A 144179-nucleotide genomic window follows, 5' to 3' on the forward strand; every position below is an offset into this window, starting at 1 on the left:
CATGTGTCCAAAGGAACAAGATGCAAAAACCCTTGATACCTGAAGGTCACATGCACTGAAAAGACATTAAAGGGTGTGGTTTTGCTAAATACGTATTTCGTCAATTGGAATGGTTCTCTCTCTCTCTCTCTCTCTCTCTCTCTCTCTCTCTCTCTCTCTCTCTCTCTCCCTCACTCTTGTATATCTCACTCCATTATCTTTCTACTAGATGATGCAACTGAGGAGGCTTTCACCAATACCTAGCCAATAATATCATGCTTTCAAGCATCCAAATTATTGAGCTCTATAAGCATATTTTCTTTATTCAGTTCCTAGCTTCAGACACATTGTAACAGCACTAGAAAACAGGTTAGTACATGGGCCCTGTATATATAGGTGTAGATAATGCAAAGACAGCATCCAGGGTATGACTTGTAGAGTGTCACCTAGGAGGAAGTCTTCCATTGGAAATTTTGCATAGAATATTTTAGCTCACCAAAGTCTGAAGAATGTTTACTCGTGAACACAGCATGATGTTGAGTATTAGTTCTAAACTAGGATAAAAAGGGTGTCTCCACAGGGGTGAAAAGGCAATGGAGAAGACAGAATAGTTATATTGAGAATTTAGAGAACTAGGAGCTATTATAAAGGAGTGTGGATTCACAGAGAGGGGCAGGTATGAGATTATCATTCAAGAGGGCATTATGAGGGAAGTAGTGGGCTCACTGCTATAGGCATGCATGATAAAATCCTCAATACAAGAGATAGTATCATGACCACAGAAATCTATGATGGAGTCCTGATTAGAAGAGATACAGCATCATGACCATAGGCAGCCATGGTGGCTTTGAGGGGGTAGATATGGGAATCCCATTGGGTCCAAAAATAAAAAAAATAAAAAGATGTTCCACTAAGTTTTGTGAGGAGCTAGGCAAGCTCCATACTCTGTGATCTACCAGTTCTGATTTGCTGTGAGAAAACAATCATGGTCAAAAGTAACTTAGGTAGACAAGGGTTTATTTGGCTTATCCTTACAGGGAACTGTCCATCCCTTAGGAAATCAGGGCAGACACTCAAGCAGAAACTGCAAAGGAATGATGTTTATGAGCTTGTTTCCCATGGCTTAAGCTCAGCTAGCTTTCTTATATAGGCCAGAACCACCTATCTAAACCACAAGGGTTGACACCACCCATAGTGGGCTGAGCCCTTCCATATCAATCATCAATCAAGACCCTAACCCTAACCCTGACAGATATGGCCACAGGGCAATTTGATGAAGACAGCTCTTCTGTTAGGGATTCTCCTTCCCAGATAATTCCAGATTGTGTCAGGTTGACAATAAAAACTAACCATCACAGTAATTAAACTGGCCTACACCCATAATTCAGGAAGGCATTGATAAAAACTAGCTATAATTTTAGGTTGTCTTGAGCTTGTTTATAGATAAGGAACTATAAGCTTAGAGGTTTTTAAAAATCATCTCTGTCCCAATGTTAGAGGGTGAGGCCTGATTTCTAGGAGAAAAATAATGCAACTAGAAGAATTGTGGCTGAAAAGGAGCCAGGTCTCTTGCTGTTGGAAAAGGAAGATGCTAATAGAAAAAGGAGAAAGAACCTAGGGGCTGTAATCAGAAATAGTGATTTCTCTTCATGGGTTTCCGCACAAACACACAACTTCACTGTGTACCTTATTTTTTTGCAGCTGTGATAAAATGACATAATCATACTTACTTAGAGAAGAAAGGTTTTATTGAAGCTTACAGTTGAGTGCCCATAATGTTGGATACAGCACGGTGACTGAAATGGGAAGTTGACAGATAAAATCTAGATCCATAACTAAAAAACAGACAGAGAAAACTAGAAGTAAGGGAGGCACTTTAATTTGGAATTCATGTCTCCAGTGGCCTCTAAGATCCAATCCCTGATATTATTAATGATGCTCTGTTATGCTTTAAGACAGAAGCCTCTGAGAGGCTCTCCCAAGCATCTAACCAAAAGAGATGCAGAGACCCACAGTTAAACATAACAAGCTTAGGAGGTCTTATAGATGAATTGGGGAAAAGATTGAGGGACCCAGAAGGGATAAGGACTCCACAAAATAACCAAAAGGGTAAACTAACTTAGACTCCTAGCATCTCCCAGGAAGGGAATCACCAACCAAAGAGCATACATGGGATGGACCTAGGCCCCCCCCACACATATGTAGCAGATTTGCAGTTTGGTCTCCATGTGATTCCCCAACAAAATGGGGTTGTCCCTGACTATGTTGCCTGCCTGTGGATCCTGCTCCCCTAACTGGGCTGCCGTGTCTCGGTTCAGTAGGAAAGGATACACCTAGTGCTGCAAAGACTTGATGTGCCAAGGTGGGTTTGCACCAGGGAGGGCCTCCCCCTTCTCATAGGAGAAAAGGAAATGGAGGAGGAAGAAGGGGGGAAGGTGACTGGAAGGAGGGGGTACTGCAATGAAGATGTAAAGTGAATGAATGAATAAATAAATAATAGAAAAAATGAATACACCACCTAAACAACTCCAGAACAATGCCACAACCTGGAGACAAGTATTCAAATGCCTGAGATTATAGTGGACATTTTCCAATCAAACAATCTCAGTATTTCTTTTTTTCCCAATTATTTTTTATTGGAAATTATCTACATTTACATTTTGGATGTTATCCCTTTCCCACAATCTCATCCCCCTGTGCCACCCATTGCCTCCATAAAGGTGCTCCCTCTCCCAACCACCCTCTCCCACTTCAGTGCTTTGGGGTTGCCCTACATTAGTAAAATGAGCCTTCACTGGAACAAAGGCCTCTCCTCCCACTGATATCAGAAAATGCTATCCTCTGCTGCATATGTACCTCGGGCCATGAGTCTTTCCATGCAAACTCGATGGTTGGTGTTTTAGTCCCTGGGAGCTGTGATGGGTTTGGATAGTTGACAATTTTGTTCTGTCCATTGGAGTACAGATGTATCAGCTCCCTCAGTCTTTTCTCTAGCTCCTTCATTGGGGTCCACATGTTCAGTCTGATGGTTAGCTGCAAGCATCTTCATCTGTATCAGTATGGCTCTGACAGAGCCTCTGAGGAGGCATCCATATCAGGTTCTTGCCAGTAAGCACTACTTGGCATCAGCAATAGTGCTTGGGCACATATGGTGTGCATCCCCTGGTGAGGCAGTCTCTGGATGATCTTTTTCCCAGTCCCTCTTCCTCTATTTGTCCCTTCATTTCCTCCCATGAATGTTTTGTTCTTCCAAGAAAGACTGAGGCAAAATGGCCATCTCGCCTAAGCTAATCTACAGATTCAATGCAATTCCCATCAAAATTCCAACTCAATTCATCATAGAGTTAGAAAGAACAATCTGCAAATTTATTTGGAATAATAAAAAGCCCAGGATAGCAAAAAGCTCCAACATCTAACAAGGACACATGTACAACCATGCTCATAGCAGCCTCATTTATAATAGCCAGAAGTTAAAAAGAAGCCAGGTGTCCTTCAACAGAGGAATGGATACAGAAATTGCAGTACATATATACAATGGAGTACTACTCACCTATTAAAAATAATGAGTTCATGAAATTCTTAGGCAAATGGATGGAACTTGAAGCTATCATCCTGAATGAAGTAACCCAGCCACAAAAGGACACTCATAGTATGTACTCAAGTGGATAGTAGCCCCAAAAGCTTGTAATAGCAAAGAAACCATCCACAGAATTTATGAAGCTCAAAGAGAATCACAGTATTTCTAGAAGTCTTTGATCACAGCCTTTAACTCGCTTCACTCAGAGGAAATAGAAGCTGTGACACCCTACTACTGAGCACCTGCAGCATCAGGTCTTGACTTTTAAAATATTGTTATCCACTGAACTGAACCAAGGCCCCTTGAAGAGTGGTAGAACCCAGGTCTTTATTCTGTGAGAACAATAGTAATAATGAATGAGTACCTCCCCCCCCCCAAATAAAATAATCTTATTTTAATTTGTTCACATCTGTGAAGTCCTCATTTCCTTTTAAGGTCATATAGACACAAGTGGATGAGGCTATAGCATGAACATTTTGGGAGAAATAAACAATTCAACTCACAACAGTTAATGCTTATTGAGTCATCAGAAGAGTGAAGTTGTTTGCAGAAAAACAGACAGAGCTGGAACCCATCATGTTAAACATAATAAATCAGTCTCAAAAAAAAAAAAACAAAAAAAAAACCATCATGTTTTACGTCATAAGTTTAATAGTTCTCTATCTATATAGTTAACATCTTTCTTCTGTCATTTATTAAACATCTATTTGTCTTATCTATTTTTTATCAGTCTACTGGTTATCTGTCTTATCTAATTACCTTATATATACCATCTATTTGTTACCTACAAATCTAGCATCTTTCTTTTACCTTTTTACCTATCTTTGTCTTATCAATCTCTGTGTACTATATGTATCATGCAAATGCAAGGGAGACAATCTGCTGGAAGGAAAGGACTCCAAAGAGTTGGAGGACCAGAGGAAATTTGAAAAATAAGAAAGGACAAATATTATACATCTTCTTTTATTTGCAGAATTTAGATTAAATACATATTTGTGCACACAAATAAGAGCAGAAGGGAATTATTTGAAGGGAGGAGGAAGACCCAAATGAGAAGGAAGGCAAAAGACAGAAACGGGGAACAAATATTAGTAAAATAAAATTATCTATGTGTATAAAATGCCATGATAAACCCCATTATCTTGAATTCCATCTAAAAATAATTTTTCACAAAAGGAAACAAGCACTGGTTTAGGGGATAATGAGTAAGGCCTCTTGAAAACTTCCCCTGTGAAAAAGCTGGTCTAAGATCTTTGAACTTAACTTATCTGAGCTTCCTAGGACATAACCACAATTATCCAGTTCTACAGATGATGAAAGTGAGGCACATGAAGTAACTTGCCTGTGTTCTTATTGTGAGCCTATTGCAGAATTAAGACAAAAATTAGATGGGATCCTTAAATCTCAACCACTAAGTTACAGATGGAAAGGGTGGAAAAGAGAGTAAGTAGGCAAGCAGTAAAAAGGAAATGTGGTAGCATATAAAACAAGCAAGGTACATTTGTTTTAGCTACATGGATGTTAGACAAGGTGGCTTTCATGATCAGGGAGTTGTGTTCCAACTTCAGAGTTTTCTGGGGCATCTGAAAAACATACTTTGCCTCTTTTAGCTCTGGTGAACCACTGCCCTGAATGATATTGTCAATGATAACATCCAGGTCTCTGAAGTTATAATAGCTAAGGAAGATGCAATTTTGTGAGTGGCATAGTTGAAAGGAACAGAGAAGAATATCAGGGCGAGGCTGACATGTGGGCACGGGTAGAGCAGTAAACCCCCAGAGCCTTGGAAGCTGAGCTCTTCTTCACAAAGAGACAGCTGATGGTGAACTCTGGAGAGAACATAGGTGGTGGGTCCACTAATACACACCAATTCTACAAGTGGTGCCTGAAAAAGAAGAGTTAAAGGTCACTATTGATCTATGCAGGTGTCCTTGCCTGTGGAAGAAGACTAGAAGATTTGGAGCCATCTACAGACCACTGCATAGGTTCAAAGAAAGTTACTTCTTCCACAAGAAAACCTAGATCTAATCCCACCTCCAAGCTTAAGGGACATTCCCATTATCTGTCCTTACTGTGTATTTGTTTATCTAATGATGTCAAGTGCAGGGGCAACTTTTCAGATCTAAGCAAGGAGTTAAGTATTCCATCAAATATTAGACCCATCAGAATCCTCACCATAAAGTATTCCATGTTTTCTGAAGTTTCACACTGAGCCAGCAACAGCAGCTTTCTTCCTGTTTATTTAAAAGGTAAAATCATTCTACACCAATTCTTTGCATGCAGTTGTCTTTTCTATAAAATTCTTTATACCACAAACTTCATGGATAGCACTTTTTGTGCTCTGTAACCTTAACTTACCCAGTTCACTTAGTAACAAGTACTTAGTAACAAGAAAACAACAAGTTCACTGCCTATGAGCAGAGGCAGCTGAGAGAAACTATGTTCAGTTCTGCCATGTGACATGCTGCCCACTGTGGGAAGGGAGTACCCATTATCAAAATTGTGACAACTCCTTCCAGGTTAAAAAAACAACAACATAAGAGTCTGAGAGTAGGTGCAGGTCCTCAAAAGATAATGTCATTCTGGACAGGATGGCTGCTACATTCATGAACTCATAGAATCTGGGGTTACCTGCACAAGATCAAGCCAGTCAACAGTGCTAATGGGTTGGGGAGGGAACCTAATCACACATCCACACAGAATGAGCCACACACCTAGCCCCTCACTGATGGATTTCCTAGGCAGGGGCTCTAACCATAGACAAAGCAGCAGCCCTTCACAAGGGTAATTCTAGGCAAGACCTCAATTGTCAACCATACCCACAACCCTCACACCAGATTACTAAAACTTGGCTCTGAATAAAGAGCCAACTTACAAGTCAAAGCAGCTGTGTCCTGACACTCACCCAGCCACGTTCCTCATCTCACTGATGATTTTCGCTTTGTTTTTCTGCACATTTTCCTTCGACACCCTCAGCAAGTCAGTTACCATGTCACATGTGTATGAGTCAGATAGTTGTATTGTCCCATACTTTTTTCTCCAAATCTCAATGTCATCTGAAATACACCAACATCAAGAAAAACATATATAAAGTTAGGATTACTGTGGGAAAAGTCTGCTAATTAAGGTCAAAGTTCATCATGACCGGACAGCCTCTGAACTCATGAGATACGAGAGATTCCCTTAATGGCAGGGTTTCTCCTCTGGCCATGTCTGAAGAAATATAAACCCTGCAATCTCACCTCTCACTGAAAAATGTCATGTAGTCTCAATTATTTTATAGGACCTTTTTCTTTAAAAACTTCTTCATCCAGCACCTGAGATTCCTGAAGTGCTTTTCCATGCTAGAGGGGCATTCTAGATAACCTAAGCCATCCTGGATGTTCCTACCCTCAGTTCCTACTGAGCTGGACATCAATGGGAGAAGAGAGCCTTTGTCCTGTAAAGGCTCAATACCCCACTATAGGGGAAAGCCAGAGTGGGGAGGCAGGAATGGATTGGCAGGTGTGGGAACACCCTCATAGAAGCAGGGGGAGGGAGAATGGGATTCCAGAGGGGAAACCTGGAAAGGAGATAACATTTGAAACGTAAATCAATAAAATAAAAAAAAAAAAACAATAAAATTGTTGGGAAATGGTTTAGCAAAACATATACTGCTCTTTCAGAGAACAGAAATTTAGTTCCCTGCACCTGTGTCAGGTGAATCATAGCCATCTGTAATTCCAGCCCCAGGGGATCCAAAGCCTCTCTTCTCTTTGAACATCTACACTCACATGGACAAACAGTCCAACGCAAATACAAAGAACTAACAATAATTTTATTAAATTACTTTAAAATTAAAAGGGGGGTAAAGTAGAAAACGGGTAAAGCCACAGCTACAGTCTTAGCACTAAGAAAGTTAAGGGAATGGGATCCCTATTTCATAGCTCCCTCTGGTGATAATAGTGAAACCCTATCTATAGAAAAAAAAAAAAAGGCCAGCTCTACACTGTGTCCCACTCTGAAGGCAGAGTTGTAGAGACGCCCAGAGAGTTCAGTGTAGTAAACAGCAGGGCTCAAACTAACAGGATCACATTGATACATGCTAAGCCACACACAATTGTTTATCCTGGACTGAATAATGAATGTAATGTGGATGCCCAGTTGGAAGAAACAAGACATCCAGCTAGGACAAGAATGTTCCAAGGAAAAGAGGAAACAGGAAAAAATGTCCCAAACAGAAACTAAAATATGACACCTTTTTGGAGGCCATAGGTAGACAGTATGAGGCTTCCTACTCATTCCCTTGAACTTCAGATGTTGAAATGTGAACTAGGTGTCCCTAAGATTGCCAGTCCAGTCCCATGACTCCTTACCCTGTTTTGCTCACACACATACCTCCACAGTTGTCTTTGTTGAACAGAGTAAAGTGCATAACAGCAGGTCCTGTTTCCCCTCTAAGGATGTAGCAGCTCTCTGGGGCTTTGGCCCACTCCTTCAGCTGATCCTCCCTCACTTCAGGAAAGGGGATATTATGGTGCTGGCAGTAGTCTGCTGTGGCCCTGATGGTCTGAGAAGGGGAAAATAAGTGGCCTTGAGACACACTGGAATCTCAGCAAAGACCTCAGGAGTGGGCTATAAAGTGCATAGTTGTTATTGGATTTGGTTTGTACAGAAGACATCATACACTGAGGGTCAAATAACAGTTTCTGCAAGGGTTGAGAATAACCTTGTGGTCAGTATGAAGGACAATGTGCTTAGATGAGGGGACACCAACAGATATTCAGAGCTAGTCAATATCATTCCTCCCTGAGAGACTCCCATTTTTTATAAAACTAATTTATTTCTTCATTCACTTTACATCCCAATATCAGAACTCCCAATCCCTCTCACACTTCTTTTCCCCATTCAGTCCTAACCTTCCCCTCTGAAAAGGGGGAACACCCCTTGGGTTACACACACACACACACACACACACACTCTGCAAATCAAGCCATTTGGGGCTAAGGGAATGGTCTCTCATTGAGGGCAGATAGGGGGTCCCAGTTACCAGAACAGGTTCCATAGGCGGGCAACAAATTCAGAGACAGTCCCTGCTACAGTTGGTAGGAGATCACCATGAAGACCAAGCTGCACATCTGCCACACATACAGGGGAGGGGAGTCCAGGTCCAGTCCACACTCACTCTTTGGTTGGTGGTTCAGTCTCTGAGAACCCCTAGGGGTCCAGGTTACTTGGCTGTGTTGGCCTGTGGAATACCTATTCCTTCAGACCTCTCAATCCTTCCCCTAACTCTTCCACAAGACTCACAGAACTTCATCTAATGTTTGGCAGTGGGTCAGATATCCAGAACCAGCCAATCTCATTTCCTCTCTAAGAGACTCTTTAACATCTGCTTCACTGGGAGAATTAAATGGAGACAGACAAAGCCAGTTTCCATTACTGAATAACAGAAATGGAAAGTCAGCTCCACAATTGCTTTTAAATAGCCTAATTGTTACAATGGAAGTCAGTCAGTCAGCTTTCCACTATTGTAGGGAATGTCCAAACTAATCAGCTTACAAAGAAAGGTTCATTTGGGATCATAGTCTTAGAAGTTCCAGGCCACGTAGTAGGAGTGTATGACAGAGCTAAAGTGCTCACATGACAAGTCAAGGGAAAGAATCTGGCTGGTCTTTGAGAGAATGAGCCCAATAAACTCCTCCCACCAGACCAGTGGTTCTCAACTTGAGGGTCATGACCCCTTCTGGGGTTGAGTGACCCCTTCAGAGGGGACACCAAAGACTATCAGAAAACACAGATATTTGTATTACAATTCATAACAAAAGAAAATTCAAGGTATGAGGTAGCAATGAAAATAATCTTATGGTTGGGGGTCACCACAACATTAGAACCTATATTAAAGAGTCCCAGCATTAGGAAGGATGGGGGCCACTGCACTAGCTGCATCTTCTTAGTGTTCTAACACTCCCAACCTCTACACCAAAGGACCAAGTTCTAAAAACAGGCTTCTAGGATGCAATCCAGATACAGCTATAGCAGATAGGCAAGTGAAACATAAATGTGAAATAGAAATCTTTACCCTGCAGCAATAAGGTTAAGCAGGTATAGATATTTGCCACCAAGCCTGATGATCTGAGATTGATCGAATACAAATATACTTTTATGTTTTCATAGGCATTTCTTGCCTAGTATGTTAGTGTGGATTTTACAACACATATGTCGATATATTTCCCTTATTTAGTGTCATCAGAAGACAATTTATGAGATCCACCACAAGAGTCTGGAGGGTTGAACTCAAGTTAGCAAAAAGCACCTTTATCTGCTGAGCCGTCTTGCCAATGTACAAGAATCTTCTAGGTTCTTAAATGTATGATACTTAGGCATGTCCATGCATGATGCTGGGGAATGCATGCATGCCATAGTGCCCCAGACCACAACTGCCCAATACCCACTTCACAGCCAGACCCTGGGTTTCTTCATGCACAGCTCCATCTCTGCCCAAGGCCATCACAAATACATAGAAGTTTCTTTTCGATTACCTCTAATGGGTCCCCATCACTGAAGTCAAATGAGAGGATGAGGTGAGCTTCACGCACTGGAGACAGAACGAGTGGGTAGGGAGTGTTGATGGCAAAACCAGCATCCACCAGATGGAGAAACTCCCGGCTGCGCATGGCCTCATCTGCAATGTTACCTACACCCAGGAAAAGAACTTGTCTAATCTAAAGCCAGAATGTAGGTATAGGAAGCAGTTTGTGCCGACAGAGCTGGTGACTCAGAGAGGTGAGTAGGGACCCATGTCCAGCTAGAGTTCCTTTCTGCCACTGTCTACACATGGATTGAGTGTGCTCCTCAGAGACCCAAGCTTGGTCAGCAGTGTGAAGTGTGGAGACGGAGAAACCTTTAAGAGAAGAAGCTTAGTGGAAGATGAAAGCACCAGCCTTAGAAGGGATTTTTGTTGTACTGAATTAGCTCTGGAAAAATCAAGGTATTTATAACATTAGTCCCATCCATTACTATATCTCCTATACATGTGGCTGCTCTATCACATAATGTTGCAGTCACTAGTACTCTCTCTAATCAGAGGATGAGCAGATGGGGCCACCTCATATTGGACTTTCATCTTCTAATGTTGTAAATTAAATAAACCTCTTTTCCTTACAGAGTACCAGCCTGGGGTATTTTGTTATAGCCATTGAAAGCAGAGTGATGTGACTTTTCTAAGCATGTATGAAGCTAACCAAGCTAACAACGTTATGGAACTCATCTTCCTAGAGAATTCACCTTTCCTAAACTATAAAGGTATAAAGGCTCACAAAGATGTTCATGGTGGATAGTGTTATCACAAAAGAGTGGTGGATAAACTTTAAATATTTCGGCATTGTCATAGTCTGGAAAGAGAACATTTATATAACAAAAGGACAGAAGTTGGTAAAATCTATAAAGCAGCCTAAGAATAACCCAGAGGCCCACATCTATTCTATATGAAGGATCTATTCATAGACAGAAGAAAACACCAACATTTCAACAACATTAGCATGCCTTCTATTGCTATTGAAAATACCGTGTGTCTCTCACTGTGAACCACCACCATGAAGAAGTTCCATCACTCTGTTCAGTGAGTTCCCTGCCATGTCCTACATTTCCAGGAAAGGGAAGAGCTGAGATCACCCCGTGTTCTCCACAGCCTATCCCAGCCCATGAGATTTAAGGGAGATGAAAATGGGATATTCTCACCATGTTTATAGAGGAAGTTGTTAACAGTTCCCCAGCGCCAATTCCAAAAGCACTTTCCAGTTTTTCTCAGAAAAGTTAAAGTGTCAAAGAGCAAACCTATATGCAGAAACCAAAGGGTACAAAGTAAGCATCATGGATAGTATATGCTGTCACTCCTCTGAAGTCCTGTGGTGAAGCACTGACCTTCATAGTGACAGTTTCAAATGAGTGTGGAGGACCCACATATGCAACCCAAAGACAGACCTTCTCTCTCCTCTGTCTCCCCCACCCCTGCTTCCTCACACTCATTCTGCTAAACAGTATGTCCTCAAACCACGAGTCAAAACAAAGCAATCTAATTTGCTTCTGCCATGTACTTTGTCACACGGGTAAAAATAATGTAATGGACACCAGTGGGGACAAGAAAGGAGGGGTCTGATGGTGCTGGCATTTACCTCCGATATAGTTCTTCATGCTGTATGTGACGGGCTCAAGTGTCTGAATTAAGTAATCCAACAGACGGTCCAGAAACTGCTCCTTCTTCTCTGGAGAGATCTCATTCCAATTCTGGATGATCTTAGCCATCTCTTTACCAAACTCATCTGCCCCAAGAAACCCAGGTAATTACCTACTCAGGACACACCCATTCCATCAGCTGACGGCCACTGCTTGACCCACTCTATCTCATCTCCTGTGGTGACCTGGCAGTGGCTGTGTCCTAGAGCAATTTCTTCTAAGAGAAAACATTCCATCATTTAGCATCCTCACAGGAATGAGCAGGTGTGTCCTAGTGTACAAACCTGTCTCAGTACCCAGAACCTGCTGAAGGTCACAGAGCTTCTTCTTGAAGCTGGGGTCATCCTTATCTGTGATATAAGCCATCACTAAATCCAAGAGCATTTCATCCATCTCCATCCTTGGTGCTTCTGAGTATGTCACTGTTTCAGCCCCTACGAAGAAATGAAAATGCCACCCAGGAGAGGGTACCACTACCATCATTGCCATCCCTCACAAAAACCTCCTTTCCTGACACTACTGTTTTACCCGGCCCATCTTTTCAGTCACACAATCAAGCAAGCACACATCCTTTCTAGTCCAGCCCATGATCCTCAGTTACCTCATCTGTCAAAAAACTTCTATGATGGGACTTGGGTGATGGTTCCATCTGTGTGTGTGTGTGTGTGTGTGTGTGTGTGTGTGTGTGTGTTTGTGTGTGTGTGTGTACATGTTATGTGGAGACCACTTTCTCAACCTTGTGTGAGCATGGAGTTTATTAATTCTACTCAAACATTAGGGTCTGAGTTCACATCTTCAATATCCACTAAAGTGTCATACAACTCTAATCCCAGCAGTGATGGTAGGCATAGGAACATACTGAAGGCTTCTTGGACAGTCAGTCTACCCTACTAATAAACTCCCTGTTCACACAAGATAGAGTGATGGAAGAAACCAGCAGACATCATCTTCAGGTCTCTACATATGTGCATGCATATGTGTGTGTGTGTGCGCACATCACACATACACACACGTACATACACACTCACACAGCACATTGAGCAGTTTGGCAAAAACAGCACTTCAGAAGGTGACAATGAGCATCACTGTGACATTTTGAGACGTATGGCCAGTTTATGCAACTTCTTATCCATGTCCTCACCAGTGATTCAAAACAAACAGGGTACTTACTTCCCATAAACAGATATTTTTGCTTCAATTTTCCAAACAGGTCCATGAAATAGTCTGTAACAGGGTAAAATGCACAACATTCACATGTACTATACAGCCTCTTGCTACGGTGTTGAATATTTATTTTTTCTTTTCATGCATTTAAGACATGATCTCATATTGATGGAATGGTCTCAAACTCACTACATAAATGAAGATGACCTTGAACTCCTGATCTTCCTGCTTCCATCTCCCAAGTGCTGGGATCACAGACAAATACTACCAGCCCTGCATTAAGTGTATCCAAGGCAGGTTTCTCTATGGCTGTTCCTTTGTAAGACTGGCCATAGTAGACTGAAGCTTTACTGACATTAACTCTCAAGACCTAACACTGCCTCCCTTCCAACTCTGCCTCTAGTGAACCCACACTGATAACTTGAAACTGGATGGGGCAGAACACACCACTACAAATCAACACTACTTCTTCTGAAGAGCAAGCCTAATTTACCTACTAAGAAAGTAAAATATGACCCAACTTCCAAATTTAGCCAGTGGGAGGCTACAAAGAAATACTTTCCTCCCCCTACCCCTGTCTTTGTCTCTGTCTCTTTCTGCCTCTCTCTCTCTGTCTCTCTCTTTCTCTGTCTCTGCCTCTCTCTCTCTCTCTCTCTCTCTCTCTCTCTCTCTCTCATTGTTTTTTGAGAGGATTTTTCTGTATATTCTTGGCTGTCTGGGAACTCTCTCTGTACACTAGGCCAAAGTCAGAGGTCCACCTCTACCTCTATCTGTGGAGTGCTGATATAAAGGTGTGAGCCAACGTGCCTGGCTCTAGATTCATTGAATTTCCGAGGAGCACTGTTAAAACATAAAGTATGGTTTGGGTATAAGCTGGTATTAAGTGAAGAATGAATGCTTGCTTAAGAGTGTCATCTTTCAGTAATCATCATTAATTTTAGCAGCTACATAGAGGCAGAAAGCCTTGAGGTCAAGCGATTCCTATGTATAGAATTATATCCTTCAAAATGTCCTTTCCTTTTGCTGTAACTAGGACCTTGGAGAAAGAACTCTTTTGTTTAATTCATGGCCTACACCAGGTCAGCTAACAAAATGTCATCAAACAACCGCTCAGCACTGTGGCACTAGATGAAGCCAACCATCTTTACCATGAAAGCTAAGGAAACCCACAGCATTCTTGCCCACCATCTTTAAACAAGCTTTAGGTACCCAAATACATTCCCAACTTTCATTGTTTAGTTTAAAATGACAAAGCACAATAGTTAACAGCCTTCATTGTTTATCTTAAACTGAGCATGCACAATAGCGAACATCTTACTTATTTTCCCTTTGCTATTTTTATGTGCGTGCCATCAATGTAAGCCAAATGAGGGACATATGTATGAAAAGGTACATATCAAATGTGTTGTGTTGTGTGTGGAGGATCACTGTTTATCCTGGGAATTATCCTCTGTTGCTTTCTACATTATTCATCAAGGCAGGGTCTCTATCAAACCCAGAGTGAACCAATATGGCTATATTAGTTGCTAGTTTGCTTGAGGTATTCCTGTGCCTCTGTCACCTAAGGCTGGATTTACAGACAGGATGCCATGCCACCTGGTATTTACACAGGATCTAGAGATCCAAACTCTGGTCCCCATGCTTACATGGCAAATGCTTTAACCTCTAAGCCACCACTTTGGGTCTAAGTCTTTAATTGCTCATGCCCAGAAATGTGGCCACTTCTGAAATGCTTTGCCAAATAAATACTCACAACCTCTCCAAACAAGTGTTCACACTTCCTTTGTTTGAAAAGGGCATCACTTTTCAGTCAAGGCCTGACCCTACTTGCCCACACTGTAATAGGTAAGGCCTCTTTCGTCTACTGTTTTACCTCTTGGCTGTGGGTTTTGTCATCACACTCACCAAGATGCAGATCCATTCTGTCTGGTTACACTACTGCTGTTAGACATAGTCAGACATCACTGTGGTCCATTCTCAGCTCTAAGAACCGTATACATATTAGGCCTTTAAAACTCTTTTCTAACACACGACCTGGGGACACTATTGTCTCCATTAGAGATGGACTGTTTCAAAGAGCACTGAGTTAGCCAAAGCATATATCATACTGATCAGAGCTGTGATGTGGTCCCAGGCACAAACTGCCATCTATTCCTACACTATTGCTCACTGGATAGTGAGAGGAGGGAAGGAAGGAACTTGGCATTCTCTTGACTCAGTCATTAAAAAAAAAGCCCAAGTTGGAGACTGGAGAGATAGTTCACTTCCAAATAATCCAGGTTCAATTCCCAGTAGCACTGTGGTGCTGAAAACAACTCCAATTCCAGGAAATCTGATATCTTCTTCTGGCCACTGCAGCCACAAGGCACACATGTAGTACATAAACATACATGCAGACAAAACATCCATACACATCGAAAAAATGATGTCTCATGGGAATTGTGGGCATCTTCGTTGTTATTTTGTTTTCTTTTTTTAGACAAGAGTCTTTCTATGTAGTCCTGGCTGTCCTGGAATTCCCCATGCAGACTAGGTTGGCCTCAAACTCACAGAGAACTCCTGCCTCTGCCTCCCAAATGCTGGGATTAAAGTTATACATCACCATGCCTGGCAAACAAATAAAATTTGAATACAGGTGATTGTGCCATCCACACAATCCTTGGGATCATGGTATGGATTATTTGACAAAACCAATAATAATTGCAATGGTTCCTAGTGCTCTTACCCACTGGGCCCTTTACAGGAATTCACTGTCTTTACAACTACCCGTGTCATCAGTGTGGTGTAGATGTAGCAACTGAGCTACAGAGAGGCTGGGTAACAGAGATCACATGTAATTAAGGCTCTCTGCACCCAGCCGTTCTTCAGACATCCCAACTGCCCTCATGGAGGCTTGAAAGAAAACAATAATGTCAGGATAATGGCAATACTTTCCTCTCCTGTAACAAGAAAGAAGGTGCAGAGAATCCCCTCAAATACTCACTCCAAATATACTTCTTAATTTCTTCAATATCAGCAAGAGCACTTCCCCATAAACCTAAAAAGAAAAGAGAAATAAAAGTGAGACTTCTTGTAATTGAAGTGAACCAGTAGAGTTATATCATTACATTTCAACATCATTGCTGTAACAGAGGCAGAATTGGAATGTGGACAACATTAAAGGGTTTAGAAGTTCTAGTCTCAAAACAATGCTAGCTCAGGGGTGAAAATCATGTAAATGGTAGACAAAGTAGTTACAGCCAAACTGAAAAAATATAAAAAGCATCAAAAGATCCTACTTCAGTTATTAGATAGATTAAGTGCCATTTTCATGGGAAGATGATGGAGAAAAATACCAGTCTTGTCTCTGTTTCTATCTATGCAGAATTAGGTATCCTTGATGGACTTCACAATGTATCATAAAATCACATGCTGTCCGGTCATTGTGAGGCACAGCTGTAATCCTAGTACTTGGAAGATAGATGCAAAAGAAATAATAGTTCAAGACTAGCCACAGTCACATGTTTTAGTTCAAGGTCAAAATAAAATATATGAGGCCCAGTCTCAAAGAACAGCAAAAATTATTAGCAAAATGGATATATAACTATCCTCAAAATCCTCACACGTGCTGGTCACTGGATGAAAGTGTTTTACATGTGAGATTGCATTTAACTCATACACCTGCATTTTAAATCTGTTTATCAGAACATTTAGTAAGGTGCCATGTGTCTGTCAGGTCTAGAAATTCCTGAGAGATTATCAAAGTGTTCCTCTGGAAGGCCAGACACCTCTCCTTTTCTCCTAGCAATGAAGGAGTAGGGCAGAGCTACAGTCTCTGGGAGGTTATTCTTGCCTAATATTCACTTCCTACCTCCACTGAATTCCTTCTGATTCCATACTTACCTCTCAGGAAAGTCAAGTCTCTCTCAGGCTCAATTTTAACCAGTTTTCCATTCTCAAATCTGCTTCCAAACTCTGTGATGGGGACATAAGCCCTAAGGGCAGGGTATCCAGCATGATGAGGTGTGAATTCAAACCAGGAATCTGGGGAGGCAAAAAAAATAAATAAATAAACTACAAGCTCTGAGCCTGAAACATTAGGTGCCAGGTATGCCTTTTTTTTTTTTTTTTTATTGCCACTTCCTAACAGCTTCAACTCTGGAATGTGGGAATGATGAAGACTCTAGATTAGATACACTATGACATGAGGATTATCTGGGATGCCACGTAATAGATGAACTATTTATTTTAAGAAGAAAAATCACATGATCAAGTCCTAAAAATTCCCATCATGTAGCTATGGAAGGAAATGAATGGTACAGAAAGACCAATAAGGAACTATTTACAAGAACCCTCAAGAAAGGTGCTGATACTTGGTCCAAGATGCAGAGAGTTGAGTAAATGATGACCAGAGGTCTCACTGGTCTTGATTTGGAGAAAGTGCAGCTATTAATATATTCTTGACTACGTAACTGTCTTCCTCTATGAGGGAAGGCTGTCCTCTCCTAACCAGTACACAGGTCAGGAGAGACACATATAGAGTAGCTAGGATGGAAGAACATCCTGCCTAGCAATCCAGATTAGTCAAAATAATCCTGGTAATTAATGGAGTGACAGATGTTAAAACCAAATTAACCTTACCTCTGGACTGCTGTGGTTGGATCTATGAAAACTAGGTCAACCTTACCCACTTCAGTGAAAAAGCCATACAAGGACTATTCTGATGAGTTTCAACCTTCAACCTGACATAGCCCAGAATACCTGCTTAAAAGGTTTTAATAACTAATAGTTAATTAGGATAGTCTATGGACATGCCTGTGGGAGCACTGCTTTATTTATTTTCCCCCTATTTTTATTGGACATTTTCTTTATTTACATTTCAAATGTTATCCCCTTTCCCAGTTTCCCCTCCGGAAACCCCATATCCCATTCCCCACTCCCTCTGCCTTTATGAAGGTGCTCCCAGACCCACCTACTCCCTCAAGCTCACGCCTCCCTGCCCTGACATTCCCCTACACTAGTGCATCAAGCCTTCACCAGACCAAGGGCCTCTCCTCCTATTGATGCCTTGATAAGGCCATCCTCTGCTATATATGTATCTGGAGCCATGGGCCCCTTCATGTGTACTCTTTGGTTGGTGGTGTATTCCCCGTGAGCTCTGGGGTTGGGGAGAGTCTGGTTGGTTGATATTCTTGTTTTTCCTATGGGGTTGCAAATCCCTTCCACTCCTTCAGTCCTTTCTCTAACTCCTATACTGAGGACCTGTTCTCAGTCAAATGACTGGCTGTGAGCAGCCTCATCTGTATTTGTCCGGCTCTGGCAGAGCCTCTCAGGAGACAGCTATATCAGACTCCTGTCAGCATGCACTTCTTGGCATCAGCAATATTGTCTGGGTTTGGTGACTGTATGTGGCATAGATCCTGAAGTGGGGAATTCTCTGCATGGGCTTGCCTTTCATCTCTGCTCTATACTTTGTCATCATATTTCCTCCCTTGAATATTTTGTTCCCCCTTCTAAGAAAAAAATGAAGTATCTATACTTTTGTCTTCCTTCTTCTTGAGCTTCACATGGTCTGTGAATTGTATTTTGGATATTCTGAGCTTTTGGGCTAATATCCAATTATCAGAGAGTGCATACCATGTGTGTTCTTTTGTGACTGGGTTACCTCACTCAGGATCATTTCTAGTTCCATCCATTTGCCTAAGAATTTTATGAAGTCATTGTCTTTAATAGCTGAGTAGTACTCCATTGTATAAAGGTACCACGTTTTCTGTATCCATTCCTCTGTTGAAGGACATCAGGATTCTTTCCAGCTTCTATTATACATAAGGCTGCTAGAAACATAGTGAAGCATGTGCCCTTGTTATATGTTGGAGCATCTTTTGGGTATATGCCCAGGAGTGGTATAGCTGGATCCTCAGGTAATATTATGTCTAATTTTCTGAGGAACCACCAGACTAATCTTCAGAGTGGTAGTAGCAGCTTGCAATCTTGATTTCTGGTATGGAAAAATCTAGCCCATTTTAAGTGTCACTATTCCCTAGACAGAATCAGTATAAAGGGAGGGAAAGCTAGCCTAGAGCAATCAATTAAATAAGTTTCTACATTTCTGTCCTTGACTGTGGAAGTGACATGTTAACTTGACTTCCCTGTAACAATGGCCATGACCTGGAACTATAAGCCAAATGAACCCTTTGCTTCCATGGTTGCTTTTCATTACATTATCAAAAACCCATATTGGGAGGAGAGAAATGGAGCATTGACCCCAGGAACTTCTAAGCTTTAGGATGCTAGGGTGAGTGAGTACCTGAAACATTGCCTTATGTGCAACAAGGGTATACTCGTCAAACAAATAAAGGCATTTTATATTAAGTAAATTGCATGAAAAGGTCTTGGTTCCAGGGCAAAGACTGTGGCTTGAAACACTAAGGGAACACTAGGAAAGCCACCAGCACTAGAATAATAATTGGAACCATTGAGAAGATGACAGTGAAGTAGTAAAAAGTCATGCCACCGTATCTCCAACCTGGGTCCCTTACTTAGCCCACATTACAGCTTCCTTAGTCACCCCAAACATGTGTTGGCCTTCTAGCAGTTTATGAGACTACTGTTTGCTCTTCTATGATCTGAGCATCCTATCCTGAAAGCCCCTTCTCTTTGATCCCTTTGCTTCTGTACCTCCTACAGGCAGTCTACGGGAAACATCCATGCATTCTACTTATCCGTACATGCATTCCCTGCCTTTCATTCCCTTACTACCTCCCCTCCAACCCAATTTTTTGCTTACTCTGAATTTTTTTCTCCCTCCAATCAGCCTGAAGGTCCTCATCAATGGCTGCAAAGATGGGATAGGGCAACACTCCTTCCTCCACTTGCTTCTTTAGGCTGGACATATTCGAATCCTGAAGCTTTAGAGAAAAACAGCACCACCCAAATTGAATAAGGTAGAAGCACACTGTTTAGAAGAATATGGTTTTGTCTCTCCAAACTAGGTAGAATCTTTGTACACTGTATACCTAGTTTAGGAATATTTCTTTCTTCTTCATCTAGGAAACCTATTCCTACATGTGTGGAAGTCAGAGGACAACTTACAGGAGTCAATTCTCCATCTACTGTTCGGGTTCCACAGATCAAACTTAGATCTTCAGGCTTGGCTGTGGTGTCTTTCTTCACTGAACTACCATTACAGCCCCCTGTGCTTACTTTTCAGTGGGAGGACAGACAGAGTGAAGTGGAGTACCCTTAAAGGATAAGAGTGGAAAAGAGTCTCACAAGGATAGCGTAAACAGAGAGGTCATGTCCCTGCTCCTCTGATGGAACTCCATCCTCCTTCAAGCAACAGTGCTCATCAGCCTCTGCATCCAGGCACTGAATGCCAGTATTCTGTTCCCCATGTCTGTGAGTTTTCTATCTTAGATGCCTCAGAGGCAGTGGAATCATATGACTGGCCTGAGCCACTTAGTATAACTGAAGGGGTCAAATGTAGTATTCTTATCATCTACCCCACACAATCAAAAAAAAAAAAAAAAAAAAAAACCCACAAGAAGAAGCATAAGAAATTTCTGCAGGAGATGAATATGCTTACTGCTTTGGCCATGAGATATTTCACAGGTAAGTGTGTAAGTCCAAACTCATCAAAATGTGCTTGAAATATGTTCATGTGTTCAACTTTGTTTCAACTATATTTCAACAAAGCTTAAAAAATGTTAAACTATGAGATGGAGGAAGGGAGAGAAGAAAGGGAAAAGGGAAACAGACTAGAGGGAGAGAGATCAAGGTACAGGGAAGAAAGAGGACAGAAAAGAGTGTGACTGGCACAAAGTATATTAAAAAAAAAAAAACAGAAACAAAAAGGGAGAGGAAGGCAGGGACAGATAAAGGAAAAGAATAAGTATACATCAGGTACCTGGCCCACTTTGACATTTTTAAATAGTATCTGTTCCCCTAAGACCCACAGTCTGGAAGAAATCTAACAGGATCATTGGGAAAATTCAATTTTTCTCTTATGTCAGTCTCACAGTTCAGGCTGTCTGTTCCTCTCATTTCTAAGAATGGGACAATATTCAACCCAATCTAATCAAACTGTAAAAATGAGAGAAAAAAATACACTGGAGAAAGAACCCACTTGGGAATGACTCCTACTGCCATGACTGTCCTATGAGGAATGCACCCATGATGCTCTCAGCCTGGTAGTCACAGACATTTGGATCAGAACAGCCATCTGATCTGAACTGGGCAGATCAGGTGAGGTGCTCAGACAATCTGAGGGTGGCTCCTAGAGCCAGCTGGCTGGAGGGTCTGCATGTGGCCACAGTGGTCTTCTGGGGCTGGAGAAAATATTGTCCACTAAGAACATGGAGATGCAGAAAACTCCATTCTTTCTACAGCAAAGCATAAAATATGAATACAAAAAGAGAGAAAAGTAAATTCAAGAAGACAGACCAGTGACAGAGATGGAAAAAACAGGTTCCCGAGAACCTCTTTTCTTTGCATGTTCCTAAATGTTTCCAGTAATTTCTACTTATTTTATTGCACAAAGGAGTCAGAGCCTGATTCTTCTTCTTACAACCAATCAGGCTTGTCTAAGCTGCCAGATTTGGGCGATCTAAAAGAGGAAATTGGTCAAGTTATTGGGGACACCACATCCTCTGCTGGGAATGACTTACTTCTCTGGTTTGCCTGGAAACAACCAAATAGGCCCAAAAGTCAGTCAGGGAGTAATTCTCCTGTGTCGATGCCTGGATGGCTTTCCCCAGGCTCTTATCAAAGGGCCACTCGCTTTTCTCATACCGATGTTTCAGCTCCTCTTCCATCCCTTCCATATTTCCATTCTTGGTATAGAATGAAGACAATGCCCTGAGAACAAAGACAATGCCCTAAGACATGATAGGCTGGCAATTAGAATTTTGATCCACAAAGCTAGAGAGGTGATGAGCCAGGATGCCATTGATTCTGACTATTTCCCTGATGACAAACCAGGGAAAGAATGATTAACTGTCATAAAGGAATTTAGAGATGGTAAACAAAGACTGGAGTACATAAATGATTCACAGAGCCTCTGTGTGATTCTTCTACTTGGTGCATAGGCCAATGAGAGCAAGATGGAAGAAATATATCGTGATGTAATGTTAGAATACAAGACTGCTGCTCTTTCCATTACAGACACAATCGGGCACCTACTAATAGCATAGTCTCTGAAGATCTAATTAACATATTTCTAAAGAATCTCTCACCTGGAGAAGGGAGTTTACATTGAAGACATACATCCTGATCCCCAACTGTTTCCATGATTGGAAGTCAAACTAGCTGCACCCTGTCTCATGAAGAAACTTTCTTCTGGGACCTATAAGAAGGACCCTAACTCTGACACATGCGTCCTGACTTCTGTTTCATGAGGTCCCATTTATCAGTTCTTGATCTTGGAGCCTGAGCTACTGAGTTCTCTTTAGGACATCCACCACCACCACCACCATCAGTGAGTTTGAGGATCTTTCCCACTTTCTCTTGTATTGGATTCAGTGTATCTGGTTTTATGTTGAGGTCTTGATCCACTTAAACGTGAGCTTTATGCAAGGTAACAAATATGGATCTAGTTTCATTTTTTCTACATACAGACTGAGAGTTTGACCAGCACCATTTATTGAAAATGCTTTCTTTTTTTCATTGTATAGCCTTCAGATGAATATGTAAAACTCTCAGTTCCTCCTACACCATGGCTGCCTGGATGCTGCCATGTCCTGCTTTGATGATAATAGATTGAACCTCTGAACCTGTAAGCCAGCCCCAATTAAATGTTGTTTTTATAAGACTTGCCTTAGTCATGGTGTCTGTCCACAACAGTAAAATTCTAATGAAGACACAGATCTTTCACTTGTTTGGTTAGAGTTACACCATGATATTTTATATTATTGCTGACTATTGTGAAGAATGCTACTTCCCCGTTTTTTTTTTTTTTTTCTCAGTCTATTTATCATTTGTGTAAAGGAAGACTACTAATTTGTTTGTGTTAATTTTATATCCAGTTACTTTGCTGAGGTTGTTTATCAACTGTATAAGTTCTCTGGTGGAATTTTTGGGGTCATTTATATATACTATCATATCATCTGCAAATAGTGATACCTTGACTTCTTCTTTACCAATTTGTATCCCTTGATCTCCTTTTGTTGTCTTATTGCTCTAGCTAGAACTTCGAGTACTATATTAAATAGATATGCTAAAAGTGGGCAGCCTTTTCTTGTTCCTGATCTTATTGGGATTACTTCAATATCTCTCCATTAAATGTGATATTGGCTGTTGGCTCACAGTAAATTTCTTTTATTATGTTTAGGTATGGGCCTTGAATTCCTGATCTCTTCAAAACTTCTAACATGAAGGGGTGCTGTATTGTGTCAAAGGCTTTTTCAGCATCTAGTAAGATGATCGTGTGATTTCTTTTCTTTAAGTTTGTTTATATAGTGAATTACATTAATATTCATATAGTGGACCAACTTTGCATCCCTGGGATGAAGCCTACTTGATCATGGTGGATAATTGTTTTGATCTGCTATTGGATTCAGTTTGCTAGAATTTTATTGAGTATTTTTGCATAAATATTCATAAATGAAATTGGTCTGAAGTTTTCTTTTCTTTTCTTTTTTTTGGGGGGGTGTTGGGTCTTTGTTTAGTATCTGAGTAATTGTGTCTTCAGAGAATGAATTAGGTAGCATTCTTCCATGTTGCCCGTCTCATTCCTGAGCCCTGAATTCTGCTGGTTATCTTTGTGTCAATGGCATTAATAAATAAGAACATTTTTCAAACTTTCATGTATTTGACCTGGGTCCCCAGTGTGTGGCACTATTTGAGGAGGTTTTGCAACCTTTTTGAAAACAGAACCTTGCTATAAAATACATCACTAAAATTGAGCTTTGAGGCTTCACAGCTTTACCTCATTTCTCTCTGCATTGTTTTTGGGTAGAAGATGTGATCTCTCATCTTCCTGATCCAGCTGCATTCTGCTATGCCTCACCCACTATTACAGACTCTTCCCTAGAAGCTAGAAACCCAATAAACTCTTGCTTCTGTGAGTCACTTTGGGCACAATATTTAATTACAGCAATAGAGAAGTAATCAATCTAGTAATTTATGATGAAGCTCTAACCCAACAATCCACCTCAGTGTCTCCTTGAATCCCACAACTGGGACTGTATCCTAATGCTACACATGACAGACAGGCAAATAGTAATTGTTTTTCAAAGGAACATCTGTAAAATATATGACCATTATACCATTTTTCTAGCTTGGTTTCTACTGCTGTAATAAAATGCTAACAAAAACCAACTTTCAGAGGGAAAGGTTCATTTGGCTTACAGACTACATTATAAATCATTGCTGAGGGAAGATAAAGCAGGAACACTGGCAGGGCAGGAACTGATGAAGAGTTCATGGAGGAGTGTTTGATCCCCATGGCTTGCTCAATCTGCTTTCTTATATAATCCAGGCCCAAAAGCCCAGGGGTGACACTGCCTGCAGTAGGCTGGGTCCTCGCACACTAAACATTAATTAAGAAAATGCCCTCACAGACTTGTCTGCATGGTAATCTGACGCTCAGTTGCTCAGCTGAGGGTCCCTCTTTCCAGGTGACTATGGTTTGTGCTGAGTTGCCAAAAACAAACCAGACCAATCATCTTTATAATTCGACATCAAATGTAACAATAGGATTACCCTCAGTTTAAAGAGGCATGAAGAAGCTAAGTGCCTTCCTCTTGACAGGTACATAAAACAGACTGAGAACATTACTAAATGAGGAGAGGTTTTCCAAGGGGAACTACTGATCAGTTATTACATGGAAATTTGATATTGGCTGTTCTGGTAAGTGTTAAATTTTTATTTTTAATTTGTATCTGAGTGTGTATGTGTTCTCATGCCTTGACATGTTTTCTCACTAGCCTGGACCTCACTGATTTCCATGCAATGCTAATTGACTAGTGAACTCCAGGGACCCACCTGGCTCTACCTTCCCAGTGGTGACCTCACAAGTGTCTGCCATGCCACAATACCCAGCTTTTTAGACTATTTCTAATCCTTGTGATACTAATCTTCATTGTCAGCTTGACATAATGTAGAATCACCATCTCTGAAAGGGCGTTTCAGGGAAGTAGGAAGATGCACCAAAGAGTGATTCTCAATGTTCCTAATGCTGTGGCCCGGCTGTACAGTTCTTCATATTGTGCTGACCCCCAACCATAAAATTATTATTACTTCATAACAATAATTTTCCTTCTGTTATTAACCAGATTGTAAATATTTTTGGAGACAGAAGTTTACCAAAGGCATCAAAATCTGCAGTTTGAGAACTGCTGACCTAGAATGTGGAAGGGACGAACCCATGTGCTGGTGTCTTAGACTGAATACAGAGGATGAAGTGACCAGATTGCCATAATTCATCTCTCTACGCTTCTTTCTTTTCAGCTTTGTTTCTATTTTTAATTACACGTACACATGTGTTGGGATGTGCACATGAGTATAGGCACCTACAGGGACCAGAACAGTGTCAGATCCTCTGACATTGTGAAACCACCTGACATGGGTGCTAGGAACTGAACTCAGACCTTCTGGAAATGAGGTGAGTGCTCTCTCCAGCCCCTCTCTCTGCTTCTGAAATGAAGACACAATGTGACCTGATGCCATGCCTCCCCTACTAAGAGGGACCATACCTCCGCAAAATGAACCAAAAAACCTTCCCTTCCTTGACTTACTTTTTTTGAGTACTTATTATAGAAAGAAGAGACAATAACTAATATAACAGGTGTGTGTGTGAAGGAGCTGCCTCACCATTAAGATACATTTCTGCTATCTGTTACCTCCCCGTACTATTCATTCTCCACACATTTAGCTCAAAAGCTCGTATAGCTGTATCTGTTACTAAAAAGGTCCAAGACTGATTAAGAATATCTGCCCTGGACTTGGAATCAGGAGGTGCAAAGAGTGATAAAAAATGTCTGCCCTGGGCTCAGAATAAAGCTATAAGGCATGAGTGCTTCTGAGCCCTTTAGAATAAAAAGAGTCCTATATAGATTTAACACAGTATTCTCACATAAAGACTAAAAGATTGTAGGGATTATATTCCATTGACCTAAAATATACTGCCCTTGAACCTGTAAAACCCTAGAAATGAGACAGCAGGGAAGTGAGAAGCAGAAGGAGATAAATGTAGTAATAGAATTTGTTGACATGAACAAAATATTACATTCTATGCATAATGGAAATGTAACAGAGCCCCTTCTGTTGTACGGCTGACACACTATTTAAAATGTAACCTTGGCCCTGGGAAACGGAAGAGTAAATAAGAACGCTAGCTATGCAAGCATGGGTCTGAATCACCAATGCTCATGTAAAAAGTATGCATGGATAAACATGCCTGCACCTGTAGCACTGGAGAGTGATGCAGGTGGCCCCTACATCCAGCCTGGCCAAACTGTGAGCTATAGGCTCACTAAGAGGCTTTGTTTCACAGTAATACGGTAGAAACCAAAAAGAGACACTTGATATTTGTCTTGTTCTGGCCTCAACATGTTTGCACACAAATGTGCATAGCTCACATGACCCAACAGCCCAGCAAATATCTGGGTGTCCATAACAGTGTTTACAGAGACATTTAAAAGGGACAAAAGGACAACCTTTGAATGTTATCATACCATTTCCCAGGTTGGACGCAGACTGAATAGACAGAAGCTGAGCTGAAAACCAGCACACCTCCCTCCACTCCACATAGGCCCTTCCTGCCAGGACAATGCTCTCAAGCTAAAAACCAACATAAACCTTTCCTTCTTTAAGTTGCTTTTGTCTGATATTTTGTTACATTAAAAGGAATGAAAATGCAGCTGATTGGTATACAACAAGTCCTATACCGAAATACCACACTACACAGCATGAAATAAACAATTGCCACCTGTCCATGTAAGAAAAGGAAAAACAAAGGCAGCATGTATTTGGGGTATGGAGGAAGACACCATCTCATGCTGGTAGTAGAAAACATGGTGCATCCTTGTGTCTGAACACAACACTTACCAAGTGGACCCAGAGACCCCTGCAAGGTACGTGACAGCATCCAACAGGCCAAGGTCTTTCATCTCACTCAGCACCCCAAGACAAGCGATGTGGGCCCGCAGCCCCCCACCAGAGCCCAGGACAGCAATGACTGGAGCCTGGGCATTAGAGGAAGAGCAATTAGTGGACAATGTAAGGAACAAGAGAGTATCTAGGTCCTGCTTTCGTGGAGTGAAATCTGTCCCATGCTACTGCTGTACTGTAAGTTTGTATCTATTTACCCACAATTCCCTGCTCACCCTGGAGTTGAGCTGCAGAGCCTAGGGACATCACAGTCAATCCCACCAGTGTGGCCTTTCACTTGCACTCACCTGGTCAGCTTTGATGTTCAGCTTTTGTAGAGCCTCCAACACCTTGGGACTGCGTTTGTGCACAGCCACCTCTTCTTCTTTCTGTGGTCCAGTGGCAAAGTAAACCCCAGAGCTTCCAGAAACAAAAGGAAAACAGAAAATGTCAGAAATTTTTCAGTGAGAAAGAAAGCAAAGAAATGACCTAGAGTGATGCCCAGCAAAGAGTTATCTATCAGTTGTAGTTTGCTTAGAAGCAAAGGTGGTCAAGGGTTCTGAGTTTAAGAGGTGCATCAGATACTAAAACGTAACTAAACAGCAGCCAAGGGCCAGCCAAGATGGCTCTTACGGTAAAGGTGTCTACCAATCAGTCTGATGACCTATCCACATAGTAAAGGAAGAGAACGGACTGCCCTAGTTGTCCTCTGACCTACACATGTGGCACATGGGTGAAAGCATGTGGGCAAGCATGCGCTCACACACATATACACAGAAAACAGATGATGGATTAATGAATAAATAAATAAGTGTAATATTAGCCAGAGACACAAATGTCTCTAAAGGAGCTGCCTCACCCTTTAAATACATTTCTGCTATGTTACCTCCACCTTCCATTCATTCCCCATACTGTTACTTCAAAAGCTTATGTAGCTTTGTCTGTAACTGAAAAGGTGCAAGAACAATTGAGAGGTGGGGAAGGGGGAGAGGGAAAAGGAGGAAGAAGGGAAAAGGAGGGGGGTAAGAGAGAGAGGGAGGTGGGGAAGAAGAGAGCTTACTGCTAATAGCCAGGAACTAGAAACAAAGTAGATATCCCTAAACCAAAGAATGGATTTTAAAAAATGGCACATTTACACAATGGAGTTTTAGTCAGCAGTTGAGAACAAAACAAAATTGCCTTCATAAAATTTGTAGACAAATTGATGGAACTAGAAAGAAAAATCACCGGATATAGTGTGTACTCATTTATAAGTAGGTATTAGCTATTAAGAATAGTCAGGCCCAGAAAGGCTAAATAACAAGAAAGGCTCTAGGGGGGACTCACGGATCTCCCTGAAAGAGAAATAGAATAGATTTTGTAGTGAACTGGAGGTGAATAGAGATGGGAACAAAAGGGATCAGGTAGGGAACTGAAGGGTGAATGGAGGGGCAACTTAGACTCTTAGTGCAGTGAAAACATCCAGGAATCTATGAGAGTAAAACTAGTGAGATTCCTAGCGATGGAAGATGAAGAGCTTAACCAGCAATCTCCTGGAACTAGGCAAGACTTACAGTGCTGAGACTGAAACATTAATTCAGCCAAAAAAAAAAAAACTTTTGACCTACAACTTGGCCCACCAGCAATCCCATGCTATGAGAGGGAGACCATAGCAGGGATTGTCTGGATAGCCATGAACTGGACATTGGATAGTTCAAAGACCTATAGCAGAAGTAAACAGAACTGGCCAAATTGGGGGGGGGGGAGGATAATGAAATTATTACTAAGATTCTACTTTAGTCATAGGTCTAGCAACTGATGGGACAGGATGCAAAGACGCACAGCCAAACATTAGGCAGTGAGGAGAGAAAGGAAAGACTGTAGGAGACAAATAGGTTGAGACACCACAAGAACATGGCTCACAGAACCAATTACTCATAGGAGTTTATAGAAAATGAAGTGGCTATCACAGAACCATCGTAAGGCTGCACCAGGGCCACTGGATATGAAAGGGATTTTTATGTGACTCTGAAGAGTGGGGTGAGGGTGCCTCTGACTCTTAGAACCCTTTTACTCCTATTGGGTTGCCTCATCAGCCTTGACATGATGATTTGTGCCTGACTTGTTTTATCTTGTTACTCTGTGTTCAGCGGCTATTCCTGGGAGGTCTGACGTTTTCTGAATGGAAACAGGACAAGTAGATCTGGGGAGTTTGGGTTTTATTCCCATATGGTAGAAGATAATTATCCTCAAAAGTTATCAATTGATTTACACAAATGTGCCATGGCACAGCCACACCCCTTCTCACACACACAAAAAATAAATGTGATTAAAAAAAAACATTAAAACTGATTACACTCGTGACTTACCACTTATATGCATTGGACAGTGATTTGGGAGACTCTGCAGAGCTCATTTTTCCCCACTTCTTCCACTACTTTCAGTGTTGCTTCCCCTGTGAGACAACCAAGTCCTTCTTAGTAGGGGGTCATGGAGTTCTGAGGTCGATATTGGTTCCAGCTGTGGTTTAAGAGTGAGCCTAGATGGATAGTCCTTAAAGTACATTATTTCACCAGTCTACACTTTGCAGTAACTATCTAATAAACATCATAATGCCACTGATTGAATTATAACAGCCATTCAAAACAATTGACGTCTGGCACAGAATAAAAAAAAGTAATTAGGTCCTTGTGAAGGTTTCTGAACACACATAGGAAGATTCTGTCTTAAAACCAGATGTTTTTGTGTTTTCGGCATTTGTCCCCATCAAATTGTAGCTATTGATATGGCGGCTGGTAGGATGAGGCCAAGCTTACCATGAACACACTATCCTCCTGATGGCTGGTCCACACTGTTTCTCTTTTCCCACCCGTGTCCCTGGTGTATGCTGGAGATGAGCGTCACTATATAAGTACACCCAAACCATAAAAAAGCACTGGGCTCTAGGGCTGGCTGTGACTCCTGACCCGCCATTGCCCTGCCCCAAACTAGAAATCCCTTACTTCTGAAAGGCCTTAAATGGTTCAAGTCATTGTAGAAGTTGCTAGGAGACGGGCTAAGAAGCCCTGACACCTGGACCTGCCCCGCTTCCCCAAACACACTGACCCACTGAACACTCTATCCTCCTGTGGGAGAAAACAAGGAAAACAGACAAATTGCACCAGACAAAATTAGCTCTAGTGAAGAAAACTACAAATAGAGTTGCCATTCTCAGTGACCATAAGCCATGATATAATTCACAAGCCCAACACACTGCTGTTTTCAGTTTCAATGTGATGGGTTGCTTTTATTCTATTTACCAACTGCTCCATCCCTGTACTAGCTGAGTTTCTCTGGTACCTGAGTTGGTAGCTGTTGTCTCTAACAAGGACCCATTTGCCCCTGCTCACTGTCAGGGAGTCATTTACAGACAGCGTCAGTGACACAAACACGTATAAAAGGAAAGCTTGGTAAGAATCTGGTACTTACAGACCTTGGGGATGTCCAGCAGCCCTTCTGCACAGAGAAAAGATGGATGGGGAAGAGTGGCAACCAGCAATATATACTGAGGTCAAGGGTTGCTCCAAAGTGGCAGGCAAATGTCTGGATGGGCATTTAAAGGAAACCCAGCCTCTGGAGGGGAGGGGCAGAGTGCTCTCTATTTGTTATCTGTATTGCAAGCTGGCACCCTTTGGGTGTGGTAAAGAACTAACTAGAAACTGAGTCCAAAGGGAACTAACTGGAAATCCTGTTCCTGGGATTAAAGTCAAGCTTACATTAAAAATAGGTAGAAGGATAAACACTCAAGTCACAGCTGTTTTTAAAGTTGAAATGTTTATATTCTATTGTCTCAAAGAGCACAGTGTCCCCCACTTCTACCCCTGATCTTTCTGAGTTTTTCCAAAACACTGTTATATATGTACTTAGGTTTTATAAAAGCTTTCAACGCCCCCCAGCTTTTCTACACTAAAAACACAAATATGATGTCATATATGTCAGTCACACTTGCCATGCAGAACTGAGGCCATAATTCCCATTAATTTTGTCCTTTTAAACATGACAGAGAAACTGCACCTACGAAACCTCAATGTAATGGTTTTCTGAACAAAGCTTTCATAATAAAAACTCTAGTTGACATGAAAATGTAGATGGGGAAATCTCATATGGCCCTATCTCTGGATTAACTCTAGGCAATTAATGGCTACGAAGAGAGAGTCAGTCTTCTCAAAGGATACACTAAATCAGCCCTATGCACATGTACACACAAGCATCTGCTCTCATCAGCTTCTACATGAAGATTCTGACTCTGACTGAGCTAGGGTCCAATCTATGACTATAGTAGAGATATAGGTCTCTGGACTACATCCTTTCCTCTTTGGTCTTCCTAATGCCTTGCTCCTCACTGCCGTTCACTTGGAAGTACTGTCACCATCTGCCCTTTTCCTCCTTTCTTCCTTCTTTCTCCAATCTTCGTACTGTAGTCAGCAGAACCCTGAGAAAAAAGGGAGGCCAGAGACCAAATGCTGGACCCAGAGATAAACCACCAAGCCCCGGCCTGCTATGGTTTCCATACAAAATGTCACCACAGGCACATGTATTTCAACATTTGGTCCCCAGTTGATGCCACTGTTTTAAGAGACTGAAACTTTTAGGTAACAGGACCTAGCTGGAGGATGTAGGACCACCAGTGGGCCTTCCACCTTACAGGCCAGCATCCCTGTTATTCTAGCTCTGTGTTCATGGGGTAATTAACAAAGTGCACAGTCAATCCCAGCCCTCTATGATGAGGTCCCAGCACCAAGCCTTGCCTACCATGATGGGTTTATATCCTTAAACAATGGGTCACAGCTACGTGAAATTCAGTCTTTGAGCTCAGATCCCTCACCTTGACAGTAGGTAAATAACTGTGATGTTCAAATGGCAAATGTGGAGCCTGTCCCAGGACTCACTTGCACACTAAACTTGCCTCTGACCCCATTGCTCCAATCTCTCCTGTTCACTTCCTCCTCTGTATTCTCCTCCTCTCCTTAGCCAAACACACTGCACCTACATAGGTGAGTTGTAATATCTTCTGTTAATCATTGTTTATTTCTCAGGAAAAATATAATTTTCACTTAACTTGTCAGGGTCAAGGGCCATTACCTGCAGACAAAGATTTTAATACATCAATTACTGCAGTAAAAAAACTTGTCATGGTTTTAAAGATCATTGCCTACAGACTGGGTATTCTATTACTTCCTGCTAATTTCTCCAGAAAATACTTATCTAGCCAAGGTCTTGAGGTTATTTGTAAACTGCAAACAATAACATATCTCATGGTGTATTTATACTATAAATAAAATCACTAACATCCTACCTTACACTCAGTAAGCAACATCTTTGTGTAAATCATTAATTTTATCAGTTATTATCAGGTGGTAGTAAAAGTCAAACAGAATAAGGAATTAATATGAACTTTTCCTTTTATGCTTTTGGTTTGGTTTGGTTTGGTTGTTGCTGTTGTTGTTGTTGTTGCTGCTGCTGTTATGGTTTTGTTGTTGTTTTGTTTTGGTTTTTTGAGACAGGGTTTTTCTGTGTAGTCCGGACTGTCCTGGAACTCTACTGTAGACCAGATCAGGCTGGCTTCAAACTCAGGTCCATCTGTTTTTCTCTCCCAAATACTGGGGATTAAAGTCATGCACCACAACCACATGGCCTCTCTCCTATTTTTAAAGAATCTACATTTTCTCAATCTTCAATGTTTTTCTCATGTCCTTCCAAAATTAACATGTGCAAACATCAAATGTATCCAACATATACATGTATATTAATATACATACATATATACTACACAGACAGATGTACACACATACACATTACATATATACAGTATAGGCACATACTATATACACATTTACTCACTACATATACAGCATACACACACACCATACAGTATATATGCACACCATAAATATGCATATACATATTACACACATACACATACTATAAATATAATGCACATTTACATATATACTACATACATACCATATACACATGTACACACATAGGTATACAATGATATATATATATTTGTATATTTACTACATTAATGAACATATAACCCATCTACTCTATATATTTATATATATGTATATGTCTATACAGATATACTAGGCTAGACATTTACAGGTATATAAAATCTACACATCTATATACAATATATACCACTACATGCACTGTATCTGTATATAGTGATATGTGTACATATACACACAAAACATATATACTACATATTTAACTATATGCAATACATATCACATATGCACATATTGTGTCAGGTGATGTGCCAGTATACATTTACCAACTATCATTCTGTAGTGTGAAGACATTACCTAACTTGACTTCTTGGGATACATACATACTGTGAGTCCGAGTTTGATAACAGAGACTCTGACTTGCAGCACCTCGTAGTTCCTGTGGTAAACCACAGGTGATCTCAAGCTACTATCATAAGGAATGAAGAATTGGGAAGAGGGCTAGTCAAAAAAAAAAAAAAAAAAAAAAAAACAAAAAACAAAACAAAACAAACAAACAAACAAACAAAAAAACAAAAACCAGCAGGATCAAGTAGAGAAACGGGGGGTGGGGGGAGTGGGGAGAGGGTAGTGTTGGGACAGGAAGGAGCAACAAAAAGTTTGTATAGAAATGTGACAATGAAACATACTTCTTTCAATGCCGAATTTAAAAATTAATTTTTTAAAAGGTAAACAGCTTTGTTTTTAATAGCTGAGTAGTATTCCACTGTGTAAATAAATCACATTTTCTGTTTCCATTCTTCGGTTAAGGGACATCTGGGCTACTTCCAGCTTCTAGCTATTACAAACACGGTAGTGGTATGGTAGAACATCTTTTAGGTATATGCCCAGGACTGGTATAGATGGGTCTTCAGGTAGAACTATTTACAATTTTCTGAAGAACCTCCAGATTGATTTCCAGAGTGGCTGATTGGAACTAAAAAAATATCATCCTAAGGGCAATGGTAGGTATGTGGGGAAGACAGGAGAGAAGCCCAGAGGGCCAGGAGAATGAACAGAAAATTACAGTATGAGTGGTGGGGGAGGCGGGGACCTCTAGAAAATCCTAGACAAACAGGTATAGGAGAGGCTCCCAGAACACAATGGGGATGACCTTAGCTGAAATGCCCAACGGTGGGAAGATGGAACCTAAAGAGACCACCTCCAGCAGGTAGACATGGACCCCATTTGAGACATAGGGCCACCCACCCATCTTCAAAATTCTTAACCCAGAGTTGTTCTTGTCTAAATAAAATGCAGAGACAATAATAGAGTAGAGGCTGAATAAAAGGCCATCCAGAGACTGGCTCACTTGGGATCCATCCCATGTGTAGGCCCCAATCCCTGACACTATTCCTGATGCTATGTTATGCTTTCAGACAAAAGCCTAGGATGGCTGTCCTCTGACGGGCTCTACCAGCAGCTGAGACAAATACAGATACTTACAGCCAATCACTGGACTGAGCCTGGGGACCCCTGTGGAAGAGTTAGGGGGAGGACCGAAGGTGCTAAAGGGGATTTCAACCCCATAGGAAGACTAACAGTATCAACAAACCAGATTCCTCAGAGCTCCAGAGGCTAAGCCACCAACCAAAGAACAAACATGGACTGGTCTGCGACCTCTACTACATATATAGCAGAGGACTGCCTTGTCTGACCTCAGTGCAAAAGGATGTGCTTAATCCTGTAGAAAATTGATGCCTCAGAGAAGGGGGATGCTAGAGGGGTGAGGTGGGAGTGGATGCATTTGTGGTGGAACACTCAGAAGCAAAAGGTAAGGGGGTGAAGAACTCATGGAGGGGAGACCAGAAAGGGGAGCAACATTTGAAATGTAAATAAATTTTTCAAAAAGGTAAACAGCTCTTGAGAATCAATGAGATCAGGTTTTAGCCCAACCCCTATGATAACAGGGGGGGGGGGGGGGTAGAGAAAGAGAGACAATCTATTAGGGTTTTTAAAATTTTTTTATCCTAAGGCAAGAGAAAGTAGAGGGGCTGGGGTTAAGAAAAACAAAGGACTATAGAATTCTAGACAATTCTTCAGTAATCCAGAATAGAGTGGGAAACATGGTGTCTAGTCATATACAGATTTGATAATCACAAAATCTGAATGAGCCTGACAACTACCAGTTACACATTTTTGGGAGGCAAGGGGGGCACCATGTACCATGAAAATAGAGGAAAAAGAATAAAGGCATCCCAGGAAAGTCAGTCTTATATTGATAGTTTCAAGCAAGCATTCCTCAAGTGATTAACCAGAGTTGCTGGCTAAGGGCATGGTCAGGACTCCAAAAGAAAAACGCAAAGGTGTTACCACAGCCAAGATCTCAGAGACTGAAAACCAGCATTCTGTACAGTCATTAAGAGCAAGTAACAACACAAGTGAAGCAAAGGAGTTGATCTAGGTTCTCCATCAGATCATCACCATTCACTCTTCTCTCCACCCCAACTAAAGGTATCAACAATGCCATGCCCACCCTGTAACAGTGATGGAATGGGGCTAACAACTGTTCCACTGCCAATCCTAAAAAAGTATGTCTTTGAGTACATCTTATACAGTATACGCTTTGTAAGACAATAGGCAATTATCACGCATCTGAAAAACTGCCAACAACTCTTTGTTGAAGGTAACAAGATCTGAATTTAAAACAAGGTTTTAGTGTCTATGTAACCAGCATTAAGAAACATCATTCAAAGCTGTACAGGAGTTGTAAAGTAAACTACTGATAATCTGCAGGTAGTAACATTATTTGTATATGTATTTTCCAGTATTTTACAGAATATATTATGCTGTTTAATCAGAAATAATAATAATATTTGGGGGACAGTATTCTTATACATATACACAGTACCAAGTGGTTTGTCTGACCATAGACTGAAGGTGCCAAGGAAACTGGGCTTTCTTCCCCAAGGCAGGGTTGTTCTCATCAAAAAAGACTTTAAGGATTATTTTAGGATGTAGCTTATACTCAGGATGTAATTTAGTTATCATAAAAGAAGATTAACAGACCAAAAAATCTTCATAAGAATTGTGATGTTTCAAGATTGTATGCTCTCAGTGGGTGAATGCTAAATATTTTGGCATGCTAAAACGTATCAGAGTATCTATTTTAAACTAGGTCAACACATTAAACAGGATTCCGATAAAACTTTGCAACTGAAACCTAATTTCAAAGCAAACTGAGGACATGATGTTAGTGTGCTATTCGTAATGCTGGCAGTCAGCCTAGTTCTCTGTCCTTTTGCATGAGTAGTGTGATTTCAGTGACTTTCCCCATAAAACAATGGAATGTGAGAGTGACCTTTCCTCACTGACCAAAAAGTCAGATTAACAAAAATGACTACAATGTAAGTAACTTTTAAGAAAAGTAGAATCTGAAACCCAAGGACCTGGTATTTTTCCAGCCAAGTCCTTCACTAAAAAATAAATAAATAAATAAATAAATAAATAAATAAATAAATAAATAAATAAATAAATAAATTTAGATTTGCTTCACTAAGTATTTCTTAATATACCCAAAAAAAATAACATTGAAAAGCAAGTATAAGCCAAATCACTATCAGTTTTGTTACTGTAAGATAGGTAAATTCTTCCTAGGATAAGAGCTAAGTCATTTAACATATACATCTGTACCTTTCCAACGTTTCCAAATTTTCATTTGCAAATGGAGATTCAAAGTTCAAAGTAACCATATTATTGGGTGGGTCAAAATTTAGCCAAATTCGACTGACTCTTTAACTTTATTCAAACAAATGTATTTATTATCAATACCCCAGAATTATTTAACATATTCAAAAAATAAATTTCATGCTATCAAAAGATGATGTTCACTTTAATCCTGTTTGCCTTCACGCCATTGTCATGAGCCTTCATTCCAGGCCACATAGACAAACAGTGCCAGAACCACATGAACAGCAACAACAGCAACAATTGCAGCATAAAAATAGCTGTCTCTACTGGACATTCCAAGGGCACCTTCAAATATGTAAGATTTGGTTGTAAAATACAACCCGATAGGAACTGTGATCATTAAAGCTGTGAAGAACAGGAGTGTCTTCAGGGTTGCAGCTAAAGAGTTTTCATTTCTGAACTCTGGAGGCTGCAGCGCATTCAGCGCTGCTTTATCAAGACGCTCCATGGTGTGGCCAGGGGGGCAGCAGCGGGTGATAGGTAGTTAGCGGGGCTCAGCGGCTGCTAGCAGGGGGTGAGTACATCTTATGTATTAACAAAATTCTCATGACCCTCAGTGGTTACTTTTAGAACCATAAAACGTGGTTCTTTTTTGTCCCCATTTTACAGAGAAAGAAAGACACAGAGAGTAAATGACTTGTCACACAGAACACTGCTACCTACTTCACATTCAATACTGTCTATCATTCAGCAACTGATATTTCATATTCATGTCTCCTTCAGGCAATGATCAACTTGTATGTAAGAAAACTAGGTTTTCAGTGAGATCATAAGACTTATCACAACCCTCCACAGGCAAGCAACACAGCTATGTTTCAGGAGAGTCAAGAGTTCCTGCTCACCTATACTGGTAAACACAGAATGGAGCAGCACAGAACCCCTGCGGGTTGCAGCAACCTGATTTTTGACAAAGATGCCAAATGCATACACTAGAGAAAATGTCTCGTCAATAAGCAGTATTAGAATAACTGGGTATTCACATGCAAAAGAATAAAGCTGGATCTCTATCTCTCACCTTCTACAAAGGTCTGTTCTAAATGGATCCGACATCTTTGTAAGAAAAGTGAGGCAGAGAAGAGTCAGACTCCATCTCAACAGGCAGAGACTGCCTTAAGGGAACAGCAAGAGGTGGGGGTGGGGGGCAGCCTTTCCACAGGATGAAGATCGAGCACTTTTACTAAAAGACGTGTGTGTCTGTGGTGTGTGTGTGTGTGTGGAAAAACACAAAGGTAGCTATTGACATTTTTGTGGTTTGACTGGGAGTAGAGTGTATTGTTTTCAGTTCCTAGACACTGTTTCTGCAAATGGAGCTGAAAGTCAGGCTTGGGCTAAGTAATTCTTTATAGGTTGGTGTTATCACCCAATGCACCCTAACTCAATTCCTCATGATATGAAGAATTACCCAACAATTTTAAGACCTGAAGCTCCTGTTAGAGAAAAAAAAAAATTAGGGTAAATTACGGTAATCATTTTAAGATACAAGAAGTTTGAGAAGACACAGGGTTTTCTGAGGACTGCACATACTCAGGAAATAATGCTGGGAATTAACAAATGAGATTGCAAACTCTCAAAACTGTGAGTGGAAAGACACCCTGCAGAATTAGAGAAAATCTTTGCTAACTACATCTCAGATGGAAAATGAACATCTACAATATATAAAAAACTCAAGAAACCAAACCCAATCAATAAAATGGGCAAATGAAATGAATAGTTCTCAAAAGAGGAAGTATAAATAGCCAAGTAATTTTTAAAAAATTATCACTAGCCATTGAGTAAATGTAAATTAAAACTATATTGAGAGTCTACCTTACTCCAGTCAAATGGCAGCAGTCATTAGGAAAACAAGTCAACGGTGAGAAGTCAAACCAAAATGAACCATTATATAAGTTTGGTAGGAATGTAAATTAGTCCAGGCACTATAGGAATCGGTGTGGAATTTCCTTAATTAAAAAAAAAAAAAAAAAAAAAAAGAACTAAAAACAGATCTACCCAAAGACCCAGCTATACCTAACTCCTGGAAACTGCTGAAGGGTTCTACAGAAACTTGCAAATCAGTGTCCACTGTAATCTTAACAGCTGTAGTCACAATGGCCAAATTATGGAACCCTCCCAGGTGTCCACTAATAGAGGAATAGATAAAGAAAATGTGATCTGTGTGCACAAAGAACTTTTATTCAGCCATAAAGAATATGTCATTTGCAGAATAAAGGCTAAAACTATTATGAGATGAATTCTCAGGTCCAGAAAGGTAAATATCCCATTTGTGGTTCCTAGGTTTTATATAGAGAAGGAGAAAGAAAAGAGAAGCAACTGAAGGGGGAATGAGAGGAAGAAGGTTAAAGTATATCATACAAGAAAATGAAAAACGTTATGGTTTTTCAGAACTGTGCTCAATGATAAAGTGTCAGCAAGATGGCTCTGTGAGTAAAGGAGCTTGTTGTTAAGCCTGACTGCCCAGGTTCATTCCCTTGGACCCAAATGGTCCAAGAACTTGAGAACTAACTCCCTCAAGATGGCCTCCGACTTCATCTATGCTGTAGCATACATACAAATGAATGAATATAGTGAAAATGAAATTTCTGCTCTCCAGTAGGAATAAAAAAACTAAACTCAGGCCAGAACATTTAAGTGCTGCTTTCAAAGAATTGCTTTAAAAGCTGCCCCAACTCAACTAGTGTTGACCTAGCAACAGTGACTTTCTAAAAGCTAGATCATGGCAGAGTACAATGCTGCACACTTGTCAACACTAGGTATCTGAGGACAGCATGGGCTACTCAGCAAGCCCAACTAAGCAAAACAAAACCAGACAATGGGTCTTGTCAGCAGGCACACACCATTCATACTATGGGGAACCCATTTCTGCCTGACTCCAGCCAGGTTTTGAAAACACAGGTTGGAGGTATGGCAGCAACAAGAATAAAGACACTATCCACCAGCTACTATTCATGCAAGTAACCCCACTAGCTCAAGCCATCTTTATCTATACAAGTTCTAAAGCATTTAAGCATGAGTAGTTTCCATTTGTTTCCTTTTAATCACTTTCCATAAATCATAATACTTACTCATTTTAGTTTCTCTTCCCTACTCCCTTGTCACTGAACTTTACCCATATCTAAGCATTAACCATTATCTCTTATCTAAGCATGAATTTTATATTGCAAACCAAAACGATTATATCTCCCCAGTCACATCCTATTCATAGTGTACCCAGGCTAGCAGGCACAAGCCCTAAGGCTAAATTTTATTAAGGGCATGCTGTTATATTTCTGGAGTCAGCAGAGAGTACACTATACCTAGAATATTTTCCAGATGTAAATCTAAATGGTTTACATACCACTTTTATATTAGTAGATTTTTAAAATATGATCCTGTTTGGTTTTGTTTTTTTTTTTAAATACATTCCCAGAATGGTTATGATTGATGCCTGATTCTTAACTGCTGGAATCAAGTTCAAGTTTCTTTTCTTCCTTGCAGTTTCTACTTTCACTTTTACTTCCAAGGAAACTGGGAGATTTAGAATCCTTTGTTATATTTTTTGGTACCTTTACCACCCTTCAATTTTTACTTATGTGTTCCCTTAATGCCACTTCTTAAGAAACCACCTCCTAAGTCCATAAAATGTAGTAACCTCTTCTCTAGAACAGCTAAGTAAACCAGAATCATTAACCTTAGAGACTTTCTTCAGCTTAGTCAGTGATTGTAGAGACAGCTAAGTGTAGTAGGGAGAACCGGTTTTTCTGTTCCAAAGAGGGAAGAAAAGCAATAAACCACAAAGAAGTCTTAATTCCCTTATAGAAGCTTTAGAAGACTTAACAGACTCTTCCCAGAAAGAGGCTTCTGTTCCTAGTAAGCTCAATTGCAATCATAAGTGACAAAGGAAAACTAAAGATTACCTTAAAAGTAAACACAGCCAACACCTGAGGGCCTGAGACATAAAGATCTCAGTAACATTTCCACCAGTCCTTGCCAAGTGGGCTGGAATCTCCAAAGGCCCTGTCCTGAGGAGCTCCATATGCAAAACAGTTATAGCACAACTTTTCACATTTCCATATTTTGTTGATCCCTAAACCTACAAGCATCTGACTGACCATTAATCCCTAACCTCTTGGCTTCCCCTAACCCAAATGAGATCATTGCTATGTTCATGGTTCCATTCTAGAGCTGGGTGTTCCCTTGATGAACAGCCTCCTCTGGTTGCATATCATGGTTCTTCTTCCAGGTTCTGTCTGCTAAGGCAGACTAAGTCTGTCTTCTGGTAATTAAGTCTAGAAGGCAAGCTTAATCTCTGCTGTCTGCCAGCCCTTCGGCAGGACTTAGCTTGCTTGGAAGAAAACTGGTTAGAGATCAATCACCACACACCCTTTAAATTGTCAAGAACTAGGTGCTCCTGGCAGCAACCTGAGCAGTGCCTCGATTTTGTTGCCAAGATGGCAATAAACTTGCAGGTGTGATGGTGGGCAGTGTGCCCAGAACAACTGTCTCTTCATAACAAGCCATAAGAGACAGTGAGGAACAAGCTCCAGATAAAGGAATGGCACTGGGAAGCACATACTACTCCCAATGACTAGCTTTGTTACTCCTTAGCCTCTTTGGTAGCTGGCAAGCTCACTTTTATCATTAGTGAGCTGAGGAGTGGGTCCATGGAGAATGTAACAAATTTCAGCTACCCATAGAGAGGCCTCTTCATCTCACAGTACATGAGCAGTCTGGAGGGTTTGAGGGCACAGGCCAATTCATCTCAGGTAAACAAGGCTTTCTAGAAGATTCTCCCTGTCATCTTAGGAGCCTATCACATCTGCTGAAGTTCCGAAACTTGTCTGCATCTTCTTCAACCTCAGGTGACCTTCATGGGACCAGAGTGGCTAGGGCTATCTGTACCCCCTGTGAACACTGAAGCACACAAATAAAGGGACAGGACACTGGGGTTAGACTAGCAGTAATGCCTACTCTCAGGTCATGTGCCAAAGGAGGCTAGCACTCAGCTAGTACTTCTGAGAACCTGACATACACCAGACATTGTGTCAGGGGCACAACCATAAGCAAAGCAGCTGCTGTCACTTCCTCATCTTGTGGAATGATGACTGAAATGATACTCTAATGATTGAGGTGATGTCTGGTGACAAGACAGTAGATGGCACAAATGGAACCACACACCTGGGAACTGTGTCACTGTCTCCCAAGAGCATGGAGACTGGAGAGCATTTTTGGCACCTCTGGTCAGTTGGTGGCGGAGAAATATTAATTTTTTCAGGACACCTTAAAGCTGATCATAGGCAAGAAACTGGCTTCTGTGCTGCGCCCTGTAAGAGCTAGAATTAAGCACATTTGCATCTGAAGTTCAGAGCAAAAAAAGCTTAGGATTGAAGCCCAGGAAGGTACATTTACATTTGAAATGTAGTTCTGGACAGGGCAGACTCAGAGGATATAGGCAGTGGCAGCCTCTTTGATCATCATTTGTCCCTGATCTCCAAAGACAGTTAGTTACAGGATCCTAGATTAACTTGCTGGTTCCTTATCTCAAAACTGAAGCTATCTTTCTGCATGTAATTAAAGAGTTTTACAAGAGGACTAATAAACAAGGCCACCATGAGGCTTAGGCCTCAAGTCAGGACAAAGTCATGTTGCAGCTTTAACTAACCATGTCTCCTTTTTCTTTCAATCCTTGCTCTAGCTCTGGGGAAACCTGTTCGTTTACCAAGCTGTCCTTGGACAGGAGACTTTATTAGAAAGATGAGGGAGTGACTGCCAGCAAAGCTACTGGACTGTAGAACTAAGTGCTGATGCTACTGGCAAGGGCACTGGCAGTTTCTGTGTCTTCATCTGCATCTGCAAAAGAGAGCTAACAGTGTCCACATCAGAGCAACACCACAGACCTCAATATAGACCTCTTCACCAAGTAGACATCTGATAGTTATTTATTGAATAAAATGAAGCATCCCAGGTCCAGGATCTCACCCCTGTGACCTCCCACACATCAGTCAACACCATAGCCCAATAGTACCCATCTTCTTTCAACCTCCACCCCAGGCCCAGAAGACCAGGAGGTTAATAATCTTCAGTGTCGGAGTCCAAGTCTGAGCTTTGCTGGTTCTGAATCTGACTCTGCTTCCGGTACAAAGAGGCCACCTGAGGAGAGTGGGGGTAGGAGGAATCAGCAGCTCCCCAGTTAGTCCCATTTCTAGAGCTCCTAACCAGAATCAACCCTCTACCCAGGGCCTCACCTGGTCACTGGTAGTGGCTTGCTCTGGTTGCTTGTCTTTACGGACACGAATGAACCGAGGGAAACGAAGAGAGATCCCTTTCTCTTTGTCCACCTGTGGGAAAGAGTAGTTGTAGGGAAAGGGGCTCTGCTGGACTGTAAGTGCAGTAAGCTGACAAGTGACTACAGTCTCTATCTGGACTCTTCTTTCCTGACCTGGGCCTTAGCTCAATGGGGCTGAGCAATGGGCCATGAGGGTTAAAGAAGGTGTCAGCAAGTTTGAAAATCTTAGTACCTGATGCACTGTAATACTCAGAAAACATAAGCTCCTATACTTATGTTGTTAGCATCCTGATAACCATGAGTGCTGAAAAGCAGTCAGGGATTTAATTTCAGTTAGCAGCTTTCTGAGCTAAGAAGCAGTTAGTTAGCATAGCTCTCTATGAAGCTATCTCTTTCTCGCCTATGAACACAGGTGCAAAGACTGGCATTTCTGTGAGGATTACATGGGTAATACAGCAGTTATTAAACTATGGGTAAGTCATAGTAAGGTAGGACAAAGGTGGCTCTTTACACTTGGTGCCAAGGGCCCTGGCTCTCTACTGTAAAAAGTTAATGAAATATACCAAGCCTGGTAGAACTTGCTTGCAATCCTAGGTGCTTAGGACGACGAGGCAAAAGAATCTCAAGTTCAAGGCCTGTGTGGGTTAATGAGAACTTCTCTCTAAATAAACAAAGATACACAAAACAAAAACCCAGGAGAAAATAGAGGGGTATGATAAAGCAATAACACCTCAGTGAAGGGACTTGGCTCGAGGTACAGCCACTGCCTAGAATCTACCAATGATGTGCTGAGGGCACAGCTTAATGGGAGAGTACCTGCTCCCCCAGTGAGAAGCTAGGAGTGTAGCTCAGTGGTAGAGCCCCTGCCTAGATTCCCCCAGTGAGGATTAAGGGCATGGCTCAGTGGTAGAGCCCCTACCTAGAATGAGGGGTTGAGGACATAGCTCAGTGGTACAGCATCTGCCTAGAATCCCACAGTGAGGGGTTCTAATAGCCAAGCAGTTAACTTAAGCACTAAGAAAACCATAAAAAACAACAACAGCAAAAACCTAGGAGGTTCACTTTGCAAACTGCAAGTCTGCTTCTACTCAGAAAGTACGTAGCAACCAAGCTTCACAACAAGAAGGTCAAAGAAAGAGCCCTTTAAGTTGACTTGCACTGTCTCCTGTGTGCTGCCCAATGACTGTTAGAGCCACCAAGTCTGTATCACTGATCTGTTCTGACATATGGACATTAGCCATGGAATTGCAAAACTTGGTACCATGACAACTAATTCTGTGTGACTTCAGTCATGAAGGAAACACTGGTGAGATATGCTGAACTTTCTTATAAGTCTGAGTTCTCAAGTTACTTTGGAGAAGGTGAGATGCTACCAAAGGGATTAATGTCACTGTCTTCTTTTATAGCTGAGAATGATATCTGACACCCAAATATATTTAAAGGTTTTTGATTAGTATACAGGAACAGCACATCCCAAGCTCTCTTCCCATCACCTCTACCTTCCTTCCCTCCAATAGTCCTTCCCAGACACCAGCACTCACCAGGCCCCGTGCAGCAGGGTAGATGGGGGACAGGGAGAGATCAGCACACTTCACCTCCCACACAACATTTGGGTCTAGCCAGTGGTCTGGGGCCACTGCCCCATCAATCCTCACATAGGGGCGTGGGGTAGACAATACAAGGGCCTGCAGGAAGCAGAGAAAATGAAGTTTAAATTTGGAGTTTAAATGGAGTAAAAATGGAGAAAATTTGAGTTTAAATCTCAAAGCAAGGACCAAGGCTTAGGGAGATGGAAATTAGGAATGAGAGAAGGGGAGAAAAAAAAAAAAATGGAGCAGTCCTTAAAGTCAAAAAGCTAAACAAGAAATATCAAAGGGAAATGGGAAAAGAAAGGAGACACAATGGGACTGAGAGGATTACTAAAAATAGAGGCAGAAGCCAGAGAGACAGAGATATAAGACAAAGACACAACACACAAGGGGAGGAGTTTTTGAGGGAGGGAGGCACAAGCTTGGGGGAACACCAGAGACATATCCAAAACTGGGACACAGATGGGTCAGACCTGAAGATACTAACACACATGGCAGAGCTTCACACCATAAAATGTCTGAGCCCACTAATAAAAATCATCCTTTTCTAGAGGCCCATGGCACTCAGGGAACCCAATGGCCACATGTGTGCTGGGCTGGGACATGTAGTCCCTTGGACAGCATCACCAGGAAGTAGCTAGTAGATCTGGGACTTGAATCTGGATGTTCTGGGATCCCATGAAGCCAGAGCCCTGCACAGAGTAAGTGTGGTGAGAAGCACTGGGCAGTCACAGGGCCCACCTGCAGGCTCTGGTGATGTTCCTCCAGCTCCTCATCGCTGAATCCCGTTCCCAGCTGCAGGAGAAAATGGCAGATTAGAAGCTCGTCTGGCCAGCTGGTCCAGCACTAACACTGTTCTTGCCACCTGAGATGAAGTAAGGTGATACTACTGAGCTACCAGCCACAGTCCCTGCCCTGAAAGGCTATACTTTTCATCCACTGTCTTTTGTTTTATAAAGAACAATCCACACTCCTCTGCTGACTTCCTCCAATATCTAGGCATGATCTCATCACTAAGCCATATCTTCAGCTCCTTACCAGGGGATTCTAGGCAGGGGCTCTACCACTGAGCCACAGACCCAGCCCTTCCCTGGGGGATTCTAGGCAACAGCTGTACTACTGAGCTACATTCCTAGTTTCATACCGAGGATGGCACTGGCCTTTGACTCCATACCTCCCAGGTGCCTGGGATCACAAGCTAGAACCACCACTTACCACTCCTACTCTTAACATTACCAAGGCAATGCTAAAATGTAATAGTAATAGTCTGTGCTGGCAGCTACCTATAACTACTTATGTAAGTTTCTAACTAGACAGGTGCTGTCTGTATTAGTAGCCTTATTATTTCTTGCCTTCTACCATAACACTAGTGCTTTTAAAACTCCATTCTGGATAAATATTGTAAAATGGCAACAAACTAGTGCCTAAAAATATGAGAAATTACAAGCCACTCGATCACATGGGTAAACATGTAAAATGTCACTCATTTATCAATCAACAGAGTTGACTGAACCTGTACATGCATAGTGACAGGTACAGCCCAGATTAGAACTACATCCCTCCCAATTCTATGACCAATACCCAGGCCCCAGGACCTTGCATATGGCCTGCAGCTCTTCACTCTCCTCATCGTAGGCAGCCAACAGGAAGCCCCCATACCGGCCAGCCCGCTTTCCCCGGCCCAGGTAGGCACCAATCACCACAAGGTCCAGAGTATCGCCCACACCGTCAAGGTAATCCTTCTTCAGCTGGAGGAGATAAGTAAAGAATGAGAGGGGCAGAAGGGCAGATGGGAACTTGCTACTTGACGCTTGTGCTTGAGGAAGAGAAGCAAGGTTCATGGGAAGCTGTAGGTAAAAGTGCTTTTCAGCTTGAAGCAAAGCAAATGAGCTGGAGGTTTGTGAGGGGAATCATCTTTTATCTTCCCAGGCTGAGTTAGAATCTGGATCTTCCTGCCTCACCCCCAGAGACGACATGCCAGTTTAGGAGTCACCTTGTTTTCCTCTTTGCTTCAGTTCACACACAGTCAATGTCAACTCACTCAACCCATTCCCTCACTTACCTACCCATTCAAGAAACCGTTATGGAGCACCAGCTGAGTGTCATGCCGGTGCTTAAGGTCTTGGGAACAAGACTGAACTATTGCTAAGGCAAGGAAGTTTCTACACAATGACATGATTCTAGACAAGAGAAACAGACCAGAACAAAGAAAAAATATGTATAGCGAGAGTGCCTTGCACAGCTCCCAAGAGCCTTCATCTGTCATTTAGTACCAGAAAACGTTCCCCTACTCTCCACATTTTTGCCCAATCCTATACCCTCCGGCTTATTCTCTAAGGAGCAGCCATAGAACCACTGCAAAATGACAACAGTATTGCATGACTTTCACTAAGATCCTGCTGGCTCCCTGCAACCTTCAGAAAAGAACCCAGTTTCATCTCACAAGGCCCAAGATGCTACAGTTTTACAACCTGCTCTGTAATACGGAGCCTATCCCCCCTCGGGGCCATTGCACCTGCGGCTCTGCTGCCCACCTACTCTACCCTCTTCACACAACCCACCCCTTCCTGCTGTCCACTGCTGGGCCCAGATGTCACTTCCAGAGAACGCCTCTGAACTACCCAGGATCCTCTCAAGACCGTCCCTAACCAAGTTGACTCTTTCCATAAGTTCTACAGAGGCAGGTCACCCTGGACACAGTCCAGAAGCCTCTTCTTTGTACACTTCATGCAACAAGGACACAAGGACAGATGACATGAAGACCAGGTTTGGCTTCCTCACCATGATATCCCTAAGGCTTAGGCTAGGCCATTAACCATACTCTACTAAGGAAGGACATCTGACTGGGATAGTATCAGTGGGATTCCACACTCAGTTAGGGAGTGCACAGTGGGGATAGACATCTGCACTGGGAAGGCCAGAGGCCAGATCACCTTGAGCCAGTTGTGTGACCTCTTGGCAATCTCATAGGTGGCATCAACATCCAGGGTCTTCACCATCAGGCCCTCACAGGAGTCTGTAGGAAACATGGAAGCCTGACTAAGGAAACAGCGGTTCACAAGACATAAGCTGACAGGATTCCATGCAAATCTCAGGGTTTGGGAGAAGGGAACGTGGTCAGCACAGATACAGCAAACCTCAAACCCTGGGAGAGAAGAGCAGTTACACTCACCCTTCACTGACTGCTCTAAGAACTCCGCAATCTGCTCAGTATCCTTGGTGTCCAAGGAGGTGGCGAAGACAAACTCACCCTCTGTCTCCACAAAGTTCTCCCGGAGCAGCTGCCTGCGCCGAGACAGGGGCTGCCGAGCCAGGGACTATAAAGACAGTAGACAACACTGCACAAGTCTAGATCTTGACAGCATACATAAGGGTCACACATAACAGAACAACCTGGGGAAGAAGGAACCAAAGCCAGCAGGACTGCTGTGTCAGAGCTACGACTACAGCTGAAGGGATCGGGAAAAGGCAGATCCACTAGCATGCTGAACCATTTTCCTGGGGACAGATAAACACTTTGTGGAGTTATAAGTTAATTTTTACTTAGTATTACTTTATCACAGTATGTAGGTATGGGTATGCCATGGCATGCATATGGACGTCAGATAATAATTCTGTAGGGTTGGTTCTTTCCATCCATACTATATATCCAAGAGGATCTTCCCTATGCTAATGAAGGACTAGGAATCACCTTCTAAGTGAGAAACACATAGTCAATGCAATGGTCCCTCAATATCTATGGAAGCCCTGCTTCAGACACCAAAGTTTGTACATACTAACATCCTTTATAAACAATGGTGCAGTAAGTTAGGCAGGAGTGGTGCCTGCTTGCTAACTAAGGCAAGATCACACACACACATAAGAAACTTTATACACACAGACAAGACAGATGTAACATGAATGAGATGTCATCTACCCATAGGAAGGCTAGCCTCTGCTCACCTTGTGTCCCTAAGGTAAACTCATCCATCCAGTAGAAAACAATCTGCTCTGTGGCTTGGTTAGCCAGGACCATTACAGACTGTCAGTTCTCTTGATGGCCCAGTAATAGATTCAGATCTGGACCAGTACAAAGATTTGACTGGCACTGGCCAGACAGAAGACATCAAGAGAGAAGCAGAAAGAGGAGGCAAGAAACTAGATCTCACCACTCAGACCAATGTCATAAGCACACAGAATGATTTCTCACCAGGCTGAGGTGAGAATAATTTCTGGTACCTCAAGTGACCATTTTCAGACTTTTCAGTCTCAAGACTCTTAGTAGTCTTTTTCTTTCTTTCCTTCCTTCCTTCCTTCCTTCCTTCCTTCCTTCCTTCCTTCCTTCCTTCTTTCCTTCCTTCCTTCTTTCCTTCCTTAATGAAGATACTAGAGACTAGAGTTATTTCTGAGAAATCGGGTCTCATAAATACCAGGCACAAACTCCTGAGCTCCATCCCATTACTGGGGGATTTGAGGCAGGGTCTCTACCACTGAGCCACACCCCCAGCTTATTAAATTGTACTTGAGGACTCTGTTTAAAGAGCTTCTATTTAGGGGAAAGGAAGGGGAAAGACATACTTTTTGATATTTGTGATATAGAAATTCGAAATTTAAAGAACATTTCATTAAAATTGGTGCACCCAATATACCCAAATAATATTTACATTTCCCTTTTTTGTGTTCTGCAAATGAAGCTTGGGAACTTGAGAGCCAGCCAGACAGGCAGTCTACTCCTGTGCTACACCTACATAGCTCCAAACAGCACGTTTCATAAAACACATCTCTATTTAAAAAGGAATAATGAGAAAGGGGCTCCAGCTGAATGACACTGTACAGACTCTTTTGTTCAAGAGAACAGAAGCTGACTTTTCCATAGTTTCTGCAGTCATGGGGAGAAAAACCAACTTCATACAGATGTGACAGGAAGAAAAAGCAAATAAAAGTAAAACCACAAAAGGAGTCCTCAAAAGCACCCTGCAAGGGAGTCTGGGGAGGTCTCTGGCCTTCGGAGCCAACACTTCAGAGAACCACTGCCTGAGCTCAATGCTAGGGCAGAATCAGAAATGGAAGCCTGAGAGACAGCTCCAAGCTCACTTCAACCTGCCAGAGAGTAGAACTCACCTCTCCATTGAGGTAAATGAGGTCAAAAGCGTACAGACACACCTGCACCTGTATTTCCGATGCGTCAACGTCCTAGTTGGGACAGAATAGAAGAGCAGGCATGAGGGGAGGGGAGGTGGCATTTTGTGCCCTATCTCATCACACTTCAGGCTGACCCCTACCATTCCTCACTCCGGCCCCAAGCTAAGGTCACACTGCCTAGGAGGCAGCAATGCTGCAGGCATAAGCCCAAAATGAGGATGGATCCTGGGAAATCCTGACTCCATTCTCCTTCACACGATTTGCTTTTCTACCCTCCCTTGTAGCTAATGATGATAAAATGCCACAATTCTAGCCAACTAAATATAAACTAAGGTACAAGTTATGTGACTTCCTCAATAGGGCTTCCACAGTGAAATGACAGATACAGGAAAAGGACCCTTCTATCTTCCCTGACTGGGACGCTGGGATAAGAATGTGATGGCTCAGACAATGGTGGCCACTTTACCAACGCTAAGAGAGCTACATTCAAATTCATTCTGCTCCTTAGAGAACCAAGTAGTCCTCAGAGAACTAAGAGGAAAAAAACAAAGTGTGGGACTACCTTGCGTTTTCGTGTGGTGAGCACTTGGAATGGCTGGATCTGCTTCTTTTCCCGGTCCCAGGCCACAGCCTCAGTGTCCAGAATAAAAGATGTGACTGAGGGGTGTTTAATCTACAAAAGGAAGAGGTCAAAAGACAGAAGCAGGCCAATGAATTTCTTCACCCTCCCACTCCTCTCACAAAGCACAGCAGTCAGAAAAAGGTAAATTCTTCCTGAGTCCTCACCAAGGTACCCTAGCTTTCCTGATGACTTGCCATTTGGTACCACAGACCAGACACAGCAGCAGCAAGAGAAACTTGACTCTTCTCTTAACCACAGTCAACTTCCTGTGAACCCAGTACTTCCACTCTGAGGTCTGTGACTAAGCCAAATGGTCTCCACCTCAACCACCCCAACTGCTGTTCTTCCATCCTGCACTGACCCAGACTGCAATAGTCTCTGGTTAGCAGCCAACATAGTTGTCACAAACCCTGATTATTACTGCTGTATTTAATCCTCTCTCCTTGACTGGTCCCCTCAGCCTCTCTTCACTTTCTGTGTCTCTGAGGAACAGATGTCTCACAACACTGGGCCTTTGCATTGTTTGGTTTGCCTTCCTCCTTTTCCTGTGGTCTGCCTTCCTTGAAAAGCCTTCTTTACCCAGGTACAATGCCAGGAACCACCTTTCACACTGCATCTCAGAGCTAGCTGTTTGGTTTAAGAGTTCTGCTTTCTTAATACAGAAAGTCCTATTTCAAACTCCTTTTCCCTCACTCAGTGCTAGAGACTGAACATAGGGTCTTGGGTAGCACAAGCCAGGCTACTACCACTGAGCAACACTACCAATCCCTCACTAGTGTTTTCAAGGCTCTATCATTGGTGCACTCAAGACAAGTGCACTACTACTGAGCCACACCTCCAGGTTCTCGTTGTTAAGACTCTATCTAGACTAGTGTTCTAACCACTGAGCAGTATCTCAGTCACAGACACTGGACCTTTTCCTCAGAGTCCATACTGCCCATCTCCAATGAAGGCAGCAAGCCCTGGCTATGGTTCCATAGGCCATGGCACACAGCAGATGCCTAATCAACACCTGCTGAATAAGAACGGGCACAGAAGACAACATGCTGCATAAGGCCACTTCTGGGATACAGCAAAAGTAAGATGTGCTCAGTGGTTAAGAGCAATGTTCTTGCAGAGGATCCGAGTTCAATTCTTAATATCCACAGGATACAGAAAAACCCCTGGTCTAAGGCCCAGCCCTGCTCTGCCTCTGAGCTACGTATAAAGTTCCAGCTGCTCACAGGACAATGCCCTTGAGGTCCTCTCTCAGCCTCACCACTAGACAGACTCCAGCCTGACACAGGATTCTACTAAAGGGATTCATAGGAACCTCTATTAGACAGTATTCACAAGCTGAAGCTAGTAGGGGTAGTGGGCTGGGTGGGACATAAGCCTAAAACCCTTTCTCTGTTTGTTTGTGTCTGCAATGTGGTGGCTATGGGGAGACAAGAATGGGGATGAAAAGCTGGCTAACCAGAGATAGTGGAATGAAAACAGCCTACGCCTACCTCCAGATTGGAGAAATAAGCAACATCTGCTCAGGCCACACTGAAGCCAAGTTTGTTATATGCAGATCTATATTTTCCAGACTCCTCCTAATGAGCCCCACCCCCACAGTACCAGGCTGGTCCAGAGCAGGCTGTACTAGCCCAGCAGGCCGATGCTCACCTTGGGGATGCGGCTGATGATGTCAGGATACTTTCCTGTGTTGTCTTCCTGGTTCCTGCTGAAGATCTTCACTTCTCCACCTTCCAGAACATGTATCTACCGTCACAGGAGAAGGAAGAGGAAGTCAAGCAAGTTCTTCCTATGTGACACCATCTTCAGATCTCACCTTCTCTCATAGGTTGGTTGGGAAGCTCAAAAAGTTGCTACACAGATCTGAGCAAATCACTTCAAGTTTCCTGATACCTGCAACCTGTGTCTTTTATTTTCCTGGTGGTGGTGTTGTTTTAAAAACTTCTATTTAAAGTGGTGTGTGTGACCACTTAGGCCCCGTATACTGAGCACCTTCCTCACACAGGAAGGGCTGTGCTTGCCCATACCTGTGCCCGCTGCCCATCGTATTTGTACTCGCAGGTGAAGTCGACCTCCTCAAAGCGCTTCAAGACCTCACTGACGCCCCGAGTAGGATGGGCCAGCATTGGTTTAAGAGGGACCCCTGGGAGGAAAGCAAGTTAGTGGGGACAAGAGGAAAGGCAACAGATAAGAAATTAGAGGGAGAGGCAAAAGCTACCCATGCACCTCTGGACCTACTACTCACTTTCCTGACATCATATAAGAGAGAGGACCACCCATTCCAGAAGAGAGACTTGTGTCCCCATACCAGCCTCCCTGGAAGCTAGTAAAGGCCACAGAAGTAACAACAGAAGGACAAGTAATATGGTCACATCAGTCATACCCTTCACAAGCAAGATTACCTCCACCGTTGCCCTAATCATATAGGCTTTGGAGTGAAAGGAAGCAGATAGAAGAACAAGACAGAAGAAATCCAGGTCCCTGAATGAACACTGGAGCACAGAAACATGTTGCCACAACTTTGAACATGTTTGCACATGACAAATTCTCTGTGGCCAAGCCACTGTTTTCTGGGCATTTTTTGCTACTGCACCCATGCCCTGCTCAGTTTATAAGGGAGACCTGAGGGGGAAAAGATAAGGGCCTCACCAAAGGGAACAAATACTCAGAAACTGTCTGGGTGTAACTGTTCACACCTACTCCATGGAAGATAGCTGCCCAGCTTTGAGGGCCTACGGAGTGATACCTGGGCTCAGCTTGCAGTGCTCTGGGAGACGTTCCAGGCCATGTTCCAGCAGCACAGGGATAATTCGATCCAGGTCAGGCACCTCACTAGGGATGGGTTGGAGAGAAAAGAGTAAGATGGCAAAGTTTTTTGTTTTCTTCCATGGTGCTGGGAGAAGGAGTAGAACCCAGGCCTTGACATATGAAGAAAATGTTCTGCTGCTGGACTATGCCATACCCACAACCCAGATAGGACAGACCTAGGCAGGCAGTGACAAATTCCAGGCAAGCACTCTTAGCCCCACACTGGTGGATTCTAAGGAAGCAGTCATCTCCTTGATTTTATGAGGCAGGATCTTGCTACATATCCCAAGTTGGCAGAGAACTTGAGGTTCCAAGAGTGTACTGGGATTTCAAGTGTGTACCACCATACCCAGCCCATAAAGGTTCTTTCTACAAACTCCTAACTTGAAAACTCTACTGTCTACATACAAGTGCAAATACAGAGATCCCTCAGACATGCCAGACCTGGGCTCTACTTACCTCTGTGACTATGTCCCCAACTCCTGTCACCAGGTGTTCTACTCTGTCACACATCATGCTGACGGCATCCTCCATTACCCCTTGCTCGTGTCCCAGTGACTGTGTCCCACTCAAAGATACTGCTGACTGATGCAGCTAGTCTGGGACCGGGCAGAGTGGGCTGGACAACTTGGCAGATCATGGATGCTCTAGAGGCTGAGCCACTGGGAGATCTGTGAGAAACTCGTCACTGATGTGTACCCAGCACCCAAGGCAGAAAGGCGCAAATCAGGTGCACTGGGGACATTTATGGAACTGTCCCTCTTTCCTCTGGTATGGTCATCAGGTCAGTTAATGTCCTATGTCAGCTGCTGACCAAAGTTCCTCCATGTGGCTCATTGTAAAGACCTAATCTTCTCTGCACTGTAATATTCATTATGAATAGTCACCGGCCTCTTCTCTGGGTACCTTAGGGCTTTGGCTGGAACTATGGGCATCTCTCAAATGCTGTCTCTGCCTTTCACTGCTCACAACCCAGTACCATCCCTGTCTAGACCACAATCCCTTGTTATTAAGAGCCCCATGAGTCACTCACATGTTGGTCATTATTCTGCCCCAACCCTGCATCTCACCAGAAGGTCTGCTTCAAGATCATGCCTTGTTCGTCCAACCACATCTTTCTGGCCTCTGCTGTCTTGCCCTTCCCAGCATCCACAACAGCTGTGGGGAATTCTATAAAAAGACCCACCAGCAGCTTAGTAATGATCAAGGCTTCTCAGTTATTCAAGGGTCAAGGGTCATGGAGGGTGGTGTATGGCATATGACAGGGCAAAGAATGAGGTAGGCTGTCCAAATGCATTCTCGGAGGAGAATGGGGCAACAGATGGAAAAGAGAAGCCCCAGTAATACAGTGATGGGACAAAAATGGGTCAGGGATACTCACCTTGGCCAGGGGGTGTGAGGCTCACAGCCTGAGCAAGAGCAGCCAGCACCGACTGCTCGGCCAGCCCAAGGCGCAGCCGCCCACTTAGGGACCTGAGGATAGAGTAGCGGTGTGAACTGACTGGCCGCTGTCATCTTGCCCTCCACATTTTGCCTGCTCCTGTCTCCCCAATCTCCACCTTTTGTGGAACCTCTTCAATATTCAGACAGTCTTCAAAGCCTCAAAGGGACCCAAGACATCACATAACCCCTAAAAATAAGGAAACCACAGCCACCCAGAGCTGGCCATGACCAATGGACACTGGGAGACAGAAAACTCACAGCCGAGTGGGTAGGGGCTTGAGGAGTGCAAGTTACAGGCAAACACTGAAACAGAACCTGACTTGGCTGGCCCAGCTCAAGCTGGCTGGTTACACTGCCTGCACCTCCACCTCTGTCAGCTCCAGTGAGGACAGGAGGATTTACCTCAAAGTGGCTGGGAGACTAGATGGCATCCACCAGTAGGTACAGGGCAGAACACCAAACACTGCTTCAACACACTTCAAGAGAGAGCAGTAACTTGCCTTCCACTGTCATGACAGCTTTATGCTCAACTCAGGCCAAAGCAGACATCAGTAATCAATGACAAGATTTACCCTTGAACTCCAGGACCCTTCTCCAGGCAGCATTACTAATGGAGGAGACTTAGCCCATGACAGGTAGTAATTACGGTTTGATATGAAATGTTCCCCACAGGCTCACTTTAAATGCTTGTCAACAGCTTAGTGATACTATTTTGGGAGGCTGTGGAAACTTCAAGAAATGAGGCCTACCCAATGGACGCAGGTCACTAGGTCATTATGTAGGAGGTTATACAAGCCTTGGTTCTGGTCTTACTCTGCTTCCTTGTCTGCTGTGATGTCCTGTTGCCACAAACCCTACCACGCCTTCCCCAAGATGGAAACAAACCTTCCAAGCCATGAACTAAAATATTCCTTTCCTCCACCAAGAGGTCTAACAACAGTAAAGCAAAGGTAACTAAAATGGGGTTCAACTGCAAAGTCAGAACTCGGTCATGTTGGTACTTTTCTTATGAGATGGCAGTCAGGGTTTTAGTGTCTGCAGTTGCCAAGTGCTCACTAGCTAGGCCCATATGCCTCCCCAGTCTCATGTGCCCCATGTTTACCTGGCAATAAACCGGGCTTCTGAGTGGCGGCAGGCAACAAAAAGGCCCTTGATAATGCCCATCTTCTTGGCCATGGACTGAACAAAGTAAAGAATAGGCAAGGAACCATCAGAGAACACTTTTCAGCTTTAGAAAAGCTGCTACTGCCATGACCACCACCACCTGTTGCAATGTCCTAATCTGAGGGCAATGACAATGAGCTGGCTCTCTTGCCTCTCCCTTTGTCCAATAAGCATTAACAAGTGTCCTGACACCCAGGAGACAAGGCATTAGATGCTAGGTTCTCCAGTCCCTGCCATGAGCTTTGCTTTGGGTCCCGGGACATCTGGGTTTTGGGATAAGCCACCCTGCTCTACTTACAGCACTGCCAGTGAGCCGGGCAATGTCACAGAATTTGGTAAAGACTCCAGAAGCGGTAAGTGGGGGTGGAGGCAGCATGAGTCTCTGAGTGCTTCTGCTGTTCTCGGCCACCAGCCCCACATCCCCCTTCTCAGCGACCTCAGCCCGGATGGACTCCAGCTGACGACCTTGATAGAGGAAGTAGGGAAGAAAGTGGGAGAGGACACGGCAGCAACCTGCCTCTCTTCACTGGATGTTTCTCTGTTTCTCTAGCTATCTGGGTTGATGGGACTTCCCCTTGTCTATACATTGCTTCCTTGGTACAACTAGTAAGTGCCTGCTCCCATTAAGTTAGTGTAAGAAGCCTAAGCAACAGTCTGAGAAAGACGAGCAGCTGGGTGAGCATGAGTAAATGAAACTAAAACTTAAGGATGGGATGGGGTCAGTGGAGGTGGAGGGCTGCCTGTTCATTCCTTAGCTGGTGTCTCTAACAGTCTCCAGCCTATTGTTTATTGTGTTTCTACTGTTCTGCCTTTCAAAAGGTATCAACTGAGCCTTGACCTTGCTTATGGCTGAAAACAAAGTCCTAATATGGCACATCTGAAGTAAGAGCAGGAGGCTGGCAAGATGGATAAGCAGGTAGTCAAGACAACTCAATGGCTTTCATCGCCCCTCCTCTCCGTCCCGCAGCTCCTATCCCAGCACAAGCTGTGCCTCCCCGCCCTATGCTGCCCAGACCTTGAAACTCCGGCTTTGTCAAGTACTCTTCCATTAGCCTCTTCCTTTATCCCCAAGTCCCAACTCTTTCACAGACTTCCAGGGCTCCGTCTTGCTGGCTCCCTCTTACCTGTGGCCTGGGCAACTGCCTTGAGGAGGACACCGTCACCAACACCCAGCTCCAGTCCCTGCTGAGGCGGCCCAAGGCGGCTGAGGCTGAGATAGAGAACGGGCAGCAGGTCCGGAGGGGACAGGGCCACCACGGAGCGCAGCAGGTTGCTCAGTGTCTCGACCATCTTGAGCCTGGAAAAAAGGGCCAGGATGTGTCCATCTATGACAAGGTCAGTGGGGTGTGACATCGTAGGAAGTTAAAAGGAAAAATGAAAGAACACGAGAAAGAAGGATAAAGAGCAAAGGGAACACTGACAGCTTGCTTGACTGACTGAAAAAAAATGACAATTGAAGATGGTGGTAATCACTGACAGAGAACAGCAGCCCTGCAGACACTGCTTCAAGAAGGAATTGGTTTTAAACTCCACAATTTAATTGATAAATTCATGCCCACTCTGAGACAGGTGACATTATTATCCCAACTTTACAGGTCAGAAAACAAGCACAGAAAAACTTGACCAATGTCAGGAACCTAAGAAGCATCAGGCTGAGGTTTAGGCCAAGGCTGCTCACTCTAGGACACTCAAGCAACTAAAACTGATGGTTGTCTAACTGTGACACAGACAGTAACTGTGTGCTTGCTGTCTGCCCAACGTACATGGTGTACTAAAGAGCCATGCAAGCTGGGGATATAGGTCAGTTGATAGAATGCTTCACAGCATGAACAAATTCCCACACACACTGGAATATGAGACCCACGTGGAAGCAGAAAGAGCAGTTAAGGGCCACCATGAGCTAAATGAGACCTGTCTCTAAATAATTCATAAATAAATAAATACATGCATACATACATACATACATACATACACGAGTGAGTAAGTAAGTAAGTAAATGGCTGTTATTTTTAGAACAAGCCTAAAGAACAATTTTTTTAGAAAGACAAGAGAAAAAGAAAATCACAGAACCACCTTATTATCCCTGTGCAAAGACCACAGGAATGGATGGCTGATGCAGAAAAAAACTGCTGGACATTGGCATGTATAGACACCTTCTTCCCCAAACCCTTGTCTGCCCAACTCCAGATTGTGAGATATCTGGAAGCAGGAACTTTGCAGGAATGATTAAGGATGGAAAGAAAAGCATGCTAGATAAGGGTGAGCACTATTATACCCAGGGCCTCTCAGAAGAGGACATGGTGATGCATATAAGCCTAGAAATATCAAGGCTGGCTGGAGTCCCAGAAGCTGGAAAAAGGTGGGTCAAGTTCTCTCTCCAAGCTTCAAGAGGACCTAACCTGCCTGCCAACAACCAAACTGTTACCACCATCTTAGCTTTAGACTTCAGGCCTCCTGCACTGTGGGGACATAACTTTCTACTGTTTTAATTCACCTAGTGGCAATCTGTTTCTGCTGCCCTACGGCAGCAGCAGAAGTAAAACCGTAAGGGAAGGTCAGAAAGGAAACAGGAAGTCCCCACAAGGCTGCCAAGAATGAGGCGGCACTCTCAGGCACAAAGCCTTGGGGCCAGGTGGGTGATGGAGGACCAGACCAGTGACATCATAAGCACCGTCTGAAAATCATTGTCTGAAACTAATTCTGAGGAAAGGGCTACTGATCCAAACTCAGAACCACCAAAACCTTCAGCAGTAGCAAAGTCACAAAGAATACAGATAGATGGAGGGGAGAGGCCAGTGAAACACTGTGGGTCAGAATCCCAGACAGGAAACCAGGACACAAAAGGGCAAGTGTCACAATGCAAATGAAAGGGGGAATCACTGTCACTAACAGCTGGTGTCAACTTCTTGACTCTGGTCATCTTGGTTCTGACTAAACCAGAATAAGACATCAACAACACAAAAAAAAAAACCAGTCTTAAGAAAAAAAAAAAAAAAAAAAAAAGCTGTACCCTAAGATTTTGAATTACAGGTCAGAACAGAACAGCCATCCTGCAGTTCCCTACAAGTAGAGGATGTATGAGATTCTCCACAAGCAGTCTCCCCAAATGTTATGTAGATAAACTCAATCTCCATAAAAACAGAGATCATATGCTCTTCCCTTTATTCAAGGGGGGAACTGAAGCTTAGAAAGGGAGGCCGGCCGTGCAAACCTGCCACAGGCACACAGGAAGCAGAGCAATGCCAACTGTCCCCTTGGCTGCCTCACCCAGCTGCTGCTACAAGCCACTTTCTGAGCTACATAAACTGGTACTCTGCTCAAGGTCCTTCCCATGTCCTCCACTGCCTCATGGAGTTATCCAATGAAAGTCTTTAAACATTCCCAAGGAAATATTTCTAAGGACCAAGCACCGAGGGCAGCCTAAAGATGTACTAAAATAAAGGAGTATTATGGGGCTGTTTAGGAAAGCTTAAACAACATGGAGAACTGAAAAGGTACACCGCACAATACTTATATCACCTAGACACACAAAAGAAAGCCTAGGTATGGGAGGCCAGGGAAGGACAGGATTTGGGAGAGAAGCCAGCATGGACAACGGACGCTGCCACGGAGCATCACCAGGTGGGAAGGCTCTGCAGAAGCTCAGCAAGCGAGGTCATCCTCACTATAACCAAGACTAGACTTCCGTTCACTTGAGATGTAGAAACCAGACAAGTGTGATACACCCCTTGTAGTTCCTACAATCTGTTTCCTAACCCTGCAGACCTGGCTATCCCTGTGTCTCTCACAAGCGCTCTCAACCTCTGACTCTGACAGGGGAGGTCACCTGAAAAGTTTTAGAACGGCACAATTAAGTTACAATCAACAAGAGAGTTTTCATAGTGCATCAGTGTTAAGACATCAGTGTTCAGATACATTCGGAGTTATCTTGACTGCATGAAGCCTCTGAGCACAGGCTAGACCCACTTAGATCAAGAGACTACATCATCAAAAATGATGCTATAGCCATGCATAGGGCCCAGACCTTTAATAGTAGCACTTGGGAGGCAGAGGAGGTAGATCTCTTGAGTTCGAGGCCAGTCTGGCCAACATAGTGGCAGTGTTACATAGAAAGACGCTGTCTCAAAAGACAAAAAGAAAAGAAAAGAAATGCTAAGGATCTTCTCAGGCTGGGCCTCAAAATTATGTCAGCCATTTTTGTGACTGGACAGTGATCATGAGAAGCGGTGAGAAAAGACTGAAGGGCAGAAGGCAGCACACAATGCCATGCTGAGAACAGAGCCAATGCCTAAATAACTAATTACCGAGCAGAAACCTCTTCAATCTTCTCAAACGTCCGGGCCACAGCAAGAAAAGGGACCCTGAGAAAAGAAAAGAGATATGAGAAGCATTTGAATAGGCCATAACATCCTGTTTCCATCTTACCTCTTCACATCCTCCTGGGAGAAAAATGCAAAGGCAACTATCCACTATCCTTTCCCTTAATTCAATGTCCCCAAAACAGGAATGGGAGAGAAGTGACAGCTCTTCCAATAGAGGCCAAAATGACAGACTCCCATAGTCACAGGGACAGAACTTAAGACAGCATGGGAAAGTTAACTCCTTACTTCTGGCCATGTTTCCAGCAGGCATCTTCAATGGGATGGTAGTTATTCTTGGAAGGATTATAAATTGCTGGATCCAGGGTTCTATAGAGGCAAAGGGAAGTTGAAACTGGGATACTCTCAGTCTAAGAAGTTACTTTTCAAAGAAATGCTTGTACTATGTGAAAAGGTCAACACATTCCTATCTCTTCACTGGTAGATTCCAGGCAAGTGCTCTACCACTGAACCACACCCCCCACACTCCTACCACCACCACCCCTACCCTTTCACTTGGTGATTCTAGACAAGTCTACCATTGAGCTGTAACTAGCCCATATATGGTTTTCAGTACGGCATGGATGGGGTCTGATCCCATTTCTCTATAGGATATGTATCCATCTATCCACCTGATTATCCATTCAACAAATCTTGTGTTCATAGCTAGTGGTTTAAAATGACCCAATCACAATAAAAACCATTATTTAGCAACCTAATCAGTCCTACTACTCTAATCTATAGTGGTTACCAAGAAAAAGAAGTGGCTCTTGATCCATACCCATTAGCCACCCAGTGCTGGCAGAGAGGCCCTCAGGAGATTCCAATGCAATGTCTGCTGCTTCCAGAGCATGCACTCAGCCTGATAAGCTCAGTATGGGGGAATCAGTGTGATAAGAAGTGAGGATAGAGTGCTAAGTGGTACCATTGGGCAAAGAGGCTTAAGATTTTGCCCTGGGAAGAATACACAACCACTCTAGGTAGGGGAGTAGGAATAAGGGGCCAGAATTACTACCATGATTACCTTGTTGTATGCCCTTAGCTCTTTGGGGATCATACTGGAAGCTGGAGGTCAGACAAGACACCAACCAATCAGTGGGTAGTGGGTATGCAAACTGCCGAAACAGCTCTTACTCTGCCTGTATTCTAAGGCTTTGCAATAGGGTCCAAAAGTATCTAAAACACTGACCAATTACCAAGCCCTGCAAGAGTAGAAAACCCAAGCTAGGGCTGAGTAGTAGACATGGAGAAGAGAATGTGACTGTGCAGGAGATGCTTCTCAGACTTGGGCACCGACTCACCCCTTGGACTCTTCCTTCCTTGGAGTGCCTGATTCTTCTTGTTTGACTTCACTTTTCACTGCTGGTTTTCGGGGTGCTACAAGGGAACACAGGAAGTAGAGGGTCCCTACTCCTCACAGGCCCAACTCTGGTGCCTTGTTCAGGCAGCGCTGTCTAAACAGAGCCCCACAATCTGCTGCCTACACAGCCCATTTGGATAAAGATGAGAAAGGTGCTCACTGAAGAAACTGCTTAATGTCTTGGCACCTCTGGCAGAAATCTTGCTCTGTTCCTCTTCCTGAGGCTTCTGTTTCACACCTTCCTTACACACTGGAATGTTTTCGGCCGTTGTCAGGCTTACTGACTCTGAAATGAGAAAAGGTAGATGGTGATATAAACAGTTGTTGGGGTTAGTCTTGTGTTCTGTATATTCAGAGAGCTGAGCTCTGTACCCCAAGATCAGGTTGTGGTCTGGACATGGACATTGTGTTAACAAATGTGCCGTGTAGAATGTTCCCCAATAATCGCTGATTGGTAAAAAGTGAGAGCCTGTGACTGGGGTGTAGAAAGAGGAAGGCAGGACTTTGGTAGAGTGAGGTGATATTAGGTAGGGACCATGAGGGAGAGAAGGAAAAGGGGGAGCAGGAGATAGTTGCCATGAGCTAGGATGGAAGATGAGGATGGACCACAAGTACATAGTCAAAAGAAGCTCACCTTGAGAATACACATGGAAGTAGCAAGACTCGACTGGCAAGTAACAGGGTATTTATCTGGTTATTAATAATCAGGTTAGAATAGCTCATAATCTACCCAGCACAGTGCCAGCAGCTTGTTAATAATATCTGATGTCTCTGTGTCACTTACTCTGGAGCAAAACAGTATAGAACGGGGCAGAAACCCCCATAAAATTAACAATATAAAAAGTTTCTACCTCTAACTATTAAGATCCTAAAGTGGCTGAACCCTGTGAGTGGAAAATTGAGCATTTCTGACCTTTCTCCTTCTGCTGTGTAAATGGCCTAATGTTCACTCCTCAGTGTTAATAAAAGCACAGCTGACACTGGAACAAAAACGAAAAACTTAGGAATGGTAGTGAAAGAAACATCATCTCCCAGCTGGGAGGGCATCAGTGTGAAATACCAGCTCCTCAGGACACTGAGGTAAGAGAATTGCAAAACTCCAAAGACAGCGTACAGTTCATAGTAAGATCTTGTCTCAGACAAAAATAACAAACAACAACCAAGCCAAAAACCAAAAACAAAAAACACAGAGCTGGGATGTGACTCAGTGGTCGAGCACCTACCTAGAATCCCCGAGTGAATCTGAAGGTGTGGCTCAGTAGTAGTGTACCTGCCTAGAATGTTCCAATGAGGGCTGAAAAACTGTCTCAGCAATTAGAGTACTGACTGACTGCTCTTCCAGAGGTCCTGAGTTCAATTCCCAGCAACCACATGGTGGCTCACAATCAAGTGTAATAGGATATGCTCTCTTCTGGTGTGTTTAAAGACAGTAACAGTGTACTCATATACATAAAATAATAATTCCTTTTTAAAAAAAAAGTTAAAAAAATCCCCCAGTGAGGAGCTAGAGCTTAGTGGCCGAGTACCTGCCTCTCCCACTAGTGAGAAGACTGAAGTATGGCTCAGAATTAAACATCTGTCTAGCGGGGCTGGAGAAATGGCTCAGTGGTTAAGAGCACTGACTGTTCTTCCTTCCAGAAGGAAGGCCTGAATTCAATTCCCAGCAACTGTATGGTGGCTCACAACCATCTGTAATGGCATCTGATGCCCTCTTCTGGTGTGTCTGAAGAGAGTGACAGTGTACTTATATACATAAATTAAATAAATCTTTAAAAAAAGAAAGCATGAATACAAAACTGTGGTACATTTACACAATGGAGTACTACTCAGCTTTTACTCAGCTATTAAAAACAATGACTTCATGAAATTCTTAGAAGCTATCATCCTGAGTGAGGTAATTCAGTCACAAAAGAACACCCATGGTATGCACTCACTGATAAGTGGATACTAGCCCAAAAAACTTAGAATTCTCAAGAAACAATTCACAGATCTTATAAAGCTCAAAAAGAAGGCCATAATGTGGATGCCTCAGTCCTTCCTAGAAGGGAGAACACTACACTCATGGGAGAAAATATAGGGACAAACAGAGGAGCAGGGACCAAAGAAAATATAATCCAGAGACTGCCTCACCTGGGGATCCATCCCATATGCAGCCACCAAACCTAGACACTATTGCTGATGCCAAGAAGTGCTTACTGGCAGGAGCCAGATATGGATGCCTCCTCAGAGGATCTGCCAGAGCCATACTGATACAGATGAAGATACTTGCAGCTAACCATCGGACTGAGCACAGGGACCCCAATGGAGGAGCTAGAGAAAGGACTGAAGAAGCTGAAAGGGTTTGCAACCCCATGGGAAAAACAACATTATTAACCAAGCAAACCCTCCAGAGCTCCCAGGGACTAAAATACCATGGAGAGACCCATGGCTCCAGTTCCATATGTAGCAGAGGATGGCATTGTCTGGCATCAGTGGGAGGAGAAGCCTTTGGTCCAGTGAAGGTGTGTTTTCCCTATGTAGGGGAATGCCAAGGCGCTGAGGTGGGAGAGGGTGTAGTTGGGAGAGGGAGCACCTTCATGGAAGCAAGGGGAGGAGGAAGGGGAATGGAAGTGGGGAAAAGGGGGATAACATTTGAATGTAAATACAGAGACTATCCAATAAAAAATGATGAAAAAAAAAGTTGCCTAGCATATATCTGGCCCTGGGTTCCACCATCAGCATTACAAAAAAAAAAACCCAACAAAAACCTAAAATCTTAGCATGATTCAAACAGTACCATTTTTCTCACAGAAAACAGATATATGTATATTCGTAAAAGTGTCCTTGCAAGCACAGGGGTCTCAAGAACACCAAGGAACAAAAGGTGTAAGAGCACTCCCATTTCTGAATCCTGTAACTAAGCTTAGACATTGCACTTAATAAACACCTACTCAGTTTATTGTATCTGACTGACACCTACAATGTCTAAAAGCATTTTATTTGAGGGCCCTTTCTTCTCTTCCTACATGCATGGGGTAAAATAAGCAACAAACCCAAAATGTAAAAGCAAAACCTCTATTATCTTGTAGTTCCCACTGAACCCAAGCTGGGGAGTTTGTGCCTTGTTTCACTGAACCTCCCTCCACAGACAAGCTAGGCCGCAAGCAGGATCATGAAAGTGGGGAATAAGCAACTCACCAGGGGACTTTGTGGGCTCAGAGGATACTGTGAGCTGGTCCCCCTCCTCTTCTTCCTTCTGTATTGCCTCTTCAGCCTCTGTGAGGCTTTCTGTTGGGGTCTGTGTGTCTGATATCAGACAGAAAAGTGAAATGGAAGTGAGACCTAAAGGCACTCCCATCCAGTAGACAGTCTAAAGCAAAGTCTCAAGTCCAAAGCCTGCCTGGACTACGGACTAAATTCCATTTTTAGTTTGGGTAACTTTGTGAGACCCTGTCTCAGAAACAAGATACTGACATGTAACTCAGTAGTGGAGCACCTGTTTACCCTGAACATTAGGGTAATGATAAAATTACAGACACTAACCTGGGGGAAATTTGTCTTAGGACAAAGATAATCCTTTTACTAGTAGATACTCAGAATTGCTAAAATTCTCCAACTTACCATGAAATTGTTTAACTGACTACAAACTGCCAACTGGAAAACAAGCCTACACTAAACGTCAACCTGTCAATGGGAAACAGCCATCTGCAGATTTTGCTTCTTATTCACATAAACAAGAACCTGGCTGGGTCAACAAATGCAACTGGTGGAATCACACACATCCTCTAGGATCAATAGATCCGTCTCAGTGGCTGTTTCCCTGCGTTGCCTCCAACATAAAGGGACCCCACTCAACAGTATGACAGTCTACAGTCTCCACGGGAACACTGCGCCACCTGCTGGACGCTACAAGAAAAGCTAGCTAAGGGAATTTTGTTAGTTTCCCGTTGTCTCTAAGTATACCCTTGGAGGAACTCACCACCAATGAAAAATAATTTCCATTAAATAAAACAAGATAAAACTGAAATTATACATAAATAATAATTAAGACAATAAATGTTTCAAAAAGCTTTCACAATGAGCTCCTGTGTACTGGGGTCTGGAAAATTTATTCATTTAACTATTTATTGAAAATAGTCTTGCTATGCTGACCAGGCTGACCTCAAACTGCAGTGATCCTCCTGCTGCCTGAATGCTATCATCACAAGCACAGGCAAGCATGCCTGGCCCCAGTCTGAAATATATCAGACTAATCATCTTGTACGGCACATACCTCCCCTACCCTTGCAGGTCCCCATTGTGTCTCCCTTGAGATAGACACACACAAACATGCTCCTCTCATCCTACTCCCTCACCTTCTTCTTTCTTCCTTTTCTTAGCTGCTTTGTCTTTGTCTTCACTCTGCTCCTCGAGAGTGTCTTGAATTGTCCGTTTGGGGAGCTGCTTCCGAGCTGGAAATGTAAAGGGAGCACTGTAGCTGATCACGAGTTTTTCTGTGCTGCCCCAGTGATCAGACACACTGCCTGGTGAAAGGAGCAATTCAGAAGGTTCTCCATCCCCTTCCTCTGATTACCTACCATAGCCACTACCCCAATGTACACCTCATCTCTGTAGCTCGGAATTTGTGACCTTGAGTGAGTTGTTTATTCTGTCTGCCCTCCCCACTTTCTTGCATTTTGAGAACGGAAACAAGCTCCAGTCAATGGTAACAGCATGTACTCAGCACCCTCAGCCTGGTGTCTGAAAACCTTGAGGATCCAGCCACTACACTCCTCTCTAGCTCTTGACACATACTATCCTCAAGCTGCCTCTTCAGACCACACTGTATTCTCTAGAAACATCAGTGTCAGAATTCCCACGTGTCCAGTTTTTCCTACCTCTCAGTCTTTGCACACGTGACACCTATCTGGGAAAGTGTCCACTTGCCTTTTCTGAATCTTCCCTAGATGCCATGACTAGATACCATACTCAGAAGGACAACTGACCTCTGAGCTCCCAGAGCAGCCCTGTGAATAGCTGTGCCCTACTGAAGCATTCAGGAAGCTGCACATGTGACATTAAACTTGAGCGTTTAAAGAGAAAAAAAGCCAAACTGGAGAACCTAGTTTTAACCATACATCATGATCTGAAGACAATTTCAATTCCGAATTCAGAGCATTCACTTTTTAGTGCTGATTGTGAGTTCACATTCATTGTAACTTGACTAAATCTGAAATTCCTAGGAGATGCACCTCTGTGTCTGAGGGCATTCCTGTTGGCATTTTAACTGCACAAGATTCACCCGAAATTTGGGTGGCACCATACCATGGGCTGGGAACTAGAAATACATAAAAAGAGGGAAAAAGTGAACTGAGCACCAGCATTATCTGCTTCTGCTTCCTAAGACGATCCTGCTGCCATGTTTCCCAATCGTTATAGACTGCACTGTCAAACTGTGAACCAAAATAAACTCTCCGATCTTTCTCATGCTTCTGGAAGGTATTTTGCCACAGTATGAAAAGGGGAAAAAAGAAAATAAGTAACTTTTATTACACTAAGTTTTCAAAATCTGACATGTATGTACGTACCTGTCAATTCACACATCATGTTTAGGGTTTTAAAAATGGACAGCGTCTTAATAAGCAGATTCCAAGCCCAAGTTGCTCATGGGAGACTGGAAAGACTTCCTTCTGAGGCCTGCTCTCATGGAGCACCCCGTATGAAATGCTTGGGTCCAGAGATGTCGCAGCGTCTAGGGTTTTCAGTTTTATGCCTGTAGACTGCACTGGCTGAACTGAATGAGTATCTCTGATCTTACAGTATTTACCAGCTTCCTGAGGTCCACACCGAAACTTTACACAAGTACCCATCTCAGTCACCACACTGCAAACCGTCAGAGCAGGCTCAGTCCTCAGGTTACATATGGTCCTCACCTGGACCTTCCCCATACCAATTCTCCTTCCATCTAGGCCTCCTGTCTCAGGCTGATTCTCTAGAATGTTCTCTAGTCTCTTCATCTGGTATCCCCTGAACTCCGTGGTCTCTGTGACAGAACTCCAAACTTTAGTAATCCAAATGTTCCCAACTCACACAACCTGGAATTCTCTTTCTTTCTCCTATCCCACCTGGCTCCCTATGCCTTTCAGGGCTCAGCTTAGTTACCTGCTCTTCTAGAAGTCTCCATACTTGCACTCTTGTGTTCCTACTCAGAGCCTTGTGCAGCAACTATCACGACCCATGACAATCACAGTTTCCCGCATTTACCAAGCACCGACTGTGGGCCAAGTCAGGCCAATACACTTCACATGAATCAGCCTTTAATCCTGGAAGTTCTGGGCACCTGGCACTGTACTTCAGACCACCTATTCTATAAGTAACCACACCTCTGCAAAGGTGAGGTTGTTGGCCACAGGTCCCACAGCTCAGGGACAGTTAACCACGCTCACCACCACAGTTCTACCATCAGAGCCACTGCAAGGACGATCACCACGGGCAGTATGGATGGAAGGGATGGAACTGGCCTGTCCTTACCAGTTCGACGCTTTGGGAATCCTGATGGGGAAATGTCCATGGAGGGACTGCTGCTGAAAGGACTGTTCTCAGGACATGAGTCGGGGCTGGGAGGAGGGCTCTGTTTGGAGTCTGACACAGACTTCTGAAAGCAGACAGAAAGAATAGTTCTGGAATAAAGATGTATGCCATCACCTGGCAGTTGCAGCTACCACACGCTTCGGAGCAGAATGCACTCAGCCTCTCATATCTAACGTCATCTTTGATTCCTCAGGCCCATCCCCATCCAGGCCACCTTCTGTCACCTAAGTATCATTAAACCCACCAACCTAACTTTTAGTGTCCCAGATTCACTCCAGTATGAAACCCAATGTTAATTCTGCCTCTTAAAGTAACAGAATCATCCTTTTACACTTACACATAGGGTGGCCTAACTAAAGATCTACCAACTTCCCTTGGAGTTAATACAGTCATGGGCCTGAGTACTCTATTTCTTTGCCTCCTTTGCAACTAGTGTGGTCATGAGACTAAGGACCACATTTTCAGCCTCCCTTGTAGTTCTAAGATCCGAGGAAAGGACTAATTCTTGTACAATTAATAATTAATAATTGTACAATTTTTGTGATACCATACACATGGCATGCGCTTGTATGTCACACACACACACACACACACACACACACACACACACACACGTTTAAGAATAAAATAAGTAGAAGAGTCACAAGGAAACGTGACCACAGAAAGCACAGAGAATGTAACACTGTCTCAGCTAATGGAGAAAAAAGACATGAAAGTCATCTTCCCCAGAGGCTCCAGAAACAAAAGGCCCTGCCCACACCCTAAGATAATCCACTCCAGGTACCTGACCTAGATAAAAACAGTGAAAATCCAGCACCACAGGTATGTTCTCCATGAGGTGCCTGAAGTATGAGGGGTCAAATGAGCCCCACCTCCCAGAGAAAAGATAGACTGGAACCCTGTACCCCAACCCTCCTGCTTCCAAGAACAACAGCAGAGACTGCCAGTCTCCTGAACAATGTCCCCAGAGTCTTCCTGCACTGCTACTATACTCGGCCGCATGGGTGAGTAGGAAACTGGCAGGCTCATGGGTAAAGGTGCTTGCTTCATAAGCCTAGAGACTAGAGTTCAATTCCTACAACTCATGTGAATGTGTCCTCTGACCTCCACGTGCACGGCAAGGATATATACACACACGCACAAAAGTTAAATTCTAAAAAGACATCAGCAGGCTGCTGGAACCTACTTGGACTTTGGGGGTGTCAGGGGCTTCATCTTCGTCCTCCCCTTCACTGCTTAGGACCTGGGCCACCTTCCTTTCTGGCCTCTTCACTGGAGAATCACTCTCAGGCATCACTTGATTCCTCTCCTTCAACGCCAACCTGGAAGATAGGAGGGAGATGTGGAACACATGGCAGGCAGCATGGAAAAAAAAAACACCCACGAAACTCTGCATTCCCTTCTCTTCCATTCCAATGAGCACTGAGCATCTTCTAAGAGTCTCCATGGCATTCACATTTTTTTATTTTCCTTTAATGGATGGTCTCACGTAGCTAGGCCTGGCCTCAAACCCAGTGCCTTTGAACTTCTGATCCTCCTGCCTACGCCTTACCATCACTGGGATTATGATGTGCGATGCCATATTTGACTTCATTATATGTATGTATGCTTCCTTCCCTTCCTCCTTTTCTCTATCCCATGCCTGAGGCATCCTATGAGCACATGTCATGAAGAGTAGGTGGGTTTCTTGACACTAATATCCATCTGAAGACCTCTCTCTTAGTCACAAAAGTTTCAGCAGGAAACATCGTCACCCAGGCAACAGCACAACAGCCTGAAGTCTTACATGAGGAAAGGGACATATATTCTAAATCACTGTCCCCTTGATGTCAGCTCAGATCTTCCAGCTTATGAGGACACAGGCATAGTGTCATGCATGCCAGTGGCAGTCACTCAAGTGCTGAGTGTCCTCAGAAAGCTCACTGTCTGAACAGAGGCCATCATGAGTATCAGCAACTCCTTATTCTTGACTTCCTGGAGACAGGCCCTAATCCTATATAACTTCTTACAAAGAGGGAAGTAGGTTAATGCTCAGTGCCACAAAAAAAGTTCTATGAGCTTTATGGAAAGTAGAGGGATGGCCATCCACTTGGTTCACCTCAAAATCCAGCGTCCTGAGCTGTGCTGGCACACAGAAAATACTTGAAAGCTGTTTTCTGAGTAAATGCCTCTGTATAATACCATGAACAACCTATATAAGCAATTTACATATATAATAGTCTCATCCTTGCTATTTAAAAGTAAGCTAAAGGTGTTTATGAATGTATATAGATTATATGTCATGCCAGTTGAGCTCTAACAGTGTCAAACAGGTAGACCCTGTAGTCTAGTATGACAGACACTTGCCCATTCATCAGCTCTATTAAGCATCTACTATGTCAATAAATGTGTTTGCTAGAGCACTGCAAACTACTTGCAGTACTTCCTCCGGGAAGGATTAGTGAAGAGTTCAAAAAAGCTTCTTAGATTTAAAAAATATATATCCATTTATGTTCATGTGTATGAGTGTTTACCTTACATCTATATACCATACGAATGCCTAGAGCCTGTGGAAGACAGAATGTACCAAATACCCCCTGGAACTGAAGTTACAGGTAGTTGTGACCACAGCCCGAATACTTAGAAACTCAGTCCAGGTCCTCTGGAAGAGAAGCAAATGCTCTTAACTGCTGAGTCCCTGGATTTATCATCATCTGTGTGCAAATAGGTGCAAATGGGCATAAGTATTCCAAGAAGCCGGAGATATCAGATACCCTGGAACTGAGTTACAGGTAACTGTGAGCACCTGACACAGTGCTGAGAAGCTCACTGTCATCCTCTGCAAGATAAGTCTGTATTCCTAACTCCTATGCCATCTCTCTAGCCCCAAGGTCAAATTTCTCCTTTGTCATCTGAGTTAATGTTTTTATGACTACAATTCCTCATATAAAAACCTATGTCAGACAAAATACCTACATACATAATTACACTTACATATAATTAAAAATAAAAGCAAATCTATTAATATAGAACTGTAATACCCACAGAAAGAAAACAACCTAAATATTCTCCATAAATGAAATGCTATATAATTTCTTTAGGATAGCCATAGAAGGAAATACAACATAAAAAGTAAAAGAACTGAGCTCCTGTGTTCCTTAACAGGAAAAGGAAAAAAAAAAAAGCTTCTGTACTATGTTAACAAAAGTCAACTAATGAATAACATAACATACACAGCATGACCTACGGAAATCACAGAGAAGAAACATTCTTATGCATTTGCACAATGTATATGACACAATGGCCTACTTCAACATTTATATCTTGACTCCTACATGCAGAGTGCCCTTCTGCAGTAAGTAGTGCTATAAATGGCACATCTGGCGGGGCAGTGGTGGCACAGGCCTTGAATCCCAATATAGGGAGGCAAAAGCAAGTGGATCTCTGTGAGTTTAAGACCAGTCTCATCTACAGGTTGAGTTACAGGACAACCAGGTCTTAAAAAACAAGAACAAAAAGACACATGTACTCACTGACCCCATGCAGAAAGCCTATCGGATAGTAGGTACCTTTTTACTCCTGAGGAAGGGACAAAGGAAGTGAAGTTTCCTGCTCAACATCTCAATTTGGAGATTATGAACCAAATGTATTCATATCTATGCTCTGACCCAGCATCTTTCCTGAGAATGTATGAATCAAAATATGGTCAACATCACTACCCCATGGAGAATCTGGTTTAAAACAAATGCAAAGCTTGTGCAAACAGTGTCCTGACAAGAATGTTGTTGGCTCTTAGCTATCTAAACTAAATATCATTTTGAGGCCTGATACATCTGAAGCAGGTTTTTAGCACATGCATACAATAGAATCTTGACTGTTAAAGGCATATGCTGTCCCGGCCCTTTACATACTTTGGAGGGGGTTCCTTCTCTCTGATGTTGCTGGGTGTCTCCTTCTCCACCTTCTTCGATTTACCTTCTTTTGCGGGTTGGAAAAATGACCTGAAGAAGCATAAGGATGTGAGTCATTAACATCACTGATGCCCTGAACACCTGCACACCTGCAGCTCTAGACACCATCCCCAGTCATGTAGATTCCTCTACGTTTTTAACTTTAAGGAGTGTTTGAGGATGTGGGAGAGGGACAACGGAAGGGATTTAGTAGTGCAGAGCCTGGATTTTTATTCTATTCTGGACTCTTGGGGGTTAGGGGGTGATAAAGGACACGAAAAAAAAAGTGAAAGAACAAAAGGCATATAAAGAGTTGTTATCTCAGGACAGGCCATACCCAGGTTTCCTATCACGTAAGTGCCTAGGGATTTGTTTCCCAGGAATCTAGAGTAGATGATTAGGTCTAAGTCTGTTGGTATCTATTCCCTCCTTTCCCTTGTTTATCGGATACACCCTTCTTTCTCTTGGTACATGAGTGACCAACACTTACACCTATGTTACATGATAACCCAGGCCTTAAACATCAGTACAGAGCACTGCACACCTGTAGCCACCATTGATTGTCACAAGCCAAAACTCAACTATTAATAGCTCTGGGTTAAGGAAAGAGGAGGATGGCCAGGAACCAGAGGCTGAACAGCCCAGAGACCCAGGATAGAACCGAACATTACTATCAGGAAAAAAAAAGTCAATGAAATGATTCCTAATGACATTCTGCTATACTCATAGATTGATACCTAGGCCAATTATCATCAGAGGCTTCATCTAACAGGAGCAGATGCAGAGAGCCACAGCCAAACACTAGGAGGAGCCAGAGGAACCCCCCACAGAAGAGGGGGGAGGAAGAATTGTAGGAGTCATAAGGGTAAATGACACCAGGAGAACACAGCCCACAGAATCAACCAAGCAGAGATCATAGGGGCTCAGAGACTGAATCAGCAATCACAGACCGTATACGGGTCTGAGCTAGGTCTTCTGTATATAGGTTATGGTTGTGTAGCTTTGTATTATGGGATTCCTAAAAGTGGGAGGGGTTATCTCTCTTTTGCATGCTTTTGGGACCTTTTTCCTCCTAGTGGGTTACCTCATCCAGCCTTGATATGAGGGTTTGTGCCTAGACTTAGAATGACTTGTTATGCCAATATGGCTAATAGGTGTGCAGTGCACTAGGAGGCTTGCTCATTTTTTGAAGGGAAATGGAAGAGGGGTGAATTGGGGCTGAGAGAAGTAAAAAGAAGGAAAAATTCAGTCAGGATGTAATATATGTGAGAATGAGAGAAAAATAAAAGCAAACAGAAAATATAAAGGAAATTGGTGCCCTGGGATTGCTAATCTTGGGAGAGCCAGCCTGAGAGCAACAGCAGAGAGAGCAGAGCTGACCACAGAGAGACAGACCATGACAATGTTTTAGTAGATGGATCTAACCAAGTCTGCAACTATGGAAACCAAGTGCCTTCCCCTGTCATGCTCCTGAAGCTACCTTGCATTAGTACACAGATTCTGAACTAGCACTGAGGCTGTCCTGTGCACTGAGGGAGGCACAGTGCATGTGTGACGTTTGTCCACTAGATACCAAAAGCAGATTGCAGACCCCTAAACTGTCAGAACCAAAAATGCTTCCAGCCATTGCCTCATGTTCCCAGGGGGCAAAACTGATGACTGGAAACTACTGCATTTGGGATTCATACCCTGTAACCAAAAATTAATTCATGAATTAACTGAGTCATTACCTTTCACCCATGTCCCACTTCCCATTTTTCAGACCGCTCAACTCTTCTCAGAAATTTCTTCTCAGAAAACGCAGACATGAAGCAGAAAGCCCAGAGTTTTAGAGAATGTATTATGTGGACACACCCTCTTGCAAGGAGTAGAAAGCTCAAACATCAGGAAGCCTAAGACACTGAAGAGGCTCAAAAAGTTACAAGATTCACTAGCCCCTCGCTAGTTGCTGATGGTGAGGGCACTCTTTAGTGGAGTTGCCTGCAGGCTGACCAGAGAGCTCCAGGGATGCAGCTTTCAGGAGTCATGACCCATGCTGGAGTGGTCTTTGGAGTGATATGTCTGCCTCTGAGGCATCAGCTTTCCTATAAATAACACTGTAACTCACTGTTTTACTAAGCTAGATTTGGGTGAAATCGTTTCTTTGGCTGTGTCATCAGTGCCCTATCTGGGGTGAATGTTAGTTCTCAGTTTCCCAGGAAACATTACAATAGAAAGTGCCTTGAGCATGGCAGGGACCTTACATAATACTTCTCTGCATGTTGGCAGCAGAATTCTCTCCCTTCCTCTCTTGTTCTTTTTTTCTCATCAGTTGTACCTGAAAAAGAAATTCGAAGACCAGCTAAGAATATTGGTTGTGCAGAGACTAAGACTTGGGGAGACAGGAGGAACAACTCTTCTTAAGGAAATGAAAGGAGTATAATCAGGGGCTAGAGAGATGGCTCAGTGGGTGAGAGTGCTACTTAAATTTGAATCCCCAGCACCATGTAAATTAAATTGATGTCAAGCATGGTTGTACATGCCTGTAAACCCAGCATTATGGGTTGGATACAGGTGGATAAAGGCAGATCCCAGAAGCTCACTGACCAGTTAATCAAACTAGCCAGAACCATGACTGAGCTTCAGGGTCAGTGGGACCCTGTTTGAAGACAATAAGGCAGAGTGGTATTTGCACACATGGGTCTGGATTCCCATATACTCTAGTGCATTACCAAATACATTACACACACAATACCTTGTGTGTGCGCGCGCACACACACACACAGCTTTACAATCAGAAACATGTGTTTTCTGTTCAGGAAAAACCAATATGGAACTTTAAGATCTATTACTAAGGCATAAAATTTCCAAGTCAGAAAGTGGGAAATCTATCTTAATGGTGACTGCTTTCCATATAACACGAAAATTTTACTGAGTACATGTAATTTTTTTTCACATTTTTATTCTTTGGGACTTAAGTTTCTTTATCTGTCCCCTCCCCCTTTATATTACTGAAGACAGAATCTAGGCAGGGTCTGCTAGACAAGCACTGTATCACTAAGTTATATTTCAAGCCCTACTTGGCTGCCAAATGCCAAATGCAAGCGCTTCCCTTTCCAAACGTCCGTCCTCACCCTGACAACTTCCTTCTGTTCTCCCCGTCCAAGTTTCTCTGCCTCCTCAACTCCACACACATTAAGCAACAAGACCTGACCCTCCCCTTCGTGTTTTCAGGCCTCAATTTCAGATCGCCAGTCTTACCCCACCCGTGCCCCTTCTGGCAGCCAAGCTCACCTTTTCCCTGGCTCCTGACAACGCGCCAGGCTTCTCTCCTCTTCAAACAGGACCACTATCTGACCAATGAAGTCACCCTGTTGTCACTCAAGCGTCCCACAATACCCAGCATCCTATACAGATTGACAGCAGGCGACCAGGGTAAGACCCGTCACTCTCAAACCTTCCCTCCGGCCCCAGGCCGCCCCGCCTCTCTTGGAGCCACTAGGGCCGACGGCCACGCCCACCGCCAGACTTCCTCCCGAGTCCCGCCCTTCCAGGCCTCCACCAGTCCTCCGCAGACGCTCAAGTTTCCAGCCTGCGCCGCCTTGGTCAGCCAGACAGCCAGCGGCTCTCCCAGTACGCCGCTCCTTGCTGCCCTCTCTCCTGGGCCCTCGGCTGCCGCGACGTCCCCATGTCCGTTCCGCTGCCGGCACCCAGAACCAGCGAAGCTCACCGGCGACGAGCCTCGGCACGCTCGCCGACCCCAGCCCCAGCCACGTGCCCACTGCCCCACTTGCCTCTCCAAGTCACTTTTCTGGGCGCCACACTCAGCTCGCCCAGAGACGCAAACCCGAAAGCCCCAAATTCGCGCCACAGGTTTCGCGCGCAGACTTTGGCGGGCGGGGTCAGAGACGGGAGAGGGTGGGGCCTCAGAGTAGCGCGCGCAGCTACCATCACCCGGAGGCTGCTGGGAGTTGTAGTCTCTAGAGCGTAAGGCAGCCTGGAAATGGGACAGAGTAGGGAGAGGAGGGGCGCTGTCCCGCACAGCATGCTGGGACGCGGCCCCGAGACTTTCATCTCTATGGATGAGCTGGTGAGGCTGCAAGGTCGTAAAGGTGACAGTCGGGGAGAGGAAAGGGGCTGGTGGAAAGCCACCTTGCCAGGCACTGGGGGAAGAAAGGCGGGATACCGCGCGGGGCATCCCGGGAGCAAGGGCCGGGCCGGGCTTGGGCGCGGGGCATTGTGGGAGGTGGACGCTGCTTTGGGTTGGGTAAGTGAGTTGAGTGAGGGGGAGGGGGCCGGAAGGGTGCACAGCTTTGGGAGTGGAGAAGCATCTCTGTGTAGGATGGTCAGGCCGGGAGGAGCAGCGGAGAGACGGTCTGGGAGAGCCTGGAGAGGTCGGAACCGAATAAAAGGGTCTGTGCAAGGGAGAAGAGGATGAGCGGGACGGGGGTGGGGGGAAGAGAGGCAGGGGCAACATGAGAGTGAAGAAACCCATCTAAGGAGAAGGGGCCATGTCCAGAACGAAGATACACATTGAGAATTGTAGCTATTTCTTGGAAAGGGGGACTGCAACTTGGCCCAGGAGGAGAGTAAGTCTTAGGAGCAGTTTGGACCAAAGATGACTATTGGTGACACTTTTGAGGTGAATTTGGGCCATACCCCTGTAGGCGAAGGCTCCATGACTGGACATGGGACGCATAGAAGATAAGATCATCTCTAGAAAGCACAAGCCACAGATCAAAGTAGCAATTCAAGGCCGTCGATATCCGAGGGGCAACATCTGACACACCTAGGGAGAAGAAAGCGGAGGTGTATGAGGATTATACCTGCGGTGAGAGATTCATGCCTAGCTAGAGAGTAGATGATGAGCTCCAGTCAAATAGAGACTTGTGGGAAACAGCAGTTCCAGATGAATGGGACCACTAAATGTTATCACCAGGCGTAGGAGACACATCTGGAAAGAGAAATATTAGCCAGAGGCTAAGATATCCACAGCTAGGCTGAAGGCAAAATATTTAGAAGAACTGATTCCTCTTGTACCTAGAGGTCACATCTAAGGCAACTGGAACTAGAATTGAAATTGATTAAATGCCAACTGAAACTAGGGAAGCAACAGGTGAACCACAAAAATGGGATGGAGATTCCTATCTGGAAAGCAAGCAATAAGACCGATTTAATTTTGTATGAGATGTATTTGAGGCACCAATAGCTGATAAGACAGTCTGTGGTAAGGAAATTGAGGTAACCCAGATAGAGATGGGTCTGATGTCCAGCTCTTCTCCCCACTTTCACTCAGGGTCCCAGAATGGAGCTGACAGAGCCCTCGCCAAGCTCAGCAGTGCAGAAGGAGGAACAGGAATTGTTGGACCGAACCTTCTTCTCTTGGGCTGAGTTTAGCCGCTTCTTCGACAAGTGGTGCCAGCAGCGGCTGGTAGTCTTCTCAGTGAAGAGCTCCACACGTGTGGCACGAAGCCCCTGGGCCAACACGCCCCCACTCTACAGGCTTATCCACGTGCTCAAGTACAGCTACGTGCTGCTGGTGTGCAAGGATGTGCGCATGCCCAACAAGTCCACAGCGTGGTGCGTGAGCCTGAGCTGTGACCCTGCAGGGGGAGGGGAGCAAAGGGTGAACCAGACAGAGCTTCCTACCCACAGATTCAATACCAGGAAGAAGCCCACTGACGGCCAAGTACAGAAAAGCCAGGCAAGACAGATTCAAGGAAGGACACTTACTGAGACAGACTGAGCCAGGAAATAAATATACTCAATGCAAAACAACCCAGGCTTGGTATATAGGGTTTAGTATTGGCCATTGTATAGAAAGTGGAAGGACACACTGAACAAGCCAAAAGAAAGGAAAGAATTGGTTCCCCCCAAAATACCAGAGCCAGCTAGAGAAGTGGGAGGGCCACTTCTACAAAAAGCAACCTGGAAGACTGAACTGTGAGGAAAGCTACAAGACAGGAAGATATCTCCATTCAGTGTAGAACCAGATCCTATTCTGGGAGCTGGGGATATTTAAGACTAAAATCTACCCATCTAGAACTTTCCGACTGACCACAAATGGGTCGTGCCGCCAAAGGGTTGGTAGACAGTCAAAGAGATCCACTTGGGACTAGGGAAGTCTTCCTTGAATATAGGACAAGACAAAACCATGCTTCTATGTAGCAAATGGTCAGCTGCTGAGACAGACCTTTAAGAGTTCCTGTTTGCCCCTTACTCCTCTTTACTCCATCATGCTCAGAGCTGTCACTGTTCTACCCTGCCTCTCTGGTAGTCCCTGTGTGTGTCTGAGTAATTTGAGAACATTAGTTTGAAGCCATGGATGACAGCAGAGTACTTAGGAGTACAGGCTGTGCCTTTGGGCTGCCAGACTTCAGCCCTACTGCTTACTGGAGTAGGGTATCATTGGGCAATGGGTTTCATAACTCCAAACCTCAGTTTTCACATCCCTGAAATGGGGCTGTTACATGTATACTTGCTTCTGAGGACCACTGCCAGGATATATGAGCATACATAAGAAAGCATTTTACCCATGTCTGGCATCCAGGGCAGTCAATTAAGTGATAGTTGTTACCAAAGTAGGAGCACAGACTCAGAACTAGTGCCTACCTATGATTATGGTCCCTGAGGTGACAATTTCACCTTCCGGGCCTCAGTTTGCTTGTTTGGGAAACAAGGAACACAGAAGTATCTGTGTCAGGTTTTGAATAAATAAATTAATACCTATTAATTATTTGGAAGTGCATCCCAGGTGGAGTAAACACTCCACAACTGTTCTTACCTAACATTTGTTGTGGGAATGTGCTCTGGTTTGTCCTTTATTGTAGAAGTGGAGCTTCAGAAGCCTAACACCAGAGCAACAAGTTCAAGCACTTGTCCTCACATAACTGTCTGGAGAGTGACCACTTGCCAAAGAGACAGACCTAATCTAAAATCTGCACGACCCAATTTATCAACGTTTACTGAGTACCTCTTGTGTGCCTGCTGGGTATTTTGCAACCAGAGTTGATTATCCTAACTCTTGAACCACTCAGAATCTAATTGAAGAGACAAGGACTAAAAGAATGGAAGGAAGGGAAGAGAAAACAATACAGACAAATGAAAAAAGAAATTAAAAATAGCCACATACCATAGTGAGAATCAAGTTAAGAGTAGAGAAAAGAAAAGTGGTCCACTCCACTAAAAATCTTTTTTTTTTTTTTTTTTAAGTGATGTATTTATTTTGTGGGGAAAGAGGAGCATGTCATGGTCTAGGTATGGAGGTCAGAGAACAACTCGAAGGATTCCATTCTCTCCTTTCTCCATATGGGTACCAGGGATCCAGCTCAAACCCTTATGCTTGTCTTAACAGCAGCACCTTTACCCACTGACCTATCTTGTACTTGAAATCTTAGGGGTAGTTCTGGAAGGTTTCCTAGAAGAGATGGGTTAGAAGACCTAGTTAGGTTCTTGGAAAGTCATATTTATGCATGTACAGTTTTGGTGTTTTTTGGTTTTTTTAACACATGCTGTTAACTATCTGTAGTTACTGTCCCAGATGTTCTACAAATACCAGGAAGAGCCACTGGGCAGGGCATCTGGGGAGTGAGAAAGGGCCCCAAGTTTAGGCCTGGTGACCCAGTGGACAGAAAGATTGGTTCCTTGGTAGAAAGCTCTGTGATAGGGGGTTGGTGGCTAGTTTGAGAACGGTGACTTGAACTCATTATAATTTCTAAGCTCCTGTACCTGTCCTACCCAGTTGCACAAAGCAGAGTCTCTCTGATGTCACAGTTCAGGGACAGGCCATGCCTTAAAGTCTATAGCAGGGAATGTGTCAAAGCCCCGGCATGGCAAGGCTGAGTCTAAGGACTAGGTCTTGATATTGGGGATACTGAGGAGTTTCAAAAGGCTGTGGGCAGAGTCAAGGAAGTCTCACCTATTGCTGGTGTGGTCTAGAGGACAGGATTGAGGGACAAGGAAGAGGCTGAGTATCTGGATAGTATTTGAGTTACCCACTTTCCAGAAACTCAAGTGACCTCAAGTTGCTCTCCTTACACCTCCAACTCTCCAACACCAGCGTCATTTCCCCTAACATTTTTGTTTGTAGGACAGTATTCCTTAGCCCTTCCCAGCATACCCCAGCCTTCAAAAACACAAAGTCTGTAAAATCTGTAAGATGAATAACGATTATGTCAGGCCAGTGAGATGTCTCAGTGAGTAAAGCTGATTATCACCAAGCCTGACCACCTTAGGGATCCAGAGGGTAGAAGGAAGGAAATGAGTTACACAAATTATCTTCTAAGCTCCACACCCACTCTAACACAATCTTTATTTTTTTAATTTAACAATAAACATGAGGGGAACATCAAACATGAAAACTGCATCCTTTCGGAAGAATGTTTTGGGAACATTGACTCCCATTTGTTAAATGTTTGCTCACCCCTCTAACCACTGTACATCACTTAACTCCGTTTATCAAGCCTGGAAGAATAGCAGTATTTCAACCCTAGTTTCCAGGTGAGAAAACCAAGGCAAAGGGTAGTTAAACACTCCACGTACATAGTTGCCCAGCTGCTGGAGGAAAGCCAAGACTTGGACCCCACAGTCTTGATTACAAAGATGATGCTTCTAATTTTTAACCTACCCTGTCCCACCCATCTGAATTTCAGGCATGGATTGTCAGTAGAGAAGTCAAGTGTTCCAGTACCTGACTATTCTGGAGATAAGCTTATTGGTCCAGTGAAGGAGGATGTTCTGAACATCTCATGTGCAGTCTCTATGTCTTGAGAAGGAATGGAGAGCATAGGATATACACAGGCATCCTTCACACCCTCACCCTAGTATGTGTTGGAATCTACCCTAGTCTGGAATTCATCAGAAAGGATTGTCTTACTGAAGGAGGCCAAGCTGGTGATAAGGTCTGAAGGAAGAGTAAGTCAAGTGAATGTAAAAGAATGGCAAAGATGTTTCATGACAGATAAAAGAATGCTGGTGGCTGTAAAGATGGGAAGAAAAAAAAAAAAAAAAAAACATGAATGGTCCTGAGACATTTCAACAGCATGACAGGCAGGGTATGGGGAAGGGTGGTTTTGCTGACACGAGAAGGAATGCTGAATGTATTGCCTGGTGTTTAGGTGGGATCCAATGACTGACTCAGGATACAGGTGTCTTTGGTATCTGTGCATTGGTTCCAGAGTCCTCATTCTCAAAGTGTGTAGATTTGCATGTACCCTATGCATATCTTCCAGTGAAATTTAAGTACCTCTACATGGCTTGTAATACCTACTGCCTGCAAGTGCTTAACCCTGTTGTACTACTGGGGAACATGACAGAGAAAGTGTGTACATATTGTAGTCAGTATAGATGGTTTGGTTTTTTGGTTGGTTGGTTCTCGATGGAGGGGGCATTGGTTGCAGTTAGAAGCATTAGTAGGTAGAAAACTACTGTATATTATTGTTGAGGGCCAAGTGCTACTATAAGTAACAGGTAAAATGGGAAATTCCTGTCCATGTGGAGTTTGCATTTAGGGGTGCTGGCATTACCCACCCCTATGTGCAGGGAAGCAACTGCCAAAAATGGCACATTGAGGCATCTGTATTTTGTCATGTGAGATGCCAGGACCCCACAGAGATCATGTAGTTTCTGGCAAAATGGATGACTTCACAAACATGGTGGCATCATCCCCTGAATTAAGATCTGACCAAGGGGCAGAAATCACCTAGTCTCAAAGTGACCAGACCAGACTCCAACAAATGACTGTGAACTCTCCTTAGAAAATAGAGTGCATGGAATTTTGGGAATGTGCCACTTTTGGTAGATCAAATGGGGATGCATGTTGCTTTGACCTGATACTGCTGTGGACCTGTATGGTTTTTACTTATTACAATTATGTAAGAATTTTCTAATATAGCACTGAGTCAGGGAGATTGTAAACTCAAGGCCAACCTGGGTTGAACTGCATGATTCTGTCTCAAACACTAAAATAGATTACTTTTCTACCTTCATATTATACTATTTTTAAATAAGGGGAAAGAAGTCACAAATTATTTAGATTTTGTTTCTTTTTACTCTGCTGGGTTCTTGAGTGTGCATGTATAAGAAAAGAGATATTTCATGGAAAATTTTCATTGTGTTGTTTATCCTGAGGACAACCACCTGTCTCAGAAGTGATTTGGAGACAATGAAAGCTCATATGTGGGAGAATCCACTACTGACATTTACTAGACCACAGAGGAATAAACCATGACTTCCTAACTACATAGTAGACTCTAGGTTACAAACGAGGGCCATCAAGCTAAGACACATTGGACTCCATACAACCTGAAATTTATTTTATAAAGTTTTATTGAAACATAGCCACACCATGCATCTGCATACACTTGTAAATATTTGCATGTATCTGTTTGCAGCATATCTACTTTCTCATCCCTAACAGAAAATGTTTGCCAACCACTATTCTATAGGTAAAACCTCTTGCCCAGGGAGGAAGAAATGATGCTATCACACCACTCCATAGAGAAATACCACTAAACTCTATTTCAAGATGTCAGTTTAAATATTATTTTATGAAAATACTGTTTTTTTAATATACTGGGATCATACCCCAATACTAATTTGTATCTCTTTTTTCTCGTTGATTCTTTACAATAGTGATCATAACTCCTGAAACTGCTTTCATTCAACAAGCTGTGCTCTGCAGTTTGAGAACCAATGTTCCAAACTCACTCACGCAGAGTGTTATCTAAGAGAGTGTCTGCTTAGGTAAACAGCAGGGAAATCACTTAATAGATGCCAAGTATATTCTACCCTTTTTGATTTTAGAGCCTTCACAAGTGCTTTGCTTCCTTCTCTGAATCTCTTACTTCTCTCCCACATAAAGATCTCAGTAAATGATACCAGCCCCTTTCCACCATTATAATGCAGAGTTGCCCCATTTCAAGATACTTAATTTAATCACATCTGAAAAGTCCCTTGGACAACTTGAGGAGACACATAGTTATGACTAGGATGTAGACAGTTGTGAGGGTACATCAGTTTCCCCACTGTACTACTACTGCAAAGCAAAAGTGTTTTTCCAGAGTGTAACGCACATATGGGAAAATGTGCACACTATGCATGTTAGACAGGATAGTGTTGCCCAAAATAAAAATACATGTCAAAAAACTAGAACACCTGTGAATCAGAGGCCAGCCTGGTCTACAGAGAGAGTTCCGGGACAGCCAAGGCTACACAGAGAAACCCTGTCTCAAAACACAAACAAAAACTAGTACTCAACCCCACAACTTCCCTTCTAGAGTTAACCACTCAAAGGCCACTACAATCTAGTCTAGTAAAGGTGAACTTAGTATACCATTGAATTTAGTATAGGGGGAATCCCACAATGGATTGCTCTTCTCTTTCTGGCTTTGTTGAAGTACATATACCAGAAATGGTAGTGGTTACATGGTTCTTCATGCTATATGGTGTTACATTTATTTAGAGTGTATCAAAGCCTGCTTCCTCGACCTGTGGCTTAGTTTCAGGTTCTGACTGGTATACATGTCCTGTTGTGTAACATGCCAATCAGTATCTTTTAATGTCCATGTGAAGGCAGTCAGATTGATGAGGGTCATATGGTATAGGGCTCCATTGGTAGGCACCACCCTGGTTCTCCAAAGTGCCTTCGACATCCGTGACCGATGCTGCATATCCTGATGGGCACTATTTTTAGTCTCTATTCTTGAAGACCTTTTCTTTCCTAGTTTCATTTGTTGACCTAAGAAGGGGTCTAGCTGTGCTGCTCAGTCTAGTCTGGAATTCCAGGACTCAGGTGACCTTCCTACCCATAGACAGAGTGCCTGGATATGCAACGTTTGGAAGCAGAAATATACTGTTCATTGCTTGCGGTTTTGAAAACGTAGCAAGGCAAAATGCAGAATTACAGGTTGTAGTTGTCTCTGAGGACAGAGAGGACAATTTATTAAGGCCTCATCTGTGGAGATGGAATTGTGAAAAGCAGATACAAAAAAAAGCTGAAGTGTTAATATGATTTTATTACATTTATTTACTCATTGCATGTGTGTCTGCATATGTGTGTGCCCACATGTGTAGCAGAGAACAGTTTACAGGAGGAGTCTTACACTTCTTCCAGCATGCGGGTTCCAAGGATCCAGCTCAGGTCATGAGGCTTGGTGGCAAGTCATCTTGCCAGTCCCTCCAGTATTTTATTGCTAAACATTTTTGTTAGCGATATAACAAGGTATGTGGTCAAATTAGGAGAGTTGTGTGTGGGTGAAAACATTACCGGTGTGTAGTGTTTCCTGTGTTAGATGTTTCAGTCTTGAGGGCTTTAAGCATACCATTCTTTTTCATCTTCACAAGGATCCTATGAGACAGGTTATTAATTCCCTTTGAGGATACAGAGATGAAACACAGAAACTTGTACAGTTTCACCTAGCAGTGTATTTTTTTTTAAAGTCTAACCATTTTTTATTACTTTTATTTTATTTTTTAATATCTTTTTAATTGGATATTTTCTTTATTTACATTTCAAATATTATCCTCTCCAGAAACCCCCTATCCCGTGCCCCTCCCCCTACTTCTATGTGGGTGCTCCCCCCCAACTTCCTCCCGCCTCCACCACTCTGCTATTATAGGACCTTCACAGGACCCTTCACCTTTATCTAGCTTCACCTCCCATTGATGTCAGATAAGGCCATCCTCTGCTACTTATGCAGCTGGAGCCATGGGTTCCTCCATCTGTATTCTTGGTTGGTGGTTTAGTCCTTGGAGCTCTGGGGGTTCTGGTTGTTGATATTGTTCATCCTATGGGGTTGCAAACCCTTTCAGTTCCTTGAGTCCTTTCCATAGTTTCTTTATTGGGGTCCCTGTGATCAGTCCAATGGTTGGCTTCAAGCATCTGCATCTGTATTTGTCAGGCTCTGTCAGAACCTCTCAGAACACAGCTATATCAGGCTCCTGTCAGCATGCACTTCTAGACATCTGCAATATTGTCTGGGTTTGGTAACTTTATATGGAACGGATTCCCAGATGAGACAGTCTCTGGATGGCCTTTCCTTCACTCTGCTTTACACTTTGTTTCCATATTTCCTTCTGTGAGTATTTTGTTCCTCCTTCTAAGAAGGACTGAGGCATCTGCACTTTTGGTCTTCCTTCTTCTTGAGCTTCATGTGGTCTGTGAATTGCATCATGGTTATTCCAAGTTTTTGGGCTAATATCCACTTATCAGTGAGTGCATACCATGTGTGTGTGTGTTTTTTTTTTTTTTTTTTTTTTTTTTTTTTTTTTTTTTTTGTGACTGGGTTACTTCACTCAGGATGGTATTTTCTAGTTTCATCCATTTGCCTAAGAATTTCGTGAAGTCCTTATTTTTAATAGCTGAGTAGTACTCTGTTATGTAAATATACCACAGTTTCTGTATCCAGTCCTCTGTTGAAGGACATCTGGGTTCTTTCCAGCTTCTGGCTATTATAAATAAGGCAGCTATGAATATAGTGTAGCATGTGTCCTTGTTATATGTTGGAGCATCTTTTGTGTATATGCCCAGGAGTGGTATATCTGGGTCCTATGTCCAATTTTCTGAGGAATTGCCAGGCTGATTTCCAGAGTGATTCAGCTGGTGTATTCTTAAGCCTCTCCATTCTTCTATCCTTGAAACTTAATGAGAGCAGAGGCAGTGGGGAGGGAGAGAGAGAAAACACAATGAGATTGCACAAAGGGTTGTGACAGAGGTGCTTGTGGTTCCTCCTGCAGGCCTTCCCAGCCCAGCTGTCCGGCCTTCATCACTGTCAAGCTGAGTCCTTTGCGTGATCGACTTGTGGTGTCTGAGTGCCAGCTGACCCACTCACACCCAGCCTGCCCACGAGAGTTCGCCTACCACTTCCGCCCAGGCCACTTGCTGGCCAATTCCTGCCTGCCAGTCCGCATCACCAACCAGATCTCCAAGCAGTTTGTCGCCCCTGCTGACGTGCGCCGCCTGCTGACCCATTGCAAGGGCCCAGACCACGGGGTCCTAGATGCCCTGCAAGTGCTTGAGGGGCTCTTCCGCACAGATCCGGAGGCCAAGGTAGGGTCTCACAGGAGGTAACATTGGGCTGGAGAACCAACTTCATGGGTTATTCATTCATGCTTTCACCACACTTAACCAGTTCTTTAGTAAGCACCTACTAGGGTACTTAAGGTACAGCCACAAAACATCCTCTAGCATGGGCTGTCCATCAGCAACTTTCTGTCCTTTGCAGACTCTGATTCTACTCTGCACTGTATGGAAGCTCTGGACATGCGTGACTGATTAGCACTTAAAATGTAACCGGTCCCATAGAGTCTGAGTTCACTTTAATGGATTGAAAGTCAAATATGTATGCACAAATGGCTGTTGGCTGCCTGGCAGAAGTTCTAGTGGCAGAAACAAAAACGTCCAGATTGTATGTCAGCTGAGAACTAGGAGGAAGAGGACCCAAGTGAGGGAAAATGAAATCTAGTTTCTTTTCAACTTGGACTATACAAACAGAAAGTACATAAATAAGTCCATTGTTTAATGAATCTTCCCAGGATATGCCCCTGAACTCGCCACACAGGAAACTTATAATAGGACAGAGTGCAAAGTGTTGTTAAAGCAGGAGAAGCTGACATGCAGAGATGGTGATGTACTGTGAACTGTTGTTTATTTTTGCACTCCTGGGGATAGAGCTCAAGGCGGATTACATGCTGAGCCAGTGCTCTGCCACTGAGCCACGTTCCCAACCCCTTAATGGGGGATTGTAGTTCTGCTGTCCAGTAGAGTAGCCATTGGCCTCATATACTCTTGATCATTTGAAATGACTCTTAGCATGGTTGAGGAGCTGGGCTTTGTGGTTGGTTGGCTGTTTGGATGGTTGATTGGTTTGGGGTTTTTATTTGTTTTTATTATTGTTCTTTGGTTGTGGGGGTGGGGCATCTGAGATTGACCTTGATTACTTTCCAATGTTTTTAAATATATTATACTTACTTATCTGGGGGGGGGGGTAGGATGTGCAGGTATACCCATACCACAGCTTGCATGCAGAGGTCAAAAGACAAACTTGCAAAAGTCATTTCTTTCCTCTGCCGTATAGGTCCTGAAGATTCAACTCTGGTCCATTGGCTTGGTTGTGAGCACTTTTATCTGCTGAGGCACCTCTTTCTGCCCACCCCACCTCCTCTAATTTTTAAGACAAAAACTCTCACTGTACCTGAAGTTTATGAATTAGACTAGGCTGGCTACCTGGCCAGTGAGCTTCAGGGTTCTAGCTGTCACTGTACCCACCTCCCACTAGCTTTGTATGTGGGTTCTAGGCATGTAAGCTTAGGTCCCTATACTTGAGTGCAGGTACTTTATCAACTGTGCCATTTCCCCCAAAGCTGAAGTTTTTAAGAATTTAAATAGTCTTTATCACTAGTATGTCTTTTGCATCAAGTAGCATAGAGCTGTACATATGCAGGTAAGTTTACATTTCTGTATTTAAAATATGTATTTTTTTACATATCCAATGCACAAAGCTGTACATTCACGAGATTTCCATTCAAGTGTACTTGGACCTTAGTCTACATCCTCTTTTCTAATAACTCTCCTTGACTTTCGTGATGTATATTTTTGGCTGTATGTATGAGAGAAAAGTGCAGTATTTTTCTATTTCAGTCTGACTTGCTTAATATGATCTCCAGGCCCATCCATGTCCCTGTAAATAATATTGTTCTTCCTTATGGCTGATTAAAACTCCATTAACGATAACCTGTACCAGTTTGCATACACATTTATGAATTCATACTAGCTTGAGTGCACACATACATATATACCCTCAACAGTGCTGTCTATTCTGCACAGCATTTGCATCTTCTCTTTGGTTGATTGAGCTAAGGGCCCATAGAAGCCTAGGTTGGCCTGGACCTGGCTGTGTACCTTGTACTCCTAGTCATTTAGCCGACATCCTTAATACTGGGAGGAGTATGCTACCGTGCCTAGCACACTACTGAAGAATGCCAAATATCAACATTGTTCCTTCTTTCTATGGGGCTTGGTCAGGTCCACTGAAAAAAAGTCTTCTCACTTCCTGATTGGGGGTGAAGGCCAGGCTGTCTGAGTCTAGCAGCTATGTGGGGTAGAGACTAGATCTAGAAGTCAGCATAATGCATGCTGACTCTGCGTGGAGCTTGGAATCTTCCCTCCTTCGTTCTCAGGTGGGCCCTCTGTCCCAAGGCCAGCAACTTTTCCATTTACCCTGTTTACAGAATAAACCTCCAGCCACTTGGAAGAGTGACAGCCTAGAGGGAGAGGAGAATCACAGGGTTTCCAATAGCCCTAGCCTGGTCTTATGAGAAAACCCTGTATTGCCTGGTCCTGATGGGGATTTTGCTGTTAGTTACCAGTACTTCCCATCTGCCCACTTAGGTTTCACAGGTTCTGTGGGTGGGATAACCCATCAGTTCCCTCACTTGCTTTCCAATTTTAAAGGTAAGTGTTGCACCTGTCATCCTTTCTCTCTTCCCCATCTTTAGAGGTTGAAAAGAGGGTGGGATGCTCAGTCCATCCCCTTGTATAGTCTTACCCAGGCTCGTTCACTTGTAAGTTCTTTTGAAAGATTTCTATATTATAAAGCATATCAGTAACCTGAAAAGGAGTTCTTTGTCATCCCAAGACTAGTTCATATATTCCTTTCACTTTGGAGCAGTTTTCCAAGGAAGGGTGTATTAGCTTTACATCACTATACTGAAATACCCAAGGCCATAGACTTAATAATGACGATGTTGCTTATGTCAGGCACTGTACAGGACTCATTAATACATTTTATCTCTCTAGTCCCAGGACTTGCTGTTGCCATTTTAGAGATGAATGGAGATGAGGCAAGATGCCAGAAGCCACTTAGCCAGAAAGAAGTAGGTGCAGGATCTCAGGTGGGGCAGTCTGGTCTAGAAAGCTTTGTTCTTAACTGCCATTCCCTCTCTCAGGACTGGGAGGAATGAACAGTCAGTTCCTAGAAGAGGAACCCAGCAGGAATGGAGGTTAAAGAGGAAACTGAGGCAGAAAGGTAAAACCAAGCCATGAGGCGGGTAGGGAGGCTCAAATCAAGACCAACTGATCTGCCTCCACAATCGGCTGCATGCCAGTGGCCCTCAAATTAAAGCAGTGGAGACCCTATTGGAGGCTTGTCTAAGTAAATCACAGTTCCTGCTGCCTGTTGGAGTCCAAAGCCCTTGCATACACCTCTGCTGGGTGCAGGAAGTAGTAACAAACATCTGACTCCCAGCAGCAGCAAACAGGACTCGAGTATCACAGCAGCTAACGGTATCACACATGCACTTGTCCCAGTATTGTCAGGTCAGATCAGGATGTCCTGGTCACAGACTGGAGAGCTACAAGGTTACAAGAACTCCTGATTTTGATTTTCGTATATGCCTCTTGCCAATCAAAAGAATCTGCAGATTTGCATTACACCCCCCCCCCCCTCTCTCTCTCTCTCTCTCTCTCTCTCTCTCTCTCTCTCTCTCGCGCGCGCGCGCGCTCACACACACACACATACACACACACACACACACACACACACACACACACACACACACACACACACACACACGGTGTACTCTAATCTTGTTTGACTTCCTGTCCCTGTCCGCAGGTGAAGCTGGTGTTCGTGGAGGACCAAGCGATGGTAGAGACTGTGTTCCTTCTGACATCACGCACCAGGGCGCTGCTGCGGCGCTTCCCACGCATCCTGTTGGTGGACAGGTTGCCTGGGTTGCAGGGCACGCTGGACCTGATGGCAGTGCTGTGTGTGGACAGCGCTGGACGTGCACGCCAGGCCGCCTGTTGCGTGGCTCGTCCCGGCACCCCTAGCCTGCTGCGATTCATGCTGGTCTCCCTGCTGCAAAGTGCTCCTGATGTCAAAGGGCGAGTGCGCTGCCTCACAGCTGGACCAGAGGTAGCTGGACAACTGCGTGCAGTTCGGCAGCTGTTGCCGTGTGCACGTGTGCAGATCTGTCGAGCTCAGGGTCTGGAGACGCTCTTCAGTAAGGCACAGGAGTTAGGCGGTGCCAGCCAGGAGGATCCGGACCTGTGGCCACTCCTCTGCCGTCTAGCAGATTCAAAATCCTATACAGCTTACAGCGAGGCGTTGGCTGAGTTGCGTTCCCAGGCTCCAGCTGCCTTCATCAGATATTTTGAACACAACTGGGCACCCCGCCACGACATGTGGGTACGTTTCCGTGCCTATGAAGCAACCCGAGATCTGGATGCCTGTGCTCTAGTGCGAGGCCATCGCAGGCGACTCTTGCGACGCCTCAGCCCCTCACATAGTGTAGCTCAGTGCCTTCGTGACCTAGTGGCTATGCAATGGGCTGATGCAACTGGAGAGGCAGCCTCAGAAAATGGAGACAGAGTGTTACTGGAGAGTGAGCCCAGAAATAGGGCACAGATGAACAAAGAGAAGGTAGGGGGCACAGAGACCAGCAACTGGGGAAGGTCTGATCGAGACAGTGAGAAAAGGAGGGGATTGCACTGGAGAGATGGTCAAGGAGTCTGGTTAGAGAATCAGAAGGTGAGGGGGCCTGAAGGGACAGGAGCCCCGCTGGAAAAGGAGCTTTTGAAAGAACCCGCGGTCAGAGACTGGAGGGGAACCCAGATAGAGAATCGAAGAGTGAGAGTGCTGGGGCCCATAGATAGGAGAGGCAACCAAGCTGAATCTGAGAAAGCCAAGAGTCTTGAAGGAAGGCCCTGGAGGGGTGCACAGTTACAGGGGGAGAGGGCACGTGCGCCAAAACCTCAAGACTGGAAAGAGCATCGGTTTGAAGTAGAGAAGGGGATCGACGTTGGAAAGTGGAGAGAGGTCCATGTGGAGAAGCCTTTAGAGTCAGTCCCTGAGAACAGAGATCAGAAGAGACCACAGTGGGGAGCTGAGGGGCAGAAAGGGCCAGAGATTGTAGAGGACCGAAGTGCAAGGTTTCTAGTCAAAAGGAGACGGGGCCTGGAGGACATTGTTGTTGTTCATTTAGAGGACGCAAGAGCTACAGGCATAGTGAATGGAGACGGCAGAGGACCCCAACCTGTGGGCTTCAAGAATGGAGGACAGCAGGTAGAGTTTGGCGATCCTGGGGGGATGCTTCCAGGGATGGGGAATGGCGCGTCGTGTGCCACCCCTGTGCAAACTGTGAAGGGCAATCCAGAATGCGCAGTGAACAGGGTTGAGTCCCTGGCTGCAGGGGAGGCAGTACAGGGAGGAGGTGAAGAAGGCCCAGGAGAACCAAAGAGGCTTTGCCACCACCCCTGTAGAGATGAGGGAGTGGACTGTGAGCCACTGGCCAAGTTCCGAGCAGCCTGTGGGCCAGAGTTGACAGATCTAGTGGCAGAGGAGCTGGCTTTTGCCAGGCAGCATGGGATCCGAGGTTTCCACTGGACCGGAGTTGGCTTTGCCCTTAAGGATGGCACCTCAGACTTCTTCCTGGATGGGGCCCTGACACACTGCAGCTGCTCGATCTATGCTGCCAGACGCCTGCCCTGCAGACACCTCTTTGCTGCACGTCTCCTCACAGGGGCAGCCTTGTTCCACATGGACCTGCTCAGAGATTGCTGGGGGAGGTCTCAGGAACCCTGACCCCGTGCAGCCCTGCCTGCTGCCCTCCACATGGAGGGGAAGAACATATCCTTTGATCCCAAAGATAATAGGGCTCATGCCCAACGGGCCACCCCAGCCCTAACCCCACCCTGAGTCATCTAAGGGCCTCCTCTTCGAGTTCTTTCTCTGTATTCTAGGGTTTGCTGGCTATTATCTCTGAAATACTGGAGCCACACCTGTGGGAGTACTAACAGCCAGGGCACATTGAAAGAACATTGCCCTGGAAAAGAAATAGTTGAGGAGAGGTCGTGGGATTCAGGGTCAGCCAAGACAGAAGACAAGAAAGGGATAGAGCTGGGGCAGAGGGAGAAACAGTGAAGGTCATGGAAAGGACCTAAGGTGTGGAGACACTGACAGGAGTAAGGACCAAGAGCCCCAGGGACTATAAGGTTGAAATGAGAAATGCCAGGAAGAATGAGCAAAACTAAAGAAGAGGAGAAAAGATAGGGAAGGCAAGAGACAGGGCTGGGGAAGTGAGGCACAGTAGGAGAGGGTGATAAAGGGTGAAGACAGTTTATTAAAGGAGATGACAAAGCGTAGGAAGACAAAAGATGATAGGATGACTTGGGGAGATGGCCATTTCTCAGGGTGGGGCAGGGGAGATGGCGCTCTGGTGGAACAACCTACCTACTGCCTCAGAGGGAAGAGAGCTAAATGAACAGCTGTGCTTTGAGAGTGAAATAAACAGCATTATTTTGGTCTCCAGGCTGAGTTTGTGGCTTCTGAGAATATGGGGGAAACAGATCCAGAGGCAAAAGATAAAATGGCCCAGCATCTGTTTGTTCTTTTTGTCAATGAGCTACTTCTAGGTCCAGATGAATGGAGATTTTAATTATAGGACAGCTGATGTCTCATCTTTCTTCTGAACCACTTCAGAACCATAGCAATTTCCAGACATCTGACCATGCTAAAGTTGTCTCAGCAATTAGCTTAAAAATGGGCATTTGGCCGAATTCTGGTTAATAGGGTCTTCTCAAGTGGAGGCTGGACTCTTAGGAAAGAGTGTCTTACTCTTAAAATGTTCCACAATGAGATGATTCTAGGCCTGCTCACTACTAACCACCTCTGGCCAGTGTGGAGATGAAACCAACACTGAGGAAGAGCAAAAAACTAGAAGCTGACGAACATACAATGTCAGAGTCAGAGACGGCTCAGCAGGTTAAAAATTTTAAATGGTTGCTTTGCACACCTCATTTCAATCCCCAGAGCCCATGGTGGATGGAGACAACCGACTCCTAAAAGTTGTTCTCCCACCTCCACATGCATCATGCATACACACACAACACACACAGAGAGAGAGAGAGAGACAGAGAGAGAGAGATTCTGGATCCAGGTCCTAAGGTTTGCTCTAGTGTGACACTTCTGAAGTGAAGGCTCTTAATGATAAAGCATGGATTGACTTTCGGGTTCTGTGTGCACGACTAATACAAGGGACCTAAGTAGTGTGCTGCAAAATCCACCTTGAGGTCAATTTTGCTCAAACCAACCTACATGTAGACATGAAAAGGGAAACTTGTGGAAACACAGAGTTGGATTTGACAGGTCTGGAGTGGGTTGGAACTTCTATAAAGATATTGCCTGTGTTTCTAGTGGATCACAAGACATACGTAGAAAAACAAAGAATTTTAAGGCAACTCATTAGACAAGGAGTCAAGAGCTCTACAGCTGAATGTTGGGGTTCCAACGACAGGTTTCTCCTCTTTCGTCTTGCTCTTTGTGTGATGGCACACACACAACCCTATTTTGGCAAAGAAAGGTACCTGCTTGAAGTCCTAGCATCACACGTCCATATTCACATCCCAGAAGACCTTTGTATTCTCATCCATAAATCTCAAATTTGACTAGACGTACTGTCAGTTGTCTGTGACCACACTGATGCTATGCTAACAACTGAGACACATTCTGGATATACAACAATAAGCACTTATTTCTGATTCGTCCTGGGTCACCCAAGAGAACCCTTTATCTCTACAAGCCACAAAACAGAAATTGATATGGGAAATAGGGGTGAAGAGTGTTAGAGATGGCTTGTTGGTTAAAAATGCTTGCTGCTCTTGCAAAAGACCTAAGTACATTCCCCATTATGACAGGAGATGGCTCACAACCATATATAACACTTAATTCTGGGAAATCTGATGCCCTCTTCTATTCTTCATGGACACACACACACACACACACACACACACACACACACACACACACACGTGAGACAGTTCCTGCCTCTAGCTTCCTGCCTTAAGTTCTTGGCTTCCCTCAACAGACTGTAAGTTGGGATATGTAAACAAAATAAACCTTTCCTTTCCAAGTCACTTTTAGTCATGGTGTTTTTTTGCAGTGACAAAAAGTCATTATTCTTAGTTGCTAATTAATGTAGAAGGACCCCACCCACTGTATAGGGTGCCTCTGTAGACCAGTTGGCCTGGGCTATTTAAGAAAGGTAACAAAGCAATCTAGTAAGTACATATGCCCATGGTCTCTGCTTCAGTTACTGCTTCAGGTTCCTGCACCGGCTGCCTTTGATGAGAAACTGTTACCAGTAAACCAAATAACTATTTACTTTTGTTCCCCATGTTGCTTTTGGTCATGGTGTTTATCACAACAAAAAGCAAAGTAGACCTGTGACTCCTGGAGTATATTCCAAGTGCCCAACTCATGAGTAAAGTCAGTTCCTTGAGACCAGTGTAAAATTCATCTACCGTAGACCATCCCTAGTAGTTTCTCCAAAATCTCCTCATCCTGTCCTCCCACTTTCACTGCTTCATTCCTCATGACATACACCATCATCTGGACATCTATCACGCATTTACCAGTCACGCATTTACCAGTTTAGCACTGTGGCTAATCTCTTTAAGTACAAAACAGGGACTGTGCTTACATCCATGGCACCACTATGTAGCTTTCAGTTGGTTAAACTTTTTAGATGTTACATCTTTATTGGTTTGTTTATTAGTTAATTTTGTGTATTTGGGTGTGTGCCTATGCTGCAGCATATGAGTATGTGGAGGACAGAGTAGGACCTTGCTTCCATGTGTGTCCCTGGGATTCAATCCTGGTTGGCATGGTTGACAGCAAACACTCTCCACCAGTGATGAATCTCCCTAGCCCTTTCTATATTACAGTTTGGGAATAATAATACTACTTACTTCATAGAGCTCTGTGGGGATAAATGAATGTTATGTACAAAGATTCTAACATCCTGAATTATTTTACTCAAACTGTCTTATTCATCCATTAGCATACTGTTGTCAGTAAGTGACCCATGTTTGCACTTATTATCAGTCTATGAGCAGCACTCTACACTCACAAAAAAACAAAAAAACAAAAAAAAAAAAAAAAAAAAATCTAATTATCTATCCTATTCCAGATTTCTGGTACAAAGTAATTGGTGAATTACAAGGATAAAAAAGAAATGGCCAATTAACCTGGAGACAGTTGTTTCTGTGGTGACAATGCTACCCACTCTTAAGATCCCAGATTCAGTTTGTTATATAATAGATTCCATTGATGGATTTTCATATATTGAACCTGCATCCCTGAAATGAAGCCTACTTGATCATGAAGAATGATCATTTTGATGTGTTCTTGGATCCAGTGTGCAAGAATTTTATTATTTTTGCATCAGTATTCTTGAGGGAAATTGGTATGAAGGTCTTTGTGTGGTTTAGGTATGAGCATAATTGTGGCTTTGAAGAATGAGTTGGGTAATGTTCCTTCTGTTTCTATTTTGTGGAATAATTTGGAGAGTATTAGTATTTAGTCTTCTATGAAGGTCTGATAGATTCTGCACTAAACCCATATTGTCCTGGGATATTTTTCTTTTTGGTCAGTAGATTTTTGATAACTGCTTCTTTTTCTTTAGGGGTTATGAAAAGTGAGACATAACCACAGTAACAGAAGAGATTCTACTACAAAAGCCTATACTCAACAAAACTGAAAACTATGGAGAAAATAAACAAGTTTTAGACAGATACAAGCATTTTCAATAAATAGTGCTGGTTCAACTGGAGGTCAGCATGTAGATGGATGCAAATAGATCCATTCTTATCACCTTGTACAAAGCTCAAGTCCAAGTGGATCTAGAACCTTGACATAAAACCCAATACACTGAAACTAATAGAAGAGAAAGTGGGGACTTTCTGCCCAAGGCCAGACCTGGCCCAGTTTCATCATGACTGGAACCTGCATACAGGTTTCTGGGCACCCCAATGAGCCTCAGGAAGGCTCTCACTCCTGGGCCCAGAGGTGAGGCTGCACTTCTTCTCCACTCTTATCCCAAGAGAGGCCACCCAGAACTCTCAGGACCCAGGTAGCAGTGCTGCCTGGGAACAGACACTTCCAAAGACAGACCCAGCCCAGTTTCATCAGGACTGGCAGCCTGCCTAAAAGTTGCTGGACACCCAAAAGAACAGCAGGAGGTCTCTCACTCCTAAGCCCAAAAGTGAGTCCACACTCTCTCTCCACTAACTGTCCACAAGAGGCTGCCTGGAACTCTCAGGGCCCAGGTACTAGTGCTACCTGGTAACAGTCACTTCACAAAGATAGAGCCAGCCCAGTTGTGTCAGGACCCGGCACCACCATCAGAACTCAGCCTTCCCAGAGAGCCAAATACACAGGAGACCATGGGTCCCCATACCTACAGGAGAGACAAGCTCCAATCAGAGACAACAAGATCACCTATCATCACTGATAACAAGATGGCAAGAGACAAGCGCAAGACTCTTAAGAAACAGAAAGCAAGACAACCTGGCAACATCAAAACCCAGTTCTCCAACCACAGGAATTAGTGGGTATTCCAACTCATCAGAAAAACAAGATTTAGACTTAAAATCAGATTTCATGATGATGATGAATATTCTCAAGAAGCACATAAGACACTTAAAGAAGAACAAGAAAGCCAGGAGAACACACTTAAACAAGTTGAAGCCCTTGAAGAAACACAAAAATTACTTAAAGACATACAGGAAAGCACAAACAGGTGAAGGAATTGAAAACAAAAATAGAAACAATGAAGAAATCACAAAAGACAACCCAGAAGTTGGAAAACCTAGGAAAGATACCGGGAGTCATAGATGCAAGCATCACTAGCAGAATACAAGAGACGGAAGAGAGAATCTCAGGCACAGAAGACACAATAGACATAACAGTCAGAGAAAATATAAAATCAAAAAGCTTCTAACCCAAAACATACAGGAAATCCAGGACATAATGAGAAGACCAAACCTAAAGATAATAGGTATAGAAGAGAGTAGACTCCCAAATAAAACACCCAATAAATGTCTTCAACAAAATTATAGAAGAAAACTTCCCTAACCTAAAGAATAAGATGACCACGAACATACAAGAAGCCTACAGAAGCCCAAATAGATTGGACCAGAAAAGAAATTCTTCCCTACATATAATAGTCAAAAAACAAACAAACAAACAAATGTTCAAAATAAATAATACTAAAAGCAGTAAGGGGAAAAGGACAGGTAACATATAAATGCAGACAGATCAAAATTACAACAAACTTTTCAACAGACACTATGAAAGATAGAAGATCCTGAATTGACATCATACAGATGCTAAGAGAAGACAAATGCCAGTCTAGGTTACTATATCCAGCAAAACCTTCAATTACCAGAGAAATGGAACACAGACACAGCAAAAGTAGCAGAGGTTATGAACCAATTGGAATTAACAGACAGCTACAGAACATTTCATCTTAAAACAAAAGAATACACCTTCTCAGCACTGCACAGTACTTACTACAAATTTGACCATATATTCTGTCACACAAGCCTCAACTTAATATCTACGAACATTAAGGATTTTATAGGTCTAGTATAAGATATAAGATATATATTGGAGAAAAGATCATTCAGAGACTGCCTCACCTGGTTATACAGCTTCTAAACCCAAGCACTATTGCTGATACCAAGTAGTGATTACTGGCAGGAACATAATATGGATGCCTCCTCAGAGGTTCTGCCAGAGCCATACTGATACGGAGGAAGATGATTGCAGCTAACCATCAGACTGAACATGAGGACCCCAATGATAGATCTAGAGAAAGGACTGAAAGAGCTGAAAGGGTCTGCAACCCCATGATAAGAACAAAATTACCAACTAACCAAACCTACCACAGCTCCCATGGACTAAAACACCAACCAATGAGTTTGCATGGAGAGACCCATGGCCCCAGATGCATATGCAGCAGAGGATAGCATTCTCTGACATCAATGGGAAGAGTGCCCTTTGGTCCTGTGAAGGCTCATTTTTTCCAGTGTTGGAAAATGCGAATGTGCTGAAGTGGGAAAAGTAGTTGGGAGAGGAAACACCTTCATGGAGGCAGTGGAAGAGGAGGAGAATGGGATTGAGAGAAGTGTATAACATCTGAAATGTAAATGCAGAGAATATCCAACTGAGAGAGAAGTGGAGGGAGAGGGAGAGAGGGAGGGAGGAAAGGAGGAAGGGGAGGAGGGAGAGAGAGAGAGAAAAAAAGTGGGGAAGAACCTCGAACACATAGACAAACAATAGATTGGGAAAAGATCTTTACCAATCCTACATTCCATAGAGGGCTAATACAAAGAACTCAAGAATTTAGACTCCAGAGACTCAATCACTGTCAAAAATGAGGTACAGAGCTTACAAAAAGAAAGAAAGAAAGAAAGGAAGGAAGGAAGAAAAGAAGGAAGGAAGAAAGAATAAATGAAAGAAAGAATTGTTAACTGAAGAATATCAAAAGGCTGAGAAGTATCTAAAGAAATGTTCAGCATCCTTAGTCATCGGGGAAATGCAAATCAAATCCACCTCACACCAGAAAAAATGGCTAAGATAAAAAACTCAGGTGACAGCAAATGTTGGCAAGGATGTGGAGAAAGAGAAACACTCCTCCATTTTGGTGGGATTGCAAGCTGGTACAACCACTCTGGAAATCAGTCATGCGGTTTCTCAGAAAATTGAACATAGCACTACTGGAGGACCCAGCTATACCTGGGCATATACCCAAAAGATGCTCCACCATATAACAAAGACACATGCTCCACTATATTTGTTTCAACCTTCTTTGCAATAACCAAGAGCCTAAAAGAATCCAAATGTCCTTCAAGAGAGTACCAGATATAGAAAATATGGTACATTTATATAATGGAGTACTATTCAGCTATTAAAAACTGACTTTTGAAGTGTTTTGGCAAATCAATGGAACTTGAAAATATCATCATAAATGCAGTAGCCCAATCACAAAGGAACACACATTGTATGTACTCATGGATAGGTGGATATCAGCCCAAAAGCTCAGAATATCCAATATTCAATCCACAGGTCATATGAAACTCAAGAAGTTGGAAAACCAAAGTGTGGATGTTTCAGTCCTTCTTAAAAGGGAGAACAAAATATTCACAGGAGGAAATACAGAGAAAAATATGGATCAGGTACTGAAGGAAAGGCCATTCAGATATGGCCCCACACAGCAATCCATTTCATATACAGTTACAAAACCCAGACAATATTGTATATGTCAAAAAGTGCATGCTGACTGGTGCCTGATATACCTATCTCCTGAGAGGCTCTGCCAGAGTTGGATGCTCTCAACCAACCCACTGAGAATGGGGTCCTCAGTGAAGAAGTTAAGAAATAACTGAAGGGGTTTTTAACCCCACAGGAAGAACAACAATATCATCCCCAGAGCTCCCAGAGACTAAACCACCAACCAAAGCGTACACATGGAAGGATCCATGGCTCTAGCACCATATGTAGCAGAGGATGGCCTTATCAGGAGAGGACTTTGGCCCTGTGAAGTTTCAATACCCTGGTGTAGGGGATTTCCAGGGATGGGAGATGAGAAGGATGAGTGAGTGAGGGAAACACTCTCATAGGGTTAAGGGAAAAAGGGATGGGATTTGGGGATTCCAGAGGGGAAACTGGGAAAGGGATAACATTTAAAATAAAAGTAAAGAAAGCATCTAAAAGAAAATCCCAGGGAGATCTAGGGACACAGGACTGGTGAGACTGCACTTCGAGTAGCAAGGGCACAGAGAGGTCTGAGCCAAGTGCACAGAAAACACACCACCCCGACCCCGATTTGTTCAGGGGAGCAGGAACTCTGACTTAGAGACTTGGTTGCCACTCAGAGGGCCCATGCTTGTGGAACAAACACTCAGGCCATCTGCCACCTGGAACAGCGGAGATCCAGGGACACAGGCCAGGTACACAAGAGAGATGGGAACCAATCACTGACAACAATACCACTTATAATCACAGACAAAGAGATGACAAGAGGAAAGTGAAAGAACTTACCCAATTGAAATAAAGACAACCTGGAAACACCAGAAATCACCTCTCACATCACAGCAAAGAGTGGAATGCCAAACACTCCAGAAAAAGAAGACTCAGACCCGAAATCATACCTCAAGATTATGATAGAGATCCTTAAACAAAAATGGAAGGAAAAGCATAAAGAAATAGAAGCTTTTAAAGAGGAAACAAAAAAAAAAAAAAAAAAAAAAAACCACTCAAAGAAATAAAAGAACTAGAGGAAAACAGAACCAAAGAGATAAAGGAATTGAAGAAGGAATTTAAAATGGAAAGGGAAAAAAATAAAGAAAACACTAAAAGATACAACCCAGAAGGTAGAAAACCTAAAAAAGAAATCAGTAGTAACAGATGCAAGCATCTCCAATAGACTACAAGTGATGGAAGAAAGAATATCAGGGGCCAAAGACAACATAGAAAACATAGACAAAACAATCAGAGAAGATGCAAAACACAAAAAGTTACTTCCCCAAAATATCCAGGAGATCCAGGACACAATGAAAAGACTAAAGCTAAAAATAATAGGAATAGAAGAAGGTGAAAAATATCAACTAAGAGGCACAGTAAATATCTTCAACAAAATCGTAGAATAAAACTTCCCTACCCTTAAGAATGAGATGACCATGAGCATAAAAGAAGCCTACAGAACTCCAAAAGAGTGGACCAGAAAAGAAAATTCCTTCTGACACATAATAGACAAAATGCCAAGTGCTCAAAGCAAAGAAAGAATACTAAAAGCAGTGAGGGAAGAAGGTCATGTAACATATAAAGGCAGACCAATCAGAATCACACCTGACTTCTCAACAGAGACTATGAAAGCTAGACGATTCTGTACGTACACCATGCAGACCCTAAGAGAACACAAGTGTCAGCCCAAGCTGCTATACCCAGTGAAACTCTCAATCACCATAGATGGAGAGACCAAGATATTCCAGGACAAAACTAAATTTGCACAATATCTGACCACAAGCCCAGCACTACAACAAATTATAGGTGGAAAACTCAATACAAGGAGGGAAACTACATCCTAGTAAAAACAAGAAAATACCTAAGCAAGAAAACCAAAAGAAGAAAAGACACACTGGCACAATTTTACCTCTAAAAGCAAAAGTAGCAGGAAACAGCAACCAATATTCCTTAATATCTCTTAAAATAATTGGACTCAATTCCCCAATAAAAATGTATAGGGTATCGGATTGTATACATAAACAGAATCCAACATTTTGCTGCATACAGGAAACTCATCTCAGAGACAAAGACAGACACTATCTCAGAGTAAAAGGTTGGGAATAAAACCTTCAAAGTAAACAGCCCCAAGAAGCAAGCTGGAGTGGCCATTCTAATATCAAATAAAGTATATTTTAAACCAAAAGTTATTAAAAAAGATAAAAAAGGACACTTTTTACTTACTACAGGGTAAATTTGTCAGGAAGAACTCTCAATCCTTAACATATATGCTCCAAATCCAAGAGCACCCATATTTATAAAAGAAACCCTACTAAGGCTAAAAAATACATTGCACCACACACAATAATAGTGGGAGACCTCAACACCCAACTCTCATCAATGGACAAACAGAAACTAAATAAGGACACAGTGAAACTAGAAGAGGTTATGAACCAAATGGAATTAATAGACATCTCCAAAACATTTCATCCTAAAACAAAAGAATACACCTTCTTCTCAGCACCTCATGGCACCTTCCCCAAAATTGACCATATAATCGGTCACAAAACAAGCCTCAATAAATATAAGAAGATTGAAATACTCTAATGCATTCTGTCAGATCACCATGATCTAAGGCTGGACTTTAATAACAACAAAGACAATAAAAAGGCCATATACACTTGGAAACTAAACAATGCTTTATTAAACCATAGCAAGGTCAGAGAAGAAATAAAGAACAAAATTAAGGATTTTCTAGAATTTAATGAAAATGAAAACACAGCATAAACAAACCTATGAGATTCACTAAAATCAGTACTGAGAGGAAAACTCATAGCTCCAAGTGCTTCCAAAAAGAAACTGGAGAGAGCATACACTAGCAACTTGACAGCACAGTTGAAACCTCTAGAACAAAAGGAAGCAGATACACCCAAGCAGGGTAGATGGAAAGAAATAATCAAACTCAGAGCAGAAATTGACCAAAATAGAAACAAAAAGAACCATTCAAAGAATCAACAAAACCAAGAGCAGGTTCTTTGAGAAAATTAACAAGATTGATAAACCATTAGCCAAACTAGAAGGCAAAGGGAGAGTATCCAAATGAACAAATTCAGAAAGGAAAGTGGAGACATAACAACCTAAACTGAGGAAATTCAAGAAATCATCAGATCCTACTACAGAAGCCTATACTCAACAAAGCTGGAAAATCTAAAAGAAATGGATAAATTCCTAGACAGATACCAGATACTAAAGTTAAACCAGGACCGGGTAAACCATCTAAACAATCCCATAACACCTAAAGAAATAGAGGCAGTCATCAAAAGCCTCCCAACCAAAAAAAAAAAAAAAAAAAAAAAAAAAAAGGCTAGGTGCAGATGGGTTCAGTGCAGAATTCTATCAGACATTTATTGATGACCTAATACCAATACTCTTCAAACTATTCCACAAAATACAGTCAGATGGAACACTACTTAACTCATATTTTTAGGCCACAATAACCCTCATTCCTAAGCCACACAAAGACTCTATAAAGAAAGAGAACTCCAGAAAAATCTCACTTATGAACATTGATGCAAAAATACTCAACAAAAATCCTTGAAAACCGTATCCAAGAACACATCCAAAGAATCATTCACCATGATCAAGAAGGCTTCATCCCTGGGATGCAGGGATGGTTTAATATACAGAAAACCATCAATGTAATCCACCATATACACAAACTAAAAGAAAAAAACTCACATGGTCATCTCACTAGAGGCTAAGAAAGCATTTGACAAAATTCAACACCCCTTCATGTTAAAAGTCTTGGAAAGTACAGGAATCCAAGGCCCATAGCTAAACATTATAAAAGCAATATACAGCAAACCAACACCCAGCATCAAACTTAATGGTGGGAAACTTGAAGCAATCCCACTAAAATCAGGAACTTGACAAAGTTGACCACTCTCCCCCTACCTATTCAACATAGAACTGGAAGTCCTGGCCGGAGCAATTAGACAAAAAAAGGAAATCAAAGGAATACAAATTGGAAAGGAAGAAGTAAAAACATCACTCTTTGCAGATGACATGATAGTGTATGTAAGTGACCCCAAAAATGCTGCTAGAGAACTTCTACAGCTGATAAACAAGATTATCAAAGTGGCTGGATATAAAATTTACTCTAACAAATCAGTAGCCTTCCTCTACTCAAAGGACAAACATGTGCAGAAAGAAATTAGGGAAAAGATACCCTTCACAATAGTCACAAACAATATGAAAATACTTGGTGTGACTCTAACTAAGCAAGTGAAGGACCTGTATGACAAGAACTTCAGATCTCTAAAGAAGGAAGTTCTCAGAAAATGGAAAGATCTCCAATGCTCCTAGATTGGAAGGATCAACATTGTAAAAATGGCCATCTTACCAAAAGCAGTCTACAGATTCAACAAATGGGACTTAATGAAATTGCAATGTTTCTATAGCGCTAAGGACACTGTCTAGAAAATGAAAAGGCAGCCAACAGATTGGGAGAAGATATTTACCAACCCCACATCTAAAAGAGGCCTAATATCCAAGGTATACAAAGAACTCAAGAAGTTAGACACCAGAGAATCAAACAACCCTCTTAAAAACTGGGTACAGAGCTAAACAAAAAGTTCTCAATTGAGGAATAACAAATGCTGAGAAGCATCTAAGGAAGTGCTCAATATCATGAACCATCAGTGAAATGCAAATCAAAACAACTCTGAGATACCACCTCACACCAGTCAGAGTGGTTAAGATCAAAAATTCAGATGACAGCTGATGCTGGTGAGGATGTGGAGAAAGAGGAACACTTCTCCACTGTTGGTGGGGTTGTAAACTGGTACAACCACTCTGGAAATCAGTCTGGCGATTCCTCAGAAAATTGGACATAGTACTATCTGAAGACTCAGTTATTCCACTTCTGGGCATATACTCCAGAGACACTCCAACATACAACAAAGACACATGCAGCACAATGTTCATATCAGCCTTATTTGTAATAGCCATAAGCTGGAAAGAACCCAGATGTCCTTCTGTAAATGAATGGATACAAAATTGTTGTTTATTTACACAATGGAGTATTACTAAGCTATCAGAAACAATGACTTTATGAAACTTTTAAGAAAATGGATGCATCTAGAGAATATCATCTTGAGTGAGATAACCCAGTCAGAAAAGAACAGACATAATATGCAGTCACTGATAATTAGATACTAACCTTAGAAAGCTCTGAACACCCCCCAGAAACAACTCACAGACTATATGAAGCTCAAGAAAAACAAAGGCCAAAAAAATAAAAAAAGAAAAAGAAAAAAAGAAAATGAAAACCAGTATGTTTAATCTTTACACACCAAGAAAACTTTGACTATTTCCAGGTTACATCTTGTTTTATATGTAATTGATGCTCATTGTAACTAGTAAGATTTTAATGCATACTATCAAACCTTTAAAAAATCAAGTACTGACAAAAATATATTCATATACTTTTATGCCAAAAATGCTTAAAATCTGTACATTCATCTTTGTTTTTTAAAATAAATTTGTTCAATTTCAAAAAAAAAAAAACAAAAAATGAAAATAAATTTTAAAAAGAGATAAGGTAACAATAGTGAGGTGGACTTTCTCTTCCAACTCATCCATGGGCCATCCTTTCCCTCCGTACCTTATGCTGGACCCTTTCCACTGGTTCTCGCTGAGCTACATCTGCTTCTACCTTTTGTTTCTTGGAATACATACCTGTCCTCATCTTATTTTTTTTTTTACATGGATAGACTCTTTGGCTTCTGGAATGAACATAAAAGCCTTAAATAACCTTGGCTATCTCTAGGAAAATGAGAGTCTTTTGAGGGCTTAAGTTAGAAAGTTATGCTTTATATGTGTTGAGACTGCTAGCAAAAATTGTTTTTTTTTTTATCAGCTTCAAGAATTAGCACTATAAAATATAAGTACAATTTGTTTTACTGCTCTAGGAAAAGTAAAGGTAATCTTTAGTTTGTATTGGGAAATATGTTTATCAATGTTCTCTTCTGAAATTCCATGCTACTCTTATGAAAATCAACAAGCATGATAAAGAAAGAAATTGTTTTTAAACTCCTAGAATATATAATAAATGTTACAGTGTTGTTGTGTAAAAAAAAAAAAAAAAAAAAAAAAGAAAGAAATCCCAGCTTCAGAAGCCCTGTCCCCATTCAACTCACCTACTGGTCAGCTGTAGAACTTAGAAAACTACTACTTGCATCAGCCTGAGCATCAGTGGGCTATCTGGGAATGTGCCCTTTGTGTTAAGCTTGAAAGCATGCCTAGTACCCAAACCTGTTGCAAAGAATTCCCTGCCTGAGTCTGTCTTTAACTGGTGAGATGTAAAACCTCTTAAGCACTTGGTTGAAGTGAAAGTGGAAAAGGTCTTTTGCTATTGAACAATAGGGGAGCCCCCATGGATCTCACTCAGGTTCAGAGAGCTCCTGGGTCCAGATTTTGGTCTGGTGTGTGTGTTGCGGGGAGGGAGTTCCATGACAACAGACACATCTCATTGTGATGGGGATCTCTTTGTCATGGGAAGATCTAAAGGTTACTGTTGTCATAGTGATCCCGGTGCAGAAAAAGAGGATGGGATATAAGAGGGATTAGGAATGTCTGTGAAGGAATTCAATGACCAAAACAAACTGGGATGAACATGAAGGAATGCAATGTGATGAGGGATTTTCTAGAATCAAAAGGTATTGAACTAATATTAGAAAAGCTAGGATGTTTCAAAGGAGTGGAAATGTTGTGAATGTATCTATAATAAGATTGAAGAGGCTCTGAAGATACTGCTCAGTGGTTAAGAACACTGGTTGCTCTTGCCAAGGATCAGGTCAGATTCCCAGCATCCACATGATGGTTCACAACCATCTGTAACTTCAGTCCCAGAGGATCCAATGTCCTCCTCTGGCCTCCTGGTACACATACACACATGCAGACAAAACACCCACACACAAGAAATAAAAATAACATTTTTTAAATAAAGAGATGTAACATAGTCCCTGGAAAGCAGGATGTGAGGAGATAGGGGGATTCTTTGGAGAAAGTGGGAGTGTTCTACAGGAAATTCCAATCAGTTATTATCAGTTATGTGTTAGTCCAGTCAGTTATTTTGCAGTTATTTGTAGGGTCTCTTACAGCTCAGGCACTGACAGCCATAAAGAATACCACAGCTAGCAGGACATAAAGTAACTAGAGGCAGAATTTCAGGTATGTGTGGTACAGAAATAGGGAACTGCATTTTTTCACTTTAATTCCAGCCCTCAGGAGTCAGGAGCAGGTAGGTTGCTGTGAGTTCAAGGCTGGCCTGATGCACATTGTGAGTTCCAGGCGTATTTATATTCTGAGACTCTGTCTCACAAGAAAATACTGAAAATAGGAACTACTTCTAAGAATAAGAGTGTGCTAGGGAGCTGAAAGAAAAAGACCCCTAATGGCCATGTCACTAGGCATATGACTCCTTATATGACATTTACACTTGCATTGTATGCCCAACACACACGCACACACTGATTGCATAGCAAGGATTCGCTGTACCTTAAATGAAGCCCAGGTAAGGAAAAACTCCCAGTCCTCTTGTACAACTAGTTAATGTATGCTCTTTCTTGTATAAAGACAAGGTTGGGAAGGTCTTCCAGTTTGAAACAGGCCTGTACATGCTCTTTGTTGTATGAAGCCTAGGCTGACAACTGGCTTCTTATGTTAATCTTGCTGTGCCTGTCTCCAGCCCCAGGTTCTCCACCATATTCTTTACAAATCCTCCTTTAGCAAATGGGAACAAATACAGAGAACCATAGCCAAACATGCAGAAAATGAGAGACCTTGGAACACTCAGCCAAAGATTGGTATCTAGATCAAATCCCTTCCCTCAGGACTCAGGGAGCCTTGTGGAAGAATGAACATTATCAAAGTTCATATGAACTTACAGAGACTGAGGCAGTATGCATGGAGCCTGCACAGTTCTGTACCAGCTCTTTCATACATATGTTACTTCTTCCAGGTTAATATTTTCATGGGATTTCTGAGTGTGTGAGCAAGTAAACTTCTGTTTCTTGTTTTTCTCCTTGGGATCTTCTCCTTTTGTTTATTTTGTTCAATTCTAATGTTGTTTTCTCTTATTTAACTTTTTTTATTAGAAGAGAGAAACATAGTGAAGTAGTTCAATGCACACAAAGCAGATTCAAGTTCCAGATGTTATAGATTACATGACTTTAGGCAAACAATTGACAATTACTGGCTATAATAACATGACAATCCAGAGTCAATGAGTAATTGCCTAGATCAAGTTGTATACATGACTGTGGTTATTTTCTTGATTCTTAACTGGTGTTAGAAGCCATAGACTGACTGTGGGTGGTACCATTTCCTAGGAAGGTAATCTGAACTATATAAGTACAGTGAGAGTGATAAGCCAGGAGGAAGCATGTACAAATTCATTTCTCTCTGCTCTTTACTGTGGAGGTAATGTGACTAGCTGCTTTAAGGTCCTGATGCTGTAACTTCCTCCACAATAATGAGCTATAACCTGGAATTGGGAGCTAAAATAAAACCTATCTACATTGAGTTGCTTCTCTTCAAATATTTTATTACAGTAAAAGAAATAAACCTATGACAATATACTTCTGTCCCATCTGTAAAATAAAAATAATGTTGTAGTTACAGTTATTTTCATAAGACACCATGACCAACTTATATAAAAAATGGTTATTTGGGGCTTATTGTTTCAAAAGACTTGAGTCTGTGAGCAGCATAGAAGGGAGAATGGCAGTAGATAGGCAGATATGGCACTGGAACAGTAGCTAAGAACTTATTTCTTGATTCACAGCTATGACACAGAAAGAGACATCTAACTGGGAATGGTGTAGGCTCTTGAGACTTCAAAGCACATGCATGTAGAGGTCCATGATTGACATCAGGAATCATCTCCCATCATTCTTCCACCTGACCCATTCAGGTAAATTATCCATTCCAATCGAGCTCAGAGCTCATTGACATAGTCTTGCTAACTAGATCCCTTTAGGGATTACCTCTCAGTACCTTGTGAGTCTGAAATATGCAGGCCTCCAGAAACACTTGGCGTTTAATAGGCTCCAAGATTCTGAACTTTATTCCTCATATTAGCATGGCAAGTGTTTTATCCATAGGACCATCTCCTCAGCAAAGATATACTTTTTCTATACTATAAATATGGTATACAATATTCTTATTCTGAAGTCTTTATTTGCTGTCATTAATGAGGTTGCAGAACATTCCTGATATGATAAAAATTTATAAATAAAATTTGCTTAGGGAAGAATAATTTTATAAAAGGTCAAGTGATAGTAAACTTTCTACCTGCTGTGTTTTTCTTAGGATTAAAGTCACCTTTCTTTTATACCATAATAATCAATGATTAGGATGGAGAAGCATGAACTTAAGGTGATGAGAATTAAGATGCCATCCTGCCACAATTGCTGTTGTTGGACAATTCAAAATGCTTAGAAGTTAGAGCCCATAAAATTCTTGGCAAACCTTGTGAGAAAAAAATTCAAAGCATTTGCAACAAGCAGGAAAAAATAAGGCAGGTCACAGGTCACTTATAATAAACAATGTGATTTCATGCTATCAAATGACCCCAGGTTTCATTGCACTTAAAATTTAGGAGCATTATTTATTGGATACTCTCTGTAATTATTAAAAGAGTTCACATATACATATAAAGTTAATTATAATACTATTACATATTGATTTTGTTTAGCATAAATGTTAAACACAAAGTCATATAAAACTGTTAATATATTAATGTATGTTTGTTACTATGAAATCTTTGAAGTCTCATTAAAAGTATATCATCTCTTTAAAATATAGATGAGTACATACTGGTAATCCCAGTACTTAGGAGTCCAAGGTCATCTTTAGTACAAAATGAGTTTTAGGCCAGCAGAGCACAGTGAAACCCTGTTCTTAAAAATATTCAGTGCTTAGCCAAGATAATCTCAGCACTCTAGAGGCAGAGGCAAGTGGATCTCTGAGTTTGAACCCAGCCTGCTCTACAAAGAGAGTTCAAGGACAGCCTGAGCCACACAGAAAAACCCTTTCTGGAGCAACTAAAAATGAACAAAGAAAGAAAGCATTATCTGCCAATTCCTACTGTGTGTGCATATTAGGTCCTCAGGAACCATGGTTATTTTTGTCGGATGTGATAAAGAATACTCTAAGGCAGAAGTAAGTTCAAGATATCAAATTAGCCATAACATCTTCTTGTAGAAAAGATACATTCAGCATTTTTTAGGGAAGAAATGAATTTGCAAATAATTTTTCTATTGTTCATCAGAATATAAGGGCAAACAGTTGGGTAGCCTGAAGATAAAATTCTAGTAATCAGATCCAATACAGGATTGTTCTTTGGTCTATAAAACAAATAGAAGGTGACAAATGTGTTTGAGACATAGAAAAACATGAAGAAACCCACCAGCATAAGGATGCTGTGTGTGGCTCTCTTCTCAGAAGATGAATGGAGAGAGACACTGAAACCGTGGATATGCCGTGTTCTCCTCTTGTGTCTGAACAGGAGGCTCACCATGTAGAGGCTGGACCACATCATGAGAAACACAAACAGGACGTCTCTAATCATTAATGCAGTTACAAGTGACATGGTTGTGTGGTAGCGAACCTGGCTACTTTGGCAGTATATCTGGGAATACCTAGAACCCACAAGAGTAAAGTTAATTTGTCCCTTTATGTTTTCAACCATGGGAAAGTAGAGAAAGGCGTTGATGATCCATATGAAAAAGAGTGATGTAAAAATACATGACTCAAACTTGGAGTTAAGCCATGCCCACTTGGAATGCTGAGAACTGACAGTGATGGCTTGAAATACACTCAGTAGAGAAGTAGTGCAAATGGAAAGGCCCCTGGTAACACTGTATGCATACAAGACTGCCTTACACGCAACATCGTGGAAAAGGAACCTGACTGCAAAGGATGCCATGACATCTGGTATCAACCTAAACACAATGCTCAAAACATTGACAAGCATTAGGTGTGTGAAGATCATATCTATGGGCTTCTTCAGACGAAGCTGAATTAAGAAGGTGTACATGTACAGTATGAAAAGCAGCAAGTTTCCCATGAGTCCAATAAAAATTTCTAACAGGAGGAAGAATCCAGAAATTAGTTCTCTTGGAAACATTATCTTAATGAAGTCTTCAGTATTCTTCTGCTAGAATAAGACCCAAGCAAATATAAATGCATAGTGTTGTGACATTACAATCAATAAAATAGGTGGTTGAATGTAGTGATTGACAGATAAGCACAGGGAGACAGCAGTGAAATGTGCATTATGGATTGAGACCCTTCAAGGAACTGAATTCAATTATTTCTGAGAGCCTGAGAGTGAAAAAGTCAGCCTTTAAAAACTCATATAGAAACACCTATCATGTTAAAATATGAACCAGGGCATATTTGATTCATGTGAAAAAATAGATTTATATTGTACAGAATTAAATCCTGAACATCAAGAAAACAAATAATAAAAAATTTAATGTATGAAATAAAATGGAGAGTTCTCAAAAGATATATGAGACAAATGGCTATGAAAGACTTATTTTTTAAATGTCCTACATTGTTAGTCATTATGAAGGTGCAAAGTAAAACTATTTTGAAGATATCACCTTTCCCAAATTAGAAAGGCCACACTCAATAAAACAAATAATAGCCCATGTTGGAGAGGAAAAAAAACTTTCCCAGAGTTCTAACTGCTACATCCAAAATGGAAATCACTGTGGGGTTCCTCAAACAGCTGAAAATTGATCTACCACATGATCTAGCTCTATAACAATGACATGTGACCAAAGAACTACACAACTCACTACAGAGACACCTGCTCATCTATGCTCTGTTCGTAATAGAAACTGTGAACAGACTAGAGGACCATCACCAGATTAATAGATGGTAAAAATATGAGATGTGTGTGTGTGTGTGTGTGTGTGTGTGTGTGTGTGCGTTTGTTTGTATGCATATATAAGAATATTTATGTAAACATCATCCATGAAGTCTGCAGGTGAATGTAGGGTCTACAACAACCATCCTGAGAGAGGCAACTCTGTCCCAAAAATATAAACGCTGCATGATCTCTATATGTGGATGCAGACTTTGTACTTCCTGTCTAAACAAACACATTTTTAGTTACTTGATATTCCTAGAGAACATTGTATCACAGAATAAGCATGTGAGTATTAGTAGTTCTAACCTTGGCTAGGACTCTATTACAAAATTCTTTTAGAATAAGGATCATTTCAACAATTACCCGTGTAAGCTATCCAGGTACCGACTTTTAGCTCCCTACCTCTATCTTTACTTTCTGAGCCAAATGTCAGTGTTTGAAACAATGAGGTTCCCACAACTTGTAAAGGTTCCTAAAATAAAGAGAGTAAAACTATACCTCATAACTAAACTGTACAAAACAAAACCTTAACAAAAGAATTTTCTAGACAAACAAGTATTCAGGCCATGATAGAGAAACTGAATCTCATTAGGAATTAAACTGTCTTGCCAGATAAGTCAACAAGGGTAATAATTGGTATGCCTTTATGAGAGATCATTTTTTCATTCTCAAGCATAGTACCAATGAAACTGATACATGTTGGGGACATAGAGACATTAAAATTTGCACTAATCCTGAAGTTTCCTGAGAGATGAAAGCAATTAATGTAGCCACACAGTTATACCTCACTGTACACAAAAAGCAGTCCAGCAGACCTAGGTCTTGGCTGGGGGCATAGAGCAGCTGAGTGACTCTGTTCCAGCCTAGCCAAGCTGTGTGAGGGAGCCAATCACACCGTCAGCATTCAGGTGCAACCTTAACCACCCAGGCTCAGTTACATTCTCCTCATATGCAGGGTGAAATCTATACACTTAAGCAGATCCACATTCCAAGGCTGGCTTTTCAGATTAAGATCCTAGATATGGCCATGTGGCCAAACAGGGACTATGATAGACCCTAATATGGTGAAGTTTGTGGCCACAAGACAGACAGGATAGGTTATTGGTACAAACCATGTCATATCCATGATATCCAGGCCCACAGTCACTCAGCTATGAAGGGGGAAGGAACTAATCCACCCAGAATACTTTCATGAAAGTTTTGGGGAAGTTGGAAATGGCATTGGTGTCTTCTATGCACAGATGTCAACACAAGCCAATACACATAATCCATATTCAGGTAAGCAGAAGGGAGACTGGCCAAGCTGCAGGGTTGTGTCTAGGGTCTGGATGCATCATAGGTGCAAATGTCAAAGCATTACAGGCTGTACAGATAAAGCAGAAATGGGATCCCAGAGCCCGAGGCTGAGTCTCTGTGAATCCTCTAAAAAAACCATCTAAGAAGTAATCTTCCATATAATTCACTGACTGGAAAATCAGAGTCAACGGAATGTGATACCTGTGCCTTTAAGTTGAGTGAAGTCTGGATGAAAGGCTTTCCTAGACAAAGCTCCTTGCCTCCACTGTTTCTGTGACTTACTGGGGCTACAGATGAAGCACTTCAGGTTAAGCTGGGCTGGCTGTCAATCACTTCATCTGCTGCTGTTGCTCTCCTTCCCCAACCCAAACACTGTGATCGGAAACATGAATAGAGCTGAAGACAGCACATTGGACAGACAAAATTACAATAAAAGAGGCAAAATGGACAGAGAAAACGAGAATTAAAAACTAGAGAGAAACACACACACACACATATGAGAAAATATTCACTGTCATCACACCTTCAAATAGTACAATAGAACCAGAATCAAGATAAGGAGGGGCGAAAATGACAAAAACCACATCAGAGTCTTACTGTACAGAGTGTCCATGGCCTTATGCAGGACACAAACTGACGAAAGAAGTGAGCAGATCATTCCAGTCCCCAGATAAGAAAGTTGGCAGAGTGGATGACAGGGCCAGCAATTGAGAAGGGAATTAAAGACACAAAGGAGAAATTGGCAGGGTAACCTGAACTCTGAGAACAAACAAAAAGTTTGGCAGATGATAGAGGCCTCAATCAAGTCAGAAGCATGGCTAAAAACTGAGGCAGGTGAGATAAAGCTGAGGATTTCTCAGTTGGGAGATGACATCAGGGACTGAGTGTGTCCAGATCTAGGAGATACAACCGAAGTTGATGTAGAGCATGGTGAGAAAAATTTACAGGCTATGACATCTTAACCAAGAGAACTAGAGCTGATGTTTTCCAAACTTTAAGAAGAAATGATAGTCCAAACACTCCCTGAATATACAGGACCAGAGGGAAGCCACACAAAGAAATGTAAGAGTCAACACACACACACACACACACACACACACACACACACACACACACACACACACACACACACACACAAAAGAACCCCAGAACCAGTCCAAGCACAGAGCAAGGCAGTCTGCAAAGCTAAGGTGGCAGCTTAGAACTTAGCTGTAACATTCCTGACCACACTGAAAAGAGGACACACTATGAGAGGGATGACTGGAGAAAGGAGCTTGAAAGTAGTCAGTACCTTGTAAAGAATAAGCCCCTGTGAGACTGTGCACTGCCACAGGCAGGGGAAACAGTATCTGCAATTAAATGTAGAAGGCAGGTGGAAAATGCAAATGTTTGTGAGAAGATGGGAAGATAGGAAGAAGATGGAGTCCCACACCAGTACAACTAGTACAAATGGTAGAGCACTTGCTAAGATAAAGACTAGAAAATAGCGAGTGGGTGTGAAAGTGGAGAGATGTAGAGAAAATAAGAATAAGAAAATATATTTATAGGAGACATGGGACAGAATATCTGATAAGATCACAGTCTGCACAAGGAGGCTGGAAATCGGGACATTGACAGGGTCTTCATACCTCCCTCTCAGTCTCAGGCTACCATGTCTTGGCATCCTCACTGGAGGCGACTCCATCACATATGTGCTGGGAAGGCTTCTTAAACACATGCACAATTAAACTGCACACAGAATGGCAGCATGTCTCTATCCCATGGGTGTGCCCCCCCATGGTACCTCAGGCATTGATAACCTTGTTTTAGTACATTGTTTTGGGGCACCCAGAGGAATAATAATTCAGTCTTCCACTTTTAAAATGAGTCTTCTGGTGAACTTATTTAGTGGAATAGTTCAGGTGCCTTTGAGGGCATACCTTTCCCTAGGTTGAGTTAAACCAGAGAGTCCATTCTGGGAGCTGGAAAGTCATTAAAAGTTATATTTTCTGTATTGGTGGATGTCACCACAACTGTTCAAGCATCTGAGAACTAAACAGGACTCCAGAGAACACACTCTCGGTTCCATGGGACACCATCGTTTCTCCTACTCCCCCACTGCACTTTGGACTCCTCCATGCTCCATGTGGGGCATGATGCCAGTTTCACTTTTACCCACCATACAGGCATTAGTCATGGTTATAAGAAACTTTGTTTCCCCTAGACTCTTATTTGAAATGTCTTCTGCCCCTGAGATCCTCTCTTCCATCTCTTGTAGTTTGATTCCTTAGTTATTTCTTAGGTTTTTCTATGTCCAGGGTGGTCTACTTTTGTGCCTTCTTTATTGTTTCTATTTCTCTTTCAGTTCCTTCACTTGTTTGATTGTGTTTTCCTGTTTCTTTGAGTGATTTTTGTGTTTCCTCTTTAAGGGCTTCTATTGTTTTTGTGTCTTCCCCTGTAATTGTTTAAGGTAATTATCCATGTGCTTCTTGAAGAACTTCATCATCACCATGAAGTATGATTTCAAGTCTAAGTCTTTTTTTTTTTTCTGGTGTGTTATCAATCCACTACTTGCTGTGGTGGGCAAACTGTGTTCTGATGTTGCCAAGTTGCCTTAGTTTACATTGCTTAGGTTCTTTCACCATCTTGTGATCTGTGATTGTAGATGGGCTTGTTGTCACTAACTGTAACCTGTCTCTCCTGTGTGTCTGAGGGCCTGTGGGCTCAGGAAGGTGATTGCATCTGTGTGTTTGGCTCTTTATGGGCAGGCAGTGAGTTCCAATGGCATTCACTTAGTTCTGTCTCCATTTCCTCAGGTGGGAGAGTGCTTGAGAGGCTTTTTTGGGAGCTCAGCTGTTTTGGGGGTAGGTCCTGAGGCTTTTGATGATGGATTCTATTTCTTTAGGTGTTATGAGATTAATTAGATGTTTTACCCGATCCTGGTTAAATTTTAGTATCTGGTACCTGTATATGAATTCATCAGTTTTCTCCAGATTTCCCAGGTTTGTATAGAGTAGACTTTTGAGGTAGGATCTGATGATTTCTTGAATTTCCTCAGTTTAGGTTGTTATATCCTCAATTTCCTTTCTGATTTTGTTAATTTGGATACTCCCCCTTTGCCGTCTAGTTAGCCTGGCTAAGAGTTTATCAATCTTGTTAATTTTCTCAAAGAACCAGCTCTTGATTTTTTTGATTCTTTGAATAGTTCTTTAGTTTCAATTTGGTCTATTTCTGCCCTAAGTTTGATTATTTATTGCTGTCTACTCCTCTTGGGTGTATCTGCTTCATTTTGTTCTAGAACTTTCAGCTGTGCTGTCAAGTTGCTGGTGTATGCTCTCTCCAGTTTCTTTTTGGAAGCACTCAGAGCTATGAGTTGTCTTCTCAGTACTGCTTTCATTGAATCCTATAGGTTTGGGTATGTTGTGCTTTAGTTTTCATTGAATTCTAGAAAACCCTTAATTTTTTTCTTTATTTCTTATTTGACCATGCTATCGTTTAGTAGAGCATTGTTAAGTTTCCTTGTGTATATGGGCTTTTTGTTGTCTTTGTTCTTATTACCGACCAGCCTTAGACCATGGTGATCTGAAAGGATGCTTGGGAGTATTTCAATCTTCTTATATCTATTGAGCCTCGTTTTTTGACCAATTATGTGGCCAGTTTTCGAGAATTTGCCATGAGGTTCTGAGAAGAAGGTATATTCTTTTGTTTTAGATATCTATTAATTCTAGTTGGTTTATAACCTCTGATAGTTTTACAGTCTTTGTTCAGTTTTTGTCTCCATAATCTGTCCATTGGTGAGAGTGGGGTATTAAAGTCTCCCACTATTATTGTGTGGGGTGAAATGTATTTTTTGAGCTTTATTAGGGTTTCTTTTAGGAATAGGAGTGCTTTTGTATTAGGAGCATATGTGTTAAGGATTGAGAGTTCTTCCTGACAAATTTACCCTGTAATGAGTAAAAGTGTCCTTCCTTATTGTTTTTGATAAATTTTGGTTGAAAAATCTACTTTATTTGATATTATAATGGCCACTCCAGCTTACTTCTTGGGGCCATTTGCCTGGAAGTTTTTTTTACCAGCATTTTACTCTGAGATAGTGTCTGTCTTTGTCTCTGAGATGAGTTTCCTGTATGCAGCAAAATGCATAGTTTTGTTTATTTATTCAGTATCCAGTCTGATAGCCTATGTCTTTTTATTGGGGAATTGAGTCCATTTATGTTAAGAGATATTAAAGAATAGTGGTTGATGTTTCCTGCTATTTTTGCTTTTAGAAGTAGAGTTGTGCCTGAGTGTCTTTCTTCTTTTGCTTTTTTTGCTTAGGTATTTACTAGGATGTAGTTTCCCTCCTTGCATTGGGTTTTTCACCTATAATTACTTGTAGTTCTGTATTTGTGATCAGATTTTGTGTAAATTTAGTTTTGTCCTGGAATATCTTGGTCTCTCCATCTATGGTGATTGAGAGTTTTGCTGAATATATTAGCCTGAATATATGACACTTTTGTTCCATTAGGGTCTGCATAATGTCTGTCCCAGATCTTCTAGCTTTCATAGTCTCTGCTGAGAAGTCAGGTGTAATTCTCATTGGACTGCCTTTATATGTTACATGATCTTTTTCTTACTGCTTTTAGTATTCTTTCTTTGCTTTGGACACTTGGTGCTTTGACTATTATGTGTCAGGAATAATTTCTTTTCTAGTTCACTCTATTTGGAGTTCTGTAGGCTTCTTTTATGCTCATGGTCATCTCATTCTTAAGGATAGGGAAGTTTTCTTCTATGATTTGTTGAAGATATTAACTGTGCCGCTGAGTTGATATTCTGTGCCCTCTTCTATTCCTATTATCCTTAGATTTGGTCTTCTAATTGTGTCATGCATATACTGTACATTTTGGTTTGAGTGCCTCTTGGCATTTGCATCTTCTCTGACTGTTTTTTCTATGTTTTTTTTTTTTTTTTTTTTATGTTGTCTTCAGCCCCTGAGATTCTATCTTTCATCTCTTGTAATCTGTTTTAGATGCTTGTATCTCTGACTCCTGATTTCTATTTTTTTTTCGGTTTTCCACCTCCAGGTTTGTCTTTTTTAGTGTTTTCTTTATTGCTTCCCTTTCCATTTTCAATTCCTTCTTCAATTCCTTCATTGTTTGGTTCTGTTTTACTCTTGTTCTTTGATTTCTTTGAGTGTTTTTTTTTTTTTTTTTTGTGTTTCCTTTTTAAAAACTTCTATTTGGTTATTGTATTCCTCCTGTTCTTGTTTAAGTGAGTTATTCACCTTCTTTTCAAAGATCTTCATAATCATCTTGAGGTATGATTTTATGTCTGAGTCTTCTTGTTCTGGAGCGTTTGGCATTCTGCCGCTTGCTGTAATGGAAGAGCTGGGTTCTGATGTTGCCAGGTTGTCTTGGTTTCCATTGCATAAGTTCTTTTGCTTTCCTCTTGCCATATTGTTGTCTCTGATTATACGTGGTCTTGTTGTCAGTGACTGGTTTCCATCTCTCCCATGTACCTGGCCTGTGTCCCTGGATCTCCTCTGTATTAGATGGCAAATATCTCGAGCATTTGGTCTGCATGCAATGGTCTTTTGGGAGGACACCCTACAGCATAGTTCCTGCTACCGTAGAACAACCAAAGGACTGACTGCAACTACAGCGAGTTAGGCCTAGTCTTCTCTGTGCCCCGACTACTCACAGCGCAGTCTTGCCAGGCCTGTGTCCCTGGATCTCCACTGTTCCCAGTGGCAAATGTACCTCATCCTTACTGCTTTCAGTATTCTTTCTTTGCTTTGTATATTTGGTGTTTTGATGATTACATGAGGGGAGGAATTTCTTTTCGGGTTCCATCTAATTAGAGTTCTGTAGGCTTCTTGTGTGTTTATAGGCATCACTTTCTCTAGGTTAGGAAAGTTTTATCTATACTTTTGTGTAAGATATTTACTGGCCCTTTGAGTTGACAATCCTTGATTTCTTTTATACCTATTATCCTTAGGTTTGTTTTCTCATTTTGTCCTGGATTTCCTGGATGTTTTGGGTTAGGAGCTTTTTTTGCTTTGCATTTTCTTTGACTTTTGTGTCAATGGTTTCTATGGTAGCTTCTGCCCCTTAGATTCTCTATTCTATCTCTTGAATTCTGTTGGTGATACTTGCATCTATGTCTCCTGATGTCTTTCCTAGTTTCTCTATTTGGAGGGTTGTCTCCTCTTCTGATTTTTTTTTATTGTTTCTCTTTAAATTTTTAGAACCTAGATGGTTTTGTTCAATTCATTCACATGTTTTGTTGTGTTTTCCTATAATTTTCTAAGAGATTTTTTTTTTCTTTTTAAGGGCTCTACCTGTTTATTGGTGTTTTCCTGTATTTCTTTAGGTGAGTTATTTATGTCCCTCTTGAAGTTCTCTAAAATCATCATAAGAACTATTTATGAGTTTTTTTTTATTTAACATATGTGGTTAAATTTTTTGTTGGTTTTTGTTTTGGTTTTGGTTTTTGTTTGTTTGTTTGTTTGTTTGTTTTCGTCTGTATGTATGTCTGTGCACCATGTATTTGCACTTGCTGTTTATGGAAACTAGAGAAGATGTTAGACACTCTGGAACTGGAGTTACAGATAGTTGTAAACCAGCATGTGAATATTTGGAATGAAACCCAGGTAATCTGAAACATCAATCAGTGCTGTCTTTCAAGTTTCTTTTTTCCATTTACCTTATTTTATATTTGTGGGTATCTATTTTTTAGGAAGCCTCTACAGTATTAGGTTTCCGTGTGATTTTTAAGATTTGTATTGTTAGTTATTTCTCACTTTATTTTCTCCCCTTATCTCCCCTTTTTACTCTATTTAACACTTTAAATATTACTTTTTTCTGTCTTCCCTGCCTTGAGGTGTGTTCTTCATTACTAATGAATGGCCCCTTACTAGAGATTGGGCATGGTAATGTGGTTTTGAAACTTCAAAGCTCAACCCTAGTAACTTACTTTTTTCAACAAGGGCACACCTACTTTTTTTGAAGATTCAAAGTTAACATCCACAAATGAGAAAATACATGATATTAGACTTCTAGGTTTGGGTTACCACCCTTAGAATGAGTGTTTAAAACTCCCTCTATTTACCTGTCTTCATCGCTGTTCTGTTGATATGAAGAAACACTATGGCCAAAACAACTCTTATAAAAGTAAGCATTTAATTGAGGGTTGGCATATATTTTTAGAGGCTTCATTCATTACTGTTTTGGCAGGACGTATGGTGGCAGGCAGACTTAATGTTGGAATCGTAGAAGAGAGCTACATCCTAATCTTAAAGCAGAGAAAAAAAGAGAGATGTGGAGGAAGAGGGAGAGGAAAAGAGATTGGGCCTTGCAATGTGGTTTTAAAACTTCAAAGCCCAACCCTAGTAACTCACTTTCTCCTACAAGGCCACAGCTTCTCCAGTATGATCACATCTTCAAACCTTTCCAAATAGTGCTATTTTCTGATCATTAAGCATTCAAACATATGGGCCTGTGGGGCCAGTTTTTGTCTTTTATATTTTTTTTATTATTCCTTTATTTACATTGTAAATGTTGTCTCCCTTCCCAGTCCCCCCTTCAAAAGTCCCTCAGTCCATCCCCCCTCTCATTTATGGGGCCATTTTTATTCAAACCATTATACCTGTAAATTTCATGCTTGTATTTTCCTTAAGAGTTGAATAATATTCTATCCAGTAAATATATGGCATATCTAGAAAATATAAAGAACTTTAAATAAGCCAAATATCAAGAAAGAAAATATTTCTGACTTGACCAAATTCTTAAGAAAATGGCTGCATCTAGAGAATATCATTCTGAGTGAGATAACCCAGTCACAAATGAACAGACATAATATGCAGTCACTGATAGTAGGATGCTAACCACAGAGGCTCAAACTGCCCCAGAAACAACTGACAGACTGTATGAAGTCCAAGAAATAAAGAAAACAAAATAAAACAAAAAAAATCTTTATAAAACAAGAAAACTTTGACTATTTCCAAGTTACATTTTGTTTTACATGTACTTTATGCTCATTGTAACTATTAAGTTTTCAATGCATCCTATCAAACCTTTAAAAATATCAAGTACTGACTAAAAAATATATTCATACAGTTTTATGTAAAAGTTATTTTAAAATCTGAAAAAAAGTACTGACAAAATGTATTGTATAATTTTATGCAAAAAATGCCTAAAATCTGTACATTTATCTTTGTTTTGTAAAATAAAGTTGTTAAAATAATTTAAATTGACAGCATGAAATAAAGTTTCTTTCTGTAGTAAGCTATACAGTAAAAAAAAAGAAAGTAAATATTTCTGTATAAAATAATGGCACATGGAACTATACAATTCTCTCTCTCTCTTCCCCCCTATTTATTTATTTATTTATTCATTCATTTATTTATTTATGTAATTTTAATACTAAGTTTGTTTGCAGTGTTGGCTGTCTTGGAATTTGTTTTATAACCAGACTGGCCTCAAACTCAGATATTAACTTGCCTGTGCCTTTTCAGTGATGGAACTAAAAGCATTTGCCACCTCACCTGGCTGAACAGTTCTCAAAGCATGATAGATATATGGGTCTGGAGAAACATCTCAGCAGGTATGAGCACTGGCTGCTCTTGCAGAGGACCTGATTTTAGTTCCGAGAACCCATATGGTACCCCACAAACATCTTGAACTACAGTTCCAAGGGATTTGAGGCCTTTTTTGAACTCTACGAAACAGACACTCATTTGGTGCATTTTTATATACACTCAGGCAAAACACTCATACAATTATATGAAAAAATATAAAATAAAGTTGATATAAATGGCTGAAGTGCTGTGGTTGAGGAACAGAATTGAAAGGTCAAAGGATTAGGAAGGTTGAATACCATGCTTTATTGGTATAGATTTACCACATGATCCAGGTATACCGCTGTGTGTATATTGATGGTACTTTGAATGAGGATGACTCCCCTGGGCTTGTCTCACCAAGCTGGTCTTAAACATAGTGTTGAACATATTTTCAGAGAAATTATTTTTCTGTCACTCATTTTACTATTTGTAGGAAAATGAACTGATTTACAGATCATTGTGTTATGTTAAATAAGGGAGTGTCACACAGATAAACATGACACATATTCTCATATGGAATCTGGTGGATAAATTCACTAACTTTATGGAGAGACTCTTAACCATCTGTGGGAAATGGAATTTGCAGAGACATACAGTAGGGAATTATGAGTAAATGTCATAAAAGTCATGCTTGTGCATGTAATCAAATTCATAATATAATATACAGATGTGATGTGTATCTGTCAATATGACCTCATAAATCTTCAAATCAACAACAATACAACAAACCCCATATGAACTATATGCTAAGTGTATAGTGTATCCTATTATGTTTCAAATATGTTAAAATATTACATTCCCATTTCCTGTTAGTAGGTCAATAATTTAACAAAGAACAAACATATTGGAGGTAATTGATGGGTAAAGTATAGACGCTATTAAGCACATAACTCCAGTGTTCAAAGGAGCAATAGAAATGTACTCTTTACTATACTGCATATGCTCTATGGGACTTAACTCTAATGAATGTGTATATAGTTTATGTAAATAAAGAAGGACGAAAATGAGGGGAGATGTTTAGAACAGATACAAATTAATAAGTAAATAACTGTTGAAATTAGTAAAAATATTGTGAACAAATGATAAAAATTTTTAAAACAAGAAATAAAATACAATTTAATTAGCTCATCATACCTTCCCCTGGCTCTGAGCCCTAAGCACTGGAAGCCCTTCAGGACAGATGTGTCTTGGGAAAGCTGCCTGGCAGGAAGCATGGCTAAATCAAGTATGGGATGACTGGACTCTTCCTCCCAGTGGACAGGTATCAGCTTGTCACCCAGGGCACCAAAGAACTTCTCTACTATGCATTACTCAGATGTACCCAGAGGAAAACCTCCCTCTTCTAGATAACTTTAGCATGCTGACAATGTAAAATCTATTTCTGAAGATGTTCATTTTCCCAAGATAAACCATATTAGAAAGTAAACTTGAGGATTGAGGAAGTCATTAAAAGTTTTAAGATAGTGATGGGAATTGTCACAGCTGTTAAATCAAAAGCTGAACTCCAAGCAGGGCACAGAAAACATACAAACGGTTCCACTGGAGACCATTGTGTCTTTCTCTTCTACGGTGTGTTTTAATGTTCCACAGAGAATAAAAAAGCACACATTAAGTTTTCTTTTGACCACATAGTACATGGATTAGTAATGGTTGTATCGCATCTTTGCTCATCAATATAGTTTGACCCTAAGATTGCTCAGTTTTGTGAAACACACAATAGTCAACCTGCCTTACTGGTATCACAATAAACACGAGAATCTACATGACCAACATTGATGGAATTGGTATTGGGTCTGAGTATTCATATGCAAATTCATGCATGAGCGTGTTAAAGCCAGAGGTCAATCTTGGTATCTTTCCTCATAATCCTGTTTTTTAAATTAATATTTATTGATTTATAAAAAGTAATATTGTATTATAGGTGGTTTTGGGAGTCCACATCCAATGCACTTGCATAGAAGAGGAAGGTGAAATTCTGTAAGTTTGTAGCCAGCCTGCTCTACACAGTGAGTTCCAGGACAGCCAAAGCTACAGAGTGAAACCTTACCTCAACTCACCCCCCCAAATAAACCAACCAAAAATCAAAACAAACAAATATAGCAACAAACAAGCCCAAACCAACACTACAACAAAAACACCAAACCAACCAAAACCAAAACAATCAAAAACCATTTTATTTATTTTCAGAAAATAGCATGAAATATATTGATCATTTTTAGTTCCCATTCCAACTCGCTTCCCAATATCTGTCAGCATCCTCCAACACATCACTTTCTTAATAACATCATGTGCTTTCTTTTTAAAACTTAAAACTCATTTCACCCACTCAGTGTGGTCATGTGATCATGGATCTACAGTGATCCCTGGGGCATGGGCAGGCTGATGTGGGCCAAATCTCTAAAGAAAATTACTGTCCTCTCATAGTAGCGATCAACTGCCAATGTACAATTGACAGTTCATGAGTCTCTCATTCCTGTATTTTTGAACCTTAAAATACTTACAATTACTATATTTGTAAGTGTATTTATTATTATTATATCATCATAATTATTTTGAGTTGTTGAGACAGAATTTTCTGTGTAGTCTTTTACCATACATTATATATTGGTTATTTTTTCCCTTCTACCAACTCCTTCAGGAATCTCCCCACATCCCTACCCACTCAGCTTCATGTTCTTCTCTCTCTCTCTCTCTCTCTCTCTCTCTCTCTCTCTCTCTCCCCCTCTCCTCTCTCCAAAACAAAAACAAAGAATCAATAAGCCTCTATGTGAATTTGAAACCTGAACCTAGATCCTCTGCAAGAGCAGTAATTGTATTTAACAAATGACCCATCTATTGAGCCCCTCAAAACTATTTTCTTATTTTTTTGTAATTTTCTACATATGAATGCTTTGCCAGAATCAATATATGTGTATCACACTTGTGGATAGTGCTGGTGGAGGTCAGAAGGAAGGGTCAGATCTCTTGGAAATGGAATTACATATAGTCCTGAGTCACCATGGGGATTCTGGGAATTGAACCTGGGTCCTCTGCAAGAGCAATAAGTGCTCTTAACCACTGACTGATGTCTCTAGCCTCTAAGGTTTTTTTTACATGAATTCTTTGAAAAAGTCATACAACATGCTTTGACCATTCTTCACTCCTCTCATAATGCTTCCAAGATATTTCTCTTACTCCTTTTTAAGCTCATGTTTGCTTTGTAAAAAATTCAATGAGTCCAGTTTGCACTATCAGTAAATTCTGAGTATGGTGTCATCCACTAGAGTATGGTCAACTTACAAATTAAAGAATAATGTCTCTCTCTTTCCTTCAGAAGCTATCAACTATCAATAGCTTATTATTAAGGGATGAGGATCTATGAGTGACCCCTCATGCTGAAATTTTTCTTATTTATATATTTATTTACTTATTGACTTATACTTCAATCTCAGCCCCTTCCTAAGTCCAACATTCACAAACCTCCCCCCCATTGCCCCTCCTCTTTTCCTCTAAGAAGAAGAAACATTCAAGGGAACCAACACATCCTGGCACATCAAGTCACACACCCTCTCCTACTGAGGCCAGAGAAGTCTGTCCAGCTTAGGGAAGGGACTTGAAGGGCAGGCAACAAAATTGGAGAGAGCCCCACTCCAATTATTAAGGGAAACACATGAAGACCAAGCTGCACATATGATACATATGTGTAGGGCACCTAGAGCCAACCTCTGCATGCTCTTCAGTTGGTGATTCAGTCTCTGTGAGCCCCCATAGAATCCAGTTAGTCGACTCTGTCGGTCTTATGGTGTTCTTGACCAATTATGTTCCATCAATACTACCTCTCACTCTTCTACAAGACCCCTTAACTCTTCCTAATATTTGGCTGTGGGTCTCTGCATCTGTTTCCATCAGCTTTTGGATGCCATGCTGGGACTTTTGTCTTCATCTTGTGAAGGTCACTATAAGTGCTGCAAGTTCATGATTACAACAGCCATGTCCTGTCTAGTAGTTCACGCTCACAGAGCTCTTTCTTATTGTCCAGACTTACATTATTTTTGAGTCTTCTTCCTTGTTCCCTCCTAAGACAAAATCATCTGTGGTTGCTGAGTATCATCCATTAGTCTATACTGACTGCCATGGAAAGACCAGAAATACTACTGTCTTCACATTCCTACAGCTGCAGCTACAAACACATGCCCCTATAACTTGATCTTTACCTGAGTTCTGAGGATTACACTCAGGTTCTCATACTTTTGTAAAAAGAATTTTACCAAGATGGGACCTTGCCTATTTTACCAAGATACAACATACCTAGTTGTAGGAGAGGCAAGCCTACACAAAAGACCCATCTTTAAAAAAAAAGACAAAAAATGGATATAGGAACTGTGGAGCAGACAAGGTTCCATCTGTGCCCTGGACATAAACCTGTGCCACAGCTCTCCATACTCAAATACAGCTTGAAGAGAGCATGTTTCCCAGAAGTGCTGACAAAGCTAAGATCTCACAGGCTTATGGGAGGCACAATTTTCAGTCAGAGGCTCAAGACCAACTAACACCAGAGATAATTATATGGCAAAAAGCAAGAGCAATAACCTAAGCATCAGACACCAAAGTTTCTTGTCATCATCAGAACCAAGTTCTCCCACCATAGCAAACCCTAGTTACCCCAACACAACAGAAAAGCAAGATTATGATTTAATATTACTTTTCATGAGAATTTTAAAGGACTTTAAAAAGGACATTAAAAAATCACTTTAATAAATAATGAACAAAACAGGTGAAAAGAAAAATCCATTCAGGCATAACATGAAAACACAACCAAACAGGTGAAAGAATTAAACAAAACCCTCCAGCAACTGAAAATGAAAATAATACATAAATCACAAATGGAAACAACCCCGGAGATAGAAAAACTAGGAAAACCATCAAAAGTCATAGATGCAAGCATCACCAACAGAATACAAGAGATAGAAGAGAAAATATCAGGGGAAGAAAATACCAGAGAAAACATTGACACAATAGTCAAAGAAATTACACAACACAAAATGCTCCTAACCCAAAACATTAAGGAAATCCAGGACACAATGAAAAGACCAAACCAAAAGATAATGGATACAGAAGAAAATAAAGAGTCACAACTCAAAAGGCTAGTAGATATCTTCAACAAAATTATAGAAATATACTTCCCTACCTTAAAAAAAAAAAAAAACAGATGCCCATGAGCATAAAAGAAGCTTAAAAAATCCAAATAGACTGGACCAGAAAAGATGTTCTACCCATCACATAATAATCAGTACACAAATACACAAAGCAAAGAAAAAAATATTAAAAGCAATAAGAAGGAAAGTTCAAGTAACATATGACAACAAAAATATCAGAATTACACTATACTTTTCAAAAGAGACTGTAAATGCTAGAAGATCCTGGGAAGATGTCATAAGCAGGAACCAGCATTTTGCTACATACAGGAAATGAATCTCAGTGATAAACAAAGACACTACTTCAGAATAAAAGTATGAAAAATTTTTTCCAAGCAAATGGTCTCAAGAAACAAGGGGGAGTAGCCATTTTAATATCCAATAAAATACACATTCAACAAAAATTACCAAAAAAGATGCAGAAGGACGTTTTATACTCATCAAAAGAAAAATCTACCAAGGTGAACTATCAATTCTGAACATCTATGCTCTTAAAGAAATGGAACCCACCTTCATAAAAGAAACTTTACTAAAACTCAAAGCACTTATTCTACCTCAAATAATCATAGTGGGAGTTTTCATTCAACCCATACTCATCAATGGAAACAAAAACTAAACAGAGACACAATTAAACTAACAGAAGTTATGAACCAAATGAATTTGTCAGATATATATATAAAACATTTCATTCTAAAACATATGAAGATACCTTCATCTCAGTACCTCATGGTAACGTCTCAAAAAATTGACTATATAATTGGTCACAAAACAGGTATCAACAGATTGAAGTAGATCGAAATAATCCCATGCCATCTATCAGATCACAAAGGACTAAGGCTAGTCTTTAATAACAACAAGAACATGCGAAAACCAAGATACAAATGGAAACTGAACAGTTTTCTACTCAATGACAGCTGGGTAAAGAAAGAAATACAGAAAGAAATGGAAGACTTTATAGAATTTAATGATATTAAAGAAACACACACCCAAATTATGTGACAAAATAAAAGCAGTGCTAAAAGAAAAACTCATAACATCTGTGCCTCCTAAAAGAAACTGGAGAGAACATACAATAGCAGCTTGACAGCACACCTGAAAGCTCTGGAACAAAAAGAAGCAAATACACCAAAGAAGAGTAGGTGGCAGGAAACAGTCAAACTCAGGGCTGAAATAAACCAAGTAGGAACAAAAAGAACTGTACAAAGAATCCACAAAATCAGGAGCCCAGACTTTGAGAAAATCATCAAGATCAATAAACCCTTAGCCAGACTAACCAGAGGACACAAAAACAGTATTCAAATTAACAAAATCAGAAATGAAAGAGGAGACATAAGAACAGAAACTGAAAAAAAATCATAAAATCATCAGATCCTACTACAAAAGCCTATAGCTAACAAAACTGGCAAATCTGGATGAAATAGCCGATTTTCTAGACAGATACAAGGTACCAAATTTAAATCAGGATCAAATGAACCATATAAACAGTCCCATAACCTCTAAAGAAAGAGAAGCAGTCAGTAAATATCTCTGAACCCCGCTCAAAAAGCTCAAACCAGACGGTTTTAGTGCAGAATTCAATCCACCTAGAAGAAGACCTATTACCAATACTCTTCAAACTATTCCACAAAATAGAAATACAAGGAAAATTAAACAATTACCCTCATACCTAATCCATACAAAGACCCCAAAAAGAGAACTTCAGACCTATTTCCCTTATCAACATTAATGCAAAAATATGCAATAACATTCTCGCCAACCTATTCCAAGAACACATCAAAAAATTCACCCCAGTCAAGTAGGCTTTATCTCAGGGATGCAGGAATGGTTTGATATATGGAAAACAATCAACATAATCCATTATATAAACAAACTCAAAGGAAAAAACACATGATCATCTATTTAGATGCAGAGAAAGCATTGGGAAAAATTGAACACCGCTTCATGTAAAAGTCTTGGAAAGACCGAGATTTCAAGACCTATACCTAAACATAGTAAAATCAATATATAGCAAACCAGTAGAAAAAATATTAAACTAAATGTAGAGAAACTTGAAGCTATTTTACAAACATCAGGTACTAGACAAGGCTGCCCATACGGTCTCTATCTATTCAATATAGTATTTAAGGTCATAGCCAGAGCAATTGAACAAAGAAAGAAGGTCAGAAAGATACAAAATGGAAAAAAAAGCCACAGTATCTCTTTTTGAAGATGATATGATAGGATAATTAAGAGAATCAAAAAATTCTACAATAGAATTCCTAAACCTGATAAACAAGTTTAGGAAAGTGGCGGATATACAGTTAATTAAAACAAATAAGTAGCCTCTCTCTACTTAAGGATAAACAGTCTTAGAAAGATATTAGGAAAATGACTCCCTTCACAATAATCACAAATAATATAAAATACATTGGTGTGCCTCTCACTAAGGAAGTGAAAGATTTGTATGACAATATCTTCAAGACTCTGAAGAAAGAAACTGAATATAATAAAAAAGACCACTTTGCAGAAAGTAATCTACAGATTCAATACAATCCCAATCAAAATTCCAGCTCAGTTCTTTACAAAGTTAGAAATAGCAATTTGCAAATTCACTTGGTATAACAAAAACCCCAGGACAGTGAAAACTATTCTCAAGAATAAAATAACTTCTGGGGAAATCACCATCCCTGATTCAAGCTGTGCTATAGAGCAATAGTGATGAAAACTGTATGGTATTGGTACAGAGAAAGACAGGTAGATCAATGGAATAGAACTGAAGATCCAGAAATGAACCCACACACCTATGGTTCACACATACCGAGAAGAAAACAACCCTATTAAAAATGGAGTACAGAGGTAATCAAAGAATTCTCAACTGAGGAAGACCAAATGGCTAAGAAGCATGTAAAGAAATGTTCAACATCCTTAGTCATCATGGAAATGCAAATTAAAACAACTCTGAGATTCCACCTCACACTAGTCAGAATGGCTAAAGTCAAAAACTCAGGTGACAGCAGATGCTGGTGAGGACATAGAGAAAGAGGAACACTTCTACATTGTGTTGCAATTGCAAGCTGGTTCAAAAACTTTGGCAGTTTCTCACAAAAACTGGCAGTTTCTCACAAAATTGTACATAATACTATCTACAGATCCAGCTATACCACTCCTGAGCATATACCCAAAATATGCTCCAATATATAACACAGACACATACTCCACCATGAACATGGCAGTCTAGCCAGAAGCTGGAAAGAACCAAGATGTTTTTCAACAGAGAAATGGATACAAAAATGTGGTACGTTTACAAAATGAAGTAGTATTCAGCCATAAAAAACAGTGACTTCCTAAAATTTGCAGGCAAATAGATGGAACTAGAAAATACCATCCAGATTGAAGTAACTCAGACACAACATAAAATAGTCACTGGTAAGTGGGTATTAGGCAAAAAGCTCAGAATAAACATGATACTGCTTAGACCCTATGAAGCTCAAGAAGAAAGATAATGTCTGGATGTTTCAGTCCTTCTTAGAAGGTAGAAGAAAATACTCAAAGGAGGTAATAGGTTGGGAGAGACTTGGGTACAAGAGGAGAGGGTGAGAGGGAAACATCGGCAGGATCAGGTATGTGAGGAGACAGTGATGATACGCAGAGGGTCAGCAAATTGATCAGAGGTTAGTAGCAGTGAAAGATGGGGAGCAGAGGATAGTCACCAAAATGTCACAGAAGCCAGGAAAGCAAGAGGCTGCCAGGACCCCACAGGGATGAAATTAGCTGAAATGCTCAAAAAAGAGGAGGGAAACTCTGGAGAGACCCTATTCAGAGTTTAGGCAAGGCTGCTGGTTGGTAAATAAAGCCAACCACTCACCTCCAAATTTTTAATCCTTAATTGTTTTTTTAAGGGGAATATGAGGACAAAAAGTGGAGCAGAGACAGAAGGAAAGGTCATACAGACACTGCCTCACCTGGGGATCCATTCCATATGCAGATACCAAACACTGACACTATTGCTGAAGCCAGGAATTGCATGCTGACAGGAGCCTGATATAGAGACTCTGCCAGAGCCTGACAAATACAGATGCAGATGTTCACAGCCAACCATTGGACTGAGCACGGGGACCCCAATAGAGGAGTTAGGGAAAGAACTAAGGAGCTAAAGGGGTTTGCAAAATCACAGAAATAACTACAAATATAAACCACCCAAACCACCTCTCCCAAGAGCTCCCAGGGACTAAACCAACAACCATAGAGTACACATGGAGTGACCCATGTCTCCAGCCACATATGTAGCAGAGAATGGCCTTATTGGATATCAATAGGCTAAAGGCTCTTGCTCCTGTGAAGGCTCAATGCGCAGTATAGGAGGATACAGGGTAGGGAGGCGAGAGGGTGAGGGTGAATCCTAATAAAGGCAGGAGGAGGGAGGATGGGATACAGGGTTTTTGAAAATAGGGAAACAAGGGAAAGGGAATAACATTTGAACTGTAAGTAAATGAAACATCCAATAAAAGAAAACAAAACTGAATTAAAAAATAAAAAAGCACTTTTCCATCTTTGTTTAAGTGGAACCCTTTGAGTAAATACAAGAAATGCTACAGCTGGGCCACAAAGTAGATCTTCTATTTGATTGTTTGTTAATTTACTTATTAATATTTATTTATTTAAAGGCTTGCTATTGTTTGTATATATATGGTTTTACAGGTGACCATACTGCATTAGTCAACCCATCATGGCGTGTGTAGGTAGGGTCATACCTGGGAAAGTGTAGTTCTTCTCTAAGCAGTCATTAATTGCCTGTTGTTCTCAGTCTAGGGATGGGCTCTTAGCATGTTACACACACACACACACACACACACACACACACATACATATATAAATATATATTTACATGTTCTGATGATATACAACACATTATGTATTTATGTACATGCACAAATATGTATGCAATAATAGTCAGAGAAAAAAGGGGTATCGGCTTTAGAGCAGGTACCATGGGAGTGGTTTTTCAGGAAGAGTATCTGGGAAGGGCTGGAAAGAAGAAAGGACAGAAGGAAGCAATGCCATTCAGACTGAGGTAGGATGGAATATAACTCTAGTCTAGATTTACATTTATTTTATTTATAATAGGTTTTTATTTTATGTGCATTGGTATCTTACCTGCTTGTGTGTCTTTGTGATTGTTTTGGATCCACTGGAGCTGGAGTTACAGTAAGTTGCCATGTGGATGCTGGGAACTGAACCCCTATATTCAGGAAGGAGAGCCAGTGCTGTTAACCACTGAGCCATCTCTCCAGCCTGATTGGCATTTATTTGATGGCTAGTGTATATAAATAAAAACATAGTAGTAATAAAGCACTCAAAATACAAACTTTTAATTTAGTTTTTTCATAAAGTATTTTGTTCTCGACTCCACCAACCCCACCACCACCACCAACAACAACAACAACGCTCTGCTCAGAATTTTATACATCAGTACTGTGGTGGTTTGAATATGCTTGGCCACACAATACATACTTTTTAGTCTAATTTCTTCATATAATATTTTGTTCATGACTCCACAAACCCCACCACCACCACCAACAACATTGACTCTCAGATCAACTCCAACACTCTGTTCAGAATTTTAAACATGTGTACTAGGGTGGTTTTAATATGCTTGGCCCATGGAACATGGCACTACTAAGAAGTATGACCATATTGGAGGAAGTGTGTCATTATGGGCATGGTTTTTGAGGTCACAATGCTCAGCTCTGACTAATGTGGAATGAGAGCCTCATCCTTGGCTTTTTTTTTTTTTTTTTCAGATCAACATGTAGAACTCTCAGCTCCTTCTCCAGCACCATGCCTGCCTACAGGAAGCCATGCTTCAGACCATGGTGATAATGGACTGAACCTCTGAAACTGTGATCCAACCACAATTAAATGCTTTCTTTATAATATTTGTCGTTTTCATGATGTCTCTTTATAGCAATAAAACTTAAACTAAGACAAGTACTGTATTTAAATAATCTCTGTCCCTTCAGCTCAGTTCCCCCTCCAACACCCCCTATGTTAGTTCCCCACCTCCCTCTCAAATCATAACTTCATTTTTTCCACTTATTATGGTTACATATGGTCACTGGCATTTACATTTTGTATTTTGAGATCTGTCTGTTCATTACAGTATCCTATACATTGGCTGGCTTGTTTGATTTCTTGTTTAAATCTTACAGTTATTATTACTTTCTATAAATTTTATATAACCTCTATTGGTTGCATAACTAGCAAAGACTTTTCCCATTCTGTGTGCTACCTCTTCAACTGATTTATTTCCATTCCTACAAAGAGGCTTTTTAATTATATGGGATCTTGTTTGATAATTGCTGAGTCTGCTCCTTGAGGAAGGAGAGTTTATTCAGGAAGTCTTTCCTGTGTCTGCTTCTTAAAGTGCTTTGTTTCATTCTTCCAATAATGTTTTCAAAATGTGGGTTCCTATATCAAGAGTAAAAATCTAATAAGAGATTTTTATTCAGAGTGAGAGACAAGGATGCAGCCTTAATTTTCTACTCAGGGATCTTCAGTCTTCACAATACCATTTTGCCAAATAGGCTGTTCTTTCTTTGATTTTTGTGAAACCTTTGTGAAATCAGCCGATTGTTTCTTTGTCAGATTTTTTATTTTTATTTTATTTTTTATTAGATACTCTGTATTTACATTTGAGATGTTATCCCTTTACCTTGCCCCACTCCCATTCTCCCTTTGCCTCCAGTTGACTTCACAAAGGTGCATTCCCTTTTGATCCTCCCCAATGCCCTGTCATTCCCCTACATTAGAAAAACATACCCTCCCTGAAACAAAATTCTCTTCTCAAACTGATGCCAGACACTACTATATTTAGCTACATATGCCACTGGATCAATAGGTGTCTCATTGTGTACACAAAGATTGGTGTTTTACTCCATGGGAATTTTGGAGGTTTTGGTTGCTTGATAATTTTGTTATATTCCCAGGAGTTTGCAACCCCTTCAGCTGTTTAGTCCTTTCTTTAGGAACCTCATTGAGATCCCTGAGTTCAGACAGTTGGTTAGCTGCAAGCATACTCAGCTATATTTTTATGATTCTAGCATAGTCCCTGATGGGGCATCTATGTCACATCCCTGCCAGTAAGTACTTTTGGGGACAAGCTATAGTCCTTGGATTAGGTGACTGCATATGTGATGGATCCCCAGATGAGGCGGCTGGAGAGTGATCTTTTTTTCAATCTCTGCTCCTTTATTGGACCTTGTATTTCCTCACATGAGAGTTTTGTTCTCTTTTCTAAGAAGGACTGCACCATGCCCATTTTGGCTTTCCTTCTTTTTGAGCTTTATAATGTCTGTAAATTATATCTTGGGTATTGGTTGTTCAGTTTTGGGGCTATTATCTGCTAATCGGTGAGTTCTGATTATCTGCATACTATGTGTGTTCTTTTGGGACTGGGTTACCTCACTCAGGATGATAGTCTTTATTTCCATCTATTTGTCTACAAATTTTATGAAGTCATTGTTTCTAATAGCTGAGTAGTTCTCCATTGTGTAAATGTACCAATTTCAGTATCCATGCATTTGTTGATGGACATTTCGGTTCTTTCCAGCTTATGGATACTATAAATAAGGCTGCTATAAACATGGTGGACCATATGTCCTTGTTACGTTTGGAGCATCTTTGTGGTATATGTCTAGGAGTGGAATAGCTGGGTCTTCAGGTAGTACTATATCCGATTATTCTGAGAAATTGCCAGACTAATTTTCAGAGTGGTTGTACCAGCTTACAACCCAGCAACAGTGAAATAGTGTCTCCACATCCAGTCCAGCATCTGCTCTCACCTTAGTTTTTGATTTTAGCCATTCAAACTGGTGTGAGGTGGAATCTCAGAGTTGTTTTGATTTGCACTTCCCTGTTGACTAGAAATGTTGGGCATTTCTTTAAGTGCTTTTCACCAATTTGATGTTCCTCAATTGAGGATTCTTTGTTTAGTTATATACCCCATTTTTAATAAGATTATTTGATTTTCTATAGTCTAGCTTCCTCAGTTCTTTGTATATATTGGATACTAGCCCTCTATCAGATGTAGAATTGTTAAAGTTCCTTTCCCAAAAAATAGGCTGCCATTTTGTCTTCTTAACACTGTCTTTGACCTTAAAGAAACTTTGCAATTTTATAAGGCTCCATTTGTAGATTCTTGGTCTTAGAGCATAAGCTATTGTTGTTCTGTTCAGGAATTTTTTTCCCTGTGCCTATATGTTCTAAGCTCTACCCACTTTATCTTTTAATAGTTTCAGTGTACCTGGTTTTATGTGGAGATCTTTGATCTACTTAGACTTGAGCTTTGTACAAGGAGATAGGAAATGATCTATTTGCCTTCTTCTGCATTCTGACTGCCAGTTGAACAAACGCCATTTGTTTAAGTGACTGTCATTTCTTTCCATGAATGTTTTTAGCTCCTTTGTCAAAGACCAAGTGATCATAGGTGTGTGGGTTCATTTCAGGGTCCTCAATTCTGTTCCATTGATCTACCTGCCTATCTATCTCTGTACCAATACTATACAGTTTTTATCAAAATTGCTTTGTAATATAGCTTCAGATCGGGGATGGGGATTCACCCAGAAGTGTTTTTATTCTTGAGAATTGATTTTGCCATTCTAGGGCATTTGTTATTCCATATTAATTTGCAAATTACTTTTTCCTACTCTATGAAGAATTGAGTTTAAATTTTAATGGTGATTGCATTGAATCTGTAGATTATTTTTGGCAAGATGGTCATTTTTTGCTATTTTGATCCTGTCTATTCATGGGCATGGAACTTCTTTCCATCTTCTGAGATATTCTTCAATATCCTTCTTCAGAGTCCTAAAGTTCTTGGCATACAGATCCTCCACATTCTGAGATAGGGTCAAACCAAGTCATTTTATAGTCTTTGTGACTATTGCTACAGTGTTGAATCCCTAATTTATTTCCCAGCCTGTATATTTATTGGGGAGAGGAAGACAGGTAATTTTTGAGTTAATTTTATAGACAGCCACTTTGCTGAAGTTGTTTATTAGTATTAAAAGTTCTCTTGTGGAATTTTTAGGGTCATGTAAGAATACTATCACATCATCTGCAAATAATAATATTTTGACTTCGTCCTTTCCAGCAAATCCCCTTGATTTCTTTTTGTTGTCTAATTGCTTTGGCCAGAACTTCCAGTACTATATTGAATAGGTAAGGAGACAGAGGGCAGTCTTGTCTATTCCCTGATTTTAATAGGACTGCTTCAAGATTCTCTCCATTTAGTTTATGTTAGCTACTGGTTTGCTGTATCTTGGTTTTACTGTGTTTAGGTATGGGTCTTGGATTCCTGCTCATTAAAAGACTTATCATGAAGAGGTGTTGAATTTTGTTGAATGCATTCTAAGAATCTACATAGAGGATCATAGGTTTTTTTTTATTTGAGTTTGTTTATATGGTGGATTATGTTGATGGACTTCTTTATATTGAACCATCCCTGCATCCCTGGGATAAATACTACTTGTTCATGATGGCTTGTTGTTTTCATGTGTTCTTAGATTGAGTTTGCAAGAATTTTATTGAGTATTTTTACATAGATATCTTCAATAAGATATATTCAATAATCAACAAGAAGATTGAAATACTCCCATGCATCCTATCAGATCAACATGTGCTAAGGTTGTTTTTAATAACAACAAAAGTAACAAAAGCTCACATACATATGGAATCTGAACCATGCACTGCTAAAGGATAACATGGTCAAGGAATAAACAAGACATTAGGGGTTTATTTTTAGAATTTAACAAAAATGCCACCACTACATACCCAAAGTTATGAGATGCAATGAAAGTAATACTGAGAAGAAAGCTCATAGCTCTATGTGTCTCCAAAAAGAAACTGGAGAGAGCATATACTAGCACCCTAACAGCACAGCTAAACGCCCCAGAACAAAAAGAAGCTAATGACCCAAGAGGAGTAAATGGCAGGAAATAATCTGATTTAGAGCAGAAATAAAGCAAATAGAGACAAAAGGAAGTATACAAAGATTCAAAAAAAAAGCAAGAGTTTTTCTTTTGAGAAGAATCAACAAGATCAATAAACCTTTAACCAGACTAAATAGAGGGCAAGGAGAGAGCATTCAAATTAACAAAATCAGAAATAAACAGGGAGACATAACAACAGAAACTGTGGAAATTCATGAAATAATCAGATCCTACTACAAAAGTCTATATGCAACAAAACTAGTAAATCTGAAAAAAATGAAGAAATTTCTAAGCAGATACCAAATGCCAAAGTTAAATGTGGATCAGATAAATCATCTAAACAGTCCCATAACTCCTAAAGAAATAGAAGGAGCCATCAAAAGCTTCCAAACCAAAATATAAATAAAAAGCCCAGGACCAGATGGGTTTAATGGAGAATTCTGTTAGACTTTTACAGAATACTAATACCTACACTCTCCAAACTATTACACAAAACAAAAACAGAAGGAACACTATCCAACTCATTCGTTGAAGCCACAATTATGTTCATACCTAAACCACAAAAGACACTCCAAAAAAAGAGAACTTTATACCTATTTCTAACATGAACTTTTTTATGGGTTCAGTATATCTATTTATATTCAGTATATCTATTCTCTTGACCTGTGTGGCTTTGTGATAGTATCATGTTAAAAAAAAACCTCTAGTTTTATAGTATGACTTGAAGTCAGATACAGTTTTATCCAGCATTATTAATCTTGTCAATCTGTATTTTATGTCTACTTAGGTGCTTTTCTTTTTTTAGATGATTTAAGGTGTTAGAAGCCCATTTTATTTTCTAGTTAGGTCTATTTTTTTCTCTGCCTCTTGCTCATGAATCAGATGCGAGCTCTTAGATACTCCTCAATTGTTGTCTGCCTGCCTGCCACCATGTTCTGCACTATGATGGTCATGGCTTCTACTCTTCTGCAACTGAGCCCCAAGTTAAATTCTTTCTTTAATATGTTGCCTTGGTCCTGCTGTCTCTTCACAGCAATAGAGCAGTAACTAAGGCACTGGGAATAAAGTAACCTTTTTTTTTTTTTACACTGCATGTTTGGCACAACTACCTCATGTCTTTGTAACTTTGGTTAGAGAAAACCAACGGAGCACTTCAAGGACATGGGATCTGGTGTGCTTTTCTCAGGGGTCATACACCTGTATCTTTCTATTGAACAAAATGTTTAAGATCATATTTCAGATATCAGATTAGAGCTACAAATAGAGAAGGAAAATGCAGATTCAGTTTAGCAGAGATTCTGTGGCCAAGAACTAAAGCCCATTAGGGTCACATATGTTTTTCACTTAGTGTGCAGATAGCATAGAGAAAAAAAAAAACTGGCCAAGTTCTGAAAAGATTATGAGGAATCTACAGAGGGTACTCACTTATGAAACCTGACACCTAGTTATATATACTATGTTAAAAAATGATAGAAACAAAAGAAGCTTAAAAGATGTCTCAGTGATTAAGAAAACTGTCCACTCTCTTAGAGGACCCAGGTTTAATTCCCAGTACCCACATTGCAGCTCCAAACTGCCTTTAATTCCAATTCCAAAGAATGTGACACTCTCACAAAAACATATATGTAGACAAACCAACAATGAATATAAAATGAAGATGAACAAGGCCAAACAAAGGAAAGCAAAGCAACACACACACACACACACACACACACACACACACACACACACACACAAACACACACACACACACACACTGAACCCTCCAGAACATTATGAAAACTAGAAGTTTGTTGGACTCTTAGAGGCAAGTGGTTAACAGCTGGCTAGGTTGAGAATATCATGTGTGAATTTCCTTTATTGAGCATAATTTAAGTCCAGCTGGACAGTGATTGCTTACCTTTAAAGTATACAAATCATGATTACACCCTTGGCTATATATTGTTTATCACTTGTAAAGGAATTTCCTTTTTGTTTCCATTTAAAGTCCCTCTCTCCTTGTGTTCCAGTATGTGAATAGCCGATGCTTTATATCATGCTGTGTTTTCGGTATGAGGAGGGTAGTGGAAGCCTCACCACATAAAAAGCATAACATAAATCTCTCTATGGCTGAGAATTCCATCTTCCACTTGGGGGTGTTACATGTTTTATATGCCCTGATGCTCCTCACTGGCAGTTTGCCGAGGAGAGAATTGCAGCATATGGCACTACAGAGAAAGACCCTGGGAGATGGAAGAAGCACATTTAGGTGATTCTCTTCCAATATCCAGGAGCCTCCAGGATGCACTCACACCCCTGAGGACATAGTTCTATGGGGGACTCTGTGGCAGACAAAGTATGAAGAATCCCACTCTGCCCTTGGCTCTCAGGAAAGCACTGTGTTCTAAAAGCCAAGAGTTTGAGGTCAGGGAGCAGACTGGGCCCCTGTAGAGTGCCACAGTGTGTGGTGGCACCATTTGGGGACACATACAGGTGGCATGCATGACCTGGTTTCCCAGAGACAAGCAGACAGATGGGCCTAGACTGATTCTAATGTAACCAGGAAGACTGGATCTTACCAATGGTTGTTGATTTGGCATCAAAGGTGTGGTACTATCAAGGCCACAATGTCTAATATGGCACCAATATGCTTCAGGAAGAGAAGTGAGTGCCAAAGTGTGTGTGAACAGAGTATGTTCTGTGAGTGCCTTAGCCAGGAGGTCAGAGCTTCACTAAAAGGCCACTATGTCTGGCAAGCTTCTCTTGGGACATTTTCTCTCATGGAGCCATATAGGCACTTTATATAGCATGTTTCGGTGTCCATTCCCTTTCTCATCTGTTGTATTTCTCTCTTCATACCTTGTCAGTGTGGACTATTTCTGGCATAGCAGTTCATCAGAATTGAGGTTACTGAGCAGAGGGCATGTGGACAAGAGACATAGGAAGAAGACAAACGATCCATCAGCTGAGATCCTGAGACTGTGGGTTCCTTGTGCCCAGTGAACCTCCTGAAGTAATTCAGTAATTTCTACTTCCTTCAACACTCCAATTTAAGGATTATTTTAAAGCCCTGGTAATGTTTGATGTTAAAAAACCTGCAGTATACACATTACAGTTTTTTCATAGCACACTGTTTTAGGACAACTTCTTCCTCTATGTGGTCCTGAACTTTCCTCCTTAACTGAAACCCCTATGGTCTTAGCTCTCACACTTTTCCAAACCTCTAGTCTGTGCCCAAACCACATATCTTAAGTGGCCCAGAAGTCATTGTTTACTGCCAAGAGAACAGCAATTCAGAATGCTTTAGTTAGGGACTCTGAATCAGGACTGCATAGCCAATAAATCCTCCCACCCCATGCTTCTGTGTTGGAGATTGCCAGCACTAGGACCGCTGCTGCAAAAAATTCTTTCTTCCAAACATATTTAATCTCTACCTAGTGTGTGTGTGTGTGTGTGTGTGTGTGTGTGTGTGTGTGTGTGATTCTGCATCTTGTCAAGTCCAGGTGCTTATTATATTTAGAAAAGCTCCAGAGATACAACCTACAGATGCTTCAACATTCTCTCGAGGACACTGACACTTCTATTGGAGCTGTTTCTTCTGCCCTATCCTCAGATGATTCCACAGACCCTGGACTACAAGGAAGCAGCCAACTCTAAGACTGGACAAACGTCCCCATTCCTTGTTTTCTACAATCTCCAGAAACACTACTCCAAAGCAAGCATGAAGTAGTCAGTCATTATGCGACCATCTTCCACCATTGCCTCTAATTTTTCTTTTTAATTAAATCAAAATGGAGAAATTTTAGGATCCTGTAAGCTCCACCCCACAGTTACCTGGCACTATAAAAGGGACTGCTTTCCCCCACTCTCATTGTCTTCTCTTGCCTTCTACCTCTTGTCTCTCTTGCTCTCTTAGTCTTCTCACTTTGTCTCTCCTATCCAATTTCCTTCCTCCTCTCTCTCCATGTGCTCATGAGCTGCCTCTACTCCTCTCTCTCTCTCTCTCTCTCTCTCTCTCTCTCTCTCTCTCTCTCTCTTAGTATCTCTCCCTCTCTTCCTTTATTACACTCTTAACTTCCCTCTCCATGCCCTGAATAACTTCTGTTCTATACTATACCTTCTGATGTTACATGGTTGGTCCCTCAGTGGGAACATGAGTGCACCAGAGGCATGCCCCTTACTCCCAAACTTCACCAAACCACCATAGAGCATACCCCCTATTCTCTTCATCTTTTTTTTCTAATAGAGACAATGTCAGAGGACTTGGTCAAAGGAAGTGATTTACCAGAACTTGCTGAGCAACTGATGAAACCTTGAAAAGTGTATTTTTGCTTTTCCCAAAATCCACTATGACTCAAAACAAACTGACTTCAGTGAGTCCAAAGTCATGACCACAATTTCCTACAGGTAAGGAAAGATACCCAAGGAAAAGGCAGGTTCTGTTAATAAAGGCACTCAACTCTTCTGATGTTCTGAAAATCTGCCACTCCAGGACTGTGCCCATCCCTTCATACTCAGTGCTGCCTGTTCTTTCTCAAGTGCACTTGCTGCTATTGCCCATCCATCTGTCTTTTCTGACTCCTTACCTAAGATGCCACTGGCCCTGGAGATTGGCAGACTCTAATGGCTGCCACTGTTTTTTCTGAGCAATGGGATACAGCTGCCTAACTAAGGTACAAAGGAGAAAAGAGCCACTGGGCAGAATACTGACCTATTTCCTAGATGTGTCACTCTGATAGAGTATACTGTGACCCTCCCTGCACAGGACAGTGCTTTTGTCCTTTTGAACTTACCATATTGTTCTCTGCAGGTCTTTTCTAGCATTCCAAAGTCTGTCCTTCACATTGTTCAACAGTTTGTGGCATCGCCCAATGCCCAAAGCCTTATTATCTACTTACCTAGTAATGGGTGCCTTGTTTTCCCATCTACCCATACCCATACTCAATCTTCCTTCCAGAGTACTGATAATTTCATAGTTTAATTATATTGAATTTTCTTTTCTCTTTCCTCTTTTCTTTCTCTTTTTTTGAGGCAGAGGTCTCTTTTAGGCTATTCCTGATATCCTGTCCCCTATCTGTTGGGCTAAAGATGAATAGAGTGGGGGGTATTTGGCCCATGGAGGTGTGTCGAGGCCTGGGGGCAAGGGAGATTCATCTGAGGGGCCCATGTTGAGAATCCCTTTCCCCTGAGGGACCAGTCACATGATGGTATAGTGCAGAATAGACTTTATTCATCATGGGAGTGTTAAGAGGGTACTAGAGGAAGAGAAAAAAAAGAGAGAGAAAAAACAGAGGAGTAGAAGAGAATAGGCCTGCCAGGAGCACATGGAGGGAGAGGGGAAAGGGAAAGAGAAGAGGAGGGGTAAAGGGGAGAGCAGGGCTGAAAGAGGCCAATAGGCCTATAAAGGCAAGAATAAGAGAGAGAGGAGGGGTCAAGCAGATCGTTTTATAGTGTTAGGTCACTAGGGCAAAGCATATCTGGCTACTGCCGGGTAATTGAATGGTGGGGTATACTTGGCTGTTGCTAGGTAATTGAGGGGTGAGGTTTACAGAATCCCAACATTTTCTCATTTTGGTTTAATTAAAAAAGAAAAATTAGAGGCTATGGTGGACCAGGAATAGAACAGTTGTGATCTCTTGACTGATTCACACTTGTTTTGAGTGCCGTTTCTAGAAAGTCCAGAAAATGTTTGTCCAGTCTTAGAGTTTTTCAGCATCTGTGGAACTATCTGAGGATAGCTCAGAAGGAACAGGTCCAGTGGAACTGGCTGTGTCTTCGAGAGAAGGCTGAGCATCTATAGGTTGCTTCTCTGGGGCTATTCTAGATGCAATGAGTGCCTGGTCTTGACAAGATGCTGGAACACACATATGTATACATTATAGGTAGAGATTCAGTACATGTGAAAGAAAGAAAAAAATTAAAGAGCAGTCTTAGTGCTGACATTCTTCCCCTTTCCTATTGTAAAACGAAGAAAAGGAGGAGGCCAATGGTGATAGGGGAATAGAGGTGGCAAGAGTCTCACTGGCTACTTCCTGCTGTCTTGGGTTGCCTTAGTGGGGTGCAGCTGGCTCTCTCCATCACGATTCACCTGGCAAACATTCATATCAGGCTCCTCTATGAACACTGATTTGTAGTCCTGTAACAGGAAGTAATTAATAGTTTGGTTAGAAAGTTTTGGGGTCTATCATTGAAGTAGAAAGAAGATTGATAAGTTTTGGAACAAATTACTACAGTATGTGTCCTGATATCTTAAAACAGTTTGCCATGTCATGAAGAGTGATAGAGGAGAGGTGTGGAGTCATGACAACGTCAGAGTCCTGGCAACTGAAAAGGGTGAGGTAAGGTTATTAGGCAACATCACTGGGGAGGCTGTAAGTGGCAATTGTGAGTTTATTCTAGGGGGCACGCATAGCCAGCAGTCATTAAAATGTCTGTGTCTGGTGACATCAATTGAGACATATTTTTCTGAATGCTGATATTACTTTCTGGGGACCCTGGTTGGTTTTTATGGTAGAGCTTACCAACAGTTTCTCTCTCCCACCTGTAATCTCATGGATCTTGTATTTGGAAATGGAGCTGTAGGCATCTCGAGAATCACCTTAAAAGGGTCCTGGTAGGGTCAAGTAATTAGATGACAACAGAAGAATGATGTTTAGCAACAGACTCGGGGATTTATCTGAGAAACTAGTAAAAGAGACATGTTTGTGTTAGTAGGTTGACTGGCTAGAAGAAGGAGCACGGGGGTTGCTGGTGAGCTTGGGTTCAGGTGAATGGAGGTGCAAGCAAAGGAAATAGAAACTCCCAACTTAGCTAGAAGTTCTCTTTCTCAATAAGGGGCTCAGACATGTTGGCACTACCAAAAAGGAATGACTGAGAGGTACACCCGTAAAAATGTAAGTAAGTAATGGGCTCTGGTGGGAAAGGTATGGTTGTCCTCCTACCAGACAATAGGAAAATGGGAGAGAAGTGGGTCTCCAAAACTCCGTAAGTACTGAGTAAGTGGCCCCAGTGCCCAAGAGAATGGAGATGGGCTGCCCAAATTCCATGAGAGCTACCCGTGGCTCCCTGTTCATGATGGCAGTGGTCAAGTCAAGGGACCCTGGGCCACTTCAGTTGTCCATAGCCACGTCTAGAAAGCTGCAGGGTTAATTGGGCATGATGTCCCTCTGTCCTGCATGACACAGAGCAATCGACTGCCCAGTGCTCATACTTAGGACATAGTCCTTTTGCCTTGTGAGGGCTGGAGAAAGCTTTTGCCAATGACCTATTGACCGAATCTGTAGCAGGGGCCCGATGGTGTTGCAGTGGCTGGGGCTGGTTGGGAAGCCTTTACCAGCATGTGGTATTTGTTTGTGAGCCTTTTTACCTTTCCCATGGCACACTTAAAGGCCAGTGCCAAGACTTCTACCTGTGGAGTTAGAGGTCCCCGATCTAGCTTTTAAGCTAGTCTCTTATGTCTGGGTAGCTCTGGGAATCTAGGTCATTAGAAGTTGTTTACCTTCTGGTTTTCAGGGTCTAAGTTAGTGTCTATCTGTTTTATGGATCTCATCTACATCCTTTTTTTTTTTCTGCTCAGGCTTTCCTCGGGAAGTAAATTATTAATGAGAATCATATGTAAGGCATGGAATTCCAAACTATAACATTGAATCACAGGAGAGGATAAGATAGGGAAGGAAGGGGAATCAGCAGCAGTGGCTCAACCAGGTGGCATGTCCACATCCACAAGTGAGTCTGGCCATGGAGGGGAGAGTTTTGAAAATCTTTGAGTAGCATGAGTAGGAGCTGAGGTGGTGTCTGAACTTTGCAACGGAGAGAGGATGGCTCATTGACTGGATCGAGAATTGTGGTGTCACCTACTGTTTGTTTTATTGCTAAAAGGAGTTGGGTGGGGTACAAGAAGAACACAGAAGGGTTATAGTGGAGGTAGATAAATACCTGTACATAGGGAACCTCTTTCCATTTACCAGATCATTGGCAGTATGAGCTAAGGTTTCATAAATTTAACAAGTCTAGGGTGCTATTTTTAGGCCATTTTGAGTCATTATCTAGTGGATACTGAGTCCAAAAATTGTTGTAGAGGTGTATCAATTTAGATGCCTTTTGCTGAGGTGTCAGTTTTAGAGATTTGAAATTTTCCAGGAGATATCACAGTGGGGAGCCTGGTGATAAGTTTTGAGACATTGAGTTTCCATTTGAGAAGAAAAAGAGGAGGCTACCAATAGTTATCTCAAGCTGGCGTCCCAGTGGATAAACTTGTTAGAAAAAGTTTTGCCTGTGTGCAGGGTT

The 144179-nt window shown here is 41.8% G+C and overlaps 5 protein-coding genes across 7 annotated transcripts; 1 reads left to right on the top strand and 4 right to left on the bottom strand.

Moving 5' to 3' along the window:
• Positions 1–6457: 6457 nt before the first annotated feature.
• On the bottom strand, positions 6458–29396 carry PLA2G4C (phospholipase A2 group IVC; the record flags this gene model as incomplete). The annotated part of the gene is made up of 13 exons (XM_080908708.1): positions 6458–6612; positions 7934–8105; positions 10078–10232; positions 11710–11856; positions 12055–12204; positions 12941–12994; positions 15918–15971; positions 16817–16957; positions 19701–19821; positions 21580–21769; positions 26960–27096; positions 27310–27421; positions 29350–29396. The coding sequence occupies 13 exons, from the start codon at positions 29394–29396 to the stop codon at positions 6458–6460; spliced, it is 1635 nt and encodes a 544-aa protein (XP_080764834.1).
• A 7475-nt stretch (positions 29397–36871) lies between these two features.
• LOC308413384 (vacuolar ATPase assembly integral membrane protein Vma21-like) lies at positions 36872–37150 on the bottom strand (the record flags this gene model as incomplete). The annotated part of the gene is made up of 1 exon (XM_080908334.1): positions 36872–37150. The coding sequence occupies one exon, from the start codon at positions 37148–37150 to the stop codon at positions 36872–36874; it is 279 nt and encodes a 92-aa protein (XP_080764460.1).
• A 5489-nt stretch (positions 37151–42639) lies between these two features.
• Positions 42640–75290, bottom strand: LIG1 (DNA ligase 1). Its single transcript, XM_080908165.1, has 28 exons — positions 75181–75290; positions 74151–74224; positions 71869–71958; positions 69165–69300; positions 67919–68042; positions 65764–65859; positions 64607–64714; positions 61590–61715; positions 61371–61446; positions 60319–60399; positions 60016–60072; positions 56836–57008; positions 56010–56176; positions 55650–55726; positions 54486–54577; positions 54175–54274; positions 53043–53128; positions 52324–52439; positions 51947–52042; positions 50237–50347; positions 49654–49725; positions 47726–47870; positions 47487–47569; positions 46149–46301; positions 45295–45348; positions 44506–44649; positions 42924–43016; positions 42640–42828 (listed from the first exon to the last, which is right to left on the bottom strand). Exons 2-28 carry the CDS (start codon positions 74213–74215, stop codon positions 42748–42750), a joined length of 2802 nt encoding a protein of 933 aa, XP_080764291.1. The 5' UTR covers positions 74216–74224; positions 75181–75290; the 3' UTR covers positions 42640–42747.
• Positions 75291–75973: 683 nt separating this feature from the next.
• Positions 75974–91562, top strand: ZSWIM9 (zinc finger SWIM-type containing 9). Of its 3 annotated transcripts, none has more exons than XM_080908802.1 (4): positions 75974–75998; positions 77183–77466; positions 85621–85933; positions 89499–91562. In XM_080908802.1, the coding sequence occupies exons 2-4, from the start codon at positions 77192–77194 to the stop codon at positions 91467–91469; spliced, it is 2559 nt and encodes an 852-aa protein (XP_080764928.1). In that variant the 5' UTR covers positions 75974–75998; positions 77183–77191; the 3' UTR covers positions 91470–91562. The 3 variants fall into 3 exon arrangements, with proteins under 3 accessions (XP_080764928.1, XP_080764926.1, XP_080764927.1); XM_080908800.1 differs by lacking the exon at positions 75974–75998 and adding an exon at positions 76199–76280; XM_080908801.1 differs by lacking the exon at positions 75974–75998 and adding an exon at positions 76207–76299.
• Positions 91563–109197: 17635 nt separating this feature from the next.
• LOC308413670 (vomeronasal type-1 receptor 4-like) lies at positions 109198–110085 on the bottom strand (the record flags this gene model as incomplete). The annotated part of the gene is made up of 1 exon (XM_080908709.1): positions 109198–110085. The coding sequence occupies one exon, from the start codon at positions 110083–110085 to the stop codon at positions 109198–109200; it is 888 nt and encodes a 295-aa protein (XP_080764835.1).
• Between the last annotated feature and the right edge of the window lie 34094 nt (positions 110086–144179).

Source organism: Micromys minutus (genome assembly GCF_963924665.1).
Source record: "Micromys minutus genome assembly, chromosome: 32".
Lineage (NCBI taxonomy): Eukaryota > Metazoa > Chordata > Mammalia > Rodentia > Muridae > Micromys > Micromys minutus.

Bases quoted from the DNA above. Each gene is read 5' to 3' on its own strand.
- LIG1 (XM_080908165.1), bottom strand. From the start codon at position 74,215: ATGAGAAAAAAAGAACAAGAGAGGAAGGGAGAGAATTCTGCTGCCAAC. The intron at 68,043-69,164 runs GTAGGTTCCAGC...GTCTGCTTTCAG, and splicing joins CTGACACCCCCAAAGTCCAA to AAGTCTGTGTCAGACTCCAA. The intron at 64,715-65,763 runs GTGAGGGAGTAG...GTCTGATATCAG, and splicing joins GAAAAGGAAGAAAGAAGAAG to ACACACAGACCCCAACAGAA.
- ZSWIM9 (XM_080908802.1), top strand. From the start codon at position 77,192: ATGGAGCTGACAGAGCCCTCGCCAAGCTCAGCAGTGCAGAAGGAGGAA. The intron at 77,467-85,620 runs GTGCGTGAGCCT...TTCCTCCTGCAG, and splicing joins CCCAACAAGTCCACAGCGTG to GCCTTCCCAGCCCAGCTGTC. The intron at 85,934-89,498 runs GTAGGGTCTCAC...CCCTGTCCGCAG, and splicing joins GCACAGATCCGGAGGCCAAG to GTGAAGCTGGTGTTCGTGGA.